Source organism: Sinohyriopsis cumingii, chromosome 18 (genome assembly GCF_028554795.1).
Source record: "Sinohyriopsis cumingii isolate HCF-2022 chromosome 18, ASM2855479v2, whole genome shotgun sequence".
Lineage (NCBI taxonomy): Eukaryota > Metazoa > Mollusca > Bivalvia > Unionida > Unionidae > Sinohyriopsis > Sinohyriopsis cumingii.
The window spans coordinates 53,720,032-53,839,223 of record NC_142978.1 but is presented as its reverse complement, the minus strand read 5'-3'; the positions used below and the strand labels follow the sequence as shown (position 1 = coordinate 53,839,223).

General features: G+C 36.0%; 1 protein-coding gene across 1 annotated transcript; it reads right to left on the bottom strand.

Moving 5' to 3' along the window:
• Positions 1–20,777: 20,777 nt before the first annotated feature.
• Positions 20,778–103,616, bottom strand: LOC149776662 (uncharacterized). The gene is made up of 6 exons (XM_089941202.1): positions 103,482–103,616; positions 94,843–94,884; positions 56,602–56,937; positions 36,768–37,085; positions 25,415–25,493; positions 20,778–22,535 (listed from the first exon to the last, which is right to left on the bottom strand). The coding sequence occupies exons 1-6, from the start codon at positions 103,528–103,530 to the stop codon at positions 21,998–22,000; spliced, it is 1,362 nt and encodes a 453-aa protein (XP_089797328.1). The 5' UTR covers positions 103,531–103,616; the 3' UTR covers positions 20,778–21,997.
• Positions 103,617–119,192: the final 15,576 nt, after the last annotated feature.

Sequence of the window (119,192 nt, the reverse complement as noted above, 5' to 3'; positions counted from 1 at the left end):
GTTCACCAATTATGAAATAATTGGAACACAATTTCCGACAGTATCCAGCAATAAATAAGTATCGCATCAGTTAGTTTTTTAATACTGATACTCGCAGGTAATTCAGGTATGGCCTTGATCTTACCATCTATATGTTTAACTTGTCTATGACCCACGACAATAGCAATAGCAGCTGATTGGTCAATACGAGGAGCAAAAGTGACCTCATTATCACGATTCTGTGGTCTTAAAATAAATATTAGAAAAAGTATGAAGCAACAAGCTTTGAAAAAATTAGCAAATAATTTATTTCCCCAGAATACAAAGTGGAAATTTAAAAGAAAAGAACTTACAGTATTGCGATTTAATCCCAAATAATCCTAATATTACTTTTACGAAAAGAGATTTCTTCACCAGGTTTTATGTGAAGAATTGCTTCGTAAACTCTAAGTCAATCCGTTCTCAATTCAGAGAGAGAGAGAGAGAGAGAGAGAGAGAGAAAAGAAAGGAAGTTCAAGTCATTTGATGTAAGTGTCACTCGATGATGAAGACGTGACTACATTCTTGGGGAATTGAAGGTACTCGGGATCGAGCTGCAAAGACAAAGTCTGTTTGAGCTTCTGGCCAGCAAAACTGGTGTCGGCCCGTGGCTGGGGCTTTTATACCAGTTTCTTAAGACAACGCCAAATATGGCGCGCTCCTAGCTCTTGCCATGGCCAGAACCTCAAGTGAAGCTTCGTAGTCTCTTACAGATTATCGTCTAGATCTATGTACGTCATTAGACAGACAATTCTACAACGTCAGCGCGATTAGTAATAGTTTATGATTTTTTTAGGTTTCCGCAATGCGGTACTTACATGTAGTTTCTCTTTGTGTGCCGACTTTAGGATACAAGGGAAATGTATGTATAGCCGGTTCGTACTTGATCATAAGGGCGTAATCTGTATTAAGTAGTATATAATTGTAACACGAATAAATGGATTCAATCTCAATATATTTTAGTAGAAAACTGCTTCCAATATGATTTATCAATTTACTTCTAATACAATTTAATCAAAACTTACTCTTGATACAATTTAGAGGAATTTTTCAATCTTGTTACTTGTACTAAAAAATTCTGTCCTAATATTACTAACACAAATACTAATGGTTAAAGTTCAGGATAAACTTTTGTGATATTCCAAAATATATACAACGCTAAAATTTTTGATGGGCTTGACGTTGTATGCGTCGTATTGATGTACCAACAGTCTTTTCTTGAATGACAATAATACAATCTAAATATATATCCTTATTTGAACTTATTATAAATCCATGTCTCTATTTCCAACAATATTTTTTTAGTACTTTTTATTTCCTGCGAATAATAACTTGAACTAAATAATTCCAGCCCAAATGAAATACTAGACACAACAATAATACAACTGATTCTGCTCAGATCTTACTACACTAATGAATGATTTCTCGATAAACTTGACCTCAAGTTGCAATTAGCATTTCCTTTAAAAAAAAAATTCATTAAGGAAGGTTCCTAATGCTTACAAGACAAAATCGTAGATATAATTATAACAAAATAATTGGTTCTAAACTCAGATTGATATAAACATGTTGTTCACAAAACCAAAATCAACGATTCAGATTAGGTAGAAAATTAAGTTGATTTCGGACAAGGTCAAATCTAATTTGCAATTATCCATAGCGTATAAGAAAAAAAAAGAAAAATAACAAACAGTGCAAATTAAATATGCATAACAATATATAATGTTATTTTAAAACAAAATACCTACATACCCTTTTTTAAAACCCGTGAAATAAGCAACACATATTTGGGGGACCTAAAATCTGTTTTGTACACATTGGGCATGAATATAAGTTTGCAAGGATTATGGGTTATTCCAATATGCCATGTAATAGAAGAATATAATAAAAGATAATTATTTAATGGTATTCGATAGCAATGACATCAACAACCGTGGTCAATGCCATACACATTGATTTCTGATGCAATAGGATACAAAATAAAAAACAAATATGATATTTTCTTGGTATGTGTTTTAACTATCAGCGTGTAAATAAAACATACAAACCTGCTCTGACTATTTGCCTTAACCGTCATATTTAATTGGAAGCCACGCGTTTTGTTTTGTGAAAACAGTAACTGTTCGATGTAGGACACAGACGAGTACCTCCGTAAGGTATCTTTGAAATAAAATTATATGATAAGCAAATTCATTCGAGCACAAAAATCGTAGGTACTTATTACTGCCTTCTTTCTTTCTTTCTTTCTTTCTTTCTTTCTTTCCTTCTTTCTTTGTTTATTTCTTCTTTCTTTCACGTGGCACCAATCAACAATGCCGACAGCCTAAATACATGAACTCACGGTAAAATATTTAACAATTCAATCATTATTAATAATAAATAAAACTATTCAAGCAATTTCTGAAATAAATCTTTCAATTACACTTCATTCATAAATTAATACATTAATTGGCCTCTTATCAAATGCCTTTCCTTATTTCATCATATGAGAGTTAACGTCCTGATGTGAGAGTCACCTTTCCGTCTATAATCCATTGTACTATTTTGTATTCGTTCTTTCTTCTCCTATTCTCCTTTCTCTTTCCCGTCTGCGATCTTCCTATGCCTCTCCTTGTACTAATCCTCCTTCTCCTGCACCCTTCCTGTGCTACAACATGTACTACTTCCTTTCGCACTCCATCTGTCTAATTCTCGTTCTTTCTCATTCCCTCTCTTGAGAGTTTAGTGCCGTGTCCTACGTGCACTCCGGGAGCTTCCTGACGAAAATATAATGGACGTATATTCTGTCCTCCCTATACACATCCTCGTGATCTACCACCCTTACGCGGATTAGACAAATGGTGATCACTTTACCAGGCCCTCCTCACACACTGCGTCTACTCATCCCATACACGCCTTGCCCTATACATACAAATAGTATTACTTAAGAAGTTCCTTAACACACGCATACACAATCTAAATGTTATATCTGACACAGCAATATACCGTTGTTACGGTAGTCGTTCACATTGCCTGTGTCCTACGAATTATAAAATAATACACAGAAATACACACATACTTATGCATACAAATCCTCTCTGTCTACTTCACATAATTCTTACAATTATTGGAGAATATTACATCACAGTCTATAGTTGAATTTATTAGAAAATGAATAGTGATGTGTATTTACATTTATCAGTATGTAGAATAAGATATGTTATGTTCCATGTCCTAATAAAATAGCTATACGTTATAATACACAATCTATTATTATGCTATCTTCACAAATCAACACAATTATTCGGCTGAGATATTTCCTACCCGTAGAAACTTTGTATTTCTTTCTCAGCCCAATTCACCCCCCCCCCCTTTGCGAGTCTCTCGCTTGGAGTGGTTTCACCCAATTTCTTTTATAGTTCCTTATATCCTCCATTCTGCCTTAATGTCAGTAAACCACTAAATAATTTTACACAGGTATGGCTAGATGTTTCATTGTCCCCATGTCTGTCTGAGACATCAACTCCTCTTACTGGTAGATTTTTAAATTTTTCTAATTCCGATTAGTTGATACGCCTCATTTGATAATTGGCGGCTCTTGGGCCCATATCTTTCACATGTAAATATTAGTGCAGAAATCTGGCCTTCTTAGCGACACGGTGAGATTAGTTCTTTGAAACAACTAGCCGACTCAACCGTCAGATTACTAAATAAACAAATAGCTGGCCATATGTTGTTGACCTCACACCCATAGCAGACTTTCATAAAACTTATGTAACCCTTAGTCAGCAAGAAAATTAAAATCACGGCCGTAAAGATGGAAAAATTCTGACATTTCCTCAAACCTTATTACGCACTCAAAATGTTATTTTGTTGTGGAATTTATGTCACTATCTAAACCTGTTTTTTGATAACGAATTGTGAGCAGAAGAAATGTATTGATAAGCAAATCGTTTTAGGATGAGGCTGAGTGCAATCACATATTACAATAACAAATGCCGATAATGTTCCGGTTGTGACTTGGTCCCATTGCGCCGCCATATTGTTCTATGTCAACGAAGAAGCCAGTAATAAGACGGTATCCTGATGAGGTAGAAATCTGTCACTCTCTAGAGAGCCAGTCGCCAGACAGATGCAGTGGGGTGTCACTCCAAATATGAGACATATCATAAAGAACCCGAGATAGCGAGAGGCGGGGTAATGAGAGTCAGGGTAATGTAGCCGAGGGAGTATTCCGCTACAGTACCATGTTATCAGTATAAGATCTCCCGAACGGTTGATCAGGACGTAATTCTCAGAATAGTTCGGTCATTATCATAACGGCTGGTTGAAAAACATCATCTTGTAATGCAGTGATTGGCCGGTAGTTCACATCAGCATAGTGCGCCGTACGAACAAATACGGCGATACCTTATTTCCACTAAAACAGACCATGATAGTTATGGTTCCGACTGATTCTTTTAAGAAAATGAATTTCCTAGGTTTTCTTTGCAGGTTATTTAAAATAAGCCGTGTATATATGGTATTTAAAAAAAAAAAAAAAAAAAAAAAAAAAAAAAAAAAAAAAAAAAAAAAAATTAATTCTCTTTGTTTTAGTGCATAATTGATGGATGGAATTTGCATTGTTCAGAATATAGCCTGGTCTTGTTTCAGATATGCATCTCTCTCAAAAGACTGCTATCTTCACTAAGTCGTTTTCACGCTGGACTTCAAAAGTAAACTGTCGAAGAAAAGAAAAAAGCGAGCCGGTTACTTTTATAATGTTTATTTTCGGCAACCAAATCTGGATAACGTTTCTTTTTCTATCACTAAGCATTATGTTGACAGATTTGGACCGTCTTCGGCTGGCTTGTCGTCATACGCTTTAGTAGTCTCGATCGTAATCAAGACTTTTTCCTGTTGTTGCTTGTATAAAATACAAACAAACAACAATAAAAAAATATAAAAAACCACAAACATTTCTCTTTTACCACACCGCTTTAGGCCAAGCACTGTTGTATAAATTGAATTTACATGAATGAAGAAAAGACATTTTACTGCTTTTTTGGCAAGATGATTTCCATATATCACTTGATAATAGTATAGGCATAAACTTAATTGTTAGAATTCGCTAGAAGCATCTTTGAAAATGAATGGTTTATTGTCTCTGTGATGACTGACTTGCACATTCTCATTCTGTGGTCATCAGGACATTTGTGATCATTCTATACTTTTGGATTTGTGATAGAACGAATAGGATATTTGGGGGATTCACAATACTGTTTATTTTCTTTTAATTTTTACTTTGTAATGGGAAGTAAATTATTTGTTGATTTTACTAAACTTGGTGGTTTTGCTTTTCTATATTACCCTGTCTAATACAATATATACGTAACAGTATACAGAAGTGTACATTTGATAGACTGGCTTTTACTGAAACTTTAGTCAATCAATCTATTTCTTCTAATGACAGTTCCCTCTAGTTATCATGCAATCCGCTTAGGAAAGATCATTAAGGTGATATTCACAGTATAAGAGTTGCTTTGTTTCCAAAGACTGCACGATTGTGAATTAAATAATTTATAGTCCATGTGAATTAAACGTTTACTTGCACAAATATGTATTCTCGAAGGTTTATTCCTTGAGACCTCCTAACGCAAACCACGAGTATACTTCAGTGATTCAGTGATATCATACTTATATATTACTCTTTGTTGTTGATAAGGTTATTATAATCATAATTGTAAATTAACTTTAACTTCAAAATCTTAAATCCACTCTCAAGTTAAAAATGAAATCCCTATTTGATAAGTTTTCATTCACCAGTGCATTAACAATCCACTCATTTCGCTGAAAAACTACACCGTTACTAGATCTAGTACACGTAACTATTACGATTCTAGGTCTTAAAATAGGTAAGAATAAGAAAGTGAAGCTAGCAATTAAAATCAACAAGCATATTATTTCCCAACAATACAAAGTGAACACTCAAGCGATGCATACAATAGTGTGTAATCAATTCCAATTAATATTAAACGACCTATCGCATGTCCAAAAATACAGAATGTTTCGAATAAAATGTAATTGTCTTGAATGTGCTGATATACAACAATGATGCAATCCAGAATGCCCTTGAAAGAGTTTAAAAAAATAAAAACCATTGTATTATTGCAAACGTCAATGGGCACTTTTCCAATGATTATTTTAATTAAATAATTACTCTCGAATTATGTATGTCGTCAATAGCGCAAACTCTGATCACAGAAAGATTCTCACAGACTGATCCAGGGCAGGAATGAGCTATTTGTATATCAACTACTTATTTATACATATTTTCACCTGACCTTATCATAACAGGATGTGAAGTAATCCGAATGAAAAAAAACACTTAGTTATATTATGAATATGACTGGTCTTGAAATCAAATCATCTGTGAACTTTCTCTATGCGGGTGACCATAATCAGAAATAAATCTTGCAATCACGGACAAAAGTTAAGCACAGGATATAAATCACATATACATAACAGTAAATAGGAATGACAATTAATTGATAACCTGGAATGAGACAGCTTCTCGCAACTAAATGGTAAATAAAAAATTTTATGGGAGATTCTACTAAAGAAAATCAACACATTTCTCCAAAGCATTTATGAATATACGTCCTATGCGATTATGATATTTTGAGATATAATGTATCCAATTCAGAGTGGGGTTGTTTGAAATGGGGTGACACTGATCACTATGCCGAAAATAGGAGGGTCTATCTAAAATCTAGGTCGGTTTTGTAATAGGACGACCACCGGTTGGTATTGGATTCAGCGAAGACACGGAAAGCAATTTCGTGAATGAGATGTTAATTTATAATGCAATTGAAGGATTAATGAATCTGACACAATGTGCATATAGTCAAAGTCAGTTATTATCCGAGATTTATACAGTCATTTTCTGGATCAGACATACTTTGCGGATTTTTAAAACCTTAAAATGTGATATCTTCTTCGTGACGCAAAGCGTTGCTACAAAATATACTTTATTGGTCATAATCTGATCGACGTTTATTGATAGTGCAGTGAAAAAAATTATTTCTGGTATTCCCCTCCATAAATTATCAAACTTATTGCGCATGGAAAATTCAGTAATTCGCAGCCTAGCGTAAATAAAACCATTAAGAGGTCCTAGTGATGTTTTAAATCTTGGAAAAGGATGAGAGAGAGATTCTACACTAGGTCGTTCACTTAACTATAACTTACACTTTGAATTCAAAGTACATGACACATTTAGCAGATGGTTAGAATAATCCAGTGCAGTTACTATGCAAGCAGTTACTAGGCAATGTGTACAAAAATGTGTTGAAGCGCAAATACATAGGACCAAGGACTGTACTAATTTGAATGATATTCATCATAGCGAGAAGAATGTTATAATAAATTAACAGTTGTGAACCACAATATACCAGAAAGAGTTTCTGTCACTGAAGAGGTACTCAACAAGAGCTCGATTTTTAACAAGAAAACAATTTCAGACACGTCAAACTTGTTTAAGCAGAGACTTATGTCCCTTTCTCGTGTTATACAAGCGTTATAAGCAAGCTGTGCTTTGGATATTTAATTTGTATCGTGTGATTGACCTTCGTTCATAGTTGTAGGTTGGAGTTTGGGCTTATCTGATTAATGCTATTCTTAAACATTTTTTCTTGGATCTAACTTCAAGACAACGGTTTTCCACTTAGACGTTTGTCATGTTCTTTACTAACATTTAAGTACAGGACCTGACCTTTTCTACAACTTAGAATGTTATGGAAAGCAACTTTTGACCGTCACACTGGTCCTAGAATTGTGTCTGATGTGTTTACATTAGCATTATTGGCTCATATCTTAGTATCTGTAGTGGAACCAATCTTTTAGCTGTATTTAGTAATATTTTGAGAGGATTTATTTGTTTTAATTTTTCATTGGAATTACAACGTGCTCCATGATCCTTTTCGGACTAAATTACTATCTGGGATTATTATGAATGAATTAAAGGATATTTTGGATTGTATCACTGTGATTCATTATTACTGATTGCACACCGGCACATTGCAGACTATTTCAACATCGGCACATTCAAATTGGAATACATTCAAGAACACCATTGGAATTCATTTGGAACATTCTGTAAGTTTTGGACATTGATATCACTTTTAGGAATATTTTTGAGATTTAATTTACAATGCTATAAGTCTTACATTTTCTCCTTCTACTTTAGGGAAATAAATTATTTGTTGAATTTTACTAAACTTGCTGGCTTTCGCTCGTTTCTGATACTGAACTTAACACTACTGAGTCATAATTGTAAGAGGGGAAACGGAGGATTTGATAAGAAAATCTTACAGATTACTGAACATAAATGATAAGACAAAATGCATAACAGAAAAGAAAATTGATAAGTTTTTTTAAACATTTTAGGGGAGTCGTTTCCCATTTTATTTATTTCTTAAAGTACGTTGGTTATACATGTCTCTAGAATTTAGCTACACACACCATTTAGAGCAGATACGGAAAGGTTTATTTTCACGAGTGACCTATGAGAAGGCAGCGAGCATATTATTAATTTCTAGAACAAGTTTTACAATTTGACGGAATAAATAGCTATAGCATACAAAGAAGGCAACAGAAGAAACTCATCACAAACAAGAATAATAAACACCACACGGTGTTAAACACCTTAATCCCAACGATCACTGTATTACACATGTTCCTAGTTTTATCAAAGCGAAACAATATTTACAAGGCTACGTCATCATATAGACAAGATATGAGAAACTGTGGTCTTATTTGCACAGGGTAATCTTACATATCGTGTGATGAAATGGTAAGGGTATTTGATAACAATACAGTTGCGAACAATTTGGGAAAATGCTTATTAGCGACATAACCGCTTGTTTTCTTAGTGATGATACTTTCAAGCTGAACGACTGCAACATTTTCATGTCATTCGGAGATGTAAGGATAACAAAGTCTGTGAGAACAAAAGGTAAACGGATTGAAAAAAAGAGGAAGTTAAGGTCAGTCATGACTGTTGCACACATCATTGTTATGGAAGCTGACCAGTTTAATGTATAGATTGTTGTTTCTAGATTGTTAGATTGTTAACATTAACAAATAGTGATTAATGTGTAAAATATATATTTAACGAGAAACGAAATACACACATAAGTTAAAAGCTTTAGTAACTTGAATACATATCACAAATATGTATGGTTTGGTTTCAGGACCACATATGATAATATGTTCAGGAGTAAGACGGCATCAGTTTGATAATGTTCAAGAATATATACACCTACAGATAAGCAGAAACAAAATTTATATAGATTTTGTGTCAAATGCTGGGGTATCTATTAAGACAAACAAAATAAATATGTAATGCTTCTGGTGGGAGAGGCAACTAAAAGAAGAGTTATCATTAAATTTGCTGCTATACCAACCTCTCTCTCTCTCTCTCTCTCTCTCTCTGCGCTTCAAAGAACCTAAAATGTTTGTATGTGGCATTACAAATTGAGGAAAGACAAAGTCTGCAGTAGATTTGATCAAAAAGGAATATAAAATCTATGGGATTGTAACATCATTGTTTGACCCGCAGCTGTGTTGATAAAGGCTTACAACATAAAATTTCATGTTAGAGACTGTTGTAGATCCTCGTGGAAAATGGTTAGAATTACATATTCGTCGATAGCAGGAACCCAATACTTTCTTACCGATACACAATTGTACGAATTTACAACAAGAAAGAATCCAACCTTACATATCATTCAGTGATGTACATTATGTAACAACTAAATAGGGTTGGTGCAAAAGTATATTTCTGTCATTAAATATTATCATGACATGTTTAGAGTTGTTTGCAGCCTTATACTCAAAAATTAAAAGTGATTGGAAAGTGTAATTGAGGAAACCAAGATGGTTCCTGAGGTAACGAGAGAGGATATAGATGGAAGATTAAAATTAAATTGAAATAGGCTATAAACGAGAATGAGACCTCTGTTTGATGAGATAATGCAGTCTGCATGAAGGAAACTAGGAATGTTATCATTTAAGAAGCGTTATATGTTACAAGAGCAAATTGAAGATGTAATATATATATATATATTGCGATATGGGGATGTAATTCAGTTCATGATCTAAAATGTCATACAAATTGTTGGAATTTATGTACATGAGGAATGACCTTGATTTTGCTGTATCGCAACATTCATGATACCAAGGGGCTTTACCAGGAATTCTTACATATTTGTATCCATCGCTAGCCATGCTTTCTATCTCGGCATACTAGTCATTATTTCATTCAGTAGATCTAGTTCATACTGTTTCAGCCAATAATTCCAGATTCAATCTCTTATAGCACTGAGTAATGTAATCCTGGTTTACTTATTTTTATAATGTCATACATTGTAAGCTCAAATGCAATACAATTGTATTCTGCGTTTTGTATTGAATTATCTAAAGATACAGACCTCAACTAACACTAGAATCACCAAAATAATTGAATTGTAAAATACTGATTATATTATAAACATACTAGTAATACTGTGTGGTAATTTTTGCTGTTTGTACGGTTGAATAAAATATTTAAATTGGTGATAGACAAGTTTCATTAAACGTTTTAAAATATTATATCTATTCGCACAAATACATATCTCTGCTTAAAATTTTAATTCCATGTTTATGTTTCGAAATTGAGAATTTGCTATTTTGTAATGAGATTGATAGCCATAACTCTAAGTTACACAATATTTTCTTCTGACCCTCAGCCATTAAAAATGAATTTACGCCCATCCTATTTTATCATTATGTATTATATACCATCAGTATTTTGCTTTTCGCAACCTTGCCAACCTTGATCTTGTTTGTCATATAGAGATAACTGACCTTTCAAAATATAGTATCAATATTCTCTGTCGTATGTTTTACAAATATTTGTCTGATCGCAGAAATCTCCTCTATGATGTTAGGAAGGCTTTATAAAACAAATAGATTTATGGTTTGAAGTTATAACATTCTCGCCTTCATTAGCTTTGTACTTCAGAGGGGCCACGAGTGGCCAAGTGGTCCAAAACGCTCACCGTTACGAATCATTGCCATCTCACCTCTTTCTGCGACGGTTCGAGTCTCCGGTTCGGCCAGTGTGGATATGTGAGAAAGCTTGCCAGTAACTTCTCGTGGGTCGGTGGTTCTTTCCGGTGTTTTCCAGGGTTCTTCCTCCATCATTTATACTGGCCTCCATGTATAGCCTATCTTGAACTTCATCTGATCAAGAGTAAATATTAAGAGTTCCGATGCCCTGATGTTCTGAGTATTGAGCCTACTTCATTTGAAGAGAAGATGGTTTTTGCACTGTTATCAATAATTTATTTTAATATAAATTTAAAATTTGGAACATTACATTTTTACCAGGCGTCCAAAGTGATAGTACATCTCTGTGTCTGGTGGTAAATACATATGCCTGTCTAATAGATGTTTCACTGACCATCCTGTTGTGTTTGTAATTACTGTCTTGAGTCTAAATTACTAGAGGATGACAAATAATTGTGGGGTATAGACTGCAGCATGCTGTTGGACGCCTCAGTTTACGACGATTAATGTACAACCGATTTCCAGGGACTACATATATTTTGTACTAACAAAGTTGTCACTCTGAAATGGAATTTTGACTAATGTTAACTGAATTGATATGAATAATGTGAAAATGTGTAACATTTCTTGACAGTGTCACTTATATTGACTATTGGTGACTATACACATTTATGTTAAATTGAATATTGGACGTGCTTGCTTGAATTATAGTATGACTTGACTTCACCAGAATTTTAGCCTTAGTAAAACCCAAAACTTACAAAATAAATAAATGAAGAAAAAAATCATGTTGTGATCATCACATTGCCTGACCTCTACCTTCTGTAGTCGTTTGATGATTGGATTCATTTGCTTACGAATAAATTAAAGAACTTAAATAGCAGATAAGTTTACGGGAGGTAATTCTTTCAGATACGATTCAAGTGTTTATAGAATTTATGGGGTTTCTCCCTTGTGCTACAGACTAGAATATAATTTTAATATGCACAAACTCGGCTCTAGCTGAGCTTCTCTTTCCCTTTGAGTCAGTACAAGGAAGACAGGCCTTGCAACAGTTGTTTATATTTCAGTTTAAATAATTATAGGGGGGCCCCGAGTGGCCGAGTGGTCTAAAGCGCTCTTCGTTACGGATCACTGCCATCTCACCTCTGTCTGCGGCGGTTCGAGTCTAAGATTCAGCCAATGTGGGCATGTGAGAAAGCTTGCCAGTAGCTTCTCGTGGGTCGGTGGTTCTTTCCGGGGTTTTCCGGGTTCTTCCTCCACCATTAATACTGGCCGCCATGTATAGCCTATCGTGCTGAAAAATGGCGTTAAACCCAACAACAACAACAACAACAATAAATAATTATAACAAAGACAAGCCGGTTAACACTGGTTTATATTTCGCTTTAAAAAATTACAAGATATACTGGCCTTGTAAAAGTGGTTTATGTATCCCTTTAAATCATCGCAAAGAAGACAGGTTTTGTAATAGCGGTTTGGCTTCTCTTGAAATCATTACAAGGCAGACAGGCCGTGTAAAAGTGGTTCATATTTCCCATTAAATTAGTACAAAGAAGACAGCCATTGTATCAGCGGTTTACATTTTTTAAAGAAGAGATCCATTTTAAAAAAAGTCATTCCCACCTTTTTACCCATTGTCATTTTGAAGTCATGCTTGATATATGTACAACTGATATCTTGTATGCCTGACAACGAGAGTGGTTCGGTCACATAGTTTTACCTACGTACGTCTATATATCCATCATCCGTCATATTTTCATTAAGTTTTGTGTTCAGGTTATTTTCAGGGCAGTGTGCCGGAACACCCGTATTCTATGAGCAAATACATGTTTAGTTTTGACAGATTTCAGGATATGGAATGGCTGGCTGTCTTCCAATAACCTGAGTGGATGAATGGTTTTATTATCCCTGGTCGTTTCTTTAATTGATACAATGTATGCATGTAAATAGTAGATAAGCTGGTTGGGGACAAGAGAGCCCAAATGTCCACTATGAATATATAATCGGGATTAACATACAGTTTAAGAATTTATGGAGAATTAACATAATTTCCACAACTGCAGTGTAAGTCATATGATTGTTATTAATTCTGTAGCGAGAAACTTACGGCGCCACTATTAAGACGAACTTTGGTCCAAAATGGCTAGTGGACAGTCAGTTTGCATGGTCTGGATTCATTGTAAATGTGAATGATGTCTTTCTGAACTTCTGGAATGCATGATGCGATTAAAATGTTAAATTCAGTGATAACTCCTAATATGCTGACATATGATAATTATGTATATATTTTTTCTTTTTAAATTAAGTATTGGCATTGGGTTTTACTTATAATTGAAAGATCGGTTTCCCATTACCTAGTTCAAAAATCTTTGGCCAAATTTTTACGACAAAGTCATGAAGCTGAGGCCATACATTTTCGTTATGTGTGTCTATTAATGTGTCTTGATGATTTCGTCTCAAATGTGTTGGGAGACATCAATCACTGGCAAGCCTTAATGTGGGAGAATATGTAACGTGTGTTTGTGAAAATAAAATTTATGACGTTAATACCTAGATGAAACAGAATAATAATTTTGTATTGTGCTAGAACGATTTCAGATGATGGACAAGGGGTGGGGTGTTTCTTTGTGTGTGCATATGTGCACACGTGTGTGTGTGTGTGTGTGTGTGGCTTTAAATCAAATGCACAGATCTTTATGGGAAAAAGACTATAGTAAGGAATTGTACTAAAATAAAGAGGACATTTATTATATAATTTGTTTTATTGAAAGTTATTTCCTTTTCAATCACAATGAAGAAAATAATAATTAAAAAATTAGGCGATTCAATGGGTTATGACTATCAGGAACACATTATCTGGAAAGTTGTTTAGTCCAAGGACGATCTAGTACACTATTACACACATCGAATAACTGTAAAAACACAACATTGTATTATTGAATGTTTCGTCAAGCCTGACAAATTCCCAATATCGTGGGCGTATGCATTTTAATCGTAGATGTAGTCGTCCCTATTTTGTACAAACAGTTATGAAGTACACCATATTGTGTAGCCATAATGAAAACAAGATACGTGATATGCGATATACCTAAGAACCTTTATTCTGTGTCGCTTAACCACGTATTGAATTTCGCAAGACAAAAAAAATGCATTGCAAACATTATCTAACTGAGCTAGCGGGTCGATATGTACCGAATGTTTGCCTTTACAAAGTTGTGTAGTTTTCTTCCTAATTTCTTCTACCTATCAAAGAGTTAATGAAACTATTTGCTATGAACGTTAAAACAAAACGGCTATATCAGAGCAAGTCTTTTCAAGTTATAAATTGAGGATTGCCTCGTTCCCATCATCTTCGGGAGCTGTGGTAGCTCAGGTGTTAAGACTGTCGGACTTGTAATCCATGGATCACCAGGTCATCCCAGGTTGGTTGCCTTTGTGTATGGTTGGGAAAGTCAAATAGTTCCCATTTCCTCGGTATGACCCAACCAATAATGTGTTCATAAGGGCATCATTTCCATCAAAATAACAACACAAAATTCTCATCATTACGATTCTCTCTCTCTCTCTCTCTCTCTCTCTCTCTCAACATCACAGTACATTCGAGAAGTTATAATAAAGGAAAACAAGAAATAATATATAGATATGTATTTTAATGTAAATCTTAATTCCCAACTTTTACAATGACGATTGCTGTTCAATACAAGCACATTCCAGACCCTGACATCACATGACATTTAGGTATATTCGAAGTATGCGAAACATAAAACTCATATCTCACGACGAGAACACGATGCTGATGATGATGATATCGAAATAAATGCTAAATGTTGATGTAAATGTACATTATTTCATCCCTTTGATGTGTGCTCATGACGGCGTTATCATCTCTTAAGAGATAAATCACCGTCTGTGCTCTAAGATTATACCTAAAAGCAATGCGAGACACTTGTAAGAAGGTACCCGTATTTTGATAATCCTAGTTACATATACTATTGCTGTAGAATGGATCCAATATTGTATTTCGTTCTCCATAATACGAAGGGAAGCATTCAATTTATGTAGTGTACACTCCGGTTTAACAGGTTTTGAAAAAAAGATAAATGTAGTACACACATATTTCAAATCTTAGATCCACATTTTAAGAACGATGAAACATTTTCTGAGGATGCCACACACAATGCTCAATACATTCGATAAATATTCACGTATATAAAATCGAGATATATAAGATTTTATTTTCATCTTCCCTTTTGATCAGAAAACTGTCTGAAAGCAAATAATGAACTTCGAATCAATGCATAAAAATAAGAAGGTATATATACATCAATATTCATAAAATGTAACGTTAATATTGCGCATTAAACATAGACTTCTTCAGATTTATTATTGTCATTAAGGGCCCGTTTAATTCATTGAAATAAAACACTACCCTGCTGGAATGAACGGTAGATTCGCAATTATGTCTAATAACAGCCATGTTTATTTTCTTTTCCTTTCTCGATCTATGATTGACCCTATATATTTTGTAGTTTACCTATTAACAGTTTAAATTTCATAAATTTTCATATGACTTCTGTTCATTTCATCAGCTATTGCAATTTCCCAACATTATAGTCTCTGCATTAAAGAACTGTTTGTTCTATTAATGCGTCACTTCCTGCGCCAAGGTTTACTAGTTTCATATGCTTAAATGCAATCGTTCCTTAACGATACGATATAACTTTAGACATACCTATCTCAGCCACTCTCGAATTTTATTCAAACAATATACTTTACATAGATGATGTATATTTTATTTTTGAGGTATGTTCAGCGTTTACCTGCCGTTTGCCATGGATAAAATAACATTGTTTTCTATTGCTCCATTTATAATGATACTGGATATGGGGAATGCATTAATCATGAACAAAAATTGTCTCCAGATATTCCCAAAAAAGATATCGATTTAAAGATTTATTAACCTTAACTAACAAATTAAAGATAACATTACCGGTACCTAGAATAAGCACATAAAAATTTAAGAGCAATTTCTTTTATTACAGCGAACAGCCGAACTGTCTGAGGTTCTAAGACTGGATACCTAACTCAAAACACAAACCTCCCAAAACTTAACCAACAACAATAACAGCAACAAGCAACGCACATGTACGATATTGCTAAAGTTGACACTACTCGGTTTCAATGATTTTACTTCAGAATAAATAGTTTTACGACCTAAAAGAGATTCACTAATGATTAAATGAGAAAAAAACTGGAAAGGATATGTATGGTCCATTACAATGCGGTTGTTTTTTTTTTTTGTTTAAAACATAGTTTAAGGAATGATCAAGGGACCTGGATTACATCTTTTTATTCTGTTAGCTTATTTTATTTAAAACGTGAACTAAATTTTTCGAGAATATGCAAGTCAAGATTACAAAAAAAATTTGTATGCTAATATTCAATCTAATAATTAATCTATTGTAATTATGTCTCTTTGACATATCCATGTATATATCACATGGTTATTGAAATCATCAGTAATTCTACAAGGTCCTTATTTAATTTTTGTAGGTACGAAACTAAAACATGTTTAACACTCCTCGGAAGCTTTGTGATAAACAATAGCAGATTTTATCTTTCTCAAGAAATGATTGGATTACAGACTATATTGGCAAATGAATCAGCAGGATTTGTTCTTTCCCAGAGATTTTTACATGTTATAATGTAGCTCGCCATCTATATATCCTATATCCAACCCTTACATAATCGATGGATACATGATTATCTTAGACATGTTCCCTGTGTTGCTGTAAGTTTATCCAGAGCTAGTTTCTCTTTCAGATGTGTCCCTTCTTTAAAAAAAAGCATTGCTTATTTCTTAATTAGTTTGACTTTCAATTCTTTTATTTTCCTTTTAGGTTGCACTTCTTTTATCTATTTTTACAAATTGACAATCAAATTAAATTCTTCTAGAGTGTGTTTAATGTTATTAACTGCTTTTATAACAATGTCATCAATGCTGTTTAAGCATTTCTATTACAAAACGTTTTAGAACCCTGTTGTGGGTCAACGTTTCCATAAAGAAAATAAAGAAATTGTTGACACATACACTGTTACAGTTGCTAAAAAGCACATCGACGCAAACGGAAGAAATAATCTAGTTTCCTTTCATCAAGGCCTTGCCTTTCGGCTGTTACACGCTTTCCACCTTAAATATGTGGCTGCGAACTTCAATCGAGTTAGACATTTTGTTGCTTTGCATTTGTTGTGACCGTTCTGTTACGTTTTCAAATTTCTTGTTACAATTCCGTATTTGATTTATTGAATCGTTGGCAGCCTGAAATTAATATCACTATCATTTAGATCAAACCGGAAAGAATGTTTATTTATTTAATGGTAAGGATACGTTTGCATAGTTCAACAAGATATTATGTCATTTAAATATGCGAAATATTAAAATTAGACAATAAAAGCTTCGAGCCTGTGTCGGGGCCTTGAGTGGCCGAGTGGTCTAAAGCGCTCTCCGTTACGGATCACTGGCATCTCACCTGTGTCTGCGTGGGTATGTGAGAAAGCTTGCAAGTAGCTTCTCGTGGGTCGGTGATTCTTCCCGGGATTTTCCCGGGTTCTTCCTCCACCATTAATACTGGCCACCACGTATAGCTTATCGTGTGCTGAAAATTGGCGTTAAACCCTACAACAACAAGAGCCTGTGTCATGTGATGTATTACCGTCCTCTGGTTTTCTCCACCTTACTTTGGCTGACTCATTTTGTGGTACATTACGTTAGTTAATATTTATTGCTATATGCTTACCTTTCAATGTAGTCATGCTTTTCATTTACTACTCGATTATGTTTTGGGCATATCATTGACGTTCTTTTTATTTTGGAGGATTTTAATATCGCCATGTAAGATTCCATGTGTTAATAGATATTCATCTTTAATTTGAGATGGAGGAATAATTAGTTTTAGATCTTCTTCTATAAACGTACTTCTCAGTGCACTTCTCTAAAAATTTCTTCAACCTTAGAACTTCTTCAACGAAAGCGACTGTAAGATTTGGGCATTGTGATGCATGGTAAAGTGTGTTATATGATATTATTTAGAAACAAGTGTCATTTATAAGCTTGAAATGTACAACAGTTTCAGGATGGATTTTAGAAAGTTTAGTTAACATTTTGGGAGTAGCCTATATCTTGTTAGGCTACCTAATGGACCTCACACAAGATCTGCTGCAGCTCCTGTATCAGCAATTATACACATCAACTAAAACTGACTTTCCTTTTTAAAACTTTTGGATTAAAAGATTAAACAACCATGCAATCAGAAAATCAAATTAATAAATCTTGTTTAAGTTCTGTAAAGGTTTATCATTTTCCTTCATCTCGCGATAATATAGTTTGTCTTGTTCAGTATGGGGAAACTGCTGTAAGTAATTTTTAATTATTTGTTTTTCCATTTCATCTATCGACTTTTAATGTTATACTTGTAATATTTTACACCCGATTGTTCCGCAACTGGTCCTGCGATTGCAACATTGATACAGTTACCACTGAATGTGAAATTAAATTGAGGATTTTATTTCATTTAATCGATTCACAACTTGATTCCACATCTTTCAGTTTTGGTTTCGCTTCTGGTACATCCTTGTGTAGACGGTTATTATGTAAATGCGAAACCCGGGCATGGTATACATTATTTGCGTTACATTTGCAAGGATTTAAATGCTACAACATTTTAGATTTAATCATGTTCACATTTATTGGAATTGTGTATTTGCCATGATTGAACTATGTGATATTTTACTTTGTGATGCGGTTATCTAGTTTGTTGTCTTCATTCTATATTTTATATGCATTTGTTGTGCTAGTTACTAGCGATGATTTCGAGCAACTTTCCATTATTTATTTTGGTTTGTGGTAAATACAAGTTTCCCTTAATAAAGATTGTCTTTACTCATTTATTCCCTATCGCATCATATGCCATTAATCTAAAAGGTTGAATAACATCAAAGAATTCATGGTACATGATACAGTTAGTTATTTTCCTCCCTTTTGAGAAACAAATGTTTTAGGAAGAATCCAAACAGCTACAAGAATCCATTTCATCAGTACATACTTTTGCTTATTTCGTTGTCTCCAAATCGTATTGCGCAAGTCGTTTGTTGTGTGTAACATTGACAGATATTGCAGTAGAAAATACGATCCATGTTTTCTCCCATCATATCTTTCAATTTGTAAAATGGTTGGTCTACTCAAAATCACTTCTGTCATTTATACAAACAATAACGTTTGGAAAGTAACCTTTTGAATAGATTCGCTATCACTTAAAATTTCTAACTTTGTTTTGGCCCATCATGAATTTCGGTACCCGAAATGTATCAGATAAATGTAATTTAGCGAATAAAATGATCTGTTATGTTCCTTTTGTCTTCAATTGCTGTTGTGTCTACGACAATGTAATTTCTGTTTTTGTATCCGTTCATCAATTTAGGTAAAAAGGCTATCCATTTTCTCCTCTTGCTTTCAGCGTTTACACATTCTAGTCTTTAATATTCTGTAAACGTTTCGACTACAGATGCCTTTATATCAGATTAAGTTGAAAACCAGCGTGTCATGCTTTCCTTTTCCAAAAGACTTATTTTATGTCTAGCTCTTTCACTTCGTCTTTCGATTTGCTTTTACTGCCTCCTCTATATAACACTGAACTCAGTTATATCCTTTATTATAGTCATCGAATGATCTCATGCAAGCTGTGTCTGCAGGCAATGATCATCAACAAGCGTGTATATTTATGTTCTAAAACTCATAGTCCTGAACATGTATCATTTAAAACGGTATTCCGTGACAATTACATGCCTGACAACTAGTCTGTTTGTTAGCAACAAACCAAACTGACGTTGACAATACGTAATTTCGTCCTCTGAGACTTACTTCATTTCTTTGCTCAATTTGGACGTAAGAAGAATTTAAGATTATGTCAAATTGTGTCTTTCTTAAAATGAATTGTGCTCAAAGAGTTTTCATATACTGTTCTAAATCTCACTTTATTTCGAAAATATAGATCGCTTTTGATGTTAAAACATAGCATTTGGATCTTATAAAATGTACGAGATATTCAAGTGAGACTTGATCTAACTGCATGCGAGTGTATGTGTTTACATCAGGCACACAATTAGTAACTTCTACGTACTTTAGGGTTTGAAACATGTTTCCAATGTTAAGTCGTTTATTATGTTGTGGTCAGCTGATGCAGTTATGGCCCTTTGCAATGAGTTTTCTTTGCATGAAAGTACCCATGTTATTCAAAGACACACATAAAACGTTTACATGCTCGTACTGTTGAATTGTTATAAGTCACCATTATCTGTCATTTATTCAGTAGTGCGGTTTGCAGCAAAACCAATCATATAGTTAATTGCCACAGAGTACAATGTATTTATAGTCCAATCTCCTATAACGGCTATCTCCTGTAATCTACAACCTTTTAAATTCAGCCACGGTCAGATTTTCCATTATATTCATGCCAATTCACATAGATATTTACTCTCCACTCAACAGCTACCCATCTTTCGAGCCTAAAATGCCTATGGTACTGGTACACCTGGCTAACTGGAGACATCGCACTTTAATTATTTTGCTGAGGGTATGCAAGAGGTTGCACAATTCAGTCAGCAACAAATGATATAGTCGACTGTTTCAACTCGTTTAAAAATATTTATTCATCGTAGCGAAAGGCAATCAAATAATTGATAACACGCATCATTAAAGCGATTTTAAGTCGTAGGATATGATTATAAAGTAAACATTTATGATTTAGTCGTTAAAGGATCTCTTTCTTGTTAACTCCGGAAACTCAAGTCAAATAATAAGAGCATAAATAACCAATCACCTTATTTATAAATTTTCGGTCAACAATATATTTTAATTTAACGTATTTGAATAAGACATTATGCAACGAAACTATTAAAAAAGATTTGTCCTGATCAATACGATGAATAAAAATTAAATTCTAGTCCTTGTGTTATCCATCAATTACATAATTTAAGTTCATCGCAGTGAGAGGAATTGGTTTGCAGGTAATAATATGTACAGCGTGCCTATAAAATGCGTGACATGAAATAAACTATTTACGAATATTTGCATGCGTCAACGAAAACAACGTAAACAAAGCAACTTATCAAATGCAATTATAAAACGGGAAAATGAATACATTTGTGCTTAGGTACGATGGTACAATGTTTGAACAGGTTGAATGTTTACTATGCCATCTGCCGCTTGCAAAAGTTATATTACGAGCGTTACAAACGACATACAATAAGACACATGGGGCACAAATCGCCATTCACGTATGTAAGCTTTGATATATAGACAGGTAAAGTTAAGTAAGCCATTATATCCATTACATTTTGTTCCTCAAATGATACTTTGTTTTTTTTTCAATTGTCTATTTTGGACAAAGTCGACATTTTCATATGCAGCAAGTCAAACAATTAGGCACCAGATTTTCGCTTGTATATTTGTCTTGTATTGTAATCTGTTCACAGAATATACATAAAATAAAGTTTTTGTTGTCACCATAACAATGTTATTAGTTTTCATCCCAAACAAAATTTACCGTCAGCATCGATTTCCATTGACAATAAAATTGTGGTGACTACAGTGTTGCCTATTGAAAAGTAAGAAAACAGCGACTAATAAATTTAAAAAAAGTTATATTTGAAAAACAGCGCAGTTCGTGAAAAGAAACATTTATAGCTTCTTTTTGATAAATCTAAGGTTTTTGTTTCTGTGCTAATTCTATTATATCTTTGTGCGTCTCGTTTATGTTAACACGAAAGTTTAGATTCATGTTTTACAGCAGCAAGTAGCTATCACCCTTGTTAGACACTTCTGCATAGTCCACAGTCACTGCAATCTTTATTACAGGTCGCTGTCTGTTGTGATATCAGCATAGTCAGTAGACGGTGTTATTTCAAATCTAACATTATTTTTATCACTTTTTGTCTGTAGAAGAGATCTGGCACTTTTCTCGCGTGAATTTTCTATGTTTGGTATCTCTCGTACACTTTCTTTATTGACTATGGCATAAACATCCCCAGTCTCACCAACTTGCATACGAGGTACTTTGGCCGACGGAATCACATTGGAAGTACCTCCTTTGTTGACCACTGCGTATACATCCCCGGTGCAGTGAGCTTGGATGTCAGGAACTGAATTGGTATCGGTATCAATAGATATGCCATAAGCAGTGTTGTCTGTCATACAAGGCACTTCGGCCGACGGAAGCACATTGTTTACCACAGTGTATACATCCCCGGTGCAGTGAGCTTGGATGTGAGGAACTGAATTGGTATTTGTATCAATAGATATACCATAAGCAATGTTGTCTGTCATTATGGCATCTGACTTTTCGAGTTCTTTCATGTAGATAGGATTTTCGGCATCGTGTCTCTTTTTCCTAGGAAAGAAAATTTAAAAAACATTCAAAAGAGAAACTAAACACAGGTAGCACGGTCGCAAGTTTTAAGAATAATACATACTAAATTGTTCATGCACAAACCATACAAACACACACACACACAAACAGACACTAAAAAATGTGCACACACGGAACGTTCTAGGACGTACATATGGACATGAACAAGACAACGGCTGAATCGTAGTGGATGCATATACGAGGCTTATTAGAAACGTTCAGAATATTTTGTTATAATTGTCTTTTGAACCTGTCAATAAATGTAATGCTGATCGACAGACAAAATAGCATTTGATAATGTTACGACTGTATTGTCATAAACAAAGTAACAGAAAGAAGCAAAACCAGCAAGTTTTGTAAAACTTAAAAATAATTTAATTATCAACGGTATAAAATTAAAATATAAGAGGAACTTTCAGTATTATGAACTAAATCCAACATAATCCTAAAAATTGTATTCAAGTCCAAAGAATCAAATATTTTTAATGAAATTTTGATCCATTATTGCAATGGCCTGCCAACAGTCCTGATGTATCAAAATGGCATTGTCCAAAATTCATTTGACTAATTTACAGTAGTATCATTTGTTGGGGTCCAGTGGGCACTTTGTAGTTTCAGGGAATTATATAACCAAATGTTTCCTCTCAAATTATATCTAAAGACAGCATAAAATATTTCCAAAGACTGGTGTTACCACAAGAACTTAAAAGATAAGTTTTCAAAATAGGAATCCAAAATAGGAAAGCATCAGTTGTTCATTTCCCTTTTTAAATATGTCTATTATGACTATATATCGTAACATACTCCACGTGACAGACCATACAACTCAATTTGATATTTCACCCTATCTACTCGGAAGCCCCAACTCATTCAATGGGGAATATCTCAAGTCTTCAAAGAACCTAGCAGCTAATGAGAAATTACACCAAACATATTAACATGTTCAACACATGGGTTGTATTTAACTTGTTAAAACACACAGACACAGGTATATATATATATATATATATATATATATATATATATATATATATATATATATATATATATATATATACTCTACATCCATGGACAAAAAAGTAACTAATGTATTATTTTGTTTATAGACGATCACTACAATTTACAGTCATAAACAACAGTTACATACAAAGTAAGGACAGTCAAGTACCAAAGGTTACAATATATATATTGTAAGGGCACTGTCTGAAATGGATAAGGTTTGCAGCTAGAATTATCTATCCTTCCCGATACATCTTCTATGGTTGCATTATTTTAAAGCTAGACAATCCATGGAAGTTGACCCACTGAACGACTGTTGTATAGTTTGCAAGCGAGATGTAGATTCTTTGAAGGGCAATCGACAAAAATCCTCGATACACAGTTGGCGATATTTATTCTTACACTAAAATTCGTCAGATGTTTTAAATATGCCGAGGTATCATTTCAAGTTCAAAATAGGTCGCGCGCTTTGTGACATATGATCAAAAAAAAAAAAAAAAAAAAGGTTGCATCGGAGAAAAGGACCACAGACGAGCAATCACTCCACGTAGTCCGACATACAGGAGATTTGTATATTTATTAATAGTAAATTCATAAGGCACGGTCGTCTGAATACTTATGATTGACTCTGCTAGTGTCACTGAACATCAGTATATATACAAAGTGTTGCCGAACGTTGTGAGAGACTACCGAACCGTTAGTTCACGCACTAGCACACGATATATCCGCCTACATCATACGTGCGTAAAATTCTGCCGCCGTAAGAGTCCTCTGAAGGAACACAGCACCAACACTGTGCTACATCCTACATTGAGCCCTAATTTCGCTCATTATAATTGTTGGCTTGATTCCATGACGGGCAGCCTACTTGACGGACGCCGTGCACTTTAAAGTGCGTGTCTGCAATATATGAACATCATACCAAACAGTGAAGGCAAAATGACCTTTAACTGGATAATCAGACTGAGCATGTGTGTAGACCTACTAAGGTATTGCTTTGAGAGGATGCATATACATACTATTCACTAAAAAACAACTGTGTGGAACATAGCACTGATATCCAGAATCTTTTACATACTCCTGGTATATTTACAATGTAGGCAGTATGATTGTTTTATTAAACAAAAGTACTTTACATTGTACTTTTACAAAAGCTTGAGTCTAATGCATTTATCCCTTTTTATGCATTAAGCATACTGAATCGGCATCCTTGTCCGATGTTTCATCAGATAAAAATTTAAAGTGATTTATTAATTGCGATTGCCAGTTTGCCTGCACGTATATAGTTATGGTGGTGCGATTCGTGTCAACCTCACAGGTTTTCATTTGAATGAATCTTCCCATACATTTACACCTAACATTCATTTAAGTGTTATAATGTCCCTAAAAGCGAGGTAACATTAAATCTAAATAACTGATTATCCTCTCTGGTTTGTAAAAGTCTTGTTCATGGAATGTATGAGTCTGGAAGGAAGCTACAGGTTTGGGAAACAGCAAATTCTCATAATGTTCTAAGTACAAATTTCCATTTTTCTTTGGGAGGGTCGTAATCAAAGTATCGATGTGTGCTTTAGACCGGCAATTTCCAAGTTTCTTTTTGAAGACTACGGTTGGCTCATAAAATGAATATAAATGTACAAGTCGCAATGCTGTTCTAACGGGAGTTTATTTAAATTGTAACATACTCTATTACCGTGGTATATCTTTTTCCAAGTTCCGCGATATGTTATGAATAACTCAAAAACTAAGATTCGCAAATATTTAAAATGCATCGAATGATTACAAATGTGCATGAAAATTGTTCAAGCACACTTACACATTTCAGATAACATCTTCATACGCTTAGTGATAACGGTTCATACCTTAGGCAGCAGACGACAATTAAAATGACTAAAATAACCAGCACACCAGCTCCCCCTCCAGCAGCCGCAGGAATAATCACTGAAACGGAAACGTATATATACAGATGAAATATGTCATTATTTATGCTAGAATTTTACGTGAATTTTTCTTAAATGGGTAGCAAACACATACTTACTCCACATTGAAAAATAACGCAGAAGTTAAATACTTTCTGAATAACCTGGATAATGAAGGGGTAGTACGGTCTCTTTGTACACATGCTATACCGAGTTCTATGTTCATGGGATTTAGTAACCCGTCTAAGGTATATATGGTTTCCTCCGGGTTCTGCATAACAAACGTATAGTTCAGGAAATATGGTGAGAACAAAAAAATCAAGTCATGTACTGGGTACCAAAGTCCAATACATTATCTGCTTTAGCTTGAACGAAGGAAGATTCATGGTTCTATTAGGTAAAGTTTGATATTTGTTAGCAGAGGATGTTTTTAGAGAAGAGAAAAGAAGTTAATGATTTCAATGGCATCATGATCAGGTTCAATTGCAATTAGAATGAACAAACTTTGAACTCCATACCCTTCGATTTTATCTCGGCGTCCAATAGCAATGGTAAACGTTTTATTTCCTCTTTTTGTATGGTCTGCTTGGCAGTGTTTGGCTTTCATGCGGACTGATAATATTTCCTACTATACACAGGCTTTGATACATAGAACGTATAGTCTCGCTTCTTCAATGTTAGTTTTCAGATTACTAACATTTTTCATCAACTGGACGACGGTGCTCCTTCGAATCAGTCTAAGACGTATATTTACTACTTGGAATAAATACTTGTCTTGCAACCACATGTCGAATGGCAAATAATCGATCTATCTTTTTTAACCTGAGACCTTTTGTCGGTTGTTAAAGATTTGAATGTAGTCTGTATCAGCATTATCAATTAACTCTATGTCATTGAACCTACTTAGAGGGTCAGATTCGCACATTGCAGGGTAATTTAAGTATGTAGTCTTGGCTTCTTTTCTGTAAATGAGTAGGCTCTGTAACTTTAGGTATGCATGTTTTTAGTTATAAGTTTTATTTTTATGTACAAATCTACTTCACTGAACAAAGAATGCTTGAAATGTATGAAAGGACTCACTCTAGCATTGGGGATGTATTGGTTATGTTATGTCTGAATACTTTTAATTTCCGAGACAGGTAACTGTTAGTCAGATTGATGCAGTCTACATGGGGAGCTGTCGTTGTAGTATATGACACTAAATGGTATTCCAGCGACAGGCATTCTCGCATCGGCATTATCCTGGATGGCATAACAAGCATATTAAGCTCTGTTTTGTAATAGTCGCAAGATTTATCGTGTATCGTCTTTGCTATTTTGCATGCAGTAGTCAACATTGTTCAAATCTATGATTATTCTTCGTTTCTTCCTCTTCACCTGTTCGTTTTATCTTCGTGCTTTTCTACGTCTTATTCTGCTTTGACCTAACTGCTGCGTGGGTACTGTAACAAATGTTCCAACTCATTTGCGATATGGTTTTATAGTCGGTGCAGAGAGTTCTTTGTCTCTGTCATCATATCTATACTATCACCCTGTAACGCGTATTTTGGAATCTGTGATCGATCTTCACGTTTGAATTCTCTGCATAACGTTTCAGTAACATGCAGTCCTCGGGTGATAAAAGGTTTCAAGGCCTGTACAGTACGAATGAACAATTTGCACATACTCCCCAAGCCAAATCTGCGTTGTCGAGCAACTCCTCAGCACAATAGATACATGAGTTTCTTATCACTCTAGAATGGCTTGAAACTGAATGTTTGATTTATTGATGGGAGGATAGTGCGGAGAAACAAATGTTCGGTGAAGTAATACGTGTATCGTCTGTCTTTGTCGTCATGGCTGGCAGTGACATAATCCATTTTGAATGGAACCACTCTCTGCAAAGGAGCTCGTATATTTCCGGTCTCGTTTTATTTAGCTACGTCTGGTTACATAAACATCAATATTTGATTTTGACTCAGTTCTATTGGCTATAGAAACTACTTGAAGAATCTGTTATTGGCGTGAGCTCAGCTGTTTCCGGCCTTGTTGCATTTTGCCACGTCTGGTTACATAAACATCAATATTTGATTTTGACTTAGTTATTTGGGCTAGAACACAAAGTTAGAACTGCTACTAGGTAAAATATATTACGACTATATGGTCACAAACTTAGTTAACAAAAAAGTAACAAAACTAACAAGTATTTTTAATTAAAAAAACTTAAGAAACAATTTAATTATTAAAATGATAAACCAAAAATGTGACAGGGACTTTAGTATAATGAAGTGAATCCAAATTTGTCCCTATAAAGGTATATGAAAGTTCTCAACGAATGAAAAGTCCCTTATAATTTCAATACGCGAAAAGTTCTGGTCCTCCAGGAACCTTTACGTTATCAAGATTGTCCAGAACTATTTCGAATAATTTGTAACAGTTCAAGAATAATATTATTGTCCAAATAATGAGTATTTTCTAGCACTACTGAGCAGTCCAAACACATGTTTATCCTCTTAAAAATATATAAGTTCAACATCAAATACATCTGTAAACTTACAACTGGAAAACTATAAGTGTGAATGACTCCTGAAATTGGAATGAAACTGAATTCTTACTGTTTTCCTTATATACATGGTCTATTGTGACTGTAGTGTTCAATAGACCCCATGTGACAACATACACTATTTGACTTAAGACAAATTACTTATTTACAAGACCTTGCGCAACCAATGGGAATGCACAGAATTCTTATTGAAACTCCCATATCTCATCAGTCGCTGGCAAGATACGCCACAGGCGCCATTTTAGGTCTTATTATTACGATTAGTATTACTAATTGTCGACACTTACGTAAACATTCATTATAGATCCTAAGTAGGTTGCATTTTTAACAGATCCAAATTACGCACACAATTTATAACGAAAAATATACTACACAGTTTACGACCATGAATAAAAATTACGAAAATTAGATAAAATCGTATACCAGAAGTTACAGAAAGAAAAAAAAATATATATATATATATATATATATATATATATATATATATATATATATATATATATATATATATGCTTAACAAAATGAAATGAAAATTGATTATTTATATATATCGAGCGTTATGGTCCCCATGAGGACACCTCATGTATTAAAAAGAAAAAACTACTGGGAAGGATATAACTAATACAACTTTTAAGTAAAATGGTCCTCAGTTATTATCACTTTGTTTAAAACAAAAGTTTCGCATAGGTTTTGCAATTGCTAAACACATCACGACAATCTGCCAGAACAAGACAATTTGATTTTTTCGGGACACTTTATAACACCACATTAACTGTTGTTGTTGTTTATGCTGCTGCATTTGTTTATATTGCTCCAGTAGTGATGATGACAGTAGATTTGATGATATTTTGATGTGTAAAATATTTACAAATAAATTCTTTCACGTTCTTCGAAAACCATCGGTTATACCAAATTTGGTTGCAGCAGAACTGGTTGTGGACAAAATAAAGGTGTCATTTAATTCGAGAATTTGTTCATTTCTCATCGCACAGAAGGTCTACTACTTTGATATATCACACTTTTCAGATCTCGCACTCACTCGGAACCTGTACTGGATGTTTCATATACCACCCATGCATATCTTAGAAACACATCTATCGGACTAAATATATGTATGTAAACTAGATTTTACAAACTCAAGTGTGAATGATCAGCCGAATCCGCTTGTCAATGATGACACCTACCAGGATAGTATTTTTCAAAATGTATATGTTGAATTATATATCAAAAAGTATATGTTGCAGAGTATGTAAGGCGCCTAAATTAACATTCCTTTTTGGTACCATGACTATCAACTCTAGCAATGTTAAATTCGTGGGAGTCGCCCGTTTTCCCATTTGAAATTCACGTCATTAGCCAGAGTGTTGCTCAATAATCGCCCTATACGTATTGTGTTCGTTAGATGGCAGTTGTTCGAAATCTAGTAACGTTTTTTAAACACTGATATCATTTGAGTAACATCTGTCATTTATATTTCAAAAAGTCGACTTTTTATTTGTCTGAAATACGATTTCTGTTACTCCTAGCAAGCTTGAATCTAGTTTGAATAGCAACGGTGCCATCAACATTGTCGTAACATAGGACGAGGACATTTTACGTTGGGGCAATAGGATGTTCTTATTTACTACGCTTTAAAGGAAGTTGCATTTCTCCGTTTTTTGTCAATTGAAAAGCTCCTTGTAACATAACATTAACATGAATTATCGATCATTGTTGGGAACATACTGAATTATTGGCTCTCGCGATAGTACTTTAGCTTTGGTCCAAATAAGCAATACATCCAAATTTTTGGCTAAACAAGGGGGTATCAAATCTAAACATTTTAGGACTTGTTTCATGATGATGATGACGACGGTTACATCTGTTTGAAACGATATTTAACGACGATGACTGATGATGTTTTATACTTGAGTTTGTTGTCTTGTAACAGGTACTCGTATTCGTTTGTTTCTCAAGACGACTTGCAGGATTTTCTGTTCATAAAGAAAGAAAGAGTTTTGAACAAACTAATCCGTGTAAGTTAATGTTCCGACAGAGCAATTCAATTTTATTTAAACATTCGCTCAATTTAGCAATATTTCATATGACTTTGCCACTTTCGTAGCAGAATCAATAACATATGCGTAAGAAGCCGAAGGAGGGAAAGTGTATTTATTTCAGTTGCATCTTCAAAAGACTTGGAAACACGTTTCCTAAATTTGGTTCAGATGAAATCATCGAGTACGGACTAGAAGATACCGACAGAGGTAATGGTTGTTGATGCTGCTGCTTCTGTGATTAATAGATGCTGGTTTGTCCGCATTCTGGCTGCAGAGACTCTCTTTCTTTTGGTGATGGTTTTTCGAATTTTCACCTCTTGTGGTTTTCCACACTCTTTTGTCATTGATTCCCAGTGAAATAACATTCTGTATGGTGGTATTATTCTTACAGACATAACCTTTTCGTCTTTTTTTTTGTCTTTAGGACTTCTATGTCATACTGGAATTTTATTAATGAAGCGATCGATTGGAAACGCCTCCTAGAAATACACTTCATCTAATATTATATAATTTCTTTTCTGCTCTAAGTACTGACTTTTTGATCTGCTAGTTGTGTCAAGTCCTTCTTTAGGTTGTTTAATGAAATAAAAAATAAAACTAATGTTTGTTTTTAATGTGAATCATTTCATGTAGTAATTGACGTGACGTCAAAGTAAACAGTGTAACGCTCACTTGAGACTGTTTCCCAACAATAGCTAACGCACTTGTACATGTTTCTTGCAAGTGACGACATATAGTACGTTAATCATTGCGGTTAGATTATATTCAGTGATGTTTTTTGAACAACTATTCACTGAGAATTGATTGTTTGATTGAGTTATTGAGTGAAAGAATAAATGTATGAGGTTTTTAAGGTCTTAGACTCACGAAACGATGCAAACAACGTTTAAATCTGTGGAACATCAATCTGAAAGCATCGCCTGGCAAACACGTCGCATCATCATAACCAAAACTGAGCCATGACGATTGCAATTGTTTGAGCCAACCCTTGACCTTAATATTTGTATTTGGGGCGCAGTACTAAATAATGGGCAATGGTAATAACAGTGAGACATTTCGTACAATTTAAAATATACTAACGCTGCAATGATGACCTTTTCTTTTGAGCTAAGTTTGATTTATTCTTCTAATATACATAACGTATTGTCAAAGATGACTTGAGTTTGACTGAAGATAGCCACGATCAAATTGTCTTCTCGATGAATATACCTCCACGAAATGCATCTTTTTGAATTTATTTCAGCTACGACATAGCGGATTGCCATCGTTTGCAACATGACACGATTTGCTGAGAAGGAATATTCAGCAAGAGTAGTTTGCATTCACTGTATCATTTGCCAATTCGATTTTATCTGTCTTATGACTTTAGGACTTAAATATGTAAGTGAAACAAAGCATTAAGTAAAGTTCAACAAACAATTTATTTTTCTAAAATACAAAGTGAAAATGCAAATGATCCGTACAATATAGTCAGTTTAATCCCATATAATCCTAAATGTCCTATTACAAGTCCAAAAGTATAAAATGTTTCGAATGAATTCCAATAATCATGATTGTGCTACTGTACCAATAGTTTTGAATTTCTTCGAATGAGTCCTCAATAATCCCAAGTAGTGATTTTATGAAAACAACAAATGAGCACTTTGTAATTCCTATGAATAATTGAAATAAATAAGTCCTCTCAAGTTATATATGAACAAAACTGTACATGATTCCCGAAACAATAAAATAATCAATTTATTTACAAAGGCTCTATTTATACATCTTTCACAGGACCTAAAATGCTATATAATATTCTGGAATTCCGGTATTTCCATTGGAACTTTTCACCATATTGTCAACAATTTCGCTTCCAGATTATTCAAAGCTCATAAAGCATCTAGGCCTTGAACCCAAAATTTAGCAAATATTTCTAAAAACATGATAAAAGACAGGTAAGTAAAACTTGCAACATCAATCACGAACAAAGGTCAAACGCGAAAAATGAATATACATAAGACCCGAAGCGATAGGTTATTCAAAGAGTATGTTAAAGAGATGGTAAAGATACAACTCCACCTATCTTTGATGATCTGTGAATTCTTAGTTCACTTTGGGAATGGCTGATGGAACCATGAATACATCATTCTGAATTCTGATTTTAAACATACTAAGCAGTATATAGTATACAGAAGTTGAATAGGGTTTAATCTTGGATACAATACAACAAATGAACACAATATCAAGGTAAAAACCGCTGAGTACTTGTTCATACTTATATCATTAATGCTTGGTGGTAACATAGATGTTCAATACCTTTTGAATGACATGCACATAATTGGCTACGACTCGTATCCATGCACTGAATCCAGGACTTTCCTCCAGTGGCGTATATCATTCCAGTGTAAATTATTTTGGTCAAACTCATTAGTAACATAAAAATCACGGTAAGTGTGATATGTCGACTAAATAACATTTGTCATCGAATTGTGAGTAGAAACTGTATTTTATTATAATGAACATATAGTATGGGACATGTTGCCACGTACCGCATTACTCCAAGCCTACGTTATAGTTATCAATCGTTTTATCGACTGACTTATTGTAGCACATGCAAAGCTGTGGCAGTAGGAACTAATTTATTTCTTTTTCCCGTCGGCGGATTGCGCCATTACCAGAATATTGAGTTTGATTTTCTGGAGTAGTCGCACGTTTTGATGTTTGAACAGGATGCTGTGTTTTGTTACGATAGTTATCCTTCATTTACATATTCATGTACTAATTGCAGACGTCCATCTTTTCGTTTGATAACCTGTGTTTGATATATCACTCTGCAACGTTATATTATGTGGAATTGTTTCTTAGCTTTCCATTGGCAGAGACAAAATTAACTTCACAGAATATTCTCACATTTAAAAGCGTATCTGTACCTGCTTGCAGCCGTATTTGTCTCTGAATGTGTGTGCTGGATTGAATTATGAATAGCTAACGACGAGAAGAGTTCTCATTTTTGATAAATGCGTGTCTTTTTTAATTTTGTAGTTAGAGTCACGTATATACTGGTAGTCATGTGAGTATCTCTCTCTCTCTCTCTCTCTCTCTCTCTCTCTGGATGCTTTAAGGAGATACCGTGGACAACAGTTTGGTGGATATTTATACACGTTTCTTCACAATTGACTCACCGTTCTGAACGAAATATTGAAACAAGGTTTTTGCTTTGAAGACTACACTCAACAAAATGTTGATAGGGGATATCATTAAGAAAGTTTCTACACGGTCTGAGTTGAACTGGCCCAACAATGTTTGCGAGGTTGTAAAATAACAATGCGGACGAATGGTTATTATATATTTTGATGTTTTGCTTTAATCAGTTTTCACAAAACGTCTGCCAGTTGGAGGAACAATAATGAGCCAGATGAGGGGCTTGAAATAATACCTTACACATTTGTACATTTCCCGCCGTTTTTATTGCTGGAGATTGACAAATATACTGAACTTGTCCATTCTGTCTATTTCGTCGATGAATATTTAAAATCGAAATCGTGCTCTAAAGAAAGTGTTTTCCATTTTGACAGATTAATCATTACAATTCTAGCAACAAAGTTCCTTGTATTCATTAAATTATAATTTCACTTTTAAACTGTAATTCTACACTATATGATAAGGTTACATGGGTCATTCCTTCTAATACCTAAACTGTAAATGTTTTCAAAAACTAAATACTCTCTATCTGTAAATAAGCATATTAAGCTGTTGAAGTCTGTATATCAACGGATTAAATTAACATATTCCCAGCCGTCTGACTCACACACTCTTCTCGAGGAAGGACAATCCTTACTTTGCATATATAAAACGAGACAGCAGACATCTGCTTTGTAATGCACAAATACAATTTGGATTTGGTTGTTACATGTGACACTGTGAATGCGACATATTTACAAATCATAAAGGACATTTATTGTGACTCATATCGTATGATTAAGATCTATATCTAGAAGATTATTGGATTATTGGATACATGTATGGATCATATCGCACGTTTCCTGAAATTAATATAAATCTGAACTATGCTTTATCTTATTTCGTTCTGCAGAAAAACGAATAATTCATTCATAAAACACAATTAGCTTTCCGATATCACTGGACAACAAATTTTTACAAAAGTCATGTTACTGAAATAAAATTAGTCAATTCTTATCAATTTTTATGTGCTGAACACGAATATGACAGTCAAATTGCAAAATTGGCTCTAGTTTTTTTGTAATCTGCAAGAAATTAATGTTTACATAACGAAATACATTCCAATAGTAAAAGGTCAACTGTAATAGCCTACCTATAAAAAATCAAGTCATTGACTACATCTTAGATTTCTTCGCCTGTCTCTTGTACAGCTGTTCGGGAGCATCTCTGAGGAGTGTCCAGCAGTAGTCAGCCAGCATTGTAGTGGACCATTTTCCCTGGTATCTTTGTTCCATTGTTGCGATATCTTGATGAAAACGTTCGCCGTGTTCATCACTAACAATACCACAGTTGCTAGGAAAGAAATCCAAATGGGAATGAAGGAAGTGAATCTTTAGAGACATATTGCAGCCAAGTTTCTTATACTTCATCAACATGTCTTCTACTAGTTCCTTATAGTTTTCTGCCCTAACATTTCCGAGGAAGTTTGTAGAAACTAGGCGAAAAGCATTCCATGCTTGTTTCGCGTCACCTTCCAGCAAGTTGTTGAACCGGTCATCTTTGAAAAGCTCTCGAATCTGAGGACCCACAAAAACTCCCTCTTTAATCTTTGCTTCGCTGAGTCGAGGGAATTTTTCATGCAGGTATCGGAATGCTGGCAAAGTCCGGTCAATGGCTTTCACGAAGTTCTTCATCAAACCTAGTTTGATGTGAAGGGGTGGTAGCAAGATTTTCTGAGCCTCAACCAGAGCTGGGTGTTGGATATTCTTCTCTCCAATGGCTACATTCTGCCTGAGTCCATTCCTTCCTCATGTAGTGCATTTCCCTTGCTCGGCTATCCCACTCGCATAAGAAACACATGTATTTTGTATATCCTTGCTGCAGTCCCATTAAAAGGGCAACTACCTTCAAATCACCACAGAGGTGCCAGCTGTACTTGTTATACTCAATGGAATTCAGTAGCTGCCTTAAGTTATCGTATGTCTCTTTCATGTGGACAGCATACGCTACTGGAATAGATGGAAGAATGTTTCCATTGTGCAAAAGCACAGCCTTGAGACTCAGTTTCGAAGAGTCCACAAATAGTCTCCATTCTTGTGGGTCATGAGTGATTTTTAAAGCATTCATGAGGCCCTCAATATCGGAACAGAATATCAGATTACTTTCCTTTCTGAAGAAAGGCTCCAATTGCTGGTGGCGCTTTCGATATGCAGTAATTGTGACATCTTCTTCTAGAAGATTCCATTGTTGGAGTCTTGATCCTAGCAATTCTGCCTTGTTCTTTGATAAGTCCAAATCACGAATCAGGTCATTTAGTTCTTCCTGTGTTATTCTGTGTGGGGTTGATGATGCACCACAGTGAAAATCTGGATCACTGCATGCTGATGGACCAGGAGAAGAACAGGTCGACTCACCTTTGTCTTCGTCAGATGAATCAAGAGAATATTCTGCTGGAGGTTCTGGAATAGGAAGTCCCTCACCATGTGGAACTGGTCTCAATGCAGACGGAATGTTTGGGTAGACTATTCTCGACTTCTTTCGCTTCGTTATTCCGCCGGAAAGAGGAGGAACCAAGCAGAAGTAACAGTCATTTAGGTGGTTGCTTGGCTCTCTCCACACCATTGGGACTGCAAACGGCATTGATGACCTTTTGCAATTCAACCACTGTGAAAGCTGTGTTGTACATGTAGCACAGCATATATGCGGAGCCCAAGGCTTGTCTTGGTCACCAACCTTGCATCCGAAGTAAAGATGATATGCCTTCTTCACTTGAGAATTGATACTTTTCTTCTGGTTGGCAAATGTCACTTCCCCACAAATATAGCAAAAATTGTCCGCGGTATTAACACACTTTCGAGGCATTACTGTTCTTTATTGTACGTAAATGGATAAAATAATAAGTTTTATGTAACAGTAGCTTGAACTGTCTCGCACAACGTCTAAAATATTTTAAATGCTGAACCTATCTGATTGGGCTTTATATAGTACACTGCTTACGTCAGCTTCAGCAGCCGCCTGGCATTAGTATAATAGGCCTACACATGTATAGTACACTGCGGACGTCAACTTACTTCAGCAGCCGCATGGCATTAGTATTGCATTGCATCAGAAAATGATGCAATCAACTGTGGATGATGTGAGCATGATGGTATTATGCAATGTTACATCATTATTCCGGATGTTGCTGCAGTCCTACTGGAGAAATTTACACAGTGAAACATAGAAAATGAGGTATATGAATATCTTCAAAACGAGAGCCAATACAAATTTTTCACGGTTATATTCGTGTTCGGCACACCAAAATACTACAGATTAGGGCCTTTTCAAGTCAGTAATGATTTCACTGTTGACCAGTGTATTTAATTCTACAAACTAATACTCTATACTTACACCTACATGCCAGCCTATACAATCATGTATCTACCTACAAATCGTACAGAAGGGAATTAATTTAAAGCCGCCTTTTTAAATATAATATTATGAGTGGGTTACCCTCCCTTACTAGTAACCAATATTCAATAAGGATCGGACTTTAAACTTATTGTAATGTACTTACCGTCCTTGTGGGTATGAACTCTAGGTTCTCCAGGATCATTTACTGTTGTTGTTGTTGCCGTCACTGTACATGTATTATTTGCCTTTGGACCATGTGATACATTTGTGTTCTCAGTACTGACATCTGGAATGTTTGTTGTTTCAGTCTTTGGTAGTGATATATCAGTCTCTGCTGACGCTGGTGAATGACCTTTTGTCGTGTCTGGTACCATATTTGGGGACGTTGTTATCACATTTGGACTCATGGAGCTTGCAGTAGAAGACCCAATAACATTGTCTTCGCATGTTAGGGTTAGAACAGGCAGAATATCTAGATTATCTGTACCCAAAAAGGACAAAGGCATTCAGATATAAACATTAAAGTTATTAAGGCTACATTCACATGGCCAGTATACTGCGTTATAACCAAATAAACTCGGGAGATGTTTATGCTTTTGGTTTCCTTACTTTCCACACAATATGAATAGGACTATGACTAATGTACCTGGAAGACTGCAATGAATATGAATGTAATACTGTTAAAATACTGCCTGCTCTCTGCAATCACTAGCGCACAGCACGCAGTCACACACACACACACACACACACACACACACACACACACACACACAAATATTATTTGTGTGTGTGTGTATGTATAAATAAAGCAACTACACTACAGTTAACGACATACAAAATAATGAGGCTACAATATATAAGGCAATATACCAGTAATAAATAGGCACTCAGACAACCATACGGACGCAATCAATTTTAACAATACATCATTATTCTTGTTTTTGAAAGGTCTTGTTTAAAATCAAAAGTAATTTAACTGCATACCGTATGACACGAGCAAAAGGATATTGAAAAATAACTATACTATAATAGAATTAGCATACCGGGTGAAGTAATGGAAAAACTATCAAAATAGTTTTGCAAATCAAAAATGATAACAGACTATATTTAACCCTTTTTCAGTGACAACTTAACCAAGCGACACCCTCACAAACGTTATTATTGATTTGTATTTGAAACGCTAATGTTACCACTCCGTTGTCTTAAAGAAAGTAACAGGAAAGAGCGACAACTAACACATTTTGTAAAATTCATCAAAGAATTTATTTCCCTGAAATTCAAAGTGAAAATATAATAAAAGAGAACTTACGGTATTGCGAATTAAATCCTATATAATCCTAGAACGTCAAACACAAGTACTAAATAATAAAGTTCTGAATAAAATTTACTGGTATTCCATAATAAATGCAACGCTTTAAATTGTTGGTATGCCTGTGATGGCCGAACAGTAATGATATGCCAACAGACTTTTGTGCAATAATGATAATAATAATAATAATAACTGACCACTCAAGCAACTGATACTTCTGCATGGTGGTCCCTTCCAAACGTCAAACTGGCGAGAATGCACCTGCTATCACGTATCCGTACCTTCCATCATCCATCTCCTCTGTGCCAAACTGCCCTGAGCTTCCCGTACCATCTCCTCCGGAGAGAGAGAGCTGCCGTCTTTAGAAGAGATCAGCAAGTCATAGAGCGAGGAAGACGTTGTAGATCCAGATGACAATTTCAGAGGTGGAGCTGAGGAGAGAAACCCATCCTACCCCAATCAAAAAGACCTCAACGACTTGATCAGAGATCCTGGTGTCACCAAGTCCGATGCCGAGCTTTTGACGTCTAGGCTCAAGAGTGGAACTTGTTGGATGAAAGTGTGCAAGTTGCAGAGGAAGTGTCACCAAGTTTTTTCCAGCTTCTTCACCCATCAAGATGGGCTCTGCTTCGGCCACAATGTGACCAGATTGTTCGAGGCAATCGAAATCACCTTAAAGAGGATTACAACAGCATGAAGGCCTTGCTAGACGCCTGGAAGTATGATGAGTACAGCTAAGATGTCATCAGATACTTCAAAATCGGTGGCATTCCTGATGGGTATCCAAGGCGGTTTTACCAAGTTTCCCTGCTATCTTTGCCTTTGGGACAACAGGGACACCAAGGCGCACTACCACAGGATAAACTGTTTTTTGTGTGGAGGAACAAAGTCAAGTGGAAGCCGCTGATGGACCCCTGGAAGGTGCTGATGCCACCACAGCACATCAAACTGGACCTTATGAAACAATTTGTCAGAGCTCTAGATAAGGAGTCGGCAGCCTTCAAGTACCTTCAAGACTTCTTCCCTAAGCAATCTGAGGCAAAGGTCAAAGCCGGTGTCTTCGTCTGACTACAGATAAAGAAGGATCCTGGAGTGCAATGAATTCCCCAAGAAGCTCACTAATAAGGAGAAAGCGGCTCGGAACAGCTTTGTCGCAGTGGTTTGGGGCTTCCTGGGCAATCATAAGGCCGAAAACTATGTGGAGCTGGTTGAGACTCTGGTGAAGACCTACAGCACAATGGCCTGCAGAATGTCCCTCAAAGTCCATATCCTTGATGCTCATGTTGATAAATCCAAGGAGAACATGGAAGCGTACTCCGAGGAGCAAAGTGAGCGCCTCCACCATGATATACTGGACTTGAACGCCGCTACCAACGACAGTATAACAAGAATATGATGGGAGACAATATTTGAGGGCTGATTTGTGAAAGTGATTTACAGTATAATAGTAAATCTCGAAAAAAACTACTAAATTCTAAATATTTTGTGGTAATTTTTGTATTACTTTAGTGTCACAAGATGAAGCCTGGTTTGGGACTGAATTAGTGAAGACACCCAAAGCAACTGCGTTAATAAGATGTTTATTTACATAGTATTTCTAATATGGCGTTGTATGACCTAGGCATTGACTCTCTGTATAATTTAGAATAAATAAATTGTAAAACATCTAAAGTTTGAAACAATTCTGTCATATAAAACGAATAGTAATAAAGAATACTTAAATTTCATTACCTCTACAACTGGAGATTTGCTCCCGTAAAGAGGTAAGCTTCTTAACAAGACTCGTCGTAGTGTAATTTGTTTATAGAGAATTTGCTCTATATGTATACTAGCTGTGACAGATATGCGCAGCTAGGTACTTAGGTTTTCACTGCAGGCAATTTGCACATGCAGTATGGGTTGAGTTGCGCTCAGTATTTCGAAATAACTAGAGCCGAAAAAATAAACCATCCTCGGGTGACACTGTACGCGGCAACGAAACCCGAGGACATTTTTGATCAAATATACATATTGATATAACTCCTACACAATTCCGTGACATTTAGTATAACTACATATTAATTTTGATTCATATGTTGTTGTTGTTTTTCAAACTTTACGTGAACGGAAAGACAAAATTCGCCTGTTTTCTCATTGGAAATAGTCAAATTTCAAAATATCACTGTCTTGGTCACAAAAGCAAATTTTGTGGGGAATAATAGCCATTTTCTATGCTTTTTAGGCATAAACAATAAGGAAATAATACTTACTACTCAGGAACAAAATTGTGTAACATAGTGTTATCTTCATGGAGTGCCGTTTAATCCAATCATTAAAACACACTTTACTATATGTATTGTTTACTTGTGGAAATTCATACATAATGTAAACATTATCAGTTTCTATATGATTGCATGATAACTATTAAATATACTTTTAATTGCTATCGTTCAAAGTTATTTCATCCGGCGAAATTAATGAGTTCTATATGGTCACTCATTGCTGTCTCTGAGATGGTCAGCATTGGATTCCCTAGCACATCAGACTTGATTTCGTCAGGTTTCTTTTTGCAATTCCTAAACCGTTCTCAATATCCCTCAGGTACCAACTAATAACCCTTCAAGACACAATCCTTAGCCTCATCATTATCGGCACTTTGTCGTACAGAGAGTGAATTGCAGATTAACGAGCTTTCCCAATAAGTATACTTATGTAATAATAAAGGTCAATTCTCTACTGGCAATTTCAAGTTTTCGGCAATTTTGTCAGAGTGATGAAAGTATTTTATCTGCTTGATTTTATTTAAAGGAGGTAATAATCTAATATCTCTAGTAATATAAAACCATGAAATTATATGAAAAGGTGTGTTTATATTCCGTCTGCCAGTTCTAATTATTCCAATCTATATGATATTTGTTTTTCTCTCTCTCTCTCTGGTTCTACTTCTGCTTCTGTCTCTGTCCTTCTCTCTCTCTCTCTCTCTCTCTCTCTCTCTCTCTCTCTCTTTACTTTCCATTTGTATTCATCGTTCTTATTTTTCTCTCTGTCTCTCCTTTTCCTCTCTTAGGAATTGTATTTATTATTGTTTTCTCCGTTTCTCCCTTTCTTCTTTCAGTTTTAGGATTTGCTTCTCATTTTCCTATTTGTTCATTAATAATTTTATCTCTTCTCTTCCACTCTCTGCATTTGCATTAGCCTCTCCTCGTTCTCTCTTTCTCTGCAATTGTATTAATCTTTTCCTTCCTCTTTTTGAATTTGGATTTTACTTTATTCTTTTTCTCTCTATGTTTGTATGTCTTTCTTTTGTCTTTGTCTTTCCCTCTCCATGAAATATGTCTGCATTTCAGTTTTTCTTTCTGAATATGAAGTTTTCTTGTTTCCATCTGGGTTTATTAAACTGTAATTCCTCTAATTTCCTATCAAACGCAGAGAAAAATGTACTAAGCCAACCCAAGACAATACTATGCAGAATTTCTTTTCTATCCAAATAATGAAAAAACATCGTTGTCTCTTGTTTTGTTATGGATTCTTTTGCTTCAGAAAGACCATCATATTCGGAAGCCCAAGCAACTCGTCCTTTACAAAGACTATAACCCTTTCTTTTTAGGATTTAATACAAAGTTCTCCACGTGAGCTGACATTGTCCATGCTTGTTGGTTCCGCTAAAGACGTCTCCAATATGCGAAATTAAAATGTTTACCAGGGAAAATGAAAACTCCGAAACAATGTCGATTTAATATTTATAGACAACTTTTTAAAATCTATAAAATATTATAAAGAAATTGAGATCCGGGACGAGATCAATTTATTTTTTTGTTACGACTCTTTAGTATTAAACTAAGATTTAGAGTAAGCAATAAAAATAGGTATAGTAAAATTTATATAAAAAAATTAGTTCCCTAAGTTTCAAAGTGAAAACTTAAATGGAACTTACATTATTGTAATTAAATCCCAAATAATTATAAGAGTTATATCACAGGTCCACCACTGTGTACTCCGAATGAATTCAGATGTTTAATGTGCTGATGTGTCAATAAATTTGAATAGGTTGATGTTCAAACAGTCATGAAGTTACATAATACTATGATCCAGAATATATGTGAATGAATTGACAGTCATCGTAACTCCAAATTGTAAACGAGAATTATATAACTCCGATGAATAATTTAAATAAATGTTTCCTCTCTCCAGTTTTATCGTAACACAACAGTGAATTATTACACAGACTGAATCTAACACGGAAGCGAATAAATTTGTTACAATAACGTGATATAAAAATCCAAACCACAATACAATGATCAGGATCGATGTGAGTTAGAAGTTCGCTCTCAAAACATTTTATGTTTGTAAATAAGGCTAAATCATGGAGTCATAAACAACTTTTAATATGTGATAAAAGTCAGGTAGGCCATAACTGATCTACTCTCAATCATGAACAAATGTCAAGCATACAAAAGGAATTAAATATAAACAACAACAGACAACATTAGTCAACACGGTACTACTAGGCAAACAATGTGTTCTTGACCAAATCACATGCAAGATGATATTTGACAACTTAGAAGTGATTGGGGTTTCTTCGCGGTTTAACGGTCATCGGAAACCTTTGGAAGAAAGTTTGCTTGACTATCCACACAATCGTATTGCATTGCAATATCCCAAACTGTAGTCTGATATGAACCAACATCTAAACGTTGACGCTGGTTTGCAAATTAACCAACATGAATTTATTAAATTTTTACCCGATTTATTACTTTTCATTCGAAAACCGGGAGTGTACAATCAATATGTTGTCTACGTGTTATTTCAGGCATGTGTAGGTAACTCAGGTGGCGGTTATCAATGTATTGTTGTGATTTTTTTCTGACAAGACACCGTTGTGAGTATGCGGAAGTAGTCGAATGGAAATTTAACATGCGCCAGTATAAAACTAGTAATTTAACCTGTTACAGTTTTAGACAATAATATCATATTATGAAGAGAAGGTCGGCCTTAGTGAAAACCAGCTTGCAAAAGTAAAAGACGCAGTAAAACAGAAATCGGGGTCACAATGAAACTACTCCAACAGCAATTATCTGGAATAGTCCCAGTGTGGTTCACTCAAATACATCTTAATCATCTTAATGCGGCCAAACAATAATACCTCGCTGACATTAAAATTATTCAATCCAAAGGTGCTGCGATTGCAACAGCTAGGTGGAATATTTACATTTGTTGCAGCGATTCTGGCGTTGTTTGTAGCAGTGACTGCATCGGGTGCAAAAGCGGTGGCAAAAGGAGCTCTTGGAACGGTATCAGGAATGGCTTGGAACATATCTTTAGGTCGCATGCCGATAAGAGACAGAAAGGACTTCTAATACCAGGAACAAGTCGTCGAATACCAGTCAGCATAGGCTTGCCACCAAATTTGACCGACCTTACCAGTCTTGTTGCTGTTCATGTCAAAACTGGTTAGCTTCTGAGTTTTTAGATAACGCCGATAAATGTTATTCATCTCATGCAGATGTTGGAAATATTGTTATCAGGTTGAGAGGTGCTGCTGCATATAGTCTTGCCGTGATTTGTGAAAGCGGAGCAACTAGATATGCCGGTGTATAAGTTGCTTTTATCAAAAACAACATGGACACAAAGACTGTATCAGAAGTTGAAAATACCGATGATTAAATGTGAGGAGACCTTATCGTAAATATATACAAATTCAGCTGGTGCATCAACATGTACATGATGATAAGAATGCAACAAAATACGTGGATATTTAAATAAATGATATTAAGATCGTGTTTGGCAACGCTAAATTGACAATACTTACAACTCATATTACTTGAAGAGATCAAGAATTGCGTCCATAGTGACGTTAAGACTTATCTTGATATGAGAATAAGGTCAAAACTTTATAAAATGCTGCTCGCGCTGCTGGCGAGTATTCCTTAGCTCAAAAAGATTTTTTTGTAAGTCTTCTATTCAGCAGTTGTCCGGTAAAAATATTTCAGCCTAATACGAAGCATTCCAATATTGTATCTGGCACAACGTTTAGAAATTAAGTTTCTGATATTATTGAATGAAAATCCTTATCTCTTCCTACGTGTAACTATTGCAAGAACAATGCACACGTTATTTCTGATGATTACAAATTGAAAAAGACATACCTATTCCAAATGCCCCTACTTCTAAAAGGTCATGGTCACGGTCATATGATGAAAGCAATACATTTGTTGGTTCTAATAAACCCCATTCTGATTTAATTATGGAAAATTATGAGGCATTCCTGTCAAATGGTTCTATATTACTCATGAGTAATTCAGCCAATCCAATACCTATTAAAATTTAAAGGGACACTGGAGCTTCTCAAAGTCTTTTATTATCAGGTGCTTTTTCTGAGAAATCTTCTTCTAATGAGAGTGTTCTTATTCAGGAAGTAGAGTGCACCTTTGTTAATGGTCCTCTCATTTATTACTAGGCAATGACCTAGCTGGTTATAAGGTTGTGGTTAATCCACTTGTAACTGACAAGCCTTGTTTGGATCAGAAAGTTGATCGTATTGAAAAAGAAATCATTGATTTATACCCAGCTTGTGCAGTTACTAGAGCTATGGCAAAGAAAGCTCTTGAGTATGATGTTAATGAGGAAGGTATTCCTTTAACTGACACATGTATAGGTCAAGCCTCTGATGAGATTACTTTTACTCCTCCTTTGGATCAGTCAGAGGATATTGATCACAGTGATTCTCTTTTAACTAATCATTCTCTTTATTCTAATCAGGGAAACAAACGACAATCACTTGTCATCTAACAGATAAAAGATCATGTGATCTCCTGTTTGTTTTGAAAGGGCAATTAGTGACACCGAAGCCACGGAAGTAACTGTTTGTTATTTCGTTAAAACTGGGATTGTTATAAGAAAATGGAGACCACCCGAGGTACCTGCTGGTGACGAGTGGTCAGTGAACAATCAAATTATAGTTCCAAAATAGTACAGACAGGAAATTCTTAGTCTGGCCCAGAAAACTCCTTTGGCTGGTCATTTAGGGATTAATAAGACTTATCACAAAATCTTGAATGTACTCTAGATCTTGTTACACAAGTCAAAAGTGAAATTAAAGTTCGACAGAACTACAATGGAGAGAACTTTCAAGTCCGGTAATAGAGTTCTGTCTCTCTTGCTCATTCTTCAAAATTGTCTTCATATTGGGTATCACGGCCCTTACAAAGTGAAGAAGAAAATTAATGAGATAAATTACAATAGCAGTACTCCTGGGATGTAAACATTAAAGGAGAACTAGTATGTTGATAGAGATAACCAGGAACTTTCACATCTGCAGCAACAAGAAAAGAACCAATAAAAACAGTTATTACTTGAATATGAGCACTTATTTCCAGATGTTCCTTTAAGAACAAAAAATTTACTATGACTTTGAAATTGTAAACTCAACAACCCGTAAAGGATGAACGATCTCGAACAGGAATATTTGAAGAAAGAAATGTAATGTCTGTTGGAGAATTATTATAAAAGTGACTGGAGTTTACCATGCATACTTGTTCCGAAACCAGATAATACTTTCCGTATGTGCACTGATTATAGAAATGAGAACAATGTGACTAAAACAGATTCATTTCCTTTGCCAAGAATCAATGACTGCATTGGAAATGCAAAGTATGTCACCAAATATGACCGTCTGAAAGGATTTTGGCAAATTCCACTGAAGGAGGGAGCAACGTGAATTTCGGCATTTGTGACTCCAGATGGACTTTATAGACATAAAGTGATGCCGTTTGGGATGAAAGGTTCGCCTATTACTTTTCAACGTTTAATGAACAAGATTACTTGCTGTGCTTATATCGATGATGTCATCATCTACAACGGCACCTGCCAAGATCATTAACAACAATTCGGAAATTCTTTGATAAACTCATTGATGCAAATTTAACAATTAATTTATCAGAAAGTGAGATTTGCTGTGCTTGTGTAACATTTCTGGGACATATCGTGAGACATGGACAAGTTAAACCAATAGATGCTAAGGTCAAGGCTATCTCTGAATTCCCTGTGCCTATTAGTAAAAAGCAACTGATGCGATTTTTGGTTAAGGCAGATTCCACCGGAACATTTGTCCCAATTTTTCTTCAATTGCTGAAGCACTGACAAATTTATTGAGCAATAAAACCAAGCGTCATTCGTCTGAACAATGTCAGGAGGATTTGATAAGTTGAAGGCCATACTGAAGGGTGCACAAGTTCTTATAGCTCCAACTTTTAGTCAGTCATTTTTAAAGTCTCTGTTGATGCAAGTGATGTTGGGGTTAAAAGAGTATTGATTAAAGAAGACTTAAATGGTGTAGACGACCCAGTGTGCTATTTTTCTAAGAATTTAAATAAGCACCAGAAAAATATTCCACAATCGAGAAGAAATGTTTGACTTTGATATTGGCATTACAACACTTTGAAGTCTACATTAATTCAGCTCTTTGTCCATTTATTGTGTATAGTGATCACAAATGCATCACTTTCATCGGAATGATCAAAACCAAAGATCAGAGAATTTTAAGGTGGAGTTTGATGTTGAAAGAATATAATACTGACATAAATCACATCAAGGGAAAAGACAATTGAATAGCAGCGCACTTTCACGTGTAAAGAAATATATCATTTCATGTATACTTTGTGGATTCATAAGATTTAACTGTATGTTTGTTGTACTTATAGTAAACAAAAAGCTGTATTGTGTAAATCATTCTTTTTCTTTATGAGGGGAAGTGTTATGCATATTTAATTTAATTTTTTGTTTTCGAGTTTGAAATTTTTTATTTGATTAAACGCTTTTGCAATGTAACATTGTATGATTGACCTGACTTTGTCCAAATTGAGTCTACTTGATCTGATTGACTTTTTATTTATTTATTTCATTTGATGTAAACAACTAATAATAGCTTTATTATTCTCTATGTGTATGAACTTAATATCAGGATTTGTATTCAGGTAAATAAGAAGGAGTAAATATGTTGATTTGGGTCAGGGTTTTTCGAGTCTTCTAAGTGAATGTTAGAGGTTATTGTACAGTAAGTAAACAAGGCTCATTAGAGCATTCTAGAAGGTTATTTTCTATTAGGTAATGACTTTTTTATTAGAAAATGCTATTATTACTTGAGGTCAAGTAGAGAAAAGATATATATTGTAATTGTGAGGATTTTACCAGTCGTGCTTTAACAGCTAGCACATTCAAGTTGTACTATGTTGTGACAAGTTTGGGCTGAGTTTTACTTTCTTAAATTTATTGAATTCAAGTGATTATTTCTCTGGAATTATAAAAGTGCTCTGATAAAATTTTTGGATAAAGATATACACTGGAATTCATATTAAATTCAAACCTGGAATTATATTACTGTGATTCAACAAAAGACTGTTGACACATCAACACTCTATAAGCTATAACAGACACGTAATCGCCTTCAGTCTTTCCTCTATTTAGAACTTGTACTGAGTTTCATACCTTAAATTACTTGGAATTATGTAATTATGTCCAATCTAATTCTTGGATTATTTTTGGATTTAATTGGAAATACCGTAAGTTCGTTTTTCTCATTGTTACTTTGTATTTTAGAGAAATAAATTATTTGTTAAATTTTACAAAGCTTTCTGTCTTTTACTCTTTTCTGTTACTTATTTTAAGTGTATAGACTCATAACAGAATACACCTAAAAATAATCTTCTAAAAGACAAAATATAAATCAACCGTTGCAATCAAAATTACATATTAATATCAACTCGAGACCAGCTTGGCGTCATTGCATTAGCACGTGAAAATTACAAATCGTTGACTGCACTTCAAGGTGCGAAAATATTCACGGTTTGTTTCTACAACAATGGAGAGAAAATCACCGCTGAATCCCCCAAGCTACTTTCCCCATTAATAATGTTACATCAATATCAACTCAACGTAGAAAAGAAAGATATCGATTGTTATTCAGCATGGACGCACATGCTTTAGGGCGAAGGAAAGAACAATCGTTTCAGACATTATTCTGTGGTGTGATCAGTATATATTTTAAATGAAAACGCGACCGTCCTCAGAACGCACAACTGACGGTAATTTAAATGTGCACCAAGTAGATATGTTCTCTGTTTGAATTACAGCTGCACCGTTAGGAAAGGCTAATTGGTTAAACGTGCGTGTCTGTGTTGCAATGATGAAGGTCTGCTTGTTGAGCAAATAGTTCCACGCGATCACATTATCAATAGAAGAACTAGTATGGTCCCTAAATCTTCTCCTCACAAATAATAATCAAAGTGAAACAGCAGCTGTAATATGAAATCACCAAGAACACCGCGTTAATCGTGAAATAAAAACTCGTGGATATGGTCGGATATACTATTTTTGGTCTTTCCGCTCTACGAACAGTTGCTCATGGTATGGCATGAATTAAGGAAACGACAACATCCTGTTATTTATATTTCACTTGTACGTCTTAGATTTTCTCCATGATAATATGTTATGTATAATTATAATTTTTACTTTGTCTTATCCAAAATCATATTCATCGTGTACATGATTAGTAACATTTCTTTTGCAAACAAATAATACATAATATTTATCTATGAGCGTGGTTTAAATATTAAGATCATTATCAGTGTAGGTAAATATGTTTATTTTGTCAGGATCTAGGACAATTGTATTCCTCGTGGATAAACATATTGTAGCTGATGTTTAGCACGTTCTTTATTACCATTTTCGTACAAATCTATATCTTGTTGATAACGCAGAATATTATATAAATAAACTTTTTGCCCTTATCCAAGTTCTACTTTTGAGTCTTAGCTTTTAATAAAATTGTTTTTTGCTTGAGAAATTACTCATTCTTGTATTTAATACCTAAGGCAGGATCAGTCTTATTGTGCTCAGTATTTATTTTGTGTGGAATTATTTATTTAAATTACAATTCACAGGAACAACAAAGTGCTCATCTATACATTTCTTGGCCTAGAATAATAATTTGGCATTATAGCGATTTCAAATAGGAACATAATTGGATTATGTTATTGTGATAAATCACTGACTGTTAGCACATTTGCAAACCACAGACCGCTGGCACATTGCGTATTCGAGACGCCATGCACTTTAACGCATTTAATATTGGAACCTATTTGGAATTCCACTGGAATTTAATTGGACGTATGATAAAACTTTAGGACTATTTGGGATTTGTTTCGCGTTACTGTACATTCTTTTGAACATTTCGCTTTATATTCTAGGGCAAATACATTATTTGTCGAATTTACAAAACTTGTTAGTTTCCGTTTTTTCTGTTACTTAGTTCAAGACCATCGATTAGTAACTGTAAATTAGGTACGCATCTTTAGGATACCAATTTATATTTCTTTAGGATACCAATTTCAGAAACACTTGTTTTGAAATTTAAATTCACCTTGTTTTGAAATGTTTTTAGTCCCTTTTATTTTGGTCTCGCATACTTCAGACATTTTTAATGAAACCAACAAGGTTTGACAATGTCAATTAAAGTGGAGAACTTTTATTTTTTTAAAACCTACCCAGGAAAGGTTAGAGTCCTTGAAAAACGATGAATTGCTTGATCTTTCTGAGGTGAAGGTTTCTTTAACGAAGCAAGGAAAGAAAATTAGTTTGGTCTAATATTTGGTGGACAAAAATAGTTTGGATAAATGTGCTTTAGGTTTTATTAGTAAGTCTATATCAGGTTCTGACATAAAAGTAATGCAATTGAAAGCAAAACACAGGACGGGATAAAATTAAAAACGTTTCAGCATCAGAAAGTTGAAAGAGATCGATAAATGCATTGTTCGAGAAAGAGACAATGAGAGACAAAGACAGATACAAAAGGAAGGAAGAGTAATCAGTTGCAGAATGTAGAAAGAGAGACAGTCGCAATGTCAGAACGAGGAAACAGGGAGAAAGAGCATCAAAATGCAAAGAGAAAACGAAGAAAGGGAAATACATATTGATTGGAAACAAGAAACGGAGAAAAGGGAATTTCAAAATAGATTAAAAGAATTAGAGCTGACAAGTTGAAAACAATCTTCCCTTTACAAATTCAGTTTTTGATGCTACTAGAACTATTAAGTTAGTACATTCTCTTAAGGTAACAGAAGCGTAGAAATGTATTCCTCATTTTGAAAAAATGGTGCAAATTTGAGATGGCCGAGATAGCATTGGATTCCATGATTACAAAGTGTACTTTTTGCAGAGCTCGCGAAGTCTACGAATCATTGTCAGAACAAAAAAGTGCTGATTATGATATGGTTAGTGAATATATTTTGAAGGGTTATGATATAGTTCATGAGGCATGTCTAATACGGTTTTCTAACTATAAAAAAGAAACTGTACAAACCTATGTCGAATTTGCAAGAGAAAAAGAGAAATTATTTGATCGGTGGTCCTAGAAGATAATTTTTTTCAACACTAGGATAATATCAGACAACTCATTAATTGAAGAGTTCAAGAATTAAATCTACCGTGATGTTAAGACCTGCCTTAAGAAATAAAAGGTCGAAACTTTAGAAAATTATGCTCATACAGCTGAGGATTATTCATTGAATCACAAAGTTTCATTTGTCAGTAAGTCTTCCACTCGGCAGTGTATTGGTAAAATGCCATTTCACTCTCATAGGAGCACTTCCCAATCCAAAATTGGTACAATTTTAAGGAATTAAGTTCCTGTTAAAACTGACCAAAATTCCTATCTTTTCATACGTGCACCTATTTCAATATAACTGGCAGGTTATTTCAGATTGTTACGAATTGAAATATAAACAACATAATCAAGATAGAAACGCTTTAACGTATGAGAAGCCAAGGTCATGGTCATGTATTGAAAGCAATATATGTGTCGGGTCGAACAAAACACAGGCTCATTTTATGTTGGAGAATTATGAATCATTCGTGTCGAATGGTTCTATATCACTTAATAGGGATTCGACAAATCCTATTCCTGTTAAAACTGTAAGGGATACAGGAGCTTCTCAGAGTCTTTTATTATCAGATGCTTTGCTTTTTTGAGAAAACTCCATTTAATGAAAATGTTCTTTTTCAGGGTGTAAAGTGTGGCCGTAGTAATATTCCTCTCAATTGTGTAAATTTGTCATAAGACTTAGTTTCAGGACCCGCGAGAGTCGGAACAGTGACGCATTGAACCAATGAGGAAGTTCACTTATTGCTAGGCGATGACCTAGCTGGAAATAAGGTTGTACTTAATCCTCTTGTAACGGACACGTTTTGTTTGATCAGAAAGTCAAACCTATTGAAAAGAATTCCCTGATTTATACCCAGCTTGTGTAATTACTAGGGCTATGACAAAGAGAGCTCTTGGGAGTTCTTTAGAATGATATTGATCAGTTATTGCTCTTTTAGCTGACACACGTATTGATCATGCGTTTGATGGGGTCACATTTGCACTTGGGATGGATCAATTAAAATGTATTGATCACAATGATCCTCCTTTTACCACTAGTTCTCTTTACTCTAATCAGGGTGACAAACGACAGTCACTTGTTGAACAGAAACAAAATCCTGATATATCCTATTTGTTTCAGAGGGCTATTGATAAAACTGAAGCCACGTAAGTAAATGTTATTTTGCTAATCATGGAGTCATTATGAGGAAAAGGAAACCATACGAGGTGCCCGCTCGTGATCAGGGGTCTGTGAGCTATCAAATGTATTTTCCTAGGTTGTGTAGACAGGAAAGTCTTAACGTAGACCATGAAACTCCCATAGCTGGAGAATTAGAGGTTAATAAGACTTATAAAAAGCTTTTGAATCATTTGTATTGACCGATGTTTGTAAATACTGTGGATCTTGTCACACTTGTCGAATGGTAGGAAAATCCAGTCAGAAGACACACAAGGCTCATCAGCAAACTATTCCTTGTAACGAATCATTTAGTGGAATAATGGCAGAATGTGTCAGGTCCTTACTTAAGAACAAGATAGAGAACCAATACTTGTTGACCGTAATGTGTGCATCCAAACGATTCTCAGAGGCAATTACTTTGAGGAATACTAAAACATAAAAAAAAACATAGCAATAGTTTTGATGAAGTCTTGTGCACTATTCTGGCCTTCCAAAATCTGTCAAATTTGATAAGGGGTCACATTTTATCTCTGTAATTTTCCAGGGAATTATGTACACATTAGACATCAAACAATTTGTCTTCTGCCTATCACCCAGAAAGCTAGGGGCTTAAGAAAGATTTCATCAAACTTTGAAAATTATGATTTTGTCATATTGACTTGATACCGGAAAAGATTGGGACGAAGGTGTAATTTACTGTTATTTCCTGTTAGGGAATCAGTTCATGAATCTCTTGGATTTAGTCCCTTTCAACTATCGTTGGACATGCTGTCATTGGACCATTGAATGTATTCAATGATAAACTTCTTTCTAATGAAGATTCAGAACTTAATCTTCTTATATACGTTTCTCAGTCCAGAAATAAGTAGTCAAAGTCTTTTGACGTTGCAGGAACAAATCTTCACTCTGCTCAGTCAAACATGAAATTTATTCATGGCAAAAGCACAAGGAAATGAGTGTTCATCCTGGTGATAGAGTTCTGGCTCTCTTGCCGATACTTAAAATCATCAACAGGCTAGGGACTATGGCCCTTATACAGTTGAAAAGAAAGTAAGTTACTTAAATTATATTATCAAACACTTCTGGTCGGCGAAAACAAATACAACTTTGCCATACAAACATGATAAAAGAGTAAGTTTATAAGGATGGCCTTCTTAATACTACAATCAATTTACTTGTACCTGTCCCACAATGTGAGGATTTAGGCAACGGAATGCAATCAAACTGGAGTGACTTAAGTGGAACAAATCTTTGGAATTTAGAAATATTGAATAATCTGGACCATTAAAAACCACAAGAAAAGAATGAACTAAACAGCTATTACTTTAATATAATCAGTTGTTTCCAGATTTTCCAACAGGAATAAATATAATCTACCATGACATTGAAATTGTACATTCCACACTTGAGAAAATGCATCCCTACAGGATGAACCCTCACAAACTGGAATGTTTGATTAAAGAAATTTACTATTTGCTGGAGAAAGCTTTAAAAAAAAACCCAAATAAAAGTGACTTGCGTTCACCATGTATTCTTGTACGAAACAAATAATATTTTCCGCATGTGTATTGACTAAACAAAGGTGAATATTGTTATCGATTTCCATTGCCAAGAATCATTGAGTGCATTGATAAAATTAGAAATGCAAAATATTCCCCTAAATTTGACCTTTTGAGAAGATTTTGGTAAATCCCACTGACGGAAAGGACAAAAAAAATTTCGTCATTCGTAACTCCAAGATGGACTCTATTAACATAAAGTGATGCTATTTCGGATGAAAATTTCACCTTGTACTTTTCAGCGTTTAATGAACATGATTACATCTGGTCTAGATAATAGTGATACTTACATCGATGACATCAACTACAATGACACGTGTAAAGATCAGTTGGAGACACCACAGAATGTGTTTGATCGACTGATGCAAATTTATTAATTTATCCAAGAGTGATTTTTTTGTGTGCTTATGTTACATTTCTAGGACATATCGTGAGGCATGTGATAAACTAAACCTAAAGATGGTAAGGTCAAGGTTATCTCTGAATTCCCTGTGCCTACCAGTAAGAAGTAACTGATGCGAATTTTGGGTATAGCTGGATATTATCGGAAATCTTGCACATATTTGTCCATAAATGCTTAACCCTGACCAATTTATTTTGCAAGATAATCATGTTCCATTGGTATGTCAAATGTCAGAAGGCTTTTGTAAGTTCAAAGCCATACTTAAGAGTGCACCAGGTTTTTCAGCTCCAAAATTCAGTAAGTAATTTAAAATATGTCGATGCAAGTGCTGTTGGAGTTGTTCGAGTTCAGTTATGTAATAAGACAAAATATGCCAATATAAAAAGGTAAATTATATACCACTGTCGCTTCGTTGCAAGATAATTAATGTTTATCTCATAGTCTGTACTCTTAACATATAGCGAGTGCAATTTAATATTTTTGATATTACCACACGTTAACATATCACTTTATGTGATTCTGATTGGTTCAAATAAGTCCATGAAATTCTTACGCTGCATTTTATATACTGAATGGCTGCGATCACTGGAACATTTTTTTACTCAGCCTTATGGAACATTTTCTTTTTACTAATACCATGAATATTTTGGTTACCATTTTTCGAATCGACTGTTCAATTGGAATTGAGTGAAAAAGACAGGTCTTTCTGAATATGGCGAATTCACCCCACTGGGGCTCGTTATACTATGTATTACCATACGCTGGAGAGAAAAAAATGGAGTTAAACACCAAATAACAACAACAAAAGCAACAAATAAAATTAGGGTTATTGGTCCACTGATAGCGTGCATGAACGGAACGGTGGGCGATCAGCATGTAACAAGGAATTCGCCTTAAGTATAAGAGTGGTTTCAATGTAACTTGTAGAAGTAAATAAACTCACCTCTGTTCATAGAAGAATGCAAACATAAAAACAGTCTCTCAACTGACAGAATTTTAAGCCAATCCAACCCCAGTAATTTTAAGCGGTAAAATAACTCAAACGATCTAATGTATTTTATGTGATGCAATACCCACTGTTTCCTGTTCCAAATCAACGAATGCAAATATCTGGTCACAAATACATTACAGTAAATATGGAATTTCTTCATCCAGTAATAATCCTTTCACATGAATATCTAACAACATCCAGCACTGAAAGTGACATTACCTTAGGCAACCACATTGTTACATTGATCGTCTAACCTGAATGAAAATAAAATGTGATATCACATAGAATTTTCGTACATATTCTATGTTGAGAAACGATGTACTCTGAGTCAATTGTTGCATTCATTCTGAAGGACAATTACTCTTTTAATTCTAATTTTAAATTTATTGGTTATTAAACTACCAACAAATCGACAATAGTTTGGGACTATTTTTATACATGTAACAAATGAATCGTACATCATCTGAGTCAGAATAAACGAAATTATTTCTTCTTCTTTATATTTCCGTAACAATTAAAAACTCAATGATAAGCATGATCACAAATGGGCAATGATTTAATATTATACTTATTTATTGAGATACTCTCTCTCTCTCTATCTATCTATCTATCTATCTATCTATCTATCTATATATATATATATATATATATATATATATATATATATATATATATATATATATATATATATATATATAGTTTGTAGTGATGTATTTCCTATTTGTCTTGCTTGTAAATAATAAATAGATCTTTACATGGGTTTGAGTCCATGACCTAACCTTGATTGTAACCTTATAACCTGGTTTTGGAAGCGAGTTTGTTTACAGTTTGCTGTAATGTTCCATTAAGATGATTGAAAATTTTCAATAACTTCTATTGCGACATTGGTCAAATGAATGTGCATATATAAGAGGTTTTGTCAACAAAGTGTTCGTTCCTGTCTTACCAGTCTTTGAGAATCCATTATCAGAATTTTAAATTGTGTTTCTATATACAATGAGAGGAATCATTTATTTAAATTTTTAATTGGAATTACATTTGGACTAAAGCACTACCTTGGGATTGTTATGAATTCATATAAAGATATTTTGGATTACATTATCGTGATACATGAAGACTATTGGTATATTAGCAAATTCAAGACTTAGAATTCACTCGTGATATTCTGTTTCCGAACTGTGATTCAGCTTTTAGGATTATTTGGGATTTAATTCTCAACGCTGTAAGTTACGTTTCAATTTTCACTTTGTATTCAAACGAAATACATTGTTGGTTGATTTTGTTTTAAAATTTGGGGTTTGCTTTGTTCTGGTACGTAGCTTAAAACCATAGAGTCGACAGAAACACACACACACACACATGCCCAGTTTTAGTGTGGCATTCCAGTCATCCCAAGCATATATTGGAATTGATGACAAATGAGTCACACTTTTGATAATTCCGGTAGTTAGGCGAGCTCAGCTAACTATCATCTTTGGTGAAAGTGCAGAATTCTTGTATAGTTCTACTCGCCATAAACCCTGCTGATGTAACGTTACGGACAAATCTCTGCTTTGTAACTCTTGTGAGATTAACGTGTAGGAAACATTATACCTTAGCAGGTGTTACCTGCACGACATCGTGAGATATTTTGTAAGCTTCACTTAAATAATATACATCTATACAATTTATTCATTTATTTAAAAAAAAACTTGAACTTATGCAAAGTACTTATTACACTTAATCATTACCTGTAATAGAGAAGTAACTGCAATTTGAAGTTCGGACAGATGAGATTAAATATTGCATGAGTTATTATATAAACACAATATCCAATTTGCCCAGAGGCGAACCGTATTTTAGTGTATCGAAGTATATCATCCCGTCCTGCACTGGAATTTCAATCAATCTCAGAAATAAACGGAATTTTAGTGTATTTCGGTCTGTGCTTGCAATTAATTGGAACTGTAGTGTGTTGTATACTGGAATCTGAATTTTCCATGGGGTGCATCTTATAGTCTTATAGAACTAGATTCAAGGTTGATCACTAAGTTATATATATATATATATATATATATATATATATATATATATATATATATATATATCCTGTTCATGTATGTATGTATGTGTGTATGTATGTATGTATGGTAGCTAGGTTGGTGGGGAGGTCCATACTTACTCGTTTGAATTGTTATGCAGAATGCAGTGTTTAGGCTATCTGCAGTCCTATCTAGCTCCAGAGTCATCGTAACCTTTGTATCGTGTAATGTTATCTCTCCCCATCCATGAGTTTGAGAATTATAAGAACTAGATCTAAAATATGCATTTTGAACTTTCACTTGAAGACCACAGTACACACAACTTTCCTTTGCGTTCACAATAATCTCCTTATTTCCAACCTGTTCCAGATAACAGACGCATCCTCTGCCTGTTAGATCTTCTTTAGTTTTCACACTGCTACCGTTAATGTATACTTTGGAACCTGATATCGATCCGTTCTGACAGAACGGGATACCTGAAAAATATAACTGAAGACGTAAATATTCTAGTTAAACACATTTAAGGAAACGTATTGATGTTAGCAACTTGTATTAGTTTACTCATTGCATACCACGAAATTAACTGCAGGATAACAACTAGACAACAAAACTAAACAGCTTGACATGGTAAATAACATAATATCGCAATTGTTTCTTTGCCATGCGAAAGGAAAGTTACGCATACTTCTTTTGCAGACGTTTATACAACACAATGGTGTATCTTTGTGAAAGTTTATACAACACAGTGGCGTATGTTTATACAACACAGCGATGTATCTTAGTGGAAATTTATACAACACAGTGGTGCATCTTAGTGTAAGTTTATGCAACACAGTGGCGTATCTTAAATGAAGTGTATACAACACAGTGGCGTATCTTAGTGGACGTTTATACAACACAGTGGCGTATCTTAGTGGAAGTTTATACAACACAGTGGCATATCTTAGTGGAAGTTTATACAAAATAGTGGCGTATCATAGTGGAAGTTTATACGAAACAGTGGTGTATCTTAGTAGAAGTTTATACAATAAAGTGGCGTATCTTAATGGAAGTTCAGAAGCTCAAGCTCCTAATGTTTCATTTTAATAAATGCTCAGGCTCTTGTACTGAAAGCTGTCGTATGACCAGAATCCGAGTTACACTACTGTTACAGGTCAGTCATAATGTAGCTTGTAGCTGGAATATGCTCATAAATAAGATATAATAAAATAGCGTAACGAACACCTAGAACTCTTTGCAGTTTGAAACTTTCATACCTCGAATATCTTTCTTTCTTGTCCATTTTGTGAGTAATGATATTAGTTGCCAACAACATATACATAAACCACAATCTACATATGCCAAGCATACATACAATTTGTTTTGGCACATGTTTGATTTACTATACATAACCGCATCTGTGGTGGTTATTGTAGTTGTTGTGATTGTGTTTTCTGATGATGCTGCCGCTGTTATGATTCTTGATGTGGTTATTGTTGGCACTGTTGTCCATGGTGCTGAAGCTCTGTGTCCAAATATCAGTTTGAGGACCCAAGTTCTTCTACTCTTGGATCATTCTGAAATCATTGCTATGGGCTTAAAAGCACAGCAGGGATGTGCATTAGGTACCATTTCTTTCTCCCATTTCTTCTTGTTCTGTATTACCTATACCTCACGTGCTGAGAGAACAAATTGATTTGACAGTTTTATATACCTTTTGGGCTTCTGGAACCATTGCTGAGCTAAATCGAGCTCTTTGGCTTGGACTAGGAGGCAACGCACATACTTATATGATAACGTTTAGCTGATATTTACGACCATATTTCTGATGAATATAGAAGTTGATGAGTCAATGATCGGTCGCCAGACTGCGCTACGTTATGGAATTTAAGTTGCTTGCGCCTTTCAGACATTTGCGATCGATTTATTTCTACCGAGTGGGGTTTTTAATTGATCGAGAGGGTAAGTATAGAACCACTACCAATAGATTTTGTGTATGCAATGCATACTAATCAATTGTAATGTCTGGGCAAGGCAAGGGCTGGAAGAGACGACGGGAGGAGCACCGCAGCGCCACAGCAAGTTTACGAAAGATCCAGACATCCATGTCTAGTATTGCCGTCATGCAGTTTAGAATTGATATATGTGCTTTTCCTGTTTTGGAAGCAACTAGTCCGTGAGGCATTATGTTTGTTTATTATTGATGTGATGCAGTAATATCTGTAATATGACTTATAAACAAACATTTTCTTCCGCCTTGTGCGGAGGGGCATGACGACTTGGGCTTTTGTTCGTCTTGTGGCTTTAATTGGGACCCATCACTCATTAAAACAAATATTGTTTTCGTATTCAAATTATTGCCCCGTTGTGGAGCGGGACCTGATGGCTGGGGGAGTGAAGCCATCTTATATATTTCTAATTTAGGATCAATTTATAATAAGAATTCAAGGATATGCTTTCATAGGATATGCTTTCATGGATCAGTCGCTTTCAGAGTCACTGTTAGTATTACCAAGGGAAAGAGGAAGGAAAGAAGATGTGTTAGTTACTAAGTTCGTTTGTTTGCTTTTGACTGTTTGCATGTATCTAAAGTTTAACAAGTCATGTTACCAGTAGCACTGCTTAGGTCAAATGCTTAAAACCGCAACGTGGAGTAGGGGAGGGGGGGGGGCAGGACCGGTCCTCACAATCGGCATAGGGTTCACCATATGCGCACCGGCATAAGACCATACCCTAGATGGATGATTTCCAGTTGTTCCTATATCTCTCGATTCAACTAGGCTGTCCACACAGCTCATAGGGGCCCTCGCATCATTTTCCTTGTTAATATGGGTGCTTATAAAGGAAATTGTGGAGTGTATACCTGCAAAGTTTGAACAAGTATATTTGGTGATTATATATTGTGATATCTACCTATGGCCTTGATAAATTAGAGGATAGTTTTGTACGTAATGGTTGTGTTAATATTATTGTATATCTCGAAATACTTGGGCATAGGTAAGGGGATTTGATAAAATTTTGTTTTTCCTGAAAAATCATTCTTTGGGTAAGGTATTTTAGGCAAATATTCAAGACATTTTTAGATCGTGTGACTGGGCAATGAGGGCATTTGGTATTTCTTTAGTTATTTTCCCTGATGTGTCTGCCTAGGCTCCTAGCTAGAAGAGTTTTTCCAGTTCTTTTTCGGTTAATTTTTTTATCTTTAATATTATTCATACTTGGAGTTTTGGTGTTAGGTATTGCTTGCTTTTGAGATTCGAATAGCTTTCTTTCTTCGTTGCTGGTTTCCCAATCCTTCTGCAACTATTGACTGACTTTGATCTTAATTTGACTATATAGTTCGTGGATACTATAGTGTATCTTGGTTATTGTTTCGTTCATTAAGTTTTCTTTGGTTCTTTGGTGTGCTCTATCATTTCCTATTAGGTTTATATGCAAAGGTACCCACATAAATTCAGGTGTATGACATTTTTCTTCAATTTCTCTAATTAGTTGTTGGATTTCCTGTACAAAAGTTGTCTCTCCTCTTTCAATGGTCTTATTTGATTATTTTTAGGACACATAACGAATCTGTAATTGTAAGGTTGTCTTTGGTTATTATGTCAGGTGAGTTGTTGATCCATTTTAGGGCTTCATTGATTACCCAGAATTCTGCTATATGTAGAGAGATCCCGTCTGGTAGTCTGCTTTCGCATTCAATATTGTAACTTGCAATTACCACCGCAGCAGCGGCTCGGTTTAATTCAGTCGATTTCGATCCATCAATGTACATTATATCATAGTTTTGATATTTGTATTCTAGAGTCAATTTAATATCAGATAGTATTTCCGTTGCATTATCTTGTTTTCCTCCAGATTTAGAGTTTGCAGATTCATCTTCGGTGTTTGGATTTTCCAGGGTGTCGGATCTAGGTGTCTAACTGGATCTGCTTGTTAGGTTGATTAGTTGGTATTCTTTGCGCATCTCGTGTATGTGTTTCCCTCCGGGTGGAATGGGGACTAGTTTTTTGCTAAGGATTTATTGCATTTTAGAATAGCCTTTTCCCTGGATGGTTGTTTTCATAAATTGATGTTCTTGTTGCACACCTTAATAATTATTCGTCTTTTCTCAGTTTTAGTGATACTTCTCCTGTAAGTATTTGAAGTTCTTTTTCCGATGTATTTTTTAGAGATCCCGTACATAATTTGAGGGCTTGGTATTGAAAACTGTCACGTTTTTCAGTAAAGATGAAATCACCCGCGCAATTGGATTAATACCTGATTATGCGATTGGGTGAATAATTGTCGCCGTTACTTATAAATTAATTCACAACATTTCATCTTAGAATCTCTCGAAACAATGTTGTTCGGTATCTGTATGTACCTGGATTTTTTTTATATATGTACAGCAATGATTTTGCCATCGACGGTCTTCCAGGACTGAAGTGCAACATCCACAAATGAACCTCCGAAGCTTATATTGTTCATTGTCTCGGAAAAGATCAACGCGGATTCACTTGCGTAAGTTTTCCATATTTTTACCAAATACAGAATTATTAAAGAGTTTTAAAAAGTCTTTTTCAAACTAAATATCAGCATCTGTTGGTAGATAATTATTTTGCTGGACATATGGCGCCATCATGGTACGATGGTTAAACTTAATCACCCGGACACAGGCATATATGTTGTAAGATCATTGCAGGTTTCTCACATGCAAAACATAATTAAATTTAGTGCTTAGATTTGAAGCTTATATTTGGTGTATTCTGTGCAGTGGAGACCCAACTGCTTAATGATTTAACATTGATACAGAGACATCCAAGATTTAGATACGGTCATTGCTTCTGTTGGTAGCAGGTAGTCGTTGTAAAGGTAGTAAATATAGTTAGCTAAAAGGGGGTATCTAAGCAAAAACCCTATTTTGTATTAGGAGGACAACATAATTACCCCCGTCAGCCCCCCCCCCATGTTACTCTAAACAACAACTTTTGTTGAGGCAATATCGTCGATGTCATTATTGATTACCTGTCAAGGACCCATCAATGAATCATCACCGTCATCATACACAATAGGGTTGGCTTAGATACAGCCCTTTAAGCTAACCGCTGCCTTTTTTATATATGCTTGAAATCGCTGCTGATTAACATTTCTATTTCACGTAAAATTACTATACCTAACATTGTCATAAAATTTCAATTCGCTATTAATAACTTCCTGAGATTTGCAGGTCACACGTCTGACTGTTAAATGCCTGTGCGCCATTAATAACTCGCTGAGATTTACTAAATAATCGATAATTGAATATTCCATAACGTATGCTCTAAAGTTATCAGTGTCTGTTTCGTATAGTTATTATGATAAAAAACAACACAAACGCCAAAAATTCTGTGCAACTAGTTTCGCATTTAATGTATGCTTCTTCAGGCACGAAATCATCCATCAACAACCGAAAAAACAGCATCAGAAAAACAACAAAGTATCACACAAGAAAAATAAACAGCAGCATAAAAGCAACAAATTAACACAATAACAGAGTACTAAACAGCAAGAAAAGAAGTATTCTAAACCCACAGAAACTACTGCAAGGAAGAGTAATACTCCTATAGCACCTCCCAAAACTTCAGTAACCATAAGTAGGAATTTTGAAAATTCAAGTAAGAACCAACAGGATGAACAACAGCGAAGAAACTTGACTCCCCAGGGCACAACAAAGAAGACATACGCAGAAGCCGTAAATCGGGGGGAATCAGAAACAGTGACCGTGAGAAAGACACTGACAAACCTGGTAAAGATTTTACAAGGTCTAATAGAGACGAAATCGCAAGACAAAATAATAGGAGGCTCCACAGATTCAAAAGTAGAAGAGAGTGGAAAAAAGAAACAAAGCGAAGAAAACAAATTAAGAGAGGTAAAGAAACAATCTTAAACCTCTCACGTAGAATATTAACTGATAATGATTATATATTGTTAGGCAAAGGGCTAAAATTTTGTCCTAAACCAAAATGTCACAATAAAATTAAATTAGCTGAAAAAATTTTTAATTTGTCTAGACGCTTAAAATTAAAAGAATTTTTTTATGATAAAGCATGCAAGAATTCAGAGAGTAAATCGTTTTCTTTTCATTTTAAAAGAATGGGTTATTTTAACACAATTAAATCATCTTTTACACCAGCTAGTGGACGTGATTCATATTTAGATTTTTATATTGACGCGATCACAAAAGAGATATTAACTGATAATCATAAAAAGCAATATCATAGTAATATTTCTAAGGACGAAATTAAGTCTTTATATAATCTAATGAATGACGACAGTATAGTTATTTAAAAGGCTGATAAATCAAACACTATTATAATTATGAATCAAGATGATTATGTTAAAGAAGTTGAACGTCAATTAAATGATGAAAAATACTACAAACATATTGACAAAAACCCGTCAATAGAAATTAAATCAAATATTTCAACATGCATTAATGAGATTACTAAAAATAATAATTCCGTAATTGAGGAATTTGATACTTTCCCTCTTAACATACGTACACCTCAATTCTACATATTACCCAAAACTCATAAACATCCTGACCATAATTTACCTTTAAATTATCCAGGACGACCAATTATATCAGGCTATAATTCATATACTGAAAATCTATCCAAATTTATTGATAGTGTTTTACAACCTTTAATGAAATCACTTCCTTCATACATTAAAGATACCACTGATTTCATTAAAAAGTTGAAGTCTATTCCACAGCTATGTGATAACTCAATCCTTGTATCATTAGACGTAACATCGCTATATACCAACATTCCGCATGCAGATGGTATTGAAGCATGTAAATATTTTATTGATAACAATCTTAATAATAACACACTATCTAGTGAAGATATATGTAAAATAATAAAACTTATCTTGGAAAACAATTATTTTCAATTCAATAATATGAATTACATACAAATAATGGGTACAGCAATGGGTAGTCCCATGGCTCCTTCATACGCTTCCCTTTTCATGGGTAAATTAGAAAAAGATTTTCGTCAAAACGAAAAGTTTAATCCATCTGTTTGGTTTAGATTTTTAGATGACATATTTATAATCTGGAACCATTCAAATGAAGAACTGAAAAAATTTATTGATCGCCTGAATCATTTTCATCCGACAATTAAATTTACTTATACTGCATCAAGTACGCATGTTTCATTTTTAGATATAAATGTAATAGAAAATATTGATAACACTATCTCTACAAATATTCATATCAAAGAAACTAATATCCACCAATATGTAGAATATTCTTCATGTCATCCCATGTCATGTAAAAACGGCATACCATATAGCCAGGCCAAAAGATACCGACGCATTATTTCAGATGATTGTCAATTACAAAATTCTTTGAATAAATTACGAACTTATTTCCAAAATAGAAATTATCCTACATACATAATTGATTCTGCACTGAACAAAGCCCTTAATCTTACTCAACATGAGGCTTTAAACACAGCAGAATGTAAAATAGAGAGAGAGAGAGAGAGAGAGAGAGATGTAATTCCTTTTATAATACAATATAATCCTTCATTACCTAATATAGGTCGTATGATTAATAAATATTATAGTCTCCTAAATCTATCCAATAACACTAGCGTCAAATCACTTTTCAAAATTAAACCAGTTCTCGCTTATAGAAGACCCAAGAATTTGCAAGATTTTTTAATCAGAACTAAGCAGACAGAAAATAAAAAAATACACTTTTCGTCATCTAAATGTAACAGACACCGGTATTCTCATTGTGCAAACATAAGAGAAAGTACTTCTTTCGGTAGTGCTAATACAAAAGAGGTATTTTCTCTACGCGATAACACTAACTGCATATCAACTGATGTGATTTATTTAATAACCTGTAAAAAATGTAGCATGCAATATGTTGGACAAACACTACAACAAGTTTCTAAGAGAATGAATAATCATCGCTTTCGTATAAAAAATTATAGAGATCCTCAGTTTTCCTCTAAGGTTTCAACACACTTTGACACCAATAATCACTCTTTACTTGATTTTTCTTTCATGCCAATAGTTATTGTGCATGGTGACATGAATAGACTCATAAAAGAAACTTATTGGATTCATAAGTTAGATACTCCGTATCCTAATGGACTTAATGCTAATGCACTATGTAAAATTGTATAATTTACATTGATATTTTGTATATCCTTTATAGCAATATAATTATATGTATGACTGTTTGTCTCTAGTTTATTTTATTATTTTTCGTATAGTTGTATATTTATATTTCATATGTATATATGTAAGAGTTCGGCGGACGAAGTGGTAAGGCGTACAGACAAACGTTGGATCAACAAATGGAAACGACTTTGTGAGTTCAACTCCAGAAAAATGCAGTCGACATATTTTCGGCGTTCCGCTACATATGCTATTAGAATGGGGAAGCGCCTGTGATGCATTGAAAAAGACGAGATATACTTACATGGGTAACTATAAAATTTGAAGAAACAATATATCTATAAAAATAATCCAGGTACAACCTGCCTGGCATCCCCGAACCTAAAACAGGTCGATTATTTTTAAGCACCCGGGGTTCACTTAGGGTGTGTACTTGATTACAAAAGTACCGCGCTCAGCGATCCTACAATTGCAATGGAAAAGAAATATAACAATACCCCCAGATTTGAGAGATATCCAACTTTATTCGGTCTATTCGTCAGGTATTTCCTTCTGCAATTTTTTTACGGTATAGTGGCTCGTACTGTGATTTATATTTCACATAATTTATTTTAATACCTAACATTGCCATAAAATTTACACGAATCGCTAGCGATTTACTCTAACAACCAATCTAAAACATTCACCTTGCTAAATTCAGTACTATCAGACATTTTATATCCTAATGCTTATGCACTGATCCCATTAGAGCAGTATCTTTTATCATCAAAATTACGATGACCAGCTTTTATAATAACATCAGTCTCAATTTTGTGATAATTTGATCTTATTGCCATTATCTCTTCATAACTAGAACATACGTCTAACGCAGCTTTATAATTATCAAATCCTATCACATTACCTACTACATTTCTTTTGATTCCCTTAGTTTGTTTCTTAACTTTATTATCCTCTCGTTTTAGACAGTAAAGTTTACTGTGCAATCCGATAAACTCAACGATAGGAATAAATTGTTTCATCATTAAATTTTCCTATTACTTTTTTGTTGTCGTTGCATTGAAATCCGCTGTTTTTCTTTTTTGGATAATCTGAAAGATCAAACATCTCTCGTTTATCATAAAATTCTTTCAATCAATAGACTGTATCTTATACATAAGTGAGTGAGTATCTGTAAATACTAGCTCTGCATCAGGCCACTTAACTGTAACAAAATCATAATGAAATGGGTACATTAACCACTCTTATATCTCAAGACTGCCATATCGATATAAACTGGTTATTAAACTTCAAGTTTGTGTTTCTGCGTTGATTGGCTACTAAATTTTCATTGAATATTTACATACTAATAAAATCATCAGATGCTACAAGTTTGTTACGACGTTGTACGTCATTGACGATCTCAATATTAACTCGCTTTCTAAGATTTTCCATAGTCTTACCAAAGATGTTGTAGTTCATAATCTTGTAAAAGTTCGTTTCGAATTCTGTTTTGGTAGCTGCTCGTCGTGCGGTTTTTGAGTCTATATATACCTTCATCCAACATGACTGATTCAATTTTAACACGCGATGAACGTTTCTGAATACCAGCTCAAGTGCCTGTTTTAGAAATTTGCAATACTATACGTATCTCCATTTCTCAAGCAGATTAGGAACTAGTTTGTTTACGATAGATTTACAACTATTGCTAGCACTAGAGAATAACTTCTCTGTTCATCAGATAATAAACTTTAGTCAATCAGCATTGATTCTTGACAAAATAGATTGTCATTATGTGCATCGTGCAGCTAAACTGGATAATCAAGATCAACTTCAACAAGATAACTAACATCATCCGCTGTTACTGTTTTATCAGTTTCATCGAATAATTGTTTTTTTTACTGATCCACTTAACGAACCAACTGGCATATATTCCGACATCAATTTTTGGCATTTACATAGACTATAGACCTTGATGATGCTGTCTCATTTTAGTCGTGTAAATAGTTATCATTTGCCCTGGCATATTTGTTTTGATATGACATTTATTCCACATCGGATTCCCCATTCTATAAAGTTGAAGATGTCAGGGTCTGTGTTAACATCTCCAATTTGTTTTACTGTGCTTAAGTAATTCATCCCAACTTACTCCGGGTACCGAAAAGAACCAAGCTAGGACGTTTCCGTAGTTATCAGTACTGACATCTCTGAAATTTCCAAATATATCTGCTAGCAACAGCACATGTGTGATACGATACGAATCATGATAATCTCTCAGGATGTTGCAGTCGAACGAATCCAATATCGAATTTGCATATGTTTCAAATGCTTGCATGGATATAAAACCCAACATGTACTTGATCGACACATCTAATACTGCTCTCACGTACAGAAAATATCTATGCCTGGCAAACATGAAAAATATTACAATTTACAAACTACAGCCAAAATACCTTTTATAATCTATTCGTATCTCGAGTCTTTTCACTTGCAGTGCAAAGAGCAGAAAATACCCCTGATAAATCTTCAACAAGAAAAATGCAGAAGCAGCATATAAGGTCGTTTGCTGCTAATAAATCTTTATCAAAAATAGACGTAAAGATCCTGCAATATGGCTGCTAAGAAACCTTATCGAAAACATTACTTTCAGCATGATGTTACTCGCTAAGACAGAAACAATGAAACCACTAAAAGTAAAACAAGAAGCTAAATTTACCACAGCAGAAATATGCCATATTTATGAGTGGGCGCTTTTGCCTCAATATAGAGTAAAAGATTACTGCCATATTACTGGAAAGTATCCTGGTCCAGCACATAATAAATGGAATTTAAAATATACCGCTCCAGATTTCTTTCCTGTTGTCTTTCATAATTTCAAAGGATATGATTCTCATATTATAGCTGAAGCATTTGGTAATAAAGATATAATGAACCGTCTGAAAATTAACAACGATAAAATAAATTGCATCAACAAATGACACAGAAAAAGATATGTCATTGACACAAGACACGATAAGATTTATTGATAATCTGCATTTTATGACAGCATCGCTGAAGAGCTTGTAAAAGTCTGCAGTAAATTTGATAATGTGACTGAACATTTTGGAAGTAAGCTAGACTAGCTGTGTTTCTTAACAAGAAAAGGAATTTTTTACTATGAGTATCTTGATAATTAGGATAAATTTGATGAAACGTGTCTACCTGACGAAGATAAATTTTATTTTAAGTTAAATCTTGTTCATACCAAGAGTTAACGAACAGGAGATATTATATGTTCACGAGAAGTATGATTAATCTTAAAACTAAGGTTTCCAACATGATTCGAACATGTTTGAGAGTGTATCAGGTAAACTATAGTATTACTGACAATAATATCACCAACTTGTTATTGTTATTGCAAGACGAGTTTCAACCACATCCTGTAGCAGAGGCGGCTCCTGTGGCGAAACGTTTTGATGCATCTAACCAGATAGGTGGTATTTTGTTTGCAAATCCAGGAACAATTTCAGTTATTTTAGAGAATGCATTTTCAAAGAAACCTCACACGATATTTCTGTGATAACCTTTTCGTTGTTTCATTTTGTTATAAAAAACTGACTGATAAAATGTATCCCGGTGAGCTAGCAGATAATACTTTACAATTTCGTTATTGAGATTTAGTTGCGGGCCTGATTGATCAGTCAGTGTCATCGTGATAGAAGATATTTGATTTTCAACACTAGCAGCATAGTAGATTAGCTGGCATGGATTTACTTGCATTAATGAATCTGGTTGTACGTCAGGAGAAAAACAATAGTTTAACCTTTACTGCCACGTGCCGTATACTACCCGCTTGCAATAAAGCAGTTTATTAAAATCGAATTTACTTCTGTTATATCAACTGGTAACTTGCCATCGTATGAAATTGAAGCACTTGTTTTCCACAAAATTATAATAACGGACCAATGCTACTGGCGGCACTAAAATCAACAAGAAAATTGTTTTTCAAAGTGTGTTATAGTTTGGAATGAGCTCAAAATTGTCTAATGTGGATTCAACTTTAGTTGTAGTGAATAACATTATTGTCTTATTTCGATTTGTTACTTTATAAGCGTCTTGTGGTATCTTGACATAAATCCAAGTCAAACCTGTCTGGATCGATTGAAGTGTAAAATCGTCAAAGTTGTTGTGATACCTGCTATAACGCGCTAGGCAGTAGCTGATACCAGTCCTATTTCGTATTGCTTAATGCTGTCAAGCTCGGTTGGTGGATTATAAATAACAAAGAAGTTTGCATTGTCCGCCATAGTCTGTGATGAATCAAGCAATACCGTTGTTGATAACATTTCTATTTTATCTGGTAGATAAAATTGAACTGCTCCCAGTTTGTGCTTTGCGGTGTGCGAATCAGATCGTTGTGCAAGATGTAATATTCATCGGATATTAGATAATCGTTTGAGATTATCTAAAATGTCAACAATCTCGTTGCCGATTTCTGTATTCGTATTTCCGGCTACATTTGATGCTATTAATATCAGCAACAGGTCCACTATTTCAGGGGTCGAGTTAAAGGATTTAATTCCACGACCATCTTTTTCATGTATTTCATCAAGAAGACGTTTATCATGCTATTTATCATAGTCATTAAATAGCTTATAAAAGGCCCATTCATATGGACATTTTCTAGTTCTATACTTTTTAACAGTATAAAAGATAACACCAGCAATGAATCTAGAACGTATTTCCTTATGCAAATTTAAAAATTCTGCTTCAGTTTGTGCTTAATTTGTATTTCGTTCAGCTTGTAGTCCTGTACTCTCAGTTTTTTTTCTCCAGTGTTTCAATCAAATTATTGCATTTATCTGCTGTCCATTCTCAAACTTGATGAACGTTATGTAGTTCCCAAGGAATATGATCTATCAAAAAATGTTTTAATCTTCTTGTGATATTTCTTCTCTTGCAGCTTTTCTATAAAACCTAATTTGATCCTCAGTTGACATTTTTGTGACCATACAGCAAAAGTTTTTCTTTCGCTTGGTGACTATTCCTGTCGCCTCAGTGTTTCATATACAAGATTGTTTAGTTCTTCTGCTTCTCCACTTTTTTCAATAATTTGCTCAGCGGAATGTGCTATCATTTTTCAACTAGGCCAAGTAATCGTTCAAGTACAGCCTCGGTCATTGGTTTAAAACGTCTAGCAGTTTCTTTTGAGGTTTGCCGTGGATCCCCATATTCCTGCTCATACGTTCTATTGAATGTGACTCTAGTTGCAAGAAATTTCTTTAGTACCTCTATTCGTTTTGCGTCAATATTTTTGGTTTTATTTATTTCTGTCAGACTAATTTCAGATCGTGGCCGTAAGACTACTTTTCAGACGATTACCGTAAGATTAATTTTCACAGTCTAAACATACGATTGCGATCTTTTGATATTTTATCAAACAATAAAAAGTTGTGTTTGCCATCACTATTAGCGTTCTGATAAAGTTCGGCAAATATGTCTTTTAATAAACCCCTGCACAGTTCTCAGTCTATATTTTGTACATCAAAGTTGTTTAGTCCAGCAAAAAGTATGAAGCAACTGTATTTCGCCTGATAAATCGATCCACTTTATAAAATCCTTGAAGTACGTAAACTGCATTACATTTTCTTTTAGCACCATAGTGAAAAATAAGAATTTATTTTATTAATCTCAGCATTGCTTATCGGAATGTTTTCGAAGACAATTATTTTATGCTCGTCAGAATCTAGGTCGGCAATCGGAATTAAATCTCCAGGTTATTTTATGATAAATATATCATCGCCGTCGCCAATTTCATTTCTTAATTTTTCATTGTATTCACTAAGCAGTTCGTATTTTTCCACAGTGTGATCTGATCGTGTAGATATAAACTCGATTGTAATTAAAGAGGTCGTCAAGTAACATATTCGTCAGAAGATTAGTTTTGCCCCATCCAGGTCGTCCTACATTCAGATAATGGCAGTCCGGAAGGTCGTGCTTTTGCTGATGTTTGATTAATCGCTTTCTGTCAAAGTTGATTAAACTCATTCTATACATATTCACAACCTTTTATCTCGCAATAATAATAAGAATGAGCTCTTAATCAGGTCAGCGAGTGCTAGAGCTTGAAAAGACATATCCATCTATCAATGCAGATAACTCGCAGGCAGTACGTTTTGTCCAACTTAGTGGGGCCATTAATGGTGAGTTATCGTTATGATGTGGAAAAATTACTTGAAATATTAACATTAATGGGAAAGTAATCGTAAATCTAGAAACCGAATTCCCCCTGCTAACATAAATAACTCACAAGCGGTACGTTTTGCACAGCTTAACATGGTAGATAAAAATGAGTTGCTAGTCGCTAATGGGACGATGGTTGGAAACAAAGATAAGGGAGAAAAATTAATATTTAATACTCAACTTGATAATACAACGCTGACTAATAACGATTCTGTAACATATGCAAAGTTTGTAAAGGACAAATTTGTAATAAAATACGTATTTTTATTTGTTAAATCTGATACCGCTGGTGGGAAATCTAGAAAACGGATCGAATACGATAAAAACTACGACAATTCCATCAGCGGTATCAGATTTAACAAATAAAAATTACGTTGACGATATGATAGGATGAAATATTGCATCCGTTGATACGCTGACAGGTACGTTAAACATGACCTGGAATAAAATAACAACGGCTTATAATCCAGTCGCTCCATTTGATATTACAAAAAAATTTATGCTGACGCTGAAATAAGTGCAACTAAACTGAGTATAATAATTATCTGAAGATAACAATTATCTTAAAAATCCGGAGGCCCAGTTACAGGCGCGATCTATATGGTTGATAATAAGATAACTTCCAAATATGTGCCCGGTTTTACATACGATCTTACCAATACAATGCACGTGAATAGCGTTACACAATCGCAAGTGATTAGTGGTAACAAAAAACCAGCTAAAAATAGTGTCGGTCACATTCCACATCCTGCTCATATTGGTAAAAACCGCTGGAGTTTTGTTGAAACAACGCCAGGTTATTACTCGAAGAATAATCCAAGCTATGCGTTTGCGTTTAACTGCCTTTTTAGCTAGCCAGGGTGGATCACAATCGGAGAAACATCAGACTTTTGGATCGAAATACAATGATTTAGGATGGACTACGCTGTATACAGCACCGGATGTTTGTATTGTTAATTCTCAGCAATTTATACTTAATCCTTCAGTAACCACAAACAAATATTTGTATTTCCGGATTTAAATTGTCAAAGCTAGATGACCTAGCATATATCTGGCGTTCCAGGACGCTGTGAGTTAATGTGATTGTAATATATAATGTATATTGATCCTCCATCGATCAGGATCGTAAAAGAGATCGAAATAGCTGATGTTGATTAACTAGACCCATATAATGTGAAGGATGCAAGGGCGTTAAATATAATTACTCGAATGAAACAATTACCTTTGGAATCTCCCTGTTTAAATGAGAATAGTGACAACTATGCTAGAGTTTCAGGGATGAGAGGCCTCAGCTGAGCTAAATAAAGATAATGTTTTGACGATTGTAGTACAGGTCATTGCGATTTTAATATATATTGATCCTCCATCGATCAGGGTTGCAACAGAGGTTTATAATTTGATACTAAACTCGAAAACGGAGATCAAATTTCTGATCAGCTAGACCTAGAAAACGTGGAAGAGGCAATAAATACGATTGCTCTAATAACAAAATTAACTTTACGTTCCCCCGGTTTAACTGAGAACAGTGATAACTTTGCCAGAGTTTCAGGAATGAGAGGCCCTCAGCTGAAATACGCTATCGGAGACTTTGATATAATTAGCAAATACAGTCCTATATGCAACTATGAGGAATATTGGTTAGAAGTTGAAACATATTTGATAAATACACTGCTCGAGGCAAATAAAGGAAATGGTTTGACTATTGATAAATCTAACCTTGTAAAAACAAATTTAATGGTGGTAAGAAACTAGAGCAAGAGAGACTAAAAAAAAATTCCTGACGAGCTTGACAAACTATATGAAAGAAGGAAACACAAGTTTCTTAAAAAAAAGTCCAAGAACACATCTGCTAAATGTCTAGTATTTCGTGTAGTCGATATGGACTATTATGATAAAAAGACGGTGTTAGAAATAGTAGATAACAGAACTGACACTAACCTGCTAACAGCAGCCTATCTAGTTCTGACAGACTCTGACACCGGAGATAAAGAAAAGTATGACGTATATCACATTACTGCTGCACTAAACACATTATCAGAAATTTAGTCTACAATTGAGTCATATGATGATGTCGAACGATATATATTTTATCAAGAGCTTGACAAAATTACAAATGGAAAACCTGTTATTGATGAAGATTGTGAAACACATAACAGTTCTAAAATAATTGCGTTGAAAAACTACAAAAAAGAAGCTGAAAAATTACTGACAGAAGCAAAATAAAGAAATATCAATCAGCTTATTGCTGGATACCCAAACCTACCAACAATATATATAGGACAAGCAGATGTTAGCGGTCTTTTGAGTTTTGCAAAAGCATATGCAATTCTCAGGTAGCATCTAGTACTTCAAATTTTTTAGCTGGGACAGTTATGTTGCTAGTTATATCGACGATACAGAAGATACTTATCGTGGTAGAGTCAATGATATTACTGAAATACCAACACATTTTAACCCTACGTTTTCATCCGCAGTTTAACAGATATCAGATATGATGACATTTCATATGAAGTGTATGATAATTACAGCGACTTTCTTGTAAATCCTGTCAATAAAACATTTAGTGCTCTGATCAACAAAGCTTTATCTAAAATTATTTTTACTACAGCAATTGAAATAATTACCGAAACAGTTTTTTAAGGACGAAAAAATAAATAATCGTCTTCAATCATATTTGATCTGGTCTCCAAGAGAATGATAGGGGCGAGCTGGTCAATAAATAGAAATAGTACCATAAAAAAGCATTACTGTCAGACAAGCTAGAAAGTTTTATGGTAAAATATTAAGTGCGCTGAATGATCTTACAATGTTAATAAGAACGAGTGGAATTATTTCAGTGGGGGAACATTAAATCAATTATTGTTGAACGTGCCGAGGATCGGTATTGTGTTATTAGCGGTCAATAAAAATATAATAACAATAATATGTCTTGTAAAATAGCAACAGCGACTTATAACAAAATTCTTAATCACATGGAAAGTGTATTAAGATTCCAGAACATGGATCTAGTCAGATATACCTTTACAAGATACAGGTATAAATAACATTTAATTAAAGACTATTTAATCATCCTGTACCATACATAAAAAAGACTAAAAACTTCGCTTCTGAAAACATAAAATAGGACTCAAACAATCAGACATACTGAAAAGGCAGAATAAATCTGAATGCAGAAGTTTCACCAAGTCCAAGGAAAATAATACGATTAGGCAAAATGGCTCATGGTATTCAGTGGTAATACACAATTTGCAATTTTGCAGACGAAATATGTCCAAGTAGAAAACGAAAGACTGAAATACATATTTGAAAGGATGGAATAGTAACCTTGAACACAGACAAGAATCAACCGCTCTGAAGAAGCTTCTATATAAGTTTTCCTGCATGGGTTAGAAACAAAAGCTCTTATCATTGTGATAAATACGACAGTAAGAGTTTCTGTTAAATTTAAGATGTTAAATTAAATCCGAGTTCATCTCAGAGGTGAAATGTTTATTATGTTAGGCGATTTGGTCGTATATATGACGCCAAGTGTTAAAATTCATATATCATCGACATACGGTAATAAATCATCGAGATACAGTCACTTATTATAAGAGATAGAAACATTACAAAAATTGAAAATTATTTCTATATATCTGTGTTATTTACAAAGGAAGAATTAGACGTATGAAGAAAAACTTAAATGAACCAACTTGAATATGTATGTATGCATGTATGTATGTATGTATGTATGTATGTATGTATGTATGTATGTATGTATGTATGTATGCATCTATGTATGTATCAATCTATAAATTTGTCACTAAAAAGAAACTTGGTTTCCGAATTTCCTTTTAATGAAACATTTATACAATGAGTGGTGTGGCATTGATACGGCGTACATAATATGCATATATTTTATTTATATCACACACTAGTAGACATATTTGACATTTGAGCGGTTTTAAGACCGGCGATATGCAACTGTGTTTTGACCGAGTGAACGAACTCACATCCCTATCAAGTGTGTTCGCTACAAAAGGTAGTTATGTGCCTTTCGTAGCTATTTGCAATCACATTGACGCATATTGGTAAGTTGATTGTTATCTTCTTTGAGCTTCTACTTTTATTTACATTAATTAAATCAATATAAAACACTTAAGATTTAAACATGAAAGATAGCTTTAATTAAGACAGTAGAGCACTACAAACACATGATAAGCACTGAATAGGCGCATATAATTTAATATGGAATAGAAAATCAGCGAAATGACGAACCAACAAGAGGTAATTTAAATATTTTCATATCTTTTCAGCTAAGTCATTATACTGCTTTAATTAACATTACATTAAACCATATAATTCCCTCAGTAGTATAAGGGGTGAGATTAGCGACAATGGGAATTAGCATTAAAAACACCCCCTGGGTAAGATTAGCGACAATGGAAATTTAACATTAACCACCCTGGGTAAGATTAGCGACAATGGAAATTTAACATGGGCAAAAAACCCTGGGTAAGATTAGCGACAATGGAATTTAACATTGGAGAAAGGAAAAAAAAGGAAATATTGAGATTAGCGACAAAGGCATTCTAACAACGGAAAAAAAATATCGATTCTAGGGACAAAGGCAATTGAACATGGGGAATAGAGTTTGGGTCTGTCTAGGGACAAGGGGAATTGAACATGGGAATAGAGTTTGGTTTTGTCTAAGGACAAAGGGGAATTGAACATGTTAGAAAAAAAAACTACTTTAGGGACAAGGGAAATTGAACATGCGATTTTTTTTAAAAATTTTTTTTAAAATTTAAATTTAAATTTAAATTTAAAAAGGGGTAGGCAATTGAAAAGTCATTCTCTTTTCGAGAAATATGGGTGGCCCTGAAAAGGGCCTTTCGTTTTTCTTCTTCTTCTTCTGCTTCTAATTTCTTCTTTTTCTCCACCAACTTCTTATTTTCTCTCCTACACTCTTTTTCTTCTTTTTTTCTCCTCCTCTTCTTTCTTCTTCTCTTCCTCCTCTTCTTTCTTCCTCTTCTCATTTTCTTCTTCTTTTTCAATTTTTTCATTCCATTTTCGTATTCTTATCCTTTCCTCTTCATCCTCCTTCTCCTCCTTTATCTCTTTCATGACATCACTTATTATGTCCTTTACTTTTCTTAAGTTATTAATTTCCATCTTTAGTCGATGGGGACTATAGGAATAGTGGTCTTCATTGAGTCTCACTAACATCTGCTCCATTATTCCTAAATTGTCTAAAACGTCTTGTAATTTTTGCATTTTGTCAAGGTGGTTCGAAGCCATCTTCTTTGTAGAATGGTTTGAACGACGAATATTGTGGGTTCTTATCCGAAAAGCGCGGACGTGAAGGAAAACATCCCCAAGACATAAAATTGATCTTACCTAGATCATGACCAAACAACGCGCGAACGTGAAGGAAAACATCCCCTACTTTTCTCATTTCATATAATATACTATCCACATAAGTGAAGCAACAATAAACAAACCCCAAATCTACTATTTACACACGCAAATCATTAAAACAAAATCAATAATCTACTATCCACACAATCGTACGTGAGCGGTTACAAAACTCAAACTATACTCTCCACATACGCTAAGAAACAATAAACAAAATCCATAATCTACTATTCACACAATCGTACGTGAGCGGTTACAAAGCCCAAACTATACTCTCCACATACGCTAAGAAACAATAAACAAAATCCATAATCTACTATCCACACAATCCTACGTGAGCGGTTACAAAACTCAAACTATACTCTCCACATACGCTAAGAAACAATAAACAAAATCCATAATCTACTATCCACACAATCGTACGTGAGCGGTTATAAAACCCAAACTATACTCTTCACATACGCTAAGAAACAATAAAGAAACCCATAATCTACCATTCACACAAACTTACGTGAGCAGTTACAAACACAAACACACAAACACATACACTCGCACTATGAAAAAAGAGTTAGTGTTTATATTCACACTACTCTACCTACACACACACACACACACACACGCACACACACACACACACACACACACACACACACACACACACACACACACACACACATTGGCAAATTGATGGTTATTTCTTTTCTAGAGTATTGGGTAGCCCTGAAAAGGGCTGTTTTTCTTGGAACTTCATGGACACCTGGTTAATGGTGGCACCTTCCAGGCCTGGCGCCACATACACATCTTGTTCCCCAGTTGCTTTTTACTTTTTTGGGGGAGAGAGAAGAGGCAGGATATGTGGCTTCAGAATCCCAATTTTCGGTTTCTGGGATTCTGAAATTTCTTCTTCTTTTCTCCTTTTCCTCCTCCTCTTCTTTGTATCTTCTCTCCTCCTCTTCTTTGTATCTTCTCTCCTCTTCTTTGTATCTTCTTTCCTCCTCTTCTTTGTATCTTCTCTCCTCCTCTTCTTTATTTCTTCTTTCCTCCTCCTCCTCTCTCATTCTTCCTTCTTCCATAATGGCCTCCGCGGCCAGTTCGTTCAACAGGCGCCTGGCATATTCCAGATGCACATGAAGTTCCAACAGTTTCGCCAGTCTCGTGTTCATTCTGGTGTTGATCAATCAACAAGGGTAGCTTGACTGCCGAACGAGTTTCAATTTATACTAAAACTGCGGACGTGAAGGAAAACATCCCCCTAAAAAACATAAAATTGATCTTACCTAGATCATGACCAAAAAAGACAACGCGCGGACCTAAAAGAAACACTCACTCACTTTTTTATACTACCCATTCCTATTCTAAAAATTTTTTTCATGAATCACTCCAATATACTATTCACATACGCAAAGCAATCCAATCAAACCCCCCCCCCAAATCTACTCTCCCCACACCTCAAACAGCCAAAACAAACATGATCTTAATCTACTATCCACACCAACGTACGTGAGATGTTCCAAACACAAACACACAAACACATACCCTCACACTATAAAAAAGAGTTAGTGTTTATATTCACACTACTCTACCTACACACATTGGCAAATTGATTGTTATTTCTTTTCTAGAGTATTGGGGTAGCCCTGAAAAGGGCTGTCTTTTTTGTTGTTTTTTTTTTATTTGCTATGGCAATCTTTTAGTTTCTAAGAATGCGATGTCCTCTGAGGATAGACTTTCTGACGATAGGTCTGCTTCTTCGGAAAGAGAAGAAGAACTCTTTGGTGTCGATACGACAATCGACAAAGCCTCTCTCAGGTTCAGGTTCCTGCTGCTGTTGCTGTTGTTGTTGTTGTTGTTCTTGTTGTTGTTGCTGCTGCTGTCTCTGAAGTCTGTACTTCTCTGTCCATTCTTCTTTCTCCCTGTTCACTTCTTCTCTGAAGAGCTCTTCTATCAGGTCTTCAGTAACTTTTAAGATTCTCACATTCTCTATCTCTTCCGGCTTCGGTATCAGACTGTGTCTGACCCTATGCAAATTCACGTAGGCTTCGTTTAGCTTAGCTAGTTTGGAGCACATCCTCGTAGGAGGATGAGTCGACAATGGATGGTTAGACTGGAAACAACCCCGGTTCTTAAAGTCAAAGCGCGGACGTGAAGGAAAACATCCCTACACGGTTTTCGAGCCGCAACGTTCAATGAGTGTCATGAGAGGGATAGTAAGAAGTCAAAGAGCATAAATCAACATTCTTATAGCCAAACAAACCACAAAGGCATTTTTTTCAAAACACAACATTTTTTATTCAAAATCACTTAACATTAACCAACAACTCTAACATTTTTTAACAATAATCCAACAATATAACATCAAACATTTTTTTCAAATGACAAACATTTTTTTTCAATTTACACTCTACTTTAAACAGGGTTGGCAACGTTGTGAATGAAATTGTGATTTCCACTGTTGCAAGTCATTGAGTCATGGATGGACACTACGTTTCCTAGCTGAAGACAACAAAATAAGCATACTAGTCACAAAATCAACGATTTACTTTCTCATCGTTTCTAGAAAAATCACGATCAAAATAAGTCACTAAATGTTCTTTTGCTGATAATAAGTGATCAATTTCGATCTCGACTTTCTCTTTGAATTTGTCAAAGAGGGCATTGATGTAATGGATGTCTCGAGTCGTCAATGGAGGACAGAAATGTTCACGCAAGTCTCTATACCACCAACGTAACACGTCTTTTTTAAACAGACTCCAAGCTTCGTCCAGATATTCGTTGAATTTTTCTTCTTGACTGATGTTTTGACATCCATAGTAATCATGCTTCGTCCATATCCTAATTGTGTCTGCCAGGTATGTAGCACAGTAGGAGACCAATTGCTGTTCTTGTTCTGGACATCTCGACTTGATCACGATGTCCTTTTTGTCTTTGTGTTGGGATTCTCCTTCCACGGTCTCCTCACATTCCATCTTCAAAGCTTCTCCACTAGGTAAAGAGGGAGAACAGTCTTCCATAGCTTCTAATAGTCGAGAATGACTTCTCTCAAACTGTTGATTTCTATGGTATTATCGAATTCTGCATACAGGATGACGTTCACTGTCTCGTCCAGTGGCTTTGCAAACTGAAGTTCCACACGAATCTGGCCAGATTTTATAGGGTGGAAATGTCCCTTGTCGCTGCCTTGGTTTGGAGTGAGATCGAAAGCCCACAAAGCGTAGCCTCCTGCATAATCCTCGTACGCAATGCCGTGACTGGTGTTGGTTCCTAACTGTCCCGTGGCTTCGTACAGCGACAAGTACGACCTCAAGTAATTCTTCTTGTCAAACTTAGGTTCGAAAGGTCGGGTACATAAGGTCTTGCCATCGCGACTGACTTCGATCTTGGACACGTCAAAGTGTTGAAAGTAGAAAGGATTTTTAGCGATAGCTCCGTTGAAGGCTGTATTCTCGACCATACCAACAATCAAACGTTTGGGTAACTGTCCTTGGAACAGATGATCTTCAATCATGGATCGCTGTCCCCTAGGAATGGTGAAGGTTTTCACTTCTACGCGTCGGATCGGATACTTGGCGGTCGTTCTGCTCAACGTCTGACTGATGTCGTTTCCCACTTTAGGTAACACTTCCACACGGCGTACGTAGAGTCTGGCTTCTTGGATTTTGGTTTTGTAATTATCGTCACTATCAGCTATTAAATGGAAAGCGGCACTGCTGCGATTCAGTCTCAGGCGGACATCCACCCCGTTCAGCAAATACTTTTCTTGCAACCACATGTCCAAATGCAAACGATCCATCAGTTCTAAACTGTGTCCGTCTTTGATTCTGTCTCTTCGTTCTACAAATCCCGCATTGTGGTCTTTGGCTGTTATCAGTTTTGAATGTTTCAAATTCGCCTGCATCGTCAGCTTCCCATACCACACAGGCATTGAGATGAGTGTTCTTGGCGTCTATTCCGTACGTCAAGAGATTTTCCACGTACGCTCGATAAGGGTAAGTATCCATGCTGCTACTGACTAGTTTGTTATTCAAGTACAAGTCCACTCCGCTAAACAAGGAATGCATGAAATTGTTGACGGGAGCTACTGGCTCAGTGTCTATAGCATTTCCGTCCTTATCTTGAACTTTGACTTTCAAGTACAAGTAACTGCTATTCAAGTCGATGTAATCTTCGGGCTGTCCTTTGATTTCAAACTCGATGGGAGCGGAATCGGTCAATGAGGAGACGGGATGAAATTCCACCCATTGGGATTCTTGCATGGTCATCATGGTGGGTGGCATGGCAAACAGATCCAGTTCCGTCTTGGAACAGGCGCAAGACTCTCGGTGCATCATTTTTTTTTTGTTGCTGTGTCTCAATAATCTAGCTTGAAGTCTGGTGAAAGGGTGTTTTCTTCGTCGTCTCTTTCTGCCTTGTCTTTGCTGAATGCCTGACTCGGTAGCGTGCAGGGCATTTATAGGTGTTTCGCGTCGGCCCAAAAGGTCTTTGCCTGTTTTCAGCAAGACATTTTTGCCTGCCCTCATGAAGGCTTCTTTAGGGTTTTGTTTGTCGATGATGACATTTTGGAGAAATTCTTTGCCTTGCGTCAGTGCCGCATCTTTCAAGGCGTGCAATCCGCGTGTCACCATCGGTTTCAACACTGGGGCCACCGAACGAAAGGCCGATTTTAACATATCTCCTAAACCGTGTCCTCGCTGTCGAGCAACCCCTCGATAAACTGGATACATGACTTACGAGTCGTGAGAGAACCGTTTTCGAAAATGGAGTTTCACCGTGACTTTTCCTTTGGTGAATGGAATATTTTGTCCCAAATCTCCTTTTATAGCAATGTTGACCGTGTCCAAATACGACTTGCTGACAGGCAAATAATGAGGATGCACAAATTCCCGGTGGACGTGATAAGTGTTTTCACCTTCCTGGTCACTGGTCGTGGTACTATCCACTTTGAAAGGAATGACACTCAGTAACGGCACAGAGGTGTGTCCCACCACGTTATACTCCACCACATCGGAGTACACGAACATCAAATTCAGTCCTTGGTTCAGTTCTATAGGGAATCGAAAAAACTTGTAAAATTCCGTATTGCTGTTGATCTTCGGTTTAAAATGTGGAGCCATTTTTGTGTCTCCACCTAAAATATCAAACAAGTCACGATTAAAACTGATGGACAACGTTTGGGTATCCTGAAATTTCATCAGTAAGCGACGAGCCACTTTATGGTACTCCAGGGTGACACTGTTTTGACTCTGTTCAGGGCTTTGCCAAAGGCTAACTCGAACCTGGAAGTAATGGTGTCCACCAAATGTTGACCACTAAAATAAAACCCTGCCGGAATTTTCAAGGTGTAGATATTGAAGGGTGAATTGTTGCATGGTCTTGTGTCCCCTGAAAACCCGATGTCATTCATGGCTTCTTGTAATTGTTGGTTCAGGATTTCGACCTCAAAAGTGTTTTGCTTTTCGGTGATGTTTTGGATTTGTGTAGGGTGAATCATTTCTACTAAAGCCACTTCCCAATGGGCTTCGTGATCTAACTGGATGGCTTGAGGTAATTTAGCCGTGTAACAGCACAACGTGTTGTGGGGAAACACCTCCATGTAACTGTAACTGGGTAAGGTTAAGTAAAATTGGTTTTCGTGACTCATAATTCCAGAGTTCTGTGGCTGTCCGAGGGGTTAGTGGATGTCAGAGGCGTCTCTCCGCCCAAAATGGGGTTCTGGTTGTGATTGTTGTTGGAGTGGTGACTGGCACTGGCACTGGACACAAGGTTCCCGTGGTTCCCGTTCGAGGAGAATTTCAGGGAGGGATTAGGAAGCAGGTAACCGATGCAACTGCTCAATAAAATGGTCCACAATTGTTTGTCTCCTTGTTGCAAACTCAAAATTGGCAATGGCTGCCCCGATGACACAATACACCACGAAGATTTGGCAGAAAAAGACGATTTGCGTTTTAGGCACACGTTCTCCACACCACACCCACAAGGGTTGTTTTTGTAAATCTTGCACAGAAGAACTAGGTGAAGGAGGAGTGGTTGACGTAGCTGCGTCTGTGTGAAAGGGCATGATGGTCACTTCTTTTTATAGTCGATGACTTGCGAAGCGTCAATCCAAGAATCAAAACTGGGTGGATATCCTTTCCAACGTACTTTGACTTCTTTGACACGTCGTTTGCCCACTTTACGGGTTCTGTGTTCGAGAATGCTTTCGATGTCGTACACGTCGTCTTCCTTTTTGGTCACACGTTGTAACTCGGGCAAATAAAACGTTCCTTTGAGCACTTCTCCATTCATGTCTTCCAATTTATAGACGGCAGGATGACGACCATGCACTCGTCCAGTGACGCGAAACAATTCGGTCGTCCAGTTAGGTAAGTAACCTTTGTCGAAAGTGCGTTTGGTTTTGCCAATGCGCACCCAATCTCCTACGGCCAACTCTCCACTTTTCTTGGGGACAGCCCTCGTCGGGGACGTACCAAACAGACGCTCAAACACCAACACTTCGTTGTCGGGAGTCACGTCTTGCGGGGCACGTCGGATGCTTCGATGGTAAGATTGGTTGTACGCTTGCACCAGGTGCGGTAAGATGTCGATGTACTTCAGAGTGTGGTGATGCGTAAAATATTTCCACATGCGTTCTTTCAATGTGCGTTGAAAACGTTCCACGATGCTGGCTTTGGTTTCGGGATTCTCGGTGGTAAAAAAATGAATGTCGCGTTTCTTTAATTCTTTTTGGAAAGCTTGGTTCAGAAATTCGGCACCTTTGTCCGTTTGCCATCGAAGAGGGTGACGACCGATTTGTTTCAACACCCGTTGCAGGGCTCGCACTTACTCGCTGCTCAATTTGGAAGTCAAGGGTACAACCCAGGCAAATTTGGAAAAGACGTCGATGATACAAAACAAATATTTGTAGCCACGATTGTAGCTGGCCAAATGAGAGACATCGGCTAAATCGGCTTGCCATTGATGATCGATGCCTTCCACTCGGGTGCGACTTCTGGAAAACTTGCGTCGAATGGGTTTGTGTAAAGTGTAGGTAGCTTGTTCTTGTAACCATCGTTGCACTTGAGGTAAACGGAGACGTTTCAGTCGCGTTTTGGCAGCACGATACAATTTTTGAACTCCTGCGTAACCTGCAGGATGCGAGGGATCGTAGTAAATGCTGGCTAAGACTTTTTCCATTTTTTATTTTTTTGTGTTGATTGGTGTGTTAATAAGACACCCACTCTTGGAGGATGCTACTCTTTTTCTCTTGGGGTACTTTCTTGGATTGCAATGCTTTGCGTGTGCGACCGGCAATAGGTGTCGAAGAGAAGGATGTCTGAGCGGGGGATATCGGTTCTTGTTTCACTTCTGTCTTCACTTTCTCTTTCTCTTGTGATGAAGAAGGGGTGGCCATCATCTTTTTAATCCATCCAATTCTGGAGGTAGGTGGTGTTGTTAACTTGCGTACTTTTTCTGGTGGAGTTTGAAACCCTTCTTCTTCTTCTCCTTTTTCTGTCTTGGGCACTGGTAGTGGTGGTACTGGTACTGGTACTGGTACTGGTGATGGTGCTGGACTTTTCATCAAGGTCTTAAAATCTTTCAGAGTGGGTAGAGCTGTTTCGTTTAAAGCTTTCTGGTGAAAGAGTTGCAGTCGTTGCAAGAGTTGACCGTACTTTTGCGATTTTTCTGTTTCGGACAAATCTTGGCGATCCATCAAGGACTGCAATTCGTGTTGTAACTGGGACATCTCGCTCAAATTGGGATTGGGAGGTAAATGCGGGGTGCATTGTTCTTGCCACTGATGGTATTCCATCCATCGTTTGTAAGGCACTAAAGCTAGTTTTCGTCCTTCCATGGGGTTGTCAGGGGTCGATTCTGAAATCTTGGGACTTCCGAGGGCCTTTTCATCTTGCTCCCACCAGTCCTCCCAACATGGTTCCCAAGACTCCTTTCAGTAAGGGGCCTAACAAGAGAGGTAAAATGCCTCCACGTTGGACCAACATCTTCTTTTTTTGACGAATCGGAATTTTCTTTTGAACCATTTGGCGAAGAACGTGACGATGTTTGCTTAAGCATTGTTTCTGGTGTTTGGACAAAGGGATCGTGCCTTTCAAGACGTTCAAACAACATTCGCACACGGTATCGATGACCTCTTTGGAGGCCGATTAAATGAGTTTTTTTTGTAGAGGTGGAGAAGCTTTGGACAGGACAGATAACATGTCCCCATGTTTGATTAAACGTGGTGGTAGTCCTTTTCTTTTCTTTCCTTGGGGTTTTCTGGAGGGTGACATCTTTGAGTCTTCAGGAGCACCAAAAAACACTGATACCCTACTTGGTCACACACCTTTTTTATACTGGAACGCGTCGCCACTGATTGTCTTTACGTCGTATCAATTTGAGGACAGGCATGACACGTCGTGCAGGGGTACGTAACGGACTAAATCGAGCCAGTTCCTGCTTGGACAAATCCAGTAAACTTTGTAACATGCCTGATCTTTCTTGAACTTTGATTTTGGGAGAAGGTACTTTGTGAGCAGCAGCCACTGCCACTAAATTGGAGGGTCCTGCCACTGGGGAAGTAATTTTTGGGGTCATCAACGGAGAAGTTCTTGGTGTGATCAACGTCTCCAAGTACTCTTCAGTTCTTGGTGTCATCAACGGAGAAGTGGATGAACGTGAGGCTGCCGGATATGCGGTCACCGCCATGGCAGGTCGTGGTTTGCGAGTGTAAAGTTGCGTCCTGGCCGAAGTGCCTCTCTTGCGACTAGTTTTCTTCTGTGGACTTTTCTTTTTCTGGGGACTTTTTCTCTGTTTCTTTTTCTGGGGGCTTCTTTTCTTTTTCTGGGGTGGTGTCTGGTCAGAGGAGGGTCCCGCCACTGGAGAAGTTCTTCTTGGGGACCTGGTCTTTTTCTTCTTCTTGGGGCTTCGTTGGACTTTTTTCTTGGGGAGAAGTTTGGGGGCATTAGGATCCCATCTTAAGAGAGAGCGAATGATGACCCCTCCTAGAGTACCGCTCCCTCCAGGTTTCAAAATGATTTGTTTTTTGGTTTGAGTGTCGATGCGGAGATCGGCCAGTTGGACCAAAGCGACTTTGTTTCGATCGAAAAAGCGTTTGGTTTGATGAGAAATCTGAATGATTCCTTGGAGTAATTGACGTGCCGTCACCGTGAACCATCGTAAGACTTCTTTGAGACTAGCTTCTAAGACACGAGCTCGTATTTGTGGATCTTTTTCTCGACTGATGCCATACAAGGCACGAATCAATTTGACGGGAAGATGCGACTGAAGGGACGTCATGTTGACACTGTGTGAGACAGACGAAAAGGGTCTGAGGTTTTTATAGATTTTTTTTGTGGAGTGAAATGAAGTCGAGGACGGAGACGTGTACAGGACAGGCCCTCCGTCTTTGCACAAATGGTGAAACAAGTGGGTACGAAATCGCAAATCCTCGGGGGTCGTAGGTTTCAAATCGACGAGTAAATAGGCGTGTGGAGTTTGAGTGGCATCGTCGTACGCCTGAGTCAGCCAAGGTGTCCCTAACTGTTTGGCTAAGACTTGCACTTGCGATTTATCTCGAGGGCTTTTAAACAAGACCACGTAATGCGCATTGAGACTGATGGTGCGATGGGCTTTACTTTGTTGAAACAAATTTTGGGTGATGTAAACGACACTGGCATTACGGTGATGCCCTTTGCGCGTGAACCACAGTTTAATTTCTTCTTCGTCTTCTCCTAACATGTCGTCAAAAATGACCAAATGGGTTAGACGGGAGTCAGAGACGATGCCGTCGTCTTCTTTAGGAATGCCTTCCACAAACACGATGGAATCGCCTTGACTTTCTCGCAAGAGGCTGTACGCCGATTGCCACTCTTTGTAACACCACACGATCCGTTGAGGTGGCCGATCGATTAAATGATGTTTATGTTCGATCAAACGTTTGACGAATTCGGTTTTGCCTGAACCGCTAGGTCCAGCAATGAGCATGTTAAAGTGATGGCTAAGATACAAAGCCTCCCAACTGGCACGATCTAAGTGTTCGTCGATGACTTTGACAGTAGAGGAAGAGGGAGCAGAGACAGCAGAGGTAGCCATAGTGTGAGAAATGTCACTTGTGACACGAAAGCAAACAAGACAAGAGTTTATATACTTTTTTTCAGAACACGTTTGTTGAATGTTTCAAACATGAATACGAAAGACAAAATACATAAAAGCCAAAGGCTTAAGTATAAGGATAAAAGGCGCATGATAACCATTAGCGTGGAATAAACACAAATGTCTGCACAACATGTTTTGGGTAATGTTCTAACCAGTTCTATAGTAGGGGGTAAGGTCACACAATTGTCCTCCCGAAAGGGTCTTTCAGGCCTGTCCACGACAGTCCCGTCCTGGGTGACGGGTTCTTCTGGCACCGTCACTAACACAGGTTGAAAAGTCGCAAGGCTCACAATCGCATTCCACTTCAGAAGCCCCACACTTGAATTGTGCCTGTCTAAACTTGTTTTGTGTTTCTCTGAAAGTATTCATCTTGTTCGCTCGGTCCTGGTAGTCACAATGAACTATCGATCTTGCCTAGGGTTCCTTTTTATATACAGACCAATACCGACGTGTCCATACGGTAAGGTGAAATGATTGGGAAGTCGCACTCGCTTCTGGTACACGATTTGATAGACTTTTTCCAAGGGTCGACTAACGATGTGGTGAGTGGGTAAACGTACAATTTTGTTCGGTTGATAGGTGGTCACTTTAAAGTTTGCATCCTCTCCCGATTGCAAGGCTTCTTTCAATACCCCAAAGTTCACCACACGACTGGTACGATAATTCAGAGTCAATCCTTTCACTTTACACGTCGTGTGCAATTCTCCTTGTGGGTCCCGGTATTCGTAGCCGTAATTTTTGGGACCACCACTGACGAAACTTAGAATCTTGTCGTCGGGATGTTCGTCTGTCCAGGCTCCTAAACGGTCTCCTTCGATGTCAGGGTGCTGTTGACTCGGGTGATGGATGTAAATGCAGCTGTCCGTGTCAAAGTACAGGACACGTTCCCCTAACAGTTCTAAAGCTTCGTACAATTTTAAGCGAGCATGAGCTGTCACGTAAGCCGCAATAATGACATTTCCAAAGGGGTCGTCTTGTACAAAGTCCAGATCTTCTTCGTAACTGACCAAGATCAAATCCTCGCGAACGACGTCCACGTGTTTCATGTATTTGGTTTTGTCGTGAATCATCTGAAGGTAGCGGGAAGGTTCTGTCAAATATTCCGTCTTGGGTAAACACGGTCGTTGTGCCATTTTACCCCACAAGCAATTTAACGTCACTTTGGCAAACGACCGCCTGCCTTCGTTTTTCTCGATGTGGTCTAAAGAGATGCCTTCTTGTTCATAGTATTTCTCTTTGAATGTCTTTTCGTCTTCGGAAGTGTGACACCAGGAAGGATAGCCGCTGGCTTCTTGCTTCAGTTTCAAAAAGGCATCCACGTAGTCGGCGAAAATGCCTTTCTGACTGGGGTCACCCTTGTTGTATTGTTGTGTCTTGGGAAAGTGGCAAATTTCGTACACTTCTAACAGTTGGTATCCCATGTCCAGAGCTTTGAACAATTCTACGCTGATCCAGGTTACCGTCAAGGCACGTTCTTCCTGGGTGTGCTGACAAGGTTGGTCTTGGTTGCACGTTTCGGCACAAGTACGGCACAATGGAAACATCAGTTTGCCTTGACAATGGTGAGGTAAGACGGGATGGTATAGGTTCGTGGGAGGCAAAACTTTACACTTGATCAAGCCTTCGTATTGTCGAATGTTTTTCAGGTCGATGTGTTCCGTGAACAATTGTGGGTGCCCTGCAGGAAAGGGACAATATTTGCACACGTAAGGATACAGCGAACACACGTCCAAGTATTTGATTTCTTCTCCTTTCTCTTCGTCGGCTTGGTACAGCAAACAGGTGGCATTGGTTCTTCCTCCGTACAAACTATCCCTCGGGTTTATGGGGTCCATCAGCTTGAAACTTTCCACGGCACGTTTAAACTCGGGATCGGTTTTCATATGGTGATCGTACTCGTGTTCCCACATTTCCACCACTTGGTATCCTTGCTGTTCTAACTTTAGGCGTCGCTGACAAGTGTCCTCGTACAAGTCTTCCATGGTTCGTTGTAAAAACTGATTTTTAGTGCTACGATCAGGGTAACAGACGGGACATCCGTGAAATAAGCAACCGTTAAACTCGTACACGATCTTCAGGTTTTCTAAGTCCCAGCCATCGACCGAATACGTTCCGATGGTCTTTTCGCCTCCTCCGTTGCGGGCATGCTGAATCCATTTGTCTTCCTTGTCGCACAAGTAATGTAACCAACGTAGGGCTTTGACCGAGTATTGACGTTTGACATAGTGGGTCGTTTGAGGACTGATGACAGCCACGGTGTTTTCAGGCATGAATCGTTGTCGATACACTAAGGAACACGCTTTGGCAATGGTGCAAGCTTCTTTCAAAGGATCGACCCCTCCGTGTTCCATGAACAGTTCTCGAAATTTTCCACAGCAACGCCGTAAAATGTCCACGTCAGAACGACAATACTTTAGCATTTCTTCCCGAAAGTCGAAAAGGTCTGAGTCGTGAGTTTGGTACCAAGCGTAGAAAGCTTCTCGTTGTTCGGTACGCATGTTGTCGGGGTCGTAATAGTGAGCCTCAGGCAAATGGGGTAGAACGGCGTGTTGGTTGGCTTCCGTATTGAAAAAGTGAGGAAAATAACCTTTAGCCATTTCTGTCATTCCAAACGTTTTAGGCATTCGACTCAAAGGCATGGCCAAGTAACTCATCGAATCTTTAAACTGCACTTGCATGAAAATGATTTTGGCTCCGTTCAAAGTGACTTTAGGACGTTCGGTGCCATGTTCCGTATAGTACCTCAAAAGAAACTGTCCATCGTATCCGGAGAAATTGTGAGCCATCACCGTGGCATGACGATGACAATCTCCGTAACGTTCGATGTCCTCTTGGCTCCACGTCTTGTCGATGGGATCTAAGACCCATTGGGCAAAATCGGCTAACGTGTTCGGTCCTCGAAAGATTTTTTCACGCCCTCCGGGAATCTTGCTGCAGTGAGGGCAATGACTGAAGATAGGTTCTTGAGTGCACTTCTCGCACGCTCGATGAGCCACGCAGAAATTAGGAATGTGAATGCCAGTCTCTTGCATGCATTCGAAATCGAAAAAGATGAAATTGCCTTTCTTCTTGTGACCGTCCTCTTTCTCTGGTTGGGGTTGGTATTTTTGCACGTAGCATTGGTGTTCCAAGTCCACGATGTGATGACAAATGGGACATTTTTTCTTTCCTGATCATACGTGTGCCTTGGTATTATTGGTACGTAGGCCTTTTCGACACGTAGGGCACAATCTCAGCAGTTGACAAGCACATTTCTGCTGTGAACCTTGCGTCTTCAGATGTTGTTGGTAACAGGCAGGGCTGGAAAACGTGCGCAGACAAGCAGGACATTGTACTCTTTCTTGTCCTTCGCTCAGACAGGGTGGAGAGGCCAAACATCCTGGGCATTTCCATCCGCAATGTTTGTGTTGCTCTCGATTCTTATAGCCATAGTCACATTTCTTACAGTAATAACTGTATCACAGGAATCCAGTGATAGTGGTAATGGTATCGAAATGGTCATCGTGATAATAGACATGAATGTATTTTCCGTCCTTAAAGTCTTTCCCTCGAAACAACAGAGGTCCGCTCATTTCTTGAGGGTGCACTTTCAAGGTGTAGAGTGGAGCTAGGACATCTTGCAATTTCTGCATCTCAGGAATGCCACAGGGTGTGTCTTTGGACAGTCCGGCTTGTTGTAACAGGAGTTCTGCTTCGTTTCGTTGTTTGGCTCGGTCGGATCGTTGAATAGTTTTCCAGGCTCTTTTCCATTCTACCGTGTCGTTCTTGTTGGCATAGGTTCGTCCCACCACGATGGCTCGGGCTAAACACATCTGGTCTTGAGAATTGTGAATTTGGACGAGACTCTCTTTGGTGTTGCGAAGGTCGTTCACCAATAACACCTTATTGCGTTGTCCGGTCCCTTGAGGAAGAGAGACGTGGGCCATTTTCAGTGTGGCTTTACCATCGGTGATGTCAAACTGGTCATTAGATTGTTGTACGTGTTGAATTTTGTCCATGACTTTGGAAGGGGTTAGTTCTGCGGGTCTGCTAAACTCGATCCAAACAGAGGATTTCAAGCTGTCGTGATCTATGGATAGTGTCAAGCGATCGTCTTCTTTGGGTTGACATTGTCGCTTGAGTGCGGTGAGCAAAGAATCCCACATCTCGGTGATAAACCCCTTTGCTTTCTCCATTGGTACGTCGGACTTGAAATCTTTAAACTTCACTGTGTAGGTGTAAGTCGTGGTTCTAAATTTTCTAGAGGAGCGCTTTTCCGTCTCTCGAATGAAATAGTACTTTTCAGGGTTGACTAAGAGTGGTGAACTTTGTTTAGAGGGTTCGGATTCTGGTTCACTCATGTCCTCTTCAAAATCACTGGCATGAATTTGTGCCAAGACTTCAGCTCTGGTACGAGGCGATAGATCACGTTTCTGCCTCTTACTTTCTTCTTCTTCTTTCTTCTCGAATGAATAGGATCGTTTCATCTTGAGTGCAAAACGTCAAATGACTCAAGTTTAAACACCATAGACTAATTTATAGTCATGGCAAACCAGCGTATATAAAAAGGGTGTGTGTCTTGTCCTTTCACTATTCATTTCACTCTCAAACCGAGCACAACGATGGAAGAGACTACCCAGATGGAACGTTTCATCAGAGCTTTGCGAGGGGTCATTAGAAAATTCTCTTCAGACCAGCCGACGGACTACTCTCCTTCCTTTCGAGATAAAAGTCAAGATACTTGCTATATCTGTCAGAAGAAAGGGCATTGGTCTTCAGAGTGTCCAGACCGTCAAAAAAGAACAAAAACAGGGGCTAGAAAAGACAAAAATCAAGATACCTGTTATTATTGTCAAGAAAAAGGACATTGGTCTCCAGATTGCCCAAAAAAGAAACAAGAGGAGTCGGAAGAAAAGAGGGATTCTTCAGAAGAAGAGAGAGATTCTTCAGAGGAAGAAAGCAGCCAGGTGAAGAAAAGAAGAAGGGAAGAAAGCGAGGAGGAAGAGGAGGAAAAGACTGTGACGGTGAAGAAATTGAAAAAAAAAGAGAGAGTAAAAAAAGAAACAGAAGAAGTGAATGTAGTTTATAAAGTGTTCTGTTGTGAATTGTGAATTGGATTGTAACTATGGAGAAAAGAATACATTAATTATATAAGGTAAGTGTCTTTGAGTTTTGATTTTAAAATAAGAAGCTACACTCACGCACTCATACACAGACATGTACTATAAGGGTAAAATGTTTTTTTTTGTTGATTTTTGAGTTTTTGGCAAATTGAAAGGCTATCTCTTTTCGAGAGAAGTGGGTGGCCCTGAAAAGGGCCTTTTTTGGTGTAGGGGTGAGTTTAAGCAATCAACTTTAACTGTCTTTAGCCTTTGCCACGGCCGAGGCCTACTTCTGATGATGATTGGGTTGAAATCACTAAGGGTGGTACGATAGGCTTAGTCACAGGGTTGGCGTGTTTAGGTCGGGAAGGTCGTATTCTCTTCGGTCGTGATAAAGAACTCTGATACATTTGTTTCAGACTTCTTAACTCCGCTAAAATGTCCAACAGTACCGTAGCCGTTTGATTTTCACCCTCTTGTTTCTTTGCTGCTACTTCTTCTTCTTGTTGTTTTTTTTCTTACCTCTTCTTGTTGCTGTTGCTGTTGCTGTAGGAGAAAAGCTTGTTCCGCTTCCTTTTGTCGTTGCATAAATTTCTCCAGTTCTTCTTTCTGTCTCTGTCTAAAATTCTCCACTTGCGGTAATGAAGAATGAGACGAAGGTTCCGGAACAAATTCTTGCGAGGTAAGAAAATCCACAAAATCCCAATGTACCTCTTCTGAAAGTAAGTCCGGGTTCCCTTGGGCGGTCTCCATTGCTGGTGCACCCCAATGGATCGTTTTCTGAGTTTCCGTCATGTTGAATCACTGTCGCATAGATTCACAGCACACAGGCGCTAGCGAATCTATATAGACCACATGGCGTCACAGACTGCTCTCTTCGGATTGGATGCGGACTGACTGAATTTTGTAACGCGTGTTCGGATTGGTGAATGAACTCAATCCGTCTCAATCCTTCCTCTACCTATAAATAAGCGCAGTTCACTGCATTGATTCACCTGTTCTCGTCGCCTCACGATGTGGACCACAGTTGAATCATCCAGCCTTGTGTCTTCAATGATGTTTAGGACGGACATGCTCATGTATGTCCGGTCCAAGTGGACTGTTGTTGATAGGACAGATACTAGTCTATGGATGAGAAGAGTTTACATAGAAAGACAAGGATGCCTCAAGAGGGTACTTGTGTATGGACCTGCAGTTAGAAGGAGTTTAAGAAGAAGAAGATGTGACAGATGCCGTCTATGTTAACATTAATATTAACATAAATCCAAAGGCCCTTTTCAGGGCCACCCACATTTCTCGAAAAGAGATAGCCTTTCAATTGCCTACCCCTTTATAATTTTTTTTTAAAAAAAATCCCATGTTCAATTCCCCTTGTCCCTAAAGTAGTTTTTTTTTCTAACATGTTCAATTCCCCTTTGTCCCTAGATAAACCCAAACTCTATTCCCATGTTCAATTCCCCTTGTCCCTAGACAGACCCAAACTCTATTCCCCATGTTCAATTGCCTTTGTCCCTAGAATCGATATTTTTTTTCCATTGTTCGAATGCCTTTGTCGCTAATCTCAATATTTCCTTTTTTTTCCTTTCTCCAATGTTAAATTCCATTGTCGCTAATCTTACCCAGGGTTTTTTGCCCATGTTAAATTTCCATTGTCGCTAATCTTACCCAGGGTGGTTAATGTTAAATTTCCATTGTCGCTAATCTTACCCAGGGGGTGTTTTTAATGCTAATTACCATTGTCGCTAATCTCACCCCTTATACTACTTCCCTCTCTCTGTCTCTCTCTCTGTTTCAATCTCTTCCTTTGATCGGTTTGACTTAACTTTTACCATGTTCATAGGTCTAGAGACATCGTCTTATGACACAAGCGAAAATCCTCTGTGCTCGTCTTCTCAGGGATTGTCGCCCGTATCTTGCTACAATGGTCCAGAGAAACCACGCAGCAACGATGACGTTTTGTATTTCTGTTTCTATACAATAGCTGGAATTGCCACCCAAATTAAATAGGGAACATAAGTCGCTATCACCCGATTCAGTAAAGAATATATATATATATATATATATATATATATATATATATATATATATATATATATATATATATATATATATATATATATATATATATCCAAAGACTTAAAATGCAAGGAAAAGGGATATTGAAAACAGCTACTAGCGATCACAAATTGCTATTCTTAGTACTACAAAGATTGAGAAAGAGACCGATATACAGAGAGAATAAAACTAACACTGGGGACAAATAAATCAATCAACAACTTTGTGATTCAATGCATCTTATTTATTCGGAATAACGCTCTTGTATTCTGGACTTATAAAAGAAAAACGATTCTACAATGAATCTACATCATTATTATTATTTTAGACCGATGGGCCACAATACCTTAGGTATGCTAATGGTTGCGGCTACAAAAGATTAGAATTAGAATCACACTTCCGACAAACAAGTTGCTACACTCTCCAAAGCCCTAGTCCAGCCATCCAAAGTTATGCAGTTGACAAGACGTAACGAAAGTCGCAGCGTAGACAAAACTATGCGTAAAGGAAAGTAACATTTGTTTTAATTCCAAACAGACCTTTATTATTCAAATCTACCAGGCGCAAGTACTGTTATCCACTACGAAAGCAACATCGAAAAAGGATCAAGTCACATATAAATGTCACCTTCAAGTGATCTTCCCTGGAAACCTTTTCATAGCTGTACCTTCACTATGCATTAATGTATTACCTCCTTTGCTTAAAGCATTCGTTTGTTTCTGTTTTGTTTTAAATATCAGTACTTCTTTATGTTAATCTGGCTACAAAAATTTCACCCTCGATGACAAACATAGATTTGTTCACTGCTGATATATTGGTGTTAACTGTTTATTTCACTGCTTACGAAGTATTAGCCATATACGCGCGCAATTCTGTAGCAGTGTTACTTCGCGGTGCTCATATTTAAATCATTCATGAACGGCAAGAAAGATATTAAATAAAACGATAACATTTCTTTTTGTTTCAACTTTTTTATTCCATTAAAATAAAGACGGATCAATTAGTGGTTTTAAAGTATCCAATAAAAATGACTTGATTGACTAAGCATTGAGAAATACTTTTTCCACGTTCATGTGGCCTAGAAAACGTTCATACGGTCGAGTATTTCCTCCCATATGATGTATGTCCAAGTGTTTCACATACATAGTTAATAACCTATATTTATTTGACATTATATCAGTTTAACGACCTACCGTACAATACAGTTATAGCAGCAATTGTATGGATATTAATGCCAGAATACCTGCTAGTTTAATAATTCCAACTTCTAATACCTAACTGAATATATATTTTGGAAACAATTGTCGCTACTAAGCTATATAACTTTTTAAGTCTTTTGTTTAATGTGATCCGTAAAAAGAGAATAGAGTTATTAGCACTTACTTGGCTTATTTTCATTTTGGCAGTAGTCTCCAGAAACATGTTCTGAAATATCAAACGATGCAGTATATAAACTGATTATCTCATGCACACTGTAAACGCAGTTCTTGGACACAGAACATAACTATTGTTGTATATTGTTCTTCTTAACAGTTAATTATTCCTTCCCTATAAAATAAAAACAAATAGTGAGATCATATATAGTATGGTTTATCTGAAAGCAATGCATTTTGGAAGATTAAAGTGCGAAAAATCTCGGAGTAAACCCATATAGAGTGAATATACACAAAAATAAGCAGAAATGTGTTTCTCAGGCCTTCATTCTTCTTTGACTTCTCATTAAAGGCATCAGGGAGTATACAGCAAGATGTTATTAACATTATCAGCACAGAAAACTAATAACAGTAACTACAAAAGATAGCACGATGAAACTATAGCGAATGAATAATAATACAGGCTTGTAGTAGTATGAATTATACGTGAACAACTTCTTTGCATGGCATGACAGATACAGGTGTAGGAAATCCATCAGTAAACACAGGTAGACATAACATACAGTGTTTCCAAGGAATACTTGGAGATTTACTCTTTCGAGCTAAAATGTAGTTGCACAGATCATCAACATGTGAGCAAGATGTCTATCTTTGGACTATATGCTTTTTATCTGAGTCGAAAGGGACATATTTATTTTACCATACTGTACAGATGAATTCATAAATCACTCCAAATATTAATCAGACCAGAACCCCAATTAAATCAATTGAAGGGCTTTCTGCAGGATCATGGCTACCATGAGACCAGGTTGTGGCAAAATCTTATTCATAGGGTCAAATATCCGATCTGCTTCTAAGTGTGACCTGCGATTGATACTGTCAAGGTTGCTTGAAATCTCTTTCCGGCCCCCACCTCACTGTCTCTGTCTCTCTGTCTGTCTCTCTCTCTCTCTCTCTCTCTCTGCTAGAGCGACTGTTGCGTCTAGGAGCTTGAACTTACGCATAATGATAAAGTAAAACCCAACAAGCAATTAACGTTGTATGTATGCATGTACAACCAATTACTTAAAGGATATAAAATATAACTTCATTGTCTCAATGGCTCGAATAAAAATTATAGTATAAATTAAAAGATGATACCTAATTCAGTTACAGTGACATAGCCTTTGAAAACCATTTGCAGTTCTAACCTACACAAAACAGAGCAAACGGGACGGAAATGCACTCAATTTGGTCCAGTTGTAAATGTACAAATTGTTATGTTAGTCAATTTGTATTGTTTGTTGGCTTTCCTCAATGATTATATGTTATGTACATCAGTATTTTGTAACTGACTTTCTTCCAAAATCAACTTCATGGTATACCTGATTAGTAACATTTATTTTATAGACAACATCATATGTAGGTATTATTTCGCTGTAATTAAAGAATCAATAATCAGATCATTAGTATGGGAAGTACACATGTTTATTGGTATCTGAGAGAAGAACATTAAGTTTTCACTTAGAAATTCCTGGTATTGCTGACAACTTCAAATGGTTTAGAATGGAGATTGACCTGCCTCTTGGTTCTATTATTGTGTATTAGATGTTTATATTAATGTTAAATTTATATTAATCAAAATTACTCATTCCTACCTCATTAACATCCGAAGTGGATTAAGCATTGTTTTAGGTCAACTATTAATCATAAATAAATAATTTATATGAAGGGAGGATTCTGAAGTTTCCTCCTAACCAGTTATCCGGAAGTTCAATGACATTGAATATATTTAAATCGTTTGTTCTTCTTTGAAATATGCCACAATTCTCTTTGTTATTTCATGTTTGGTCTGATCTATGTAAAAAGCACAGACATTCAAGCGTCAGTCATTATCTTAAAACTGCAATTCACTCCTTATTTAACTTTAAAAATCTTATCATTTTAAAACTTAAATGAGTTTTGCTCCTATTATACTACATTATCACACACACACACACACACACACACACACACACACTATATATATATATATATATATATATATATATATATATATATATATATATATATATATATATATATATATATATATATATATATATATATATATATATATATATATATATTTGTACCACAGTTGGGCTACTTGGCCTCTTTAACCAGTGAATTCAAACTTCGCTTTAAATATTCATAGCTTGATAATTTCCTCTTGGTAGTTTTGTCTACGAGTATAATAACGTCAGTGAGTGACTCTTTGCTTTTGTGTTTAATAATAATAATAATAATAATAATAAGAAGAAGAAGAAGAAGAAGAAGAAGAAGAATTATAATAATAAACAACTTTCTTTAACGAGGATAACAGATTTGGTCATGACCGATCCATCTGCCATGTGGTCCTCAATTTATGTAACTGGTTATGGTAAAAGTAACAAAGAAAATAAAGAAAAGAAATTAATATATATAAAAATCATACACAGAATTAGGCATCATCGCACACTCATTGGTACATATTTGTCATGAATGAATATTATGTGACTATACTTTTAAACATATACATATATGAACGGCATTCTATACACAGGTACATACATTTCAGCATAACCTGCCCTATGTATATACATACATATATCGAATAAGACCTGGATATATTATTTATTTACATAATGATCAAGTTTTCGATTAAGAGACTTTAATATGCCATTCCAGTTGGTCAAGACACAATTTATTTAATGATATTTTAAAGGAAGCAAGGGAATATGAATAACGTATCCTCAGGGGTAAAGAATTCATTACGGTAGGTGCAGATACAATGAATGAGCTTTTGTAATTGTTGGTTTTAGACCATGGAATCTGGAGATCGTTTTTTGTCGTCGATCGGAGATTACGCTCAGTATCTTGATTACCTTAGTTCCAATTAGGTTACTGATATAATCTAGAAAAAGTGTATGCTTTACTTTACAAATTGGTATAACTCTCGATGCAAGATTTTTTTTTTTAAATGTTCGCTTTTATATCTTTTATAAGACTAGATTTGAAGTTAAAATAGTTCTGCGCATTTGTGTGTTTGCTAAACATTTCAGCACAAAGCATGAAAATGGGGTGAGGTCACTCACGTTTGTGAATGATATAGCAGAATGTGAGTTAGTAAGTTCATGTAAGAATTCTTGCATACAGATGTGTATTCTGTATTATGAAACAGTTCTCACAACTATGTCTTCCAGTTCTTTCTCAAAATAATTCCCAATAATAATTGTATAACTGTCTCACCAATCATCATAAAGTGTCTTCTAAATACCCAAAGACTAACGTAGCTTACGGTACCACTTTTGTGCCCTTGGCTGTACATTGGAAAGTCCCTAAAATCTACAAAAGTGGAAACAATGAGCAGCATGATTCATGTAATGTAATAATAAACATTTGTATCTGTAATATTTTTGGAATTTAAGGTATAGTTGCTAATTTAGCTTGCTACGTATCCTTACCCATTTCTCTTTTCATCCACAGATTATTCCTTTTTTCTATATGTCTCTCATTGGTTTCTTGACCTTGGTGTCTTAACTCTTTTTCATTATCAGTCTCGAAGACATACTGTTTTTGTTTTCTTTAATTCTTAAATCACTTACAATTAACGAATAAAGTTGCTTGTCCATTTTAACCACCCTCTATATACCCATTTCAGTATGTAATTATAAATTCTGCCTGATGAAGTTTTGAGGTAGTACAAAACCATTAATTCATACGCATATTGTTTAATAGTTTTTTATTTGTTATATGCTATGGATAATTTTATTTTCGATCTGACCTTGTCTAAGATCAAATTCATTTCTACCTGATATGGATCAATGATTTGGGTTTTTTAAACAACATGTTTATCTCAGTCTGAGTCCAGGAAAAAAGAAATGCCGTGCCTACCTGTTGTTTACCACATTTTTATATTATAATTGTAGCAACAGACTTTCTAATTCTAACTGAGATATTATCTTGTAAACGATTGAAACCTTCCTGAATGAAATTTTCCATCAGGCAATAGTTTGTTTTTAATAAATGAAAAAAACGTTATAGTCTGAATTTTCCTCCCCGTGTGTTTGTAACCATCACTACCATTGGATTTTTAGCAAAAGAAGCACAAATGAGATAAAAGAAGCGCAGAAATTAGTTCATTGATTGATTTATAGTTTCAAACCTGATTATGACAGGGAGAGGAGGAGGGGACCTAACACAGTTATCGTCCGTGCGTTTCATACGATACGGAAGTTTTCATTGTAAAAGAACACTCTGCTCGCCAGTCATTTCCAGTTCCTGGACAAGTCTATTTTCAGCGAAGGGAGTGAATATACGACTACACATGAATGTATATAGACGGAAAATACTACGTAGTCTGCTTATAATATTTACCAACGTCGAATCAAGCAAAGGAAAACAAATAAAACTATACATTTGCCTTTCTCGTGGATTTAACAGGACGTGTAGTTTCTATGTACATGCGTGCTAAGGGATATAACTCTAAACTCTCAACCTTATGGTAATTTAAGGAATTATCCGGCAGTTACTGAATATGATGAACTACGTCACTCTGTTATCGAAAGAAAATGGCTTCGTGTTAGTATGGAAACTCCGTTAAGCATGAACCACGCAAAGATGCCAGTGTTAGGGCCACTTAGGTCACAGTTAGGTTAGAAATGATAAATCAGTGAATGAATTGACTAAGTTATGTGCACTTGTTATCACATTTAAGATTTTCATTATTGAAATCGGTGAGGGGAAGGGCGTAAGACAAACTGGTAAACGGGGATTTATGCAAAAACTATAATCGAGACCTGAGGTGAAGTATATGACTATATAATCTTGTTTATTTAGAAATTATTCATTCGTGCTGTAAGATCTGAGCAAAGGCTTTGTACCATTATTGTGTCCAGTATTTCATTTAGGCTGGAATATATTTATTCAAATGGTTTTACTCAGATCTTAAAGAACAAATAATATTTTTTTCCAAAAACATGATTATATACTCCTCTACCTTATCTTATTACATACCGAAAAATATTATATGAAGATATTAAAATTATAATAGAGTGGTCTCTTCATAGAAAACAATTATAATCGGCATAATACTTGGATGACAGCTTTATGGATTATGTTATAATAATTTTAAATTTTCCTGCTGAATTGAAACACTGAACAATCTTAAATTGAAGAACATTTTGCATGGTGGTTATTCTTTTACATACAGGTCTCATTAAATCAAAATGTTTCGCGTAAATTAAAATAATAAAGCATAATAACAAGAACACTAGTGTTTGAAGGAAAAAAAATGGAACAGGTAGGTCAAGTTGGTATTTGGATCAATGTGCACCAAAAATTCCACATACCAAGGGCCCTCCCTCTGAATGTTCCATGTAACATTATCTAACTGCAGTATATCAAGTATATCATCTCTAACTGATTGATTCAATTCATCGGAAACATTTACTGTCGCTACTTCTATATTTCACTTACTGGCATAGAAAATTCTACAAAACAATCTGTTGTTTAAAAAGCATCCATCACAATAATAATCGTAGGTTTTGAAACTATACACAAAATCTCAACGTTACAGTTAAACCATAGTGGCAGTTTTACAAGTCCTTATATATATGCATAATGGGTACGCATATGCGTGGTTTGATTTTGTGGCGATATGCATAAAGTTCTCTTCAGTAAAATTACATTCGATTACAATTCTGTACCAAAGCAGTTCTTTCCACACGGTGTCTCTTCTAATAACTCTTACCATGAACTCCTCACCGAATTTAAAAACTACACGAGAATTTACACTGATGGATCAAAGGATGAGGAAAAGGCTGCTGCAGCCTTTGTTTGTGGAAATCACACAACGCAAGTTCGCTTACCAAATGGAGCATCAATTTTTACAGCCGAAATCAGAGCAATAGACCTTGCTCTGCAACATATAGAAAAGAATCGTATTTCAAACTGTATCATCTTCTCCGACTCGCTATCAGTACTTCAGTCACTACACAATAGAAAACTGGAGAACCCATTATTGAAAAACATACTCGTAAAAAATACCGAGCTGAGTGTCTCCCACAATATAATATACTGTTGGTTACCTAGCCACATTGGTATTAAAGGTAACGAAAAAGCAGATCGCGCTGCTAAAATGGCCCTTTCTCAAGAACCATCTGATTTTAAAATACCATATACAGATTTTAAACCTTGTATCAGAAAGTTCTTACGTCAGAAGTGGCAGGCATCATGGAATGATGCTGTAAATAACAAACTTCATGCAATCAAACCAACTCTAGGAGAATGGACTCCTTCCTACAGAACCATTCGTAGGGAGGAGGTAGTCATTGCAAGAATCCGAATTGGTCATACTTATATCACCCACACCCACATACTAAAAGGTGAAGACCCACCAGAGTGCGTTTCTTGCAATGAACCATTCACTGTCAAGCACTTTATGATAGAGTGCTTTGACCTACAACCTACGCGCGATCGTTATTACGTTGTGCATGATATGAAAGAACTTTTTGATAATATAAACATCACTCGTATTATCGAGTTCTTGAAAGCCGTAAATATTTACTCTAAACTCTAACTTTTATGCTATCACCTTGTGCAGTTTTATGCAATATACATTCCGTCCCATTTTAATACCTATTCATCTTTTTTACATCTCCCGTTGATCGGGAAGCTTTATTTTGCACCGTTACCATCTTACCGTTTTTAATTTCAACCATTTGTTCTTTTATATCGCTGGTCGATGTAGAACCTTTTATAAGTTTTAAAAGATTATACAAGTAACACTTTGTTTGGCGCTAAATAGCCTAAGAGTGCTGATGCGCCGTTAAAAAAAAAACAATCAATCAATCTTCTAATAATTTCTCTTTATTCTTCCTTACTGACTTACTCCCTTTCAGCATCCACTTCTGGGAAAGATCGAAATGCAAGTAGTTATGCCTAAATCTAAAATCAAGATTTTATTCATTTTCCTAAGTTTCATATCTGCATATGAAGTATGCATCTGTATTTATATTAAATTATGAAAGAGATGAAGTCCGCATGCAATTTGTCGTATGCCTTCTACAGCCTCTTGGACACTTGTCATCGACTAAAATTCCACTCTCACTTTGAAACGAGATTTTAAAAAAAATTGAAGGAATCTTGCGAATATAAATATCTAAGGAATGAATCTTTCTCTTTATAAAAAAATCAAATCAATTTCTTATCGATATTTTCATAATATTGTTGTCTGCTTAGAGTTTTGGATTATGTTCTTCAAAAGCTAAATTCTTCATCGTCTAAAATTATTTACACAATTTATAATTAATTTCTGTAAATATTGGTATGGTCAGCCAGTTCTGACATTAAGTTTAAGCGACACGACTTCGCAACATGCAGCAGATAAAACCATGCTTCATTTAATGAACTGCATTTGTATGAAGCGGTACTCTACAAAGTGGATAGGGATAATAAATAATAAAATCATAAAATTAGTTTCAAGAGGTACTCTACAAAGTGGATAAGGATAATAAATAATAAAATCATGAAATTAGTTTTACCTATTAATTTAATGTGTCCGTGTCTTGAGTATTTTGCATAATTTAAAATTGTCACACACCTGATGCATCTGCCTGCTAGCAATACTTTTGGAAATATGACAATTTGAAAATTTCCTGCATTACAGCGCTACCACTTATCAAAGGGACTCAATGTGCGGGAGCCAGTAATATCCTTCCCCATGCTCATGGTCACCAAAAAAACAAAACGCTTTAATTTAATTAATTTCCACCTTGCTGTCGATGTAGATATATAACAACAGAGAATAAGTATCACAAATTACCCCTTACCATTATATGTGTGCCCCTTTCAGGCTCATATCTATATTAGATAGTAACTGTTCAGGTGTTCCCCGCCGATTTAGTCAAACGTTTGCAAAGGATTATGTATGTTTTTGTATCCCCCTAAGGTCTGTAATTGGGAGTATTTCATAAAAACTCAAAAAGAATTTAGATTCAAAAGTTTACTTAGATATATTTTTGAAATGGATTTATCTATTTCCCTATAATTAGGATAGGGTAGTACTTATCAGGATCCCTGGTTTTCCTTCCAAAAAATTAAGATAATGGGGGTTGTTGTAGTCCTTTCCATAGGCATACATGCCATAGGCCGGTTTCGTTTTCCCTTATTCTTTTTAGTGATCTTTGCCAATAGATGCTTCTATTGTCCAGTTTTTGCTTTGTGTATATTGTGAGCATGCTGTTCGCTGTGTACTCGTTAGGACTGGTATCATAATTCAATTCATTCATACTTTCAAAACGCACTGAATTAAGAATTAATCAACTTACGCAATAAATGTACATTTCTTGTATATCTATTGGCACTAACGTGTGTTAATGTTGGAAGGGCCGACGGGGGGGGGGGGGGGGTAGGGCAACCGGGGATATGGCGAACAACACTTTCTAATTTTATAAAAGAAAATATTTTGTTTGAACAAGAACATGGAGAGGCGCAGGTGTGTCTTACGCCAGGGCCCGTGATCGCTCTCTACGGCCCTGACTGTTGAAGCTAGGGGATCCTGACATTTTGAAGCATATCCTACTGAGTGTACGTTGGCAAATGTTCCCTGTACAAAACAATATTATTAATAAAAACATGTATACTTACCATACAGTAGTAAGGAAATGAGCAGCACATATACAGGCCTAACTGCCATGTCCGAAGAATTTCATTACCAACCGGTAAGGAATATATGAACGAGAAGGAAGAAGTAGTTGAGGTTTATATTGAATAGGTTTTGACAAAAACACCTATTCAAGTATGCCGTAGTGAATAAGGATATAATGTAAACCAGCTAAAAGTTTGGATCATAGAAGCCAGTGTTAGTCTGTCTTAAATATAAAAATAGAAGCGAAGAAGGAAAAAAGAAAATAATGAACTGAATAACTGATATGTTCATTTTTGCGATAAGAGGTCATTATAGTTGCCAAAAAATATGTAACTATTGCAGAACTGCTCCTTATCTGTATATTTGTCTATTCGACTGTCTGTTTTCATTTAATAATAATAATAATAATAATAATATTATTATTATTATTATTATTATTATTATTAATGTCTTCATTTATGAAATTGACAAACTCAGCCATAAAAACTAAACTTATACATAATCCTCATAACAATAAATTTGCCTAAAAATTGTACAGCATAAACTGTTTAACTTTCTCGTAATATCAAGGTAAAACTTTATTAAATCGATAGCTGCAGCTTGAAATTATTAAATTATTAACAATACAAATACGTGAAAAACTGAGTACATAAACAAATCAGGAGTTCAAATCAAGATCTCTTTAGTTGTGCTTAACAATAAATATAACAGAAGGTGCCGGTTGTCATTATAGACCGTTAACAGTTGGATGTCAAGTTTCGTGCTTAATGGGTACGTAATTCTATGATTGTGGATCAGATATTGTTTGAGAATTTCTGTAGTGTAAATATTGAGATATAGGAATTAACATGTATTACCCGAAAAGTAACGCAGATGGTGATCATGCAATTGTCTGTTGTGACACACAATAGACAATAAAAAATAAACATTTACCACAATAGACATGACAAAGCCACGTCCCAATGTGATTTATTAAGAAGAAGAAAAAGAAGAAGAAAAAAAAAGAAGAAAAAAAAACAGACAGAGAGAGAGAGAGATATTTTACTGACAGCTATCACCTTTACAGTTTTTACAGTACATACAAATACTGCCTGTATATGGATTTTTCATACTCAGAGAGCAAAAACCGGTAGAACGGGTTTTGAAACTTACGCTTAACTGATACATACAGAATTGTGGTAAGAATAAATTAGCAACAGGGAAGTATTGGATCGATTGGGTTGCGTTAACCAAATATATTTATCCAGCTGGTGGCAGACTTACTAAAACGCAAAGTAATCCTGGCTGATGATCAGACGAAAACATTTGAATTCACGCCATGCCATGTTTGCTAAAATTATCCCTACTACCCCGGTTGTCATTCCTTCTGCCCCCGTCCCACGTCTTTCTCCATCACGAACACTAGACTAACTCGTAATGTGTACATACTGTCGCTATTAGACTTGTGTACACAGATGTTACCCGTAACGAGTCCAATAGTTGTAGTCCGGATAGGAGCAATAGCATGCCCAGTTAAGTCCCAATTTTCCCAAACAACTTTTCTATTTTTTTTTATTGGGAGAGAGCCTCAGCATTATTAATTGGGGATATATATATATATATATATATATATATATATATATATATATATATATATATATATATATATATATATATATATATATATATATATATATACATATATATATATATATATATTGGAGTTGAATATACAGGTTAACATTAGCCTACAGTGCGGCTTTCCGGTGGCAAGTTATTCTATATTTACCTCTCCAGATCAGTATATATTATTAGGGTATTAATTATGGGTTCTGACGATATATGTCTAACCCAATAAAGATTGGATTAAAAAAAATAAAAATGCCACGCAACAAAAACTTCATACCTTTATAAATGCTATAAAAGTAAATGCTATTTCCGCACAAAGCTTGGTATATATTGTCAAACATTAATGTTGGTATTGTTGTTGTTCTGGACCTGATCCTACCTTTGTTCACTTGATAATTTAGCTATATATGTAGGCAAATGTAACTGGTAGGAAGAGCCCGGGAAAATCCAGGAAGCAGCATCGATCGACGGGAAGCTACTGGCAATCTTTCTCACATATCCACCTATCCGAGTCTAATTCTCGAAGCCACTCGAACTGAGATAAGACTACTGGAATTCATTCATAATGAAAGAGAAAGTATTTATTTATTTATTTTTGTCTCATTGTTCAGTAAAAATCTTCTTGCAATACCGAAAGAATAGTCTACATAAACTACAATTGTTAGGTAAAATAGCTTATAACTTTTAAGATATCAGTTCATTTTTTAAAAAGTTGACTTTCACAGTGTATTGAACATAATTTCATTTATAGATTAATTAATGCAATTAATTCGTCATTTCTTTAACTTATTTCTTAATATTATATATGCATTTATATATTGATGTAATAACTAGGTAATATTTTCATAAAGACTCAAAAGAATTAGTGCAAAACAAAATACCTGAACAAAAGTGAAAGTATGGAACGTATGACTTGTTCTAGCTGACATGATTGATAAGGTGCAGTTTGTTATCAAGAAATTCTTTTATTGACATGTTGATATATAATAATTAAGGAATACGATCTTTATAAAAATGATAGGAACAACTAAGGGGAAGAAAGGTATCATATATTAAATACTATCTCGGGTAAAAGATAATTAATCAGTGGAAATTTGATCCCAAAAATGCCTCCAAAATATAAGACCCTTGGAACTTTAGCATAGCAAATTCACCAAGTACGGTTTCAAAGCTAAACATTATCATTTTAACTATTTGTAGAAATAGATGACATTTACGGTAACTGTAAAAAATAAAGCGGGGGATATTAGCACAGAGATCGCGGAATATCGTGTGGCACTAATATGGCCACACACACGTCAAACCATAATACAAAAGACTACGGGATTTGAACCATAGGGTTGGCCGAGGCGGACACGATGCTTGGTGGTGAAGTTTGACACCTGATCTATTATGTATCAATGCCAATGTCGATGGTTAACCGGCTTGCAAGGCTTGTATCACGATATTAGCAATTGTGTGTTAAGATTTCAGTGCTCGATACAGATGATAAGCTACCCCATCTGCTTAACCAATGACAACACAAGTTATGATACTATTCGTGTTAGTGTAAGCCCAACTGGCTGATTAATATTTTAGGCCTTGCAATGTACCTAATGTCTGGTCCAATAAAATATTATACGGTATAATTGTGTATACATATATAACATACACATGTCGAGGAGGGGGTGGGGGAGAAAATAGGCGAAAGAGAAAGACGAGTGTATGCTTCAGATGATCATTGTATGAATAAAGAATGATCAATTGTACATGTTTTTCTCTGTCGCATTTGTTTTATTTTACTGTGTGAAAATATCAAGTGTGTATGTGAAGTTCTATGTGACTCACTGTTATGCGTTGAGGTGGGATGCTCCCAATATTTATTTGAATTACTGAGGAATTCCCACCCTGGCTCGTTTTGTAGGAAGTGAAATTAGTGATAGAGAGAGGTAAAGCTCCGAGCCCCCAGTCAGCAATACCGACAATTAAATTATTAAGAACACAAGGGTGAAATCCAAAAGAATACAAATTTAATACAAATTAAACGATATTAAGTTCTCAACCAATCTGCTTCCTCTCGAACATGTGACAACCTATTTCATCACGTGATTTTAGTCTGAGATGGCTTTCCCCTGTACTTGGTTTCTACTCATCTGTGATTACTACGCCAATTGCTTTCCTCCTTCCGGCGTTCTCCGATTCTTCCTGTCCTCTTCCCCTTTTGTCTTCTTTTCTCCTCCTCCTTTCTTTCTCTCTTTCTCCTTCAACAAGGCTTGTTCCCCACCTACTTCTACTCTCTATTTCTCCTTCAACGAAGCCTGTTCACGCCTACTTCTATCCTGTCTCTCTGAGACTCGGGACTTGACTACTCTGTCCCCAAAAGCTTCCTTTACGAAGCTTTCTGTCCTTAGAATGTACTAAGAGTTTTCCCGCCAAATCAGGAGTGGCTCCCTCGGAGTGAGTATATTCTGCTTTAAAAGTACGACGGCTTACAAATCACTAATTCGTTATCAGTCCGACTGACTGTTAAGTTCTGGTTCGAATTGATGGCCCCACCCTTCCTCAGTTCTGATTGGATATCAATTCTACCCCCAGTCGGTCCAGCTTAACAGACGAGACTCAGGCCATCTGTCAAAGCGGAGGATTTAAAATAGCGTAGTAGTTAGAGCGTCCGCCTTGAATGCGGGAGGTCGTGTGTTCGATCCCCGGCCGAGTCATACCAGAGACTTACATAAATGATACTAACAGCTGCCTCGCTTGGCGTTCAACATTAAGAGATTACTGGTAGGACTGGTCGGCCTGGTGTAGGGATAATGTGACTGGGTGGGACATCATGCTACATGTCTGCGGCAAGATGCCCCAGTGCTAGACATCACTATAAACTAGCACACTGCAGACATCGTAGTGATATGACTGAAAAATTGTTAAAGCTACGTTAAAAATCAAAATCACATCACATCACAAAACTTCAAAAACGAGGACACTGCAAATAACAATTGCAGCAAATATGTAATTTAATTCGTTAATCGTTGTGCTGCATACAAAAATATATCATGTGCACCTAACAATGAACATGTTTTGTAAAATACATTAAAATGACTGACGTTGATTTAAATTCAAGCAATTTAGGAAGAAATAATAGTTTCCTTTCTAAATAAAAAACTTTTCTCTCTTCTACCTTGCCTGTTCACTGAATTGACATCTCTATTACTGAAGTCGAGCTGCCACTTTCTACTCACCTAATACTCTATCAGTATCTTATTATGGCGCCTTTAATACAGATATTTTGAAACGCAGTAATAGCAAGTGGCTAAACGCCATTCTTCATCCTTAACTTGTAGCTGATGAGTGATATCGCATAACGTCACCCTACACGGAAAGGAAGCAATAATATTTTTTTCTCAAGATTAATCTCTAACGAAAAATGACCGAAAAATTAGCATGAAACATTTCAAAGACATAAACGCAACACATTCATATAGCATACCTGGTGTATTTAGTGTCAGCAGCGAAACTGTAAATAATGTGTGTCAAAAAGGAGAGGATAAATACTATAGTCCTCGAATAAATGGAGTAGCTAAGTAGTATGTTGCTTATATCTGACTTCGTAGGCTAACGTGTTCCATTCAATGCCGAACTCATAACATTTAAACAGTCTGATAAGAGCTACTAACACAGCTCGTATATGTAGTATGAGTCTTTCTTCTTCTATTACTGTTGTTACGATTCTATGCTTTTAAATCATGTAGAAGGAGAGAATGAAAAAGCAATAAGTTTTGTAAAATTTATCACATAATTTATTTCAATGGAACATAAAGAGAAAATAAAAAAAACTTACGTTATTGCGAATAAAATATCTGAATAAATTTTAGGAGATATCCAAATTAAGTCCAACGCTGAAGGTGTTGATGTACCTGTGGCGGCCTGTATTGTGTTATTGTACCAACAGTCTTTTGTTGAAATACAGTACTATAATTCAAGGTTTGAATTCGCCACGAATCCCAGTTAATGTCTCTGTCCAAAAAACATTAATTTAGAGTTCTTTATGTTTATAGGGAAGAAGATTTTGAACTAACTTCGTCCAAATCAAAATAATGCAAACCAATGATATAACTTGATTTAGCCAGATGTCAACGCAAGAATGAATAATCTTTACAGTAACAAGATTGTGTAGTCTTCTACTTGACCTAAGGTCAAAATCAACATTTTCTAAAACAATAAACCTAATGGATGATCACCTTCGAGAGAGTTCTTAATGTTTACAGAATAAGATGTTAGCTATAATTAACAAATATATTACTAAAATTATAATATGGAACCTGGACTATGTCAGATACGCCAGATAAATTGTATGGGAATTCTAATATCATAGACCCAGACCTAAATAAACATATGTACTTCTATTAATAATGATCCTGATATTAAACACACATAATAGTTTAGCTTTGTATTAGTTGTTTACAGAATACTAAAATAAATACATCATTCAGGTCAAGTAGAAAATAAGCTTGATTTTGGACAAGGTTTAGTCTAATATATAATGTTACATTACAATAGCATATAATGAAATAACAAAACAATTTGTTAAAAGATAACTACGAAACAATGCAAACCAAATATACTTAACACTGTTTGAAAACGTATTTTCGTGATGCTAATATAGTACAATTAATGATACATCCAGTTAGAAACCAATGTATACCTTAATCGTCATTGTAAAAGCAACTGATGCTGCCTGTATGATGATGATGATGATGTTTAGTGTCGCACCTATTTGAGTGCATTTTCAAGCCGGGTGCACATCAATATATGTCATCTTCTTCTTTTCTAAGAATTTGATTGGATCATAACACAACTAGGTATGACCGTCATTGATCGCCTTATAGCTAATTGAAAATGCAATTAAACCTTGGCGGGAAGATTGAAGCATTGCATTTCGTGTCATGACATTAATATGTTTGCATAAGAATACTTGTTAAAGAGTGCATATATTGACATAATGAGACATTTAATTGTATAGGCTATAAACGTGTACTGCTGCTACTTACGAGTATAATCGAGATTTGTTATCTACAAGTATTAACTGCCACAGAAAATTTGAAATCTGAAGTTCGCTTTTCTTGGATGCTTCTTGGATTTATATGCATTTAGAAAAGCCAGGTTTTCTCTCTCTCTCTCCCAGATGCATTTTACACTACGAGCATTTCTTATATAATGTAACTTGTATTGTTCTTGACGTATCTGCCATACGTGGAATGAATATTATTGTTTACAATACAGATATATATATATATATATATATATATATATATATATATATATATATATATATATATATATATATATATATATAAGAATTTAAGATTGTTGTACGTGAATACAAATTGAAAACCAGACAGTACACTCTTATACAAAATTAAAGATCTCATTTTTTAACATTGTTTGAAATGGGGATTTAAACAAAACTAGTCTTGTCAAATTGTCTTAATCAGAGTCATCGACGAAATATCATCTGCTTATGATGCATGTAAATAGTGTGTGGTGGTTTTCTAACCTTTAAAATATTGGATACTGTTGATCGGGAAATGTATGGCGACTTGCGGACATTCACTATTCTCCAGTTACCTGGGATGTAGCAAAGGCTGTTTGGATCCGTTCTCATACTGATGATATTTAATGATCTGCCTCATACTGATGATATTTAATGATCTGCCTCATACTGATGATATTTGAAGATGTACTTCATACTGATGATATTTGAAGATGTACCTCATGCTGATAATATTTGAAGATGTACCTCATACTGATGATATTTGAAGATGCACCTCATACTGATGATATCTAAAGATCACGCTCATACTGATGATATTTAAAAATCTTCCTCATACTGATGATTGTTAACGATCTTCCTCATACTGATGATTGTTAACGATCTACCTAATACTGAAGATATTTAAATCTCTGCCTCACTGTCTCAAATATGCTAATCTGATATAAACTCACTGACGACATAACTATCTAACTTGATGGCAACTTTACGTGTGCTATCGACTCCCATAGTGAATTTGATATTCAATCTGTTCAAAACTAATGCAGGAAAATTAACTGGACAATCATCTGTAATAAAATCAAAATACAAAATAGCTTCTTCGGAATCTATAAAGGAATTCCTGCAACTAAACTAATACTAGATCACTTTGTATTTTTAACCTCAAAGAACCAGTTCAATGTGTTCATTGAGCGTAATCATCCAGGAGTAATATAAATAATGCGTAGTTTACGGGTTTGCCTTATAGAGCAATAGCAGTATCTCACCAACTGAGAGCATTACAAAGTTACAGATACGACCTGACCAAAGAGATGTCTATTTTTTTTCTAAATTAAAATTGATGACGAGTCCAAAAAGCGAATAACATTAGACAAATGATGGAATTTGTTCATTCTGGTCAAGGATATACTTTTTAATTATTTATTGTATTTTTTGACCAAGAAATATTTAAAATTATTTCTCAAAATTACGATTGCATGACCATAATCTGCGTTGTTTTCCATGCAGTACCTGGTATTTCCAAGGCCTAAATATTCCGTATAATGACACATTTACCTTTCTAACTTTGTCTGGTCCAAGATTATAGAATTCCATGGAAATGAGAAAAAAAAATATCCTATAACAATTTAAACTCTGCAAATCATGAGTACGTTTTATTCTATATATTGTGAACCACCCGCTGAAAGGGTACTCAAGTGTCAACGTATGCGCTATGTTAATAATATTTTTTCATCTAACTGCAGCTATCGTTTTAAGAAAATGTAGAAACGAGATTACAGGAAAGATTAACCATTTTATACTGGTAAGCATATTTACTTTATGAGGAACATAGGGAAGATTAGACTTTAATTTGTGTTTGTCTAAAAATAAAAGCGTTATTATTATTATTATTATTATTATTATTATTACTATTATTATTACTATTATTATTATTATTAAGAAGAAGAAGAAGAAGAAAAATGCTTAAAGCAATGGGTCTCTCTACCTAGTGAACCAAACACTTGTGTGAGTCATGGAAGTTCTGTATTTTCCCCTATTTCCAAGGACTTTTAGACAACAGTATTTGTCAACAGGAAGTTAGGATTTAGTGTATTAACCTCGGCACCTCAGACCACAAGTGGCTCTCCACCAAACTGTCTTCAGAACAACAATACTAGGTATCTATAAATAAAAGAATAACCCCATCTCAATGATTACAATTAGTCCCTGTCACGAATAGTTCACATGGATAGGCACAACAAAAAAATCAACACCTTTAAATTAAGATAGGGACTAATTGTCATGCCAATTTATCCGGCTCTGACCGTATCTCACTTACGAAAATAACATATGGCATCATAAAATCTCATCAATGCTATACACTATGAAATTTTGCCCTAGAAACTGGCTAATTACTCGGACTGAGAAATATTTCCCCAACACCGACTTCCTATAATTAAAGAACTACTCACTAAAATCCAAGAAATCTATAAATAGAGACGTAAATATTCCCTAAATTTAATAAAATAATAATAATAAACTATATTTAACGAGGGTAATACATTTGGTTATGACAGACCAATTTGCCATATGGTCCTCAATTTTTGGAAACCGGTTTTTATTTTTTTTAAAATATTTAAAAAAAGAAAAAGAAAATAATAATAATAAAGAAATGTTACTTCACGCACTCAGGTAACCTCGCAAACGTGCTCACACAGATTTCAATTGAATTAATATGTGTGACTATACTGGTCAATAAATATTTAAATGAACATTATACTGTACACTGGTGGGGCCCGGGTGGCCGAGTGGTCTCAAGCGCTCTCCGTTACGGATCACTACCATCTCCCCTCTGTCTGTGTGGGTTCGATTCGAGTCTCGGATTCAGCTAATGTGGGTATGTGAGAAAGCTTGCCAGTAGCTTCTCGTGGGTCGGTGGTTCTTTCCGGGGTTTTCCCGGGTTCTTCCTCCACCATTAATACTGACCGCCATGTATAGCCTATCGTGTGCTGAATAATGGCATTAAACCGTACAACAACAACAACAACAACTGTACACTGGTACAGAGATTTCAGCATAACCGAAGTCGTATCTACACACACCGAATACAACATGTACAAATTATTTCTGGACACAGTGATAAGGTTCTGGGGGGGGGGAGATATTAATATGTCATTCCAGCTGGTCAAGAAAGAATTTTCTTTAATGATGTTTTAAACGAAGCAAGGGCATTTGAATTACGTATCCCCAGGAATAAAGAATTCCAAAAGGAAGATGCTAACACAATGAATGAGCTTTTATACTGGTTAGACTTCGACAACGGAATCCTGAGATCATTGTTAGTTGTTGATCGAAGATTACGCTCAGTATTTGATGATTTCAGTTTAGCTAGGTTCGAGATATAGTATGGAAACATATTTTAAAGACTTATTTTCATGATTCCTTTGCAATAAAGATATGTTTGTATGGGTAGCCATTGTAGACGTGAAAACAAAACATTCGAGGGTTTTATAATAGGAAGTTTCAGAATTATTCGGTCGGTCCTTTCTGGAGTTTGTCAGTTCTGGATATATTATAATTTCATGTATTTCCCCACATTGTACAGCCATAATCTATCGCTGGCAAGCCACCGCATCCAATCAAGCTTAATTTGTTCACATTTGAACACTGTTCCTATGTGATCGAGACCAGAGGAGAACCCAACTAGAATGGACTGACAAATAAGCAATTATCCAGTGCCAGTTCGGGTTTGCACAAATATATTTCATTCAAAGACACCTATAATGGTTTCCCTCTTGTACATAGTAACACTTTCGCAAAGTATCCTTCTTCTGTCAATTGCCCCCACCATTTTCGGCCGATGTACAATGCACCACGCTAATGGTTAGTTGGCATTACAAACAAAGGGAGGCAACTCATGAAATCCAAAAGAACTCTACGGTATGAAGCACCAATATATCTGTTCCATCCACCAAAGTGTAGACAGGATTATCGTATCGGAACATTGGTTAGCCAAGATGGTATATATCCCGAAAAATCAAGTTCAAGTTACTGTGTACTTATTCGACAGTAATTTTAAGATTTAGTCTTCTGACTACCATTGCACATACGTGATCGATATACCGACCAAAAGATAAATAAATATACAGAGAGGGTACATTTTCACTCGTAGTTTTCCGATAAATTATGCATGTGTTTATAAAACTATCATGCCAAATTAAACCAAAGAGCTTGTTTCTCGTTCACTTCTTCATTTATTCATGATTGTCTTAATTCGCTTTTTTTCTTTTCTCTTGTTTTGTTTCAGCCTCTGTGATAAATTGATGAAAGACAATATGAGATCTCCACAATCCAGGTTTTTAGGTAATTTACCCTTTGCCACTGTTCAAGCTGACATGCCTGAAAGGGTCCTTTCATGAAAAACCTATTCTATCTGCAGTTACACTACTTCCTGGTTATGATCTATCTTATATTTAGGTCAGCGATAGAATCCGTTTAAAAAATGGCAGATAGGCTAACGTCATTGCTGATCATCTGCATACAGATGAACGGTAAGTTCGTTTTGTTGTATTATTAGCTGAATAAGAAATCTTTGTTTGATGTAGGCTGCAGTAGGAAAGGGTCAAATGGGTGTATTAGTCATACAGGGTATAATTTGATTTATTCTTATGAAATCTTAGATTAATCCAGTTCTTATCAAGATCGTCTAGCTACAAAAACTCGTTTACACAACCTTGGTCAAGCTAGATAGTTTATACAACTACACAAATCTTTGGTTTTTGAACACACACACACACACAAACACACACACACACACACACACACACACTTTTTCCCTCATCCCCGCTTTTTAAAAGCGTCTTGAACATAGCGATACCCTTAGTCTAAGCAAGTGGGTGGAAATTAACTGAACTGTAGCTATGTTGAACCCATGGAAACCACCTGTTAGAGAACTGTCCTTAATGGGCTCCTGCACCGCAGGGGCACTGTCTGTGGGGTGGGGGTGGGAAGAAGAGTTTTGGGATATTCAGTAAAACGCGCTGTAATTAACGATGATGAGCAAGTGAGGTGCTCCCAGTCGCTGTAGTCATGATCTATTCCATGTGTATATTTGCTAGACTGTTTACAAATGTGCACTTGACACTCACCAGTATTATTACACCAGCTTCCCGAGTTATGAAAGGATCATTTCTTTTTACTTTTTTAGGAACATTTCTTTTTCTTCTTCTTCTTCTTCTTCTTCTTCTCTCTCTCTCTCTCTCTCTCTCTCTCTGTATATATATATATATATATATATATATATATATATATATATATATATATATATATATGTGTGTGTGTGTGTGTGTGTGTGTGTGTGTGTGTGTTTTATTCTTATCTTTTTATTATACTGAACAATGTTTCAAATTGCCAGTTCATATACATATATTTCGTCACATGATACCTGACGATAACTGCAATATTTTGTGAAGTAGTGTGACGTTTGCTTAACGATCGGATATAGCCATTAAAAGACAAAGACTTTCTACGTTACAAAGTGTTCATGTAAGTAGGAAAACGATATTAAGTTTTGAAGCAAGTGATTTGATAACTCTTTGTTGTATATTCCCATTGCAATATCGATTCGCTGGAATAATTGATTTTATTTGTATTAGTAAGGCCACCAAGAGTACCCTGCTCTTGAACTTTCTGTATACTGTGCGCCTTTGTATGTACGTTGGTTCGGCCTTGATGAGCATTTTTAAACGTAAACGTTGTGGATCTTGGATTGTTGATTATGATGTCGTTCATCGCCAACGTCACACACATCTTTGATCAACCTTTAAGACCCTCAAAACATTGCCAGTATAAGCATCTGCCACGGACAGTGCACCAGAGTTGAAGTGGGACGATGGCAAGCAGTCGTTTGCAGCTCGGTTACTTATGAAACCAAGACCACGTCGACTTAGTGTGCACTCACTGTTCTTCTTCTCAAGGGTAATAGTGCACATGAGCATATCGACCGAATATGGTTTTTCATGTTAAATACGTATCTAGAGCTCCTGGGTGTTGCCGTCCCATAGACTGCATCAGTGTAATTTATCATTGGATACATTATTCGTCTGACCGTATTATTCTCCACCCACAGGAATGACATTGTTGTTTTTCTTTTCCTTATCAAAATACTTCCAGTCCAGTTTGAATGATCAAGTACATAAAGCCCTGGGACGTTAATAAACGATGGGGTAATGTCTGTCGTGCGTGCCAGGTCCGTAAGACCGAATTGTTCGAATCGAAAGATGGGGTTGAGCGAGTCGAGATAGAGCCAATAAATTGGGTCAGTGAGCATGATGCTAATCCACCCGCTCATCGTATTGTAGTCAGCAGTCATCACAGTAGCGGAAACCAGAACTACTTTTTTAAAGCGTATCTATGACGTTATATCAATAGGAAATGTTGGCATCTACAGTCGGGTTACCGTTGCCAAGGGCACCTGAAACGCTGTACCATCTTGGTCTGAACGAAACCTACCTAAGCTCTTCACGTGTAAGTGCATATCACTTGTTTTAGAGCTACCGTCCCAGCTAAAGGAGCAGTGCATGCAACAGACATTATCAGAACCAGACTAGTGAGAATTGGTGGTATTGCCACAGCATCAGTAATAGCAATGCAAACTATAATTTTGGCGGCGCCTTTAACTATAGCCCTGAAAGGAAAGTGCAGATCAACGAACTGTGATTCAGCATTTATGTGTATGTGCGGGATGACGTTTCGCTTCGGAGCAGAGTTATTGACATAGACTAATAGTACTTCCTACGTTTCCTCGAGTGGAAGGATATTTCTTGACAATTGATACTCTGGAACGGCAGACTATGAGATGATATTTTACCAAAATCAAAATAACTTTGCCTTTTATTGCGCAACCACTGGTTGTGGCGTCAGCGCTCAAGTCCTAGTGTTGCTTTGGGGAGCTATGTTACCAGAAATTGTGCAAAGCTTTTCTGTTCGATGTTTGCAAAAACATAAAAACTACTCTTATTCAGATTTTTTGTCGCCTTATATGCCAGTGTGGAACGCACTTAAATCAGCATCACCAATACTGCCTAGGAGCGCTTTTGTGACGCGTTTCATTGGATAAATCTCGGACAGGAGATAGAAAAACTAGCAAAATCTAAAGTCTGGGCCGATGTATAACTGTAATGTCAACAGTGAATTCCAGTCGAGTCGTGACACATAAAACCCAGCATATATGTTTTTGATTTTTTCAAAGAAGCACAAATTTGAATACTTCTTACAGGATAGACCAAGCAGCCAGGTTAAATATCTTTTGTATTTAATGCCGGACAAATCGCAAAGCTGTCCTTAGTTATGGTAGAGGATCTGACCGATATCGTTCGGCCGTACTTTTGGGCAATCTAGGGAGCGCAAATTCAAACACACAACATGACTGTGAAATCAGGGTAAGGGCTCAATGCACAAAAATAGCTTCATTTAAATGTAAAAGATAAGGCCAGTCACGAAGAATGCATTATTGAGTCGATACGAAAGTTCCAGGACGTGCTTGGATCAAACAGATACTAGCTCGATTAGATCTTTTAGGGAAGCCTATACATGATTCCAGGCAAACTCGAGTTTCACGTCAGCACCTGTGGGGCATGGGGTGGTAAAAACCACGACTATTGATCACTATGGCCTTTGCGAATTTGATGGAACATTACTATAACCTGGTCATTTTATTGTGTCTTAGTTTTTATATAAATCTGAGTAAACAAAATTATTTCATTCCAACTTTAAGTTCAGTTTTGTTCAGATATCATTTGAGCGGAATCATTTAATTAAAATTATTAATCGGATTTATAGTAGATTCATTAACAGTTTGGACTAAAAGACTATTTCAAGATTATTGTCAATTCATTCAAAGACAATCTAAATTATTTACTTGTGATGCATGACGGTTCTTGGCACATCAGCTAATCCAAGACTATTGGCACATTCATTACTAGAATTCATTCGGATTTGTGATATAACATTTTGGATTATTTGGGATTTAATTCACACTACTCAAAGTTCGTTTTATATTTTGCTTCATATTCTAAGGAAATAATTTTTTGTTGAATTTTACTAAACTTGTTTTTGTTATATTTTCTGTTACTTAGTTTAAGACGATAGAGTGGTAACATAACTCACATAAAACTCTCCTAATCCCTCCTTTTCAACAATGGCGCAATTGAAAAGGCTTTCGAACTTAAGACATATTCAGTGCCCGACTGTGAGTACGTAGAGTGAGTGTGTGTGTGTGTGTGTGCTTGCTTGCGTGCGTGCGTGCGTGCGTGCGTGTGTGTGTATGTGTGCATGTGCGTGCGTGTGTGTGTGTGTGTGTGTGTGTGTGTGTGTGTGTGTGAAAACTATTGCGTTGCAATCTCGCTATTCAATCAATGGAATAAAAGTGATTCAGCTCCAAGTGACATCTCTCGCACAACCAGTCTCGTGGGGATGATATCATATAATCTAATCCCTGTTTCGGTGTTGTCATTAAATTTTGTGGCTTTTCTAGACAGACTTCAGAAAGACAACACAAAACAGAGACTTCGTTGTAGCTGGTTTTGTCTGGAGTATTTCATCTGGTGAAGAAAAGGAAGCAAGAGAATGTAGAATTTCACAGTAACGATATATGCTAAGCCAGCCTGCCAGTAAGCAATTGCTTCAGCGCGCGAAGACAACGAACAAACTTGCCATTACCAATTCTGTAATATATCATGCAATCGGATATCATAAGACCTCGTACGCCTGTCATTATATTCAAATATCACGTCTATCTAATGTACAGTTGTATTGTTAAGGTCTCCTCCCAGAGGACAATCATGTGTCCATTCTGGTCCATAAGAAGAAAAATAAACGAAGTTGTGTCAACCGGGCATTGTGACTTGGAAGATACACAAACCCCGCATGAGTGACCTTATTAGTCACCTGCTTCCACAGTAGGTGAAACCACAAAAGTATGTAAGACTGGGAAGCCATGTTTGCAGAACGTTCACGTTAGTTACTTCCATTTATCGCATCACAAGTAAAGTCGACCTGATTCGTTGAGGTAATCCTGTCAATGTGAGGCGCAACA

Coding starts and splice junctions, on each gene's coding strand:
- LOC149776662 (XM_089941202.1), bottom strand. CDS start 103,530: ATGGCAGTTAGGCCTGTATATGTGCTGCTCATTTCCTTACTACTGTAT. Junction 56,938..94,842: donor CCAAAATGAAAATAAGCCAA/GTAAGTGCTAAT, acceptor TATATTTTTCAG/GTATCCCGTTCTGTCAGAAC. Junction 22,536..25,414: donor ATTGTCGTCTGCTGCCTAAG/GTATGAACCGTT, acceptor TTTCTTTCCTAG/GAAAAAGAGACACGATGCCG.